The 103,812-nt window shown below is 44.0% G+C and overlaps 3 protein-coding genes across 10 annotated transcripts; 1 reads left to right on the top strand and 2 right to left on the bottom strand.

Annotated features, from left to right (window-relative positions):
- Window positions 1–249: 249 nt before the first annotated feature.
- IQGAP1 (IQ motif containing GTPase activating protein 1) lies at window positions 250–60,576 on the bottom strand. The gene is made up of 38 exons (XM_065076877.1): window positions 60,416–60,576; window positions 58,735–58,834; window positions 39,828–39,984; window positions 39,379–39,456; window positions 37,327–37,403; window positions 35,894–35,961; window positions 34,739–34,852; window positions 34,132–34,310; window positions 33,383–33,473; window positions 32,740–32,903; window positions 29,263–29,347; window positions 27,988–28,151; window positions 27,460–27,620; window positions 26,824–26,948; window positions 25,015–25,178; window positions 22,248–22,338; window positions 20,466–20,633; window positions 19,971–20,113; window positions 19,474–19,644; window positions 18,264–18,347; window positions 18,094–18,165; window positions 17,932–18,001; window positions 17,060–17,268; window positions 15,900–16,055; window positions 15,582–15,745; window positions 14,176–14,400; window positions 13,456–13,596; window positions 13,280–13,364; window positions 10,815–11,047; window positions 9,953–10,085; window positions 9,499–9,601; window positions 8,582–8,717; window positions 7,891–7,978; window positions 7,255–7,467; window positions 6,089–6,255; window positions 5,019–5,141; window positions 4,019–4,127; window positions 250–2,585 (listed from the first exon to the last, which is right to left on the bottom strand). The coding sequence occupies exons 1-38, from the start codon at window positions 60,465–60,467 to the stop codon at window positions 2,472–2,474; spliced, it is 4,977 nt and encodes a 1,658-aa protein (XP_064932949.1). The 5' UTR covers window positions 60,468–60,576; the 3' UTR covers window positions 250–2,471.
- A 3,017-nt stretch (window positions 60,577–63,593) lies between these two features.
- On the top strand, window positions 63,594–77,757 carry TUBGCP4 (tubulin gamma complex component 4). 3 transcript variants are annotated; one of them, XM_065076920.1, is made up of 18 exons: window positions 63,594–63,736; window positions 64,051–64,179; window positions 64,728–64,850; window positions 66,129–66,182; window positions 66,636–66,692; window positions 67,243–67,322; window positions 68,010–68,211; window positions 69,908–70,073; window positions 71,053–71,177; window positions 71,821–71,871; window positions 72,263–72,368; window positions 72,715–72,822; window positions 73,051–73,189; window positions 73,604–73,781; window positions 74,721–74,855; window positions 75,954–76,070; window positions 76,513–76,652; window positions 76,967–77,757. In XM_065076920.1, the coding sequence occupies exons 1-18, from the start codon at window positions 63,659–63,661 to the stop codon at window positions 76,977–76,979; spliced, it is 2,001 nt and encodes a 666-aa protein (XP_064932992.1). In that variant the 5' UTR covers window positions 63,594–63,658; the 3' UTR covers window positions 76,980–77,757. The 3 variants fall into 3 exon arrangements, with proteins under 3 accessions (XP_064932992.1, XP_064932991.1, XP_064932993.1); XM_065076919.1 differs by having other exon boundaries at window positions 63,621–63,736; window positions 64,034–64,179; XM_065076921.1 differs by lacking the exon at window positions 64,051–64,179 and having other exon boundaries at window positions 63,625–63,736.
- A 1,168-nt stretch (window positions 77,758–78,925) lies between these two features.
- On the bottom strand, window positions 78,926–102,906 carry TP53BP1 (tumor protein p53 binding protein 1). Of its 6 annotated transcripts, none has more exons than XM_065076871.1 (26): window positions 102,733–102,906; window positions 102,486–102,658; window positions 102,176–102,246; window positions 101,370–101,528; window positions 100,835–100,916; window positions 99,871–100,016; window positions 98,561–98,681; window positions 98,141–98,232; window positions 96,930–97,132; window positions 94,734–95,958; window positions 92,468–92,587; window positions 91,616–91,852; window positions 91,044–91,101; window positions 89,801–89,893; window positions 88,434–88,929; window positions 87,295–87,447; window positions 85,703–85,995; window positions 85,201–85,377; window positions 84,541–84,959; window positions 84,227–84,418; window positions 83,542–83,745; window positions 82,779–82,991; window positions 82,060–82,154; window positions 80,887–81,086; window positions 79,890–80,035; window positions 78,926–79,290 (listed from the first exon to the last, which is right to left on the bottom strand). In XM_065076871.1, the coding sequence occupies exons 1-26, from the start codon at window positions 102,904–102,906 to the stop codon at window positions 79,079–79,081; spliced, it is 5,754 nt and encodes a 1,917-aa protein (XP_064932943.1). In that variant the 3' UTR covers window positions 78,926–79,078. The 6 variants fall into 6 exon arrangements, with proteins under 6 accessions (XP_064932943.1, XP_064932946.1, XP_064932944.1 ...); XM_065076874.1 differs by having other exon boundaries at window positions 78,926–79,266; XM_065076872.1 differs by having other exon boundaries at window positions 96,930–97,129.
- Window positions 102,907–103,812: the final 906 nt, after the last annotated feature.

Here is a 103,812-nt window from a genome sequence, read left to right as displayed (position 1 = left end):
GGCACTGGAGGCCCCGAGGCAGGGTTTGGGGTGTTTCGGGGCCCCGGGGCAGGCTGGGAGGGCTGTGGGGCAAGGTCGAGTGGCCGGAGTTTCAGGGCAGTACGTGCTGGGGGCTCTGAGGACACTGCAGAGCAAATGGCAACAACTGGAGGCCCTGGGTGATGGTGGTTCCAGCCGCGCGGGGGCGGCTGCTGCCTGCAGCCCGGACTGAACACAAACCCATGGGGACAAATGACTTTTACTTAGACATGAGTTACAAAGGCAGATTTTACTAGAAAAGAAGACAGACTTTGTACTTGTAGCTATTCCCGTGGTAAATACAGTGGTGTAATGGAGTAAGCAAAGCTAAACCACTGGTAAATTATAAAATACAAGTGGTGAGAGTGGCTCTTTTAATAGAGAGTTTTTCCTTTACAAAGCCCTCCACAGTTCCATACTGTTGCTCAGCTAAAATGAGTAGATTCCCATTTTTCAAAGAACTGAGTTGGGTTTTTTTTGTTGGTTTTTTTCAATTTTTGCCAAAACCCTGTTTTTTTCCATAGGTGTAGGCAACAAGAGAATTATTGTTACGTCATGGAGTAAGGACTCTTTCCCTACGGGTACTACATGGGCCTCTAACACCTCATCAGCTTGTCCCTAAATCCCAGCTGGGTTATAGTTGAAATTTATTTGGCACACATTGAAAAATATTTAAAATATTCACTTAAAAAAGGGGGGGAATTATAAATACCTGTGGCTCGAGAGCTTGCAGAACACAGCTGCATTTTCCTAACAATCATTTTATCATGTCCTACCATTATTCTCATCATCCCCTGATCAAAGGATTCCGTTTTTAAGTCCTTCTGGGATGTAGCAAATTCAGAGACAGGAGAAAAAAAAAATCAAACTAAACCAAAACACAAGACCAAAAAAAATCCAAACACAAAAAACAAGGCAAGACCTTTAACCCATTCCAGACCAGTCTGTCAGACAGCAGTGGAAACCCAGGTCTGCGGTATCTCCATTTCCTGTGATCTGGACCATGAAGATCTTCCTTGGGTTTGGTAAGTAACTTGTGTTATTGGGTCGGACTGAACATGCACCAGCACTAAAATATGTTTAAATACTGTCAAAACACCAGCAGGCTGAAATAAATATTTGCTACCGAGGACTGCAGAAACGCTGTCCTCACCGCTGTAGCCATTTCAAACACTAGGAGTGTCTTTCATGAGAAAAAAATGAGCTGAAATAACCAGCTCAGAGTAGACTGGAGATAAAGCAGTTCAATTAAACTCAGTAACCTGAAGGAACAACAAGTGACCTACGAATAATTTGAAATTTGCAATTAAGAGATATATCCCTTTCTTTAAAAAATGAAAATGTGAAGAAAAAATTGGAGAGCTGGAGCAACTGATGAATTTAAATGTCAGATTTTTTTTTAGGGAATCTCTGCATTTTTATTGGATAGAGCAGAACAGCCAGCACCACCACCGAGGTGGGAAAAAACCAAAACCACAACAAAGTAGTAAAAGAAATGGGAATTTGAGTATGGGTACAAAAAATTTAACTTTTTAAAAGCTAACCTATTTATGATAGTCTTCTTCCTTTGCCAAGTCTGCAGGTAGAGCCTAACATTTATTGCATCAGATACAGATATATAGAACATTGCTCTAATCTGGAAAAAGTGTTATTTTTAGATTTCAAATGCTATGTAAGCAACATTAAAGAATTTTTTAAAGTTTCTCTCCCCTTCCCCAAAAGGCTTCTTTTCAACCATAAGCACTAGTAAATACATTCCATGGTCTCTGTTTAAGAGACCATCAGTAAATTATTACAGTGTGACAAACAGAAACAAATCAAGATAAATGAGCCACTAAAGCATTTCTATGTGGCTATAGTACAAAATCATGATCAGGTCAGCAACCGTTTGTGATGCTGATTCCCCAGAGGACAGCAGTTCTACCCTGGGACTCGGCTGCTGCTGCCACCACCAGCGCAAGCAAATGGGTAACCTGGATCTCTGCCTTTTTTATTTTGGTCATTGCTCTTAGAGAATAACTGGAGTCCGAATACAATCTGCAACCCTTTTTTGCTTTCAGGAAGAGGAATACTGGCTGCTGTACATGCCCTCTTCGCACAGGCAACAAGAATTCAATCCTCAAGAAGCACATAATTAGGCAAATAAAGCATCCAGATGCCCTAAGTATACTCTAATATTAGTTTAATCCCCAGAGCCATGTAAAAATACATTCTAAATTAACTGCTTTTCAGGGGACCATCAAAGTTAAAGATCATAAATAAACAAAGAACCAACTCCCTGCAGACTCAATCAGGGCTGTCAATTCACTAGAGGTTCTAAGTCCTCCTTCATGATATATTTGATATACTTTAGCACAGCACAGGCATACACTAACACATAGCTACAGCATTAAAAGTTTTATGTGCAAGTTCCTATTCAACTCCCCTTTCACAGGCTTGCTGGCAGAGGTTGATTACTTCCCATAAAACTTCTTATTCAGAAGAAAGATCAGAAGGTTGACATTCACTTTTGCTCTGTCGAACAACTTCATGACCGCAACACCTTCATACTGCAGCTGCAAAAGATCCTGCCAAAGAGAATACCTTTAGAAGAGAGGAATCCTTGAGATCTTATAGAGAATATTATACAAGACCCAGTGGTACACCAGGTTTTTGAGGAATATCTATCACAAAGTACATGACATAATGACTGTTGTTTTTCTATCTTAACAATCTGCTCCTACTGCATGAAAAATAGTCGGTCTGAGGCCTTGAAGATGTTAAATTTTTAATCTGTGTTTATAAAAAAAAAATTACAAAAGAGGGCAGCAATATTATAGAACACCATTCTAAGAAAGCCAAATTTCAGACATAGCCATCTGCAGGCCTTTCATTTCCACAGGAGTCATAAAGGAATTTTAACATTTAGAACGGGTCTCCTATGTGCCTAATTATATTACGTACCCATGGAACAGTACAACAGCCCACAGCATCAGTTTCTAAAAATCTTAGTTGCCACGGGTCATAGTGAGGTGGTTTAGAGCACAGCTAAACTGCAGAGAAAGAAATGGCATCTCTCGCGGGATGACATGCATGGTGCCGATTCAGCCTCTCGGTGTTTCACCAAGCAGCATTTCTAGTTACACTTTGCTGCTCCCGTCAGTGACACACCTGACAGAGCAATGTGACCCATTTGGCTCAGCAATTCCTGTCTTGCAGCAAGCCCACTCCTGAACAACATGTGCTGCAGAGGGTGTTCAGGTAGTGTTACTGCAGGGAAATGTGCATGTGCCAAAATCTGAATCCAGCTCCTGCAGCTGTCGAGCCTGGGCAACAGTGAAGTGAATAATCATAAAGCTATTTCTGCTGCTTTCTGCAAAAATTTTGGCAATGGCAATGCAAACGTTTTAAAATGATGCCACTGTTAATGCTATAGTTGGATGACCCACAGCAGTTCCCTGTTGCTGTGCTCTCAGAACATCCAATTTTCCAGCAAAGCAGTGCTACAAAGGCTTGGTGCTCTAGCAGCACGTGCCTGAGGAGCCAGTGCCCCCAGGCAGTCCCATGAACCAATGAGTTTGTGACCAGCTCTGCTGGATTAGGGCTGGAATGAACCAGGGGAGTCCTCAGAGCACGAGCAGCCTGCGCAGGGCAGCTCTCCCCGCAGCCACTGAGGTGGCACAGACATCGCAATGCAAGGGGCTCCTGCACACAACCTGTTTCAAGAGCCCTAAGGCATCCACAATTAACAAACCCAATGACGCCCACGTTGGGTGGGAGGTGGGCAGAGACAGCAGTGGAAGAAGGGGACAGAGACACCGGGTGTAACAGTGCTGGTATGGGAAGAAGAACAGGGAACCGTCTGGGGAACGGTCAGTCGGTATTTCTGCTCCGGCAGCCTGGCCCAAGCCAAGGCCGAGGACTCCCAAGAACAGTACGGCTAAAGCAATGGTGAGTGTGGGGTGGCAGAGAGTCTGGCAAATGGACCTTACATGCCACTATTAACTAGGACAGTTCTTACCTGATAATGTAACATAAAGGTTTCCATCTGTACCCCCATGAATTTTGCTTTAACCTCAAAATCTCCTACTTCTTCTGTTGGGCTGATTTCAAATATCACATTTTTAAACCTATGGAATTTAAGAAGTTAAAAACCACAGTTCATTACAAAACATGCAATTTCTACTGAAACAGGGAGAGAATATGACATGAAATCTGAAGGTAAATTTCTAAGAATTCTATTCTCAACTCTTTATTCTATATCCCCATTTAGAATAAGACTGTAAAAGCCTACCAGGCTCAATATAACATTGAATGGAAGCCTAATGGATTCTATGTCCAATAGGCTGCACCTTCACACAAGTGTATTAGGAAACATGGTAACAGCCCATGCTTCAGTGTTGCACATCTGTGCCCCCTTTAGCGCACAAAGTACAAAACATGATTCAGAGTTGAAAAAAAATTCTAGTAACAGGCAGCTTCTCTATATTCCACAGAAGACACACCAAGTTCTCAAGGCTAACAAAGTGCAGCTGGACAAACTCAAGCTAGCATTAATTTGATGTTTTTGAACGGTGAGAGCCATTAAGCACAGTAGCAGCTCACCTGAAGAGGTGCCCACTGTTCCATGACTGCAGGGGTGGCAGGGGAGGGGAGGGGAGAGGAGAATGTCATGTTTAAATCCAGTTACACTTCTCCATTAAAGACCTGCTTCACTTCAACCAGACCGAAAAAGAAAGGAACTGAGAAGTGATCACTATGTGAGGTTTCTTGGCCCTGGCACGCCAGCCTAGGTTGCCAAAACAACTTATTCAGCTTTAATACCTAAGTCTACAAACAACGCTAAGTTCCAAGAACAAACCCAGAAGACAATCTGTCACGATCTCAAAAGAAATCTCAAGAGCTTCTGTTCCTCAATTGCCAACACCTAGACTAGTTCGCAATAAGAGACAATAATTCAACTTACCCATTTTCCTCCCAGAAGGTTATTTAGCTCTAAAGAATTTTTAAAAGATACTCACTGGTTACTTTGCAGGTCCTCAATCTCTAAAAGCACTCCCTTCTCATGAAGTCGAGCTGCTGTATATTTTAGAGAAATCTTTTTACTGTTTTTGCCTTTCATTTCCCGAGGTTTCTTAGATACTCTGAAGAGACAAAAAAAAAACCACAACCATAAACAAAACCACACTAACCAGCAACAACAACAAAACAACCCCAAACAATAAAACAACCCCACAACACACACCAAACAAGATGATCAGTCAAATGAGTAAAGAGATTTCAGACAGCAAACACTGAATCCTGGTTAGATGAGGTGACATGACCAGTATAGCTAATCAGCTCTGACTAACACAGCTGAGAAAGAATGTATTTCTACTAGTAAGTTTATCTACAAAGCACTTGTAGCTCAGATCAGATCTTTGATTTTCAGCTGCTTACCAATAACTCTTACACTACAGGTGAAGAAAAATACAATAACAATAAAAGCAAACAAACATAACCACATGGTAGTTCACAGAAAGCAGCACCACTTGTCTTTAGGCAAAAGTGGTCTGGTGAGAATGGACATGGGAAGGCTGAGACTACTCAACAACCTCCTTGCCCCCGTTTTCACCGGTAGTTGCTCTTCCCACATCTCCCTGGGGAGGAAGACAATTTTTTTTTCAGGAACATCTGAATTATCTTGCACTACAACAACTGACTCCACTCAGGATAAAAAGAGGACAATGCTCTCCATGTAGGTAACTGTTAGTTTCATTCTCTGCTCCTAGACAGAATGACAGGACAGACTGACAGAGCAGCACATGCATTATCTGGGCAACCTGCTTCATTTCCACTGGTCTCTCTGCACTCCCCTCTCCCAGAGGAATCCGGTTTCTTTCAGGTATGTGTTTCTGACCCCATTCGGGTCACTGTCCTCTCCCCACATTTCCCCACCACTGCTGAGACCCTTTCCCCACAACTATCACTGTGGTCAAGAGCTTGGCTGAAGAGCTTTGAGCAGATGGCATTATGATTGTTCTTGGCAGCAAACTACACGTTTTCTGTAAGACACACTTCTAGGGCCACGGCACGGTTCTGAGATACTTACTTGCCCTTGCTGGCCAGGTTATCCAAGCAGGTTTTGATGTAGCTTTTGTAGTAATCCACTTGTTCCCCATAAAAAGTAGCTTTGGAGTTCAAGGCAGTGTATGTCTGCTGCAGCTTCACAAGCTCTGCCTTTCTTCTCTGACGGTATCTGCGCTGATTTCGGATATCCTACACCGCAGAGAAAGGACAGGCAGCGACTCCACAGTCATTTGAGCCCTCCAGTTCTCAAGCCCAAAGCACAGAGCATTTGAAACACACCACTGGATTCTGCTCAGTCTTGCTTCATGCTCCAAGCTGGAGCCCTCAGCCGCACTCGCCCCATTTTAGGTGTCACCACTTCCTCTCTGTGATGACTACTTTTGGAACTAACCAACTCTACACAGCGGCTCATTTGAACCTTTTGTTGCTCTCTCAAACTTCAACGCTGTCCTGCTTGCAATGACCAGAGTGGGCACTGACAGTAAGTGATCTAAAATAAGGCAGCAATTCTTGCCACCACTGGGTAGGAAAGGTATCTAACAAATCAGGAACTACAAACCCAGCAGCACAACCTCCTTGTCCTTGTTTCTTAGTCAGCCATCCTTAAGCATACGTTACCTTAATACCCGAACAAAAATATCACATTCAAGTCAACTTCTATTTTCTGATACATATTAATGACTGTACAACTAATTCTAATCTGATTCCTAAAGGTGATTATTTATTCACTTTATATACATAACATTACCAAAGTAGTTTATCAGTAAACATGTGATATAAAATACATTGTCACTGTATAGCAATGTACAACAGTATTAGATCATTTTTGCAAGTCTTTCTCAGCTTCCTGCTTTACCATTTTGGTATTCTTGAATGGGTGCATTTGAATGAAAATGGTTAGGATGTTTTTAAATTATGGGCAAAACTTCCTCATGTGACCAGGTTTGTAGAGGTGCTACTGAAATTAGTGAAAAGGAGCAGGAAAAAAGATCACACACCAGGACAGCCCCCCCAAACTATAATGCTTTTCCTTGAAGTGCCATGTCAAGAGGTGGAAACGCTGCAACAAAAGGAGGCTTAACCTCTGTAAATTAGCTACTACAAAACTTTAAACTCATGCCAGTTTCACAATGCTGCAGGCTCTGGGACAACTCCACTGTGATTACTAGGAAAACACGACCGGCCTACCTTTGCGATGTCATTGATTAGTTCCTGGTATTTATTTTTTGCATTCACTGTCCCCAGTTCTGTCAACTTCTTCAGGCCTGTCTTGATTTTATCTTTTTTTTCTTGAAGATTTAAGTTGCCATCCTCCTTTACGGACACGGATTTTTTCATCTTATCGGGAGTTTTAGCATCACGAATGGCTCGTTTCTGCATTGCTCTTTGATGCTCCGCTTCCTAGACAAAGAAAACCAAAAATCACACGTTCATCAGCAGATCCATTTTAAGGTGACAAAGAACGACAAACAGATTGTCTGACCTCTGGCATAACACAGGACAGAGTTTTGCTTGGTCATTCCTGTACTGACTCCAGTGAATGCATGTTTGATGAACATGTTCCATGTGTGGGAACCAGCAGGAGCCTACCTGCCATTCAGAATGGTCCTCTAGATAGTTTATAGCAACTACCAGAGGAGTAAGATTCACGCATACAATTTATTTCCATTCTATTCCCTCCTTATGATTGCTACACACTGTTCCAACATGAGTGGAGATTGCTTCACTGCAATTCATAAACGAGGATTCCCAAGTACACCCACATGTATCTAGACAGATGACAATTTCCTAGTCTAAAAAGAATGTCGGTAAACAACTTCATACTTGCTCTGAGGTAGCTGGAGTTTCCAAGATTTCAGTCAGCGTCTCCCCTGGTTGGAAGCGGATTACATCAACAATTAAACGTTTTGTGCTGCAAAGAAATCAAGAAGAATAGGAGAAAAAAAAAATTAAACTGAAAGACCTTCAACACTGTTCTATTCTGCAATAACAGCAACATTACTGATTTATCTGAAGTCAGATTATCACTGGATGCGTGCTTAGGTAGTCACAGTTAGACTACACCAGAACCCTAAGAAGCACTTCACTATTTTGACAGTGTCCTCAGAAACTGGTTGCCTGAAAGGTTCACCCACGTAGTACACAGGATTTGCTCTGCTGTACCCCCTCAAACAGCAAGAATGTCCCCACATGTATTCCAAGGCAGCCCTAGTACTGCCACATGGCCACAAAAGTGGCATTTCGAAGGGGAAGGGTAAAGCAGGCAGCTGCAACAGCCACCCAATACAGACTATTAAAGAACAACAAGTTCAACAGTGACAAAGAACTAACAAGAACAAATTTAATAGCCACAGCATTGAAAGGACATGGCTACAAGCTCAGTGTATTTGGAGTAACAGTCCCACATTTGTTTAAATTACACTTTGATTTTCTTATTTTCAAACACACATTAGCTATGAAAATTCAGGTTCCTCATTCTCTTGAGAAACACACCAGATAGTTACCGTCCACTTACTTCAGCAGAATCTGCCTCGCATCCATCTCTGCATTCTCATCACCAGGAACATCAAATTTATTAGTGAGTGTGAGAGAAACCTCAGTTTTTGCTAGCATCTCCCTGTTGGGGTCATTAACGTTGCCAGACCCTTCCCCTGCCAAGCAAGAAAGAGTTTATAGATCAAATTGTGTTCTTTACATTCTTGACTGCCAGAGCTTTGTGATTTTTCTGTGCGTAACAGACCACAGAAAAACTACACTGTTTCCTATGCTGTCAAAAGGACACTTCAAAAGCCAAAACCAGCTTTTAAAATCATCATCTTGAATATGTTAGACACTTTTCCTTCATAAAGCTGAGAGAATGCACTAGCCAGAAAGGCACCACAAAATCACTAGTTTGTATTCCTTAAAGATGTATGTGTATTCCACACTGTATCTCAGCATCTCTCTCTACCGAGAAGAGTAGCTGACCTGCCAGAAATACTCTATAAATAAAAATATGACCATGCCTCTATGTCTGTGTCCTCATTAGAATGAAACTTCCAAGCTAAGAGCGAAGCCCTTGTTGGCAACTGAGCTTGTAGTCTTCTATTAAACACAGTAATCTATCCTACTTTTGCTCAAATTGTGCCCAAACTTCCGTCACGACAGTTGTCAGGATGCTTCCCCCCCTGTCCCCGCCTTTTAAAGGGCTGCAAAAAGATTAAACTCTGACATACTAACCACACCAGTACAATGCACACAGAAGAGAAAGAACACATTTTTTTCAGGGAAACGAATTCTGCAGTCAGAAAGAACACAGAGGAACAAATCTGCTGATGCTTTTTAGAGCACGTCCTCCCAGACGACCCATGATGATTCCTTAAGTTTGTTTACCACACTTCAAATCATTTAAGGTAATATCGCATATCTCTTAAGTACAATAAACTAGACCACCTATTAAGGACTCAATTGTAGGAACCTCTCCAAGATCATCCAGCATCTCATGAATTGGATCATTGTGCTCAGGAGCAATCGCATCTTGATGGTCTAAGAGCAACTAGATGAACAGAAAGAACATTTATGTTGGTAATCGTACAACCTTTTCTAGACAGTAAAATTATATTACTTTGAGCTAGTGTATTTTTGAAAAAGATCTTAGGTCATTTGACTCCAAAGCAGCAACATCAACATTCAAAGCTGTGCCATTATCACACACTCAAATACTTTCAAAAGAAACTCAGAGAGGTTACAAGCAAATTACTTAATTCTACAAGCCAACAAGCTCTTGCAAACTACAATCAAAGACAACTTTCAGCCTTGTATTTGGTAAATCTGTGTTTCAGCCAGAAGCAGCATTTTCTTTGCAAGCACTGCAGATAAGGAGCAAGTATGACTGATGTGTACTTACAGTGTGTGTATTGATGATTTCACCAATAGAAATATAAATAACTGGTTTAGTGAGAGTCACCAAGTCAGAATATTCATCAATATTAAATTTATCCTGCAATTCGGGAACCTCACATGCAGCCTGAAAAAAACGTCTTCAGAAAAAAGGAGAAAAGATGAATCAGAATGACTCTGAGAGTCACATCGTGTATCACGAGCAGTAATTCCCCATGACAATCCCAAGTGTAGTCTCTCTCTTCTTTAAACCATGGTACATTTAGGCATACTACAGTTTGTCAGCTTTAGTTAAACGCGCCAGAAGTAACCTAGTAAAATCAAGTATTGGTATTAGCGGTTTGACACTGGCTCGTTTTCAGCATTTGCAGGCCTGGTCTGTAGCTCTGGTGACCACTGTAGTAACACCCCTTGCTTCCAGCAATCTCTGGTTTTCTTTCTTCCAAAACATGAGAAGTATAAGAGAATGATTCTTGAACAAAAGCGTACTTGAACCATACGAACAGCTAAACGCTTTGATCCTGAGCACCACTGGGCTTCCATGTGGAGCCAGGGCTCTTATGGGACAGAAGAGTATATGACCATTCTAGCTGTCCATGTCCAAAGTATCACAATAAACATGTGCAAAAGCAACCTTTGTTTTGGAAACTCCCTAGTCAAAATACTTTGCAATCTCATTAACATACAGTGTATTGCTCATAAATTCCAGGCACGCTTATGGCAGTCTGGAGTGCAACCTCCTATTTTCAACAGACAGCATATTTGACAGAGATAGAATTTATTGTATTTAAAATGTGTCATTATCCCTTTTTACTTGCAAAGTTACCCTCTGCCAGACTTCCCAACTTCATCAGCTAAAGGTCTCCTACCTGAATTTCTGGTATGAGTGCGACAGGTATTCATTAATGATGCTCAGGTGTGCGTTGTCTCCCATGAACATCTTATTGGATGCAGCATGCTGCAGCATCTTCGCAATGGAGCCCAGGTTTCTGCGTTGGTCCGTGGTCAACTGACCTCCAGCTGAAAGATCGATGATGTCAAACGCATCTGGTGCAACAATGGCTGGATTCATGTAGCGATAATAGAGTAAGTTGCCGACAATCTAGAAAAAGTCGAGAAGAAACGCGTCAAGGAACCACTGTTTAGGACCCAATTTAATTTTATTCAAACTACTTCGACTGCACTTTAATAAATTATTTTCTTGTAAGCCAGAGGCCCCTTTCAAGATAAAGGTTCTGCTGTGCTGATGCGTACAAGCACATACTGTCCCAAAGAATCTACAGTGTGTATGTGGGGAAATTAACACACAATAGGACGGTCAACACAAAGAGGAAGACTGAGCACTACCAGCCACAGGACAATACACCACCAGATATTCATATGCATAAAGATTTAAAACTTTAACTTATAAAAATGTATGGACAGGAGATACTACAAGTTACCAATGGACTGCTCATCTGAGCATGAGACAGTCTGTCAGGAGAATTAAACATAATCGTGTTAGTCTAGTAGAGGGAAGAACGATCACGGTATAGAGAAACCCGGTGCTGCAGTTCCAATATGGAACAAGAGCTAATTCTTAGAGAAGCGTGCAGAAATAGCCACCATCTCTGACACAGCAAAAATGGTGAGGAAGCATGGCGCACTAAGGAGTTAAACTGAGGAAAACAACTTTCCATTCCTTCTCCAAAGCCCTTTTCTCTTTCAGAATAATTCTTTGATAAGTCAGCAACATTTTGAGACACAGACCTCCTGTTCCAAGTTAGCAAGAGTAACTGAGAAACCCTTTAATCCAGAGGTAAGAAAATCAGAAGTACAGAAGATGAATGGCATTTGACGCTCCAAAATCCAATTTACCTAGGCAAATGTGAGCAGCAATAAACTCCAAGGAACCAAAAATAAAGATGTCACATCATCTATATGCTCACAGATATACTTCTAACCTGTACTTGATATTTTGCCAAAAGTTATTCTGGCAATGAAAAGGAATTAATCCAACATGTTGATGTAAAGCGATAGTTCTCACACCGCATGCTCTAGTATTTCTGGTGGTTCACAGACATTTCCAGAGGGCCAGGCCACCTGACCTTGGCTACACCTGCTTGGCACGGGACTTAAATGCATGGAAGAGATCGGGGTCTGAACAGACAGCTGAAAACAGAGAGAAAAAAATACAGCCCTTGCTGAGCAGCCCCAGAAATTGTTAACCTTTCAGTGAGGTCACGTTTGTGACAACTGTTTCATGCTAGTCCCTGCTGTACTCTCACAGACTGTGTCATGGGCTGACAACAGTCAGAGCTGTTTACTACCAGTAACAAGAAAACACATCTGTGAAAGAAATCATATTAATAACTTTCAGACTTGCAGGGGGGAGAAGAACAGTGTGTTATATGGGTAGCTTTGGTTGCCAAAAAAAAATAAATCTACAAGTAGTCACGGTACGCAACTGCAGTTTTGACTTTCGTGTGGACAGTTATTTGGTTCCATGAGGATTAACAAAAACCGCAGCTTTCCACCTAAATTTACAGATGGAAGAAATTAATTCACCTGCATAGAAAGAATCGATGTCTCAGAATGGGAAAGCACAGAACTAGAAGAGAGAAGAAAACAGCATTCAGATTGGTAATTATTTTGTAACGAAGCAGAGGCAGAGAAGTTTAAAGAGACGTTATCAAGTATTCTAAGATCTAAGATTAACAAGCAAAGCATTCATGAACATACAGCGTTCACAATTACCCAAAGCCATAAAACCAAAGAAACTCCAATGAAAACTCCAAAGCTATACTCATCGGAGAGCAACTATTATTAGGATCCTTTTAGTTTTCCAGACCTACTGAAATGCAAAATACACAACCGACTAGACATTATGGAAAGTGACTCTCTACATGTTGCTATCAAAACATCCCAGAGTGTTACAGATAGGGGAATTAGGAATATCAGACTTTTGCATATACTTTTTAACTTGACATTGTCTTTTTAAGAAAAAAGCATCTGGCTGTGATGACACCAGCAAAACCAAGGTTTACTTTCTAGGAGCAAGAGTACCCCAAGTCAAGGCATATAAAGGACCAAATGCCAAAGATATTAAAAGCAAAGCAGATGCAACAGAAAACCTCCTTCCAAACAATACGCTACATCTGAGGCAATGTATATGAAGCTAACAATCAAAAGTCCCATGTGAAACATTTTCTGCGCTCAGAAGTAAATAAATAAGCTTTATATAGGTTTACATGCTATCCTCTCCACACATACACCCAACAAAGGAGAAGAATGAGATGTGCTTGCCACAGCTAATGTGAATGACAATTATTCACAAAGGTGTTCAGATCCTCACCTTCAGCAGCTCATCCTCACCAGCATCAGGAAACTTCTCATGCAGTGAGTCCTTTAGTACCTTGGCAATGAAACGCATTCCATAACTTCAAGAGAAAGAAAGGGGCAAATGAGACTGCTGCAAGCACAAACCACCAACAACCTCTCAGGGATAACACTGTGGTGCAACAGACTCACGGGATTTTGTCCACTGAACTAACGATGGCAGACAGGAACTTGTCTGTCACTGTCCTCATGTTTCTGATCGAGGCATCCAGGCGCGTCCTCACCTCTTCATGACTTAGAGCTTGTTCAGGTGTAACATCATATGGCAGTTTGCTGTTTGAAAAAGTCAAACACGTGAAGGTGAATATTCCTCAGGCCAGCATATTTCAGGAATTTCTAGCTGGACACATTAACAAGCTTGTATCCACATAGCTGCCGAGAGCTGTGCGCAGTCTTGAGTTAACCTTTCGGGCACTGGAAGAGATGAAGATCTCTTGCTTTAGCTTCCTCGACTCTCCCTTGCAATGGCCACTGTGAGAAAAGGCCCAGCTAACTCAAAACAGTATCTTTTTTACAGCATGCACACTAGGCAACAAAGTGCCATCTGTGCCATGGAGCAGTTCTTCAGGCTGCAAATAAACTGGTGAAAATGCAAGCTATGCATTTGAACATCAAGATGATAAAACACCAAAGAACATTCCTTCTTCCATCTCCTCATGAGATTCCCTTTCAATACACTCAGCACCATCGCCAGAATATCTTTAGAATCTCAGGTGAAAGATGTCTCAAGGAGAAGCTGGTGTCTTGGACAGATGCATGCAGTGAAGCCAAGGATGGTCCAGAATGATTAACCAAGCAGTGCAAAGCAACCAAGCAATGTTTAGAAAAACACAGTAGTAACATTTCCCATACCTGGCCTCGCCAGTTTGAGACTCCATCTGGTTAACCCAAGACTTGTAAATATCCACTGGATCAGTTTTGATATTGAGTGATTTATCATCGATGATTTCTTTCACAACCGGTGCCAGGATCTGCCTCAGGGCATTCTGACCACGGGCACCACGGTTGAAACTCACTACCATTTTAATAACAGTAGGATTCCCAGTCACAATTTCTTGTATTTGGTCTACTTTTGATCTGAAGAAGAAAGAATAAATATGAAACATGAGATACACATAACTCTGTCAGGTGGTAGATACATTCCTCAGCTTAAAACCAACTGTTAAAGAGCATCACTGTCACAAAACAGATAATGGATTTGTGCTAAAAATCTCGATACAGCAATAAACTACAACACCGTACAAGAACAACACTGGAATACTTCCCAAGACAGATGAGGGAAGAAACCTCTATTCTGTCTATTTGGGAATTCAGTGCAACTTGCCAGTAGTCATCTCAACAACAATTAATGCCAATCCAACTGTACATTCTATTTGAGAGCACAATTCAAAAATACAAAGAAAACAAAGCATTTTTTATGTAGAGGAGAGAAAGAACAGTAGGTTTCTTCCAGTATTTAAAATAAGAAAACAAACAAATCTACTACAAAAGCCACTCCTAATATACTGCTATGTGAAATACAGCAGTAGAGAACAAAGCATCTGCATTCCTTTGTTTACATGCCCCTGGTTTCAAGTATGAATTTAAGGGGAAAAAAAAAAAATCTCTTTTAGAAGTTATTTGGTGTAAGGCATACACCGCCTTCAGGTTTAAAAAGCATTCCGAAGAATGCTGAAAGAGTAATTCCTCAAACATTTTATTGCACATTCTTCTTCCCAGGAAGTTGTGCAGCTCTGCACTGTAAAGAACTGAAGTCGTGAAACACTGAGCTCCTGAGGCCCAACCGATCGAGAACATGACTGAGGACAGCTGCTCCGTCAGCCCCAGCACTGACAGAAAGAGGAATGCCAAACAAGAAAGCCTCTCAGTTTTAGCCTCCCCATCAGGTTTCGGAAATCCAGAGAGCTTAGCTCTCTCCCGGGCTTGTAAAGCCCGAGTTTGCAGTTTGTTGGAGGTGTTTATAGCCAAACACTGGAGAACTGAGATCAGACTGAATTTTAGGATGTCTTTGCATCTGACTAGAAGTAGCAACCGCGCTAAACAGTGAAATCTTGACTGACGCAAAAACCCCTCATCCTCAATGGACATACCTCCTTTACAGACTTAATTAAGGACAGATACGAAACCGGAAGACAACAATGAAGGGACAGTTTAGCATTATCTGCATATTAGCATGAGACACACCATGAAAATTGCCTCAATTCAAGAAATTGCCCAACTCACTCAACAGCTAGAATGTGCCATATATTACCACATACTTGATCTCTTCCTGCAATGCTGTTTGGAAAAGCCGTAACAACAGGTATTCCTCTCTTTGATTGGATGCATAGTTATACAGTGTGAAGATGACAGAATCCATGAACTTTGTGGATTTGTTTTGTGGCATCTGAAAAATCAGCTTGGCCAAGTAGGTTGGGTTAGTCTACAACAAGAAAAATTACTTAGTGTGCACATCCACACAGGCCAGTGTCACTAAGAACTATGATGGCTCAAAACCACAGTGCACAAGCAAAGACTGTGCCAAGACACATAAGCCTACAACAAGAGGTCACCAAGCAGCATTGGAAGCTGCTTACCTGAAGTAAGTAGAATAGATGCTGATAGGCTTCCAGCTTTTCCCTCTTCTCTTTGCTCAAAGCTTTCAAACCTCCCCTTTGTTTGTTCAGCATCATCATGTCAGAGAGCTGTTCCTTGTTTTTCTTGGTAAGTTTTTTGCTATGAGAAACAACATCCTGGAAAGAACGAACAAGGACATATTCCACTCTAAGTATTTTATAACAGGCAATGTTAGAAAACAGTTGCATCTGAGAGCCCAATTCTCTCGTACATGGAAAGGCAGGGCCAAGGCGTGCCTAGCGCTGTTAAACTGAAGCATTATTTGCTATGGCAGCAATTCCTCTGACTGGAAGTGCGCGTTCTGCTTTGTCCTTGACTTCCTGAATTTGTCTGAAAACATGGAAGGGTCAGTCACTCTTGGCAGCAATTACTATCAGAGCCAGTAGCATCCTGAAGATGCTTGAAAATGCTTTTCTTTCTGAATTGGGCTTAAAACCTAAAAAATCCTGCCTCATGCTCAGCTGGCTCGGTATCTCCACACAATCTGACATCAATGGCACTTTTCGCTGCAGACACCAGTCCAAAAGCCGCAGGCTCCTCCCAGACCCATTTCACCACACTGGCTGAGGTTTTACACCGGGAGGAGCCTGGTGCCATGCCTCCCAGGACCCAATGAAAGGCTGACCAGAACTTCAGCCTGAAGAAAAGTCAATGCTCTGTCAGCAAGAGCTTCTTCTGTGAAATCAATCACGTCAACTGACAGAGAGGGCCTCCTTTAACCAACAAACACCAAGCAGCATGAGCATGTCTCCTGCCTCCTAGGTCACAGCTACCCCCCACCCACCACAAGGTTGTGGCCTGTCACTTGTTAAACCGCAAGGGAGCAAACCACAGGAGTTCTCAAAGCCTTGAAACACACAAGCTGTTTAATTCATTAGATCTAGATAGCCTGGTGTTTGTTTGATTGTTTCAGCTTCAGGTCTTGCTTCTTTTACTCCTACAGCTTACTAAATTAGCAGAATGGAGTAAAAATGTACTGGGAGTAAAATCTGCAAGTCTGAAGCAACAACATTTTATGCTGGGCCTGAGCAATTGGTGCGCAAGGCCAGAAGCTCTCCATGCCAGCTATTGCTGGTCTCAGTTCAGTCGGCAGCTGGTTTCCCATGAGCACGTTTCCTACCTGCAATGTGATTTTGTTTTTCACTAGCAGCCCAATTTTGATGTCCATGAGGTTGAGGTCATTTTCCAGTTGCTGATTGGATCGGATCAAGGTTACAACTTCCTCACGTAGTTTCATTAGCTCAAGCTCCTCCTGAAAATCTTGGTCACTCTGATCAAGCAAATGGACAAATTTCCGAACGACAGCCATAGGTGGGTTTTTAGCATTAACTAAAATAGGCAAGAAAACATCAGGGATGAGAAACAGAAGCAGATACATGCCTTATCTATGTTTAAACAGCATATCAAGGAGCAGCCAGGATAAGATTAGCACCACCATGTCTAAACAGCTTGTGACATTCTGAATTTATTATTTTGAGTTAATCACAAGAGAAGCAAACAGAAAAGAACGAAGTCACAGAATCACAGAATGTCCTGAGTTGGAAAAGACCCACCAGCATCATGGAGTCCAACTCCTGTTCCTGCACAGGACAACCCCACAGTTCACACCATGTGTCTGAGGACGTTGTCCAGTCTCTTCTTGAACACTGTCAGGCTTGGGGCTGGGACACCCTGGGGAGCCTGTTCCAGTGTCCAGCACCCTCCGGGTGAAGAATTTTTCCCTCATGTCCAGCCAACAGTCAATATCAGCCTAGAGTAACTCACACAGCCAAAGTTAACTGCAAAGCTCTGGTTCTATCTTTCAGCAGCAAAAGCAATGGCTGGAATCAAGTATTCCTTCAGTCTAAAGAGCTACCCCACTCTTCACACTGCCCTGCCAACTTCATCCCAATCACTCTTCAAAACTATCCTGATGTTATAGATCACACCAGCAACATCCCTTGCAAATAGAGATTTAAGACACATCTGTTTTATCCTCTTGGCAATACTTACTGAGGGTTTTGTAGTCTTCTCGTGCTTTGTTTGCGCGGATAAAGGCTTGAATTTTTATAACATCATTTATCTAGGATTAAAAAACAAATAAAGCACTTGACCTCATTCTGGAAATAGTAAAAACACCAGGTACCGAATTCACTTAACAAGATAGCCTCTTACATGGTTTCTGAAATACTGCAGACGATCTCTGTAACGTCTTCTGGCTTGATACATCCTGGTCATTGATTGAATCTATAGAAGGGTAACCAAAATACTCACATAAAAACCTTTCCCACAAAATTCACTAGCCAAAAAGTTTACCAAAAGAGTCAGCAGGCAGCCTTCCCTACCTTCACCACTTGGTCCTTTTGTGCTCGCAGGTAATCCAACCGGGTTTGATAGGCCTTCCTCTGCTTGTAGCCGCGCCACTGGGACTGAAAACAGAAAACAGGCACACTGACTTTACTCTTCTAATTAGAGAGAAGTAATTACCAACCTCACCTTCTTTCTGCTCCTCAGCTTCAAACTTCCATTTCAGCGAAGCAGAATGTGAGGCAGACATGCTTATGCTATCAAGAGATACACAGTACCAAGCACTAACTAATTCACCAACTGGAATCACAAGAGACTAGAATTACCCCATGGAGAGCCTGGACCTTCTGAAGCACAGCTCAAGATCAAGGATATAACTAAAGAGTCAATTTGACATAAGGATCGTGCATTAGATGCTGCTGCTGGCAAAAACAGTGATGTAATGTTATAAACCTGCAGAACAGACTCTCTGCTACTGATAGGTGGAACGGAAGATAGGTGACGAGTTGGACTACACTTAAAGGCAGAGAGTGGTATTTTAATTAGCTGGGAGTGGTTTGGGGGGTGGTTGTGTGGGTTTGTTTTGTTTTTTTTTTTCCAAACATACATGCAGAGCATGTGCTAGTTAGGCAGAAACAAACACACATGTGCTGCTCAAATAATAAAGTGGTAATAGGGTACAAAGCATCTATTTCACTTGCACACATTTCAGTTACAACACCAGAGAAAGATTTATTTCACTGTTCTCCTGTAAGTGCACCCAACCTCGCGCTGAATTACCCCACTATCTCTTTCAGGTCCTCAATCCTTCAAATCCCTGGACAAACTTGAAGAGAGGAAGAATCTTATTTGGGAAAACTGAAAACCATCTTGTTTCTCCTCAGTTCATGGAGAATCACAGTAGTAATTTCATCACAAAGTATTATCAACATAAAAACATACAACACACTTCATGTTGCACTATTCCCTAAATACTGAATCTGACAATAAAATGACAGGTAAAGCTTCCTCAAGTAAGTTCTTCTCTTTCCAGTTCTGCCTGATAAGACTTTATTGACTAGATATGACATAGAAAAGTAAATAATATGCCAAAATTCTTGAGAGAAGGAAATGCCTTTAGCTAATTTGCAAAATGAGGTGAAGAAAGTTGTGTGTTGTAACTGAACTGAATAAAAACAGTCAATAAGCTTGCACAAAGAAAACAACTGCAGAGTACAAGTTTCAAATGCATTTAAAGGATATAACTACCTGAATGCAAGTGATTGCTGGGACTTGTTTCTTCAAAAAATTCATTCTTGAGTTGAATTCCTGGCGAACAAGATAACCTCGACAGCAAGCCTGAAGTTTTGTAATAAGGTTCTCATTGGCCAGCCACAGCTGCTCTCGGTTGTACGCCGCAGTGACTCCAGATATGGTGCTCTGCATCGAGGTTATGGTATGAAGAAAAGCCAGAAAAAGAGGATGTTACATCAGCTTTCCATATTGTACTAACAAGAAACTTCCAGGTTGCCTTTCAGTGAACAGCAACACCATCATCCTGTACCCTTTTACCAACAGGACATTTTTGTCTGAAATGGGACAAGGGGTTTTGACACCCCATCTGATGATGGCCAGTGAAATAAATGAGTTACTAAGCTTGTTAACATGAGTACAACGTTAAAGTGTTCTCTCTTAGAGATGCCCTAATAGTAGGAACGGTAAGAATGTCAGCTTTTCAGAGAAAAGATTTATGTTTTCTACCCTACCTGTATCTCCTCCCGTGACAGCTGTGTGTCATTCGGCACAAATTCTGCTGGTTCATCCCATCCTCCCTCTCTGGTCCGCAGGTTATGGTAATAATGATAGCCTCCTCTCACCCAGTGCTTCACCCATTCACTGCCATTGCCCCCTAAGAACAGAAACTGCTGTGTAAGTCACAAAAACAGACAAGTGTCTTACCTTTCCTGCATACAAATGTTAGAACTAGGAAATGCACACACACAGATGCTCCTATCTTCAGTGAGAGAAGGAATGTTTCTGAGTCCCTAATGACCTCATACAAGAACCACCTACACATAACACATTCTACAACTGGAGGCTATTCTACTGTTCATTTTTTTTTAAACCTTAGCTCGCAAAGCATCCACAATTGCCACCTGTAACAGAAGACTTATCCCCAGAGGCTTTTTTACCCCTGGTTCCAATTCCACATGCAATAATATTGAATTTATTTCACTAACAGTTAGCTACTCAAGGTTCACCTGCTGCCACTTTTCTTTTCTTGACTTCTGACAGCTCTCGCTGGTATGTCTCGGCACATTCCGGAGTGACTCCATACAGCCCAACGTCTGGCGAACGCAAGGCACTCAGCGTCTGGCCAATGTCACCATGGTCCACTGCTTCATTAATGGCCAGAATTCCTAAGGAGACTTTGATAATACAAGGGAGCAGGTTACCTTGGCATCCAGGGGCTCAGCGACTCACAGCAAACACAGGACAACGGAACGGAGAAAGGCAACACAAACACACACAGTTGGGGTGTGAATACACACAAACATTTAAATGTATATAAATACAGAATGTAAATAAAAACCAGAAAACTTGCAGTAGAGAGGCCTCTTCAGTACAGTGTCCAAGCACACGTGTAATGCACCTGACAGCACGTACCTGCTGTGCCCCAAGTCCCAGTGTGTGCTGATCTACCACCAATATTTCCCAACAACACACAATGTTTTAGCTCTACTCTGACATCTGCCACAGATGCATTAAGAACTCATTTTGACGGTAATCCAGTCCAACCCCATTCTCAAAGCTGGGAGAACTTCAGGGCCTTGTCTAACCAAGTGTGGAAAACCTCAAAGGACAGAGATTCCACAGTGTCTTCAGACAACCTGTTTCAGAAGGCACCAGAGAGATTCCAGACTCAAAAACTCTTCAGTTTCCAGTACAGTTGCCGATTCAAAGCAAAATCAGAAGGGACTGACTGTGCATCTTTGGATAACTTTAAGTATCAGGCTAACATCAAATCAGAAGTTTTGGAAGTTGAAAGTAAGATATTTTGTCAGCACAATGGAGATGAAGAAACAGAATAAAGAAAAATATAAGGTGACTCTAAAGAGAGAAAACAATCAGTTTACTAATACCGTGCAAAACAAGTAGATGGGTGCAACTGTTGAATGTAACAGGAAATTAGAGAGAGTAAATGCAAATAGAACAATATCATATTACTTTTTAATGTATAAAAACAAGCTCTCTGAAGCATGCCGTACCCAGCAAACGAACAGCATATACTGAGAACAGGATATTAGAATATATAAGACAACTATAAAAAGTCTCACGTTTTGTTAAACTTTCTGTCAGGAAAAAATCCCAAAGAAAGAAAACAAAACAACAAAAAACCTCAAACAAACCAAAAAAAACCACCCAAAAAACCACCAACCAACACAAACAAACAAAACCAAGCAAACAGTAGTAATTACTTCATTGTTTCAGGAGACAGAAATGACACCAATGCAAAGACACTTGGATGCAAAGATGGTTGGGCCAGTTCACCTACAAGCTGCACTAAGGAGCAAAGGGGGTTATCACTGATGTGTATTATTGTCTGTATTTGAAAAAGATGTGAGGTAGTCTAGAAAAACTTTGTAGAACTGAGACAAGACAACAGTATGCCACACAAACAAAATGAAAGGCACACCAGAAAACAGCATTTAAATTGCGCATGTGACTTTCTCATACCTAAATAACCACCCACAGGCACACACAATGCAAATGACAAGCAACTCAATAGAGATTTGCCCAATGAGGTAACATGGTCACATGCAAAACTGGAAAATGGCATATCTCTCCAAAAGATAAGAAATACAGTATATGAAGAATCTGACACACACTCTCCAAAACCAAGCACTACATGAGAAGCACATAAGGGCATTTGATTTCCTTTGCCACATTTACACGACGTTTCTAGCTCCCAGCCTTTCCTTAAGCAACCACTACTTGGTCAATAATGAGGATTAATTGCAATACTGTGTGACAGTACTCACATCTCTCCGACTCCTCCGTGTCCTTGTTAGCCCTATGAATCCCATCCTGAATTTCATCGAGCCAAAGCACAGCTGTTTCATCCTGTGTGTCCTGAGGGGAATATGATGAGAAAAATATACACAGCGTGAAGAGAAAAGTAGCACTATTTTTGCAAAGTAAAATAACCCATATCAACAACAGCCAGTACAGCAGGTTTCCGTATCAGAGGGAACGAGAAGCAGTTCATTGTTTCTAGTTCCCTCTAACACAAGGACACCCTGTGCATTTGTGACCACCAGAGACTGCTGTGGCACTAACAAATTAACACCTCCTCCCAGGCAAAAAACCTGTTCTGGAAACAGAATGAAGAAGAAATTCTATCAGTGGGAATCACTCTGATAAGCAAAGAGAACACAAGGCCAGGGGCTCACCAGCGGTTAGTCCTACAGCCATACTTGCTTAGAGGATGACACTTTCCAGGGACACAAGTCAGTCCTTGGACAGAACACAGCTACAAAGAATTCCCAGAACAAAAAGCAGCCAAAGCACGTCTGTGTGCAGCAGGTAGAAGCCCTCGGGTAACTAACGCCACATCAGCTGTCCTTGTCCCTGCCCACAGAAGTTCACAAGCCTGTACAGACTAGCAAACCAAAACGCATTGTTCATGTTGTGGCTGGGTGTACACACACAGCCTGAGCCACGTTTTCAGTCTTTAACACATGGCTCATCAAGGGGTGGTGATCAAAGAGTATCCTGTATTTTGGCTGGGATTTGAAGAAATCCAGTCAACTGACGTTACATGCAGAAATTGGAGAAGAGCAATGAGCCAAGTGTTCAGCAAGTCCCAAAATATACAATAAGAACAATGATGCAGCAGTTGCCAAGCGCAGCTTCTCCACCCCCACTGTCGCTTCCTGTAGGTAACTACGGGAAGAAACACTGAGATGCAACAGCCACCCCTCCTTGACAAGTCCACAGAACACAAGAAACATTTACTTCTGGTATGGAATAATATTCACACTGCACAAAAGAGCCACTATTTACAGTGTTCAAGTACTCTGGGGCCAGACTGAAAAAAAGAAGTTTCTTTACATGCCCTTCACATTTTTCCCTGTTTTGGCCGGTCCAAACCTGATATGCTTAATGAGTTATCGTTCAAGGGACAAATGTGTCTTTCACAGGTAGATTTCATCTGAAAGCCCACAGACCCACAAGAGGACCAGCAGCAGCAAAATTCCTGTCCATGGAGCAGGAGAGAACAACCGAAGGAACAGCTTCCTCTACTGTGACCTCTACCAGCAGAAATCAAGCCACAGATCACTGAAACCACCTGTGCTTCCCTACAGATTCACTGCTGCAGGCTTTCCCGCAGGTACACACGTGTTCCATGGCACCAAGTCCACTGTTCTTCTCTCTCGTTACGTGAGACACGTACACTATCCAGGCTGTCTGGCCAGTCACAGACTGCACAGCTGCAAGGAACCACAATCCCTCCCAGTCCCATGGCACAGAATCACCAGTCAGTAACAGTGCACTTCATATAGTGACTGTTTTCCCCACAATGTTACTCTATAGTATGATCTGTCAGTTTCTGAAATTACTGGCATGCTGCTGAGAGGAGCCCTAAACTGAACATATGCCTAAATAAGGTAATTTCACGCCAACTGAGAAGTTACAAGCAGGGCCTGGCACAAGCCTCAGTGCACACTAAAAAGAGTTCATTATTTCACTCTGACTCAGCCGGAGGAAATGCTGCAGCACAAACCAGGTTCCTAAGCAACATTAACTCTTTCAGGGCCCTTGGGGAAGCTGCTAATGATTTTCATCAGAAATGCACACAGTTTTCAGCTATTGCCATCACATGGGTTTATCTTCCGTTAAAAAATTCGAAAAAATAAACTAAAAAAAAAAAATCAGTATTCAACACAATCTAGATTTTAGTCCCCATGCAAAATTCTGCATTGGTGTTAGTGCAAACACCCTCAGGCCACTAAAAGCAGAGATGTCTGCTGATACTTTGTAAATAGATTAGGGAAAAAAAAAAAAAAGGTCGGTATGTCATCTACACTGCTCAAAAATCAGCTGCGTACACACACACACACACACACACTGATCCTCACCCATAAAATGAGACTCTTCCTTTCCCCATCTTCAGCTTCACATTTAGCCAATTAGTGAAAGTGGCAACTACGGACAAGTAGGTAGAAGCCCCTGGCTAATAAGACAACTACCACTCAAAAAATCATTACCAGTGAGTGTCACCAGGTGAACAACAGGCACTGGTATACATTTTTCTAGTAGCATGCATTTTGCTTCATTTATTTTTTCTAATTTACCACTTAACAGATTTTTCCACTTTCAGAAACTTTCTTTTTGCCATATATAACCGTGCCTACGACTACAATTAACAATACTAAAAGAAAATACTTAAGCTTGCAGGACACTTGCATTCCGAAGTTCAGAACTCCTAGAATGAACATGGTCTCCTTGTAAAAACAGATGAGACATATTATTTCTCCCCAAGAGATACACATCTCATGTTAGCAAGACATCTCGCACAGTAAATATTCTTGTACCCATCTTTGTATCTCACGAAGATTCATACAGTCTGGCTGCAAATCTCTTTCTCTAGTACAGAAAGATGCAAACTGCCTGGATGAGATCAGGGGATGGTATGCAGAATGCCCCGCTCTCCACATCCAGTTTTGATTCTTGGCTTTCAGGACCAGTAATGAGCCCATTACACAGATGTCAAGGTTTATCATGAGGTACATCTATTGCACTCACCTGTGCTTTCTCTCTCTTGGCTCGAAGCAGTGTATCCTGGTAATGCTGTGCTACCTTTGGGGCTACACCCTCCAGTTTTGCTGCAGGAATCTGTAAGGCTTGAAGAGTCTTTTTGGTGTCCCCTTCATCCAGAGCTTCATTGATAAGACCAATTGCCAAAATCCCTAAGAAGGAAGGCATGGGGGAGAGATACAAAGTTCCATTTTTGATCAACAATAAACATAAGCATTGTTTCAGAAGAAAAGTGGAGTTAGTCCTTCCTAAACCAGGCTGAGAACTGCAATATTTTTAACAGAAAGCTTCCTTTACTAGTGAGGAAAACAAGACTATTTTTCCACCTGAAAGCAGTCACAATGCCTGGGCACTGCAATGAAAAATAAGAAATTAGAAAAAAAAAATCCCTCAGGAAGACCACATGCAAGGACAGAACTGAGTCTTCGCACATCCAACTCTCTGGAAGAGAATTATCAAAGCCCAAATGGCCAAAGTTCATAGGTTACAGTTTTCCAAGGCGCTCTCTTCCCTAGAAAGAAATCTTCACATGAAGCTAAAGTAACTTCGTATTTCAGAAAACTCTTGTATTTAACATATGTAGTATCAGCTATATTATCAGAGATGTGGATGCTATTCATGTACACTAAAATTTACCATTCAGCTATACAGAAATAAACAAACATAAATACCTTATAGTTAGCTAAATATGAACAGAGTCTACATCATACATGTCCCACCCACAGCAACTATCTCCTGTGAATCACAACGTAGGCCAGGTTGAGATGGACCCTAGAGGTCATCTGATTCAATTCCCTCTTAAAGAAGGATCAATGCAAATCAGGGTTTGATCAGTGCAGAACAAAGAGATCTTTTAGACAAAAGAAAGCAAGGGACTCAGTGTGGGGATTTCCAACTTCGATTAGTGTATCCAAAGATTGTGACCTTTTCTTCCATGCAGGGAGACGATCACAAAACAAAATTGTATATGAAAACCAGAACATGTCAGGGAAGAGGGGTATTTGGATGGAGCAGAGATTAGGGAAAAATATATGTTAAGGACACTACAAGAACCAGGATCACTAAAAGCATGGCATGGTTTCCATCAAAAAGCAGATATGGTCACTATTTCACTTAGGAAAGAGCACACAATATAAACAGTAATTCTCTCTGATTAGTTTGCTAATATGGGCATAACAAGACTACTCCATGGCACAGCCATGTTGTGGCTCCTCAGCAGAAACCATTTTAAAATTTGAAACTATTTACAAGGACAGTGGAAATTAAAGATATATGGTTTGTATGCCTTGAGGGCCTTCTCAAACTAATTTAACTTATTCACAGAAAGAAGAAAAGTGTCCTTCCATGTGGGCATATATGAAGCAGACCAAAGAATTAAGTAATTCCCTGTGAGAACACCTTATTTCATTACACAGTTTTCTGCACTTTTTTTACAGGTAAGGAGTGTTATAAGAAACAGGGTGTTGGGACTACACAAACTTTCAGACTTGTGCTGTGACCTCTTACATAGAAAACCTACTATGAAAGTAACATCTCATTGTGTGCACCTACGGGTCTGTGTTTGTGTGGTTTCCAAACAGGAAACCCAGGGTCTATTTGGAGATCCAGGAAACAAGTCAATCAAGATAGCAGGCTCTTAAATAAAAATTTAACCCTCTCTAGAGTATGAAGACTTTTCAAGGTGAAACACAACTCACCAACTATGCAACAAGACATCTGTTTGTCTCAGTGTACAATATAACGTAGCACTCCTTATGAGCTAGGATCAGACTAGCATGAATCGTACAGAAAACTTACTTTCATGCTCTTCATGCACAGCCACGTTCACACGATCAACACATGACTGGATATCATTCCATGTAATAAATTCATTTCCTTCTGCACGTGTTTGAGCTTTCAGCTTCATCAAATCATCGATGTATCTGTCAAAGAACAAAAACCAAACCCAACAAACATCACATTGCAACAGGCAGGCCAGGGAACACACAACACAGCATGAGAATTGTACACGAAGTGGAAGGAGTGACATGAGGGTTTTAACTGGAACAAATATGAAGTGGGAAGAACAGAAAGAGGAAAGGCTGGATACAGGATGGTCAGCCCAAATGTGAAATAATCGCCAAAAGCACTAAAGCACCGAATGAGGGTCCAGGGCAAAGAACACAGTGGGTGAGCGAGCACAGCGTTACTGACAACCTGATGGTACCACAACACGCTTCAGCCTGAAATCCATGAGAAAGCACTGAGACAGCACAGAGCTTAGACCAGTAAGAAACAGTAATCGCAAAAACAAGATGCAAGAGCCAACAGAGATTAAATCAATACCATAATAAACAACACAGAAGGAACACAAAGAATTGGGGGGCAGGAAATTCAAAAAGTCACAGAATACAAGGAACATCAAAGACAGACATAATTGCTTGAAATATCCACCTCTGAGAGTTCTCATCCTCAATGTTTGTAAGGCCTGTGACAGGACTGCTCAGTTGTTTCCACACTGTATTCACATCCCCTGAATCCAAAGCCCTATTAATCAGGGCCACAGAAGACAGCATTTCGACAGCAACAGATAACTCTGGATGGGTGAGGTTACCCTGCATACAAAGAGGACAACAAATTAACTCCACTTGCTTTTTACAAACTATTGCTGCATATAGAACACAGAATAGAGTAGTTGTCAGAATAGACAAATAACAAAGCAAAGGGGAAACCCTCATGACACAGAAGGAGAAAGATGAGTATCATATACAAAGCTACAACATCAAGTAAGAGATCAAAGCAGAATCTTACAGGGCCAAGTAGCTCAAGATTTAGGGATCAAACTTGACATCAGAAAAGACTGAACACCAGAGCAGTTCTACGAAGACGCGAGACAGGTTTGTTTTGTGTTTAACAAAACAGCCAATGTATATCCAGTGATCCATATCAACTTCCAGAAATAAGAGAAAATGTGGTACTTACTTCAGGGCTCTGTTGCTGCAAGGTGGCCAGCTCCCTTTGGTAAAGATCTGCAGCAAATGCATAAACCTCTGGTAACTGGGCCTCTGGATTCATCATTTCTGCCACAGTCTTCTTGGCATCACCCATTCGAATTGCAGAATTAATTCTGGCTACTGCCGCCAGCCCTAGAGTTCAAAGAGGCAGCACAAAGAACCAGGAAGGCAGACAGTTGAGTGTCTATTAATAACAGCACTTTTATTCTACTCAATAATCAGATACCTAACAAGAAAAAGAACAATTCCCTCAGCTGCAGGGAATAGGTGAGGCTTTCTGATCCAAATTAGTCTTCTATTACTGCAGACAGCTAAAATACATAATGCCTTCCTTAAAATAAAGCTCATGTTTAAAACCAGTTCATCTTTTTGTCCATTATCAAAGGATTGTTTCACCATTTCAGTCTTCTGATAGTAAGAAGCCTCATAATTGCAAATTTTTGCATGGATGATTGGTAACATTATTTTTCCTGTGGACATCTATCCTGGGTCTGTCCTGCTCAGGGCAGTGACAGGCACTTGACAGTGGGTACACCTTGGCTAACACCAAAATAGCATAAGCAGGCAAACAAATGTCAAGTTCCATGCTGCAAGTGAGGTACTTCAAAGGTGGCTTCCCAGTTGTGAGACATTCACTATTTTCCTCTTGCATTCTAAACCCTCTCCCCCCACATCTCTAGTAGTTGCCTCCCTGCCTATCACAAATTGAACTAATCGCTTCTGCATGGGCGGAACCGAACATTCTTCTCCAGAAAAAAGCTCTGCATGTTGTCAGAAGCATCAATCAAAAAACAATCAGCCATTCTATTTGCCACCTGATATTTAGGAACAGTTAAAGGTTCAGTAGCTCAAACCAAGTAAGGTTTATGTCAATGGTCAGAAGGTGATTTAGTTTGACACCTCATGGAGCAATCCACATTTCCTTCACAGATCCACAGCACACAAACCCACACAAGCATTCTGGAAAAAGAGGTTACTTAAGGTGGACACAAAAGTTCCATGTTTAATATTTCAAATTGTATGTCATTATCTCCAGCAGCATTCTGACAGCTGGATAAGAGACACTACAAATAATTGGGCAACCACCTCTCTTTAATGTTCTTAGCGTTCATGAAGTACTTAAAGAACTTTCATAATAGTTTGAGAGAGACCTCACATATCTCCACAGACCAAAATGTTTTGCTTTCATCCTTTTGACCACATCCATGGTCACTTTGCTGCAATAATTTCTGCTGATCCTTACTTTGCTGATACTGCTGTGCTGCCCTGTTAGCAGCATCCACTCCCAACTGCAACTCTTCCTTCTGCAGAGGCCCTGTAAGGCCAGCCTGCAAAAAGAAAGAAACCAATGTCAGCTTACTTGCTTTGAATAGCTCAATAAGAAGAAAAAAACAAAACAAAACAACAGCTTTTCCTTGAAACACTAATGCCACATAGTTTCTGCAAACAAAGAATGCTACATATGTGAGGAAGACGGAAATTACTCACCAGATTCCCAGTTCATATGTTGAAAAACCATATGTGTGCAACCTGATCCCTTTTACAGTATTAGAAGTGCAGTCCCACAAACACAGCAATCTAAGGCAATACCCAGCTTCCAAAATTATGGAACATTTAAGATATAGGGGACAATTCTGTGGTAAAATGATCCCTGTACATGAGCTGCATGCTGGAATGAAATTAGTACTTGTGCAGTTTGCCACGAAGTGACATGTTAATTCATGTTCCATTTTACCTCTGAGCAACAAAAGAATTATCATAATATCAAAATGGACAACATGCAGTTCTAGCTTACACATACATGCTTCTAGAACTATATGGTACCACATGAATACAAATAGAAAATGAGGCTGAGTGACTGAGGAGCAGGAGGGCCCAAATAACTGGAGTAGTAGCCATACAGGTCACAACTTTTTGTGTAGTTCACACAGTAAAGATGTTAATTCTCCAAAAGCACCAACAGACCACGATTACATAACAAGACCTTTCAGTTCCATTCTGGAAGAACATGTAATCTGACCTTGAAGCTCAGAAAACAGTTGAACTTGTTTTTTGTGGCTACTAAAAAACTTGGTAAAAATCTTCCCCATCCTGTTTCATCCCTAGAGACACCTCTGGACAACTATGGAGACTTTCTGCAGCTCTGGCACTGCATACAGGCCTCTAGTGTCTCCTGTTCATTTCCCACCCCGCAAGCATTAGTGTACAGGCACTTCAGTGAGGCAACTGGCTCATGGTGACTTCCCAAGAAAAGAGTAAGACACCAGAAGGCTGTGCTGCCATTCAGCAAGGCCTGGACAGGTCAGAGAGCTGGGCAAAGAGGAGCCTAAGGAAGCCTAAGTGCAAGGAGGGCAAGTGCAGGGTCCTTGAGCTGCTGGAAAGCAGCTCTGTGGAGAAGGACATGGCAGTCCTGGTGGCCAGCAAGTTAACCATGAGCAATCAATGTGCCCTTGTAGCCAAGAAGGCCAGTGATATCCTGGGGTGCATGAGGAAGAGTGGGGCCAGCAGGCCAAGGGAGGTTGCTCCTCCCTCTCTGCTCTGCCTTGGTGAGGCACATCTGGAGTTCTGTGTCCAGTTCTGGGCTCCCCAGTTCAAGAAAGACAAGGAGCTACTGGAGGAAGTCCTGCGGAGTGCTACAAAAGATGATCAGGGGACCAAAGCATCTTTCTTACTAGGAAAGATTAGAGAGCTGGGTCTCTTCAGTCTGGAGGAGACTGAGAGGGGATCTTGCCAGTCCTGATAAATATCTTATGGGTGGGTGTCACTAGGATGGGGCCAGACTCTTTTCAGTGGTGCCCAATGACATGACAGGATAAGGGGCAAAAGGTACAAACTGATACACAGGAAATTCCATCTGAATACAAGGAGAAACTTCTTTACTTTGAGAGTGACAGAGCCCTGGAACAGGCTGCCCAGAAAGGTTGTGGAGTCTTCTCTGGAGACATTCAAAACCCACCTGGACATGATCCTGTGCAACCTGCTCCAGGTGCACCTGCTTTAGCAGGGGTATTGGACTAGATGACGTCCAAAGTTCTCTTCCAACCCAAACCATTCCATGATTTTCTAAGAGACTCCCCTCTAACACTGCTCTCCTCACTTCTGTATGTATGCTACACATACGTCCCCCTCAGCCTTGTCTTATAGGTTTCAGGGTGTCTCTTATCCACATTGCTCTACACCCTTTGCTTGCCAACCTAGATGACCACTTCCCCACTTGGTGACATGACCACCTTGCCCTAATTCCTATAAAAGATTAGACCAGATACTTTCAACAGTTTGGGAACAAACATGGCATAGGGTTTGATCACCACCTTCATTCTGTAGCATACTGGGTAGGAAAGGCCAGCCCAGACTCTTGACATTTGCTGACTTGAAAGAAAACTAAGAGGGCAGTTTTGTGAGCAAAGCAGCGTGAACGACTTTCTGAGGTTCACTTCAGGTTTGTCAGCACTGAGAACACACTCCTACTTGTCCTCATGCCTTGAACTGCTGTCAGTAAATATGCTAAACAATGCAATACCCAGCTACGCAGTGGCTTACAACGGGAAATGACACTAATTGCCTGTGGCCCGACACCGAATGTTTCCCACCTGCCAGCTCTCCTGATTTAAGACTTAAACTATCAATGAGGTCTGCTCTAGTGCCTTACGATTTAACAGTGGTAAGAATTAAAAGCCTTACAATAATGCATAGCTACCCCCCTCCAAAAATAAACAGAAATTCAAACTTGACACTTATTCAGGACCTCAATTTAAACTGCCAGGCCTCACTACAGATTCAGCTCTCTGATTGTTTGTCATGTACTATTTCTACTTCAAACTATTGTTCAAAGGCCATAAAAACAAATTTTTCCTCAGCCTCTTACTGTAATTATGTGGTGTGAACTTTTCTATGTCTTTCCACACTACCTGCAGCACAAAAACATCTCATCTCCTCATCCTCGACAGGTCTTCCAGCAGGCGCTATTGGGTCACGTCATTGCATTTTCTACCTATGGCACAAGCACCTATGCATCCTCCAGTGCTCAAGATCTGTTCTGTTGTAACTGTGTAACTGACTTGTCTACATTTTTCCTGATCCGAACACATGCAATATCTTGTCTACCTTGCTGCAGCTTTAAAAAAATTCCTTAAAGAGATGAAATAGCAATAACCATCTTTGCATAAGCATATTTTTCCCCTATTAACATACACAGAATCCACTGAAGACTTGGCTTGAAATGAGAAACTAAGCTTAGCCCTAATTTTAGAATCATAAAATAATTTACGTTGGAAAAGACCTTTAAGATCATAGAGTCCAACTGTAAACCTAACACTGCCAAGTCCACCATTAAACCATGTCCCTAAGTTCCACACCTACAAATGGTGTATGGCAGGATTCTCCACAGTATATGCTGAACTGATAGGTATTTATAAAACATAAATATCCACATTTTTTGGGCAATGACAATAGTGAAATGAGAAGGAAGATTCACCTATATTATAATGGTTCTATACACATATAAGTTAGTATTTTAAGATTTAGCGAAAGTATTTTAACTATATACATATGAACATTATACTGGCCTTTCATATGCAGATCTGAAAACTAAATGATACATATGCTTACTGTACACTTCTCTCAGTGTTATTGTCAAACCAACTTTAAACTGTACTGTAAGTGGTGGTATGGTGAAAGGGGGAAAACCTTGTGAATTAGGGTAATCTTGACTTTTCCATACCTCCTGTTTCTGCTGTCTGTCACTCAAAAACTGCTTGAAATACCAGTCACAATTTTCTCGTAGCAATCCTCGGAGTCCCAGGGCTGGTGTTGCCAAAGCTTCATACAATGCTAACACATCTCCTTGTTCCAAAGCCAGGTCTATCTTTGATATGGCTGCATGTGCTAGGAGCAACAAAGTAGAGGTTTGACAGAAATGTTCAATGAGGAAGTCCCATGGCTTATCTATGTGACATACTGCTCAGAAAAAAACACTCTTAGACCTGGTGGATACCAGGTTAGGTATGTAAACTGAATGGAAGACTTCCAAAGTCAATTGCAAATTAGTACTTGAAAAAGAGGCTGAAGGTTGGAAATAGCATGCATCACTCAAGATGAAGAACTAGGGGGAGGAAGACGGGGGAGGACAGCGATATGGACAATCCATTTCCTAAGGGAAGGGCAACAGGAGCTATGTACTAATATGTACTATGTACTAATAATGAGCAAAAGAAAAATACCACCAACAAAACACCAACAAAAAATCCCCCAAAACCAGGGGAGCTGCCTCTCACTTTTGTTAGCGTTGCAGAAAGGGAGGAGGAGCACAGGTATCGTTTTTAAGTGCTCTTTTAAACAAGACTATTATTTAGCATGACACCTACTGTTCACTTTATTGATGTTTCCCTGAATCTCAGCTTGAGTCAAAAGTTCTTCATACACATCTCTCTCTCTCTCTGAATTTTCTGAGGCAATCTGAAGATGAAACAAAAACGAATCAGTGTTTCTACAGTTACCTTTGCTCTCATAGATCTTCTCAATGAAGAGGTCAGAGAGGTTAACTGTCAATATAGAGCTGTAACAGACAGGCTACCTCTACACATGCAAAATGAAGCCCTAAAAGTAAACACGTATAAAGTAAGTAATACTCACACTCTGAAACAGCCTAGAAACACCTTATTTCAATGTAATGGCTCTATATGAACACACAGTAGAGCTCCCAAACGTAAAAAGCAGTACACATTGCTAGGCATCTGATATATAACGTCCTAAACCAAAACCAACCCCTTCTGAGAGCATCAGTCAGTTTTGCTCATCATTTCATTGTTAAGAAAATGTAAATATGTCATATGAAAGTAGAGGGATAGCATTCCCAGCATATACAGGCTGACATAAATTCTCTATGCAGTCCATATTTCAGACAGCTAAAAAGAAGAACACAGCAAACTGCTGCCCGTCTTTACAGCAGGGCAACAGGTTACTGGGGAACACATGAGAACACCCCAGGAGTGAAGCTGCCTAACAGCATATGTACGGGACTGGAACATACATTCTGTGAATTCCCCACAGTTCACATTGCAAGACAAAACTGCAGTGCATGCAAATAGGTGGTTTGAAAGAATAATTAATCTACCCTATTTTTAGCATTCTCCATCTTGTCTTGCTTTGCTCTGTAGAGTGTGTCTTGGTAAGTGGATTCCAGTTGATCATCAAGATTTATTAGCATGGCGTTAGGGTTCTTCATTGCCATAAGAGTGTCAGCTGGAACCTGATGGTCGATTGCTTCGTTAATGGCAATGACAGCAGCATGTACTGAAAAACAAGTCACAGCCTGCCAGTTAGTGTCAAACACAATAGCTCCATTAAAAACTGAGAACTTAATTGGAAAGAGCAGAAGAATTATCTGGAAATTAACTCGAAAGAGCAGAAGAATTATCTGGAAATTAACTGGAAAGCAAAAGAATTATTGAAGTACCTCTCAATCCATCACAGCTTTGTGTTCTTGACAAGAAATGGCAGCCTGCTTCCTAGTACGATACCCTAGCTAGTCAAATCATCATGTTCCAGAAACAAAAGAAAAAGGGAAAGAAGAAAACCCTTTTTGCAGTCTTCCAAAAGGCGTATCAAAAGCATTGTACTATCTTACAAGAGGTGGCGTTAAAATCAACACTAAACAAAAAAAGGAAATCTAATCTGCCGATTAGAATAATTGCATAAAACACAACTCCATTTTTCCTTACATGCTGCTTCATCCACAGACAGTTCATTCGCAAGAATTCCTCCAATCTTGCTGAAGGCAGGCATCTGAATGCCATACTTCTCCAGTTCAAGCCTCATGTTACTGATTTCCTCCTCTGAAAAATACATAAAAACACTGTTACACAGGATTGAACACATTAGGAATCAGCACTGCTACACCAATTGCTGCTATGAAAAAAATTAGGATAACTACAATAAATTACAACTACTGTTTAAATAATATTTTGAACATAACTCAGTAAGTGAAACAAAATAAATGAAAACTGACAGACATTTTGCACACTTTTCATAAATATCTACATTTCTCCCAGAAACTCATAAGGGAATATTCTGTAGCCTTTCTCACTAGAAACAACACATGACTCTCATGAGGAGCTGGGAACAGACTCCATCATTCTGAGGAGCCTCAACTGTAGCTGCCAACAGGTCAGGAAATGCACGGGCAGTATTTTGGCATTCCTGTTTCCCCACAGAGAGCCCATGGTGAGAAAAGTGAATGGAGGATATTGAGACAGGCTGCTGCCAAATACCATACAACTCAAAAAGAGAGTTGTTAGTTTAGCATTTTATAGGTACACTCAATAACTCTTTTGAAGAAAAATAAAGTTTATATACCTTTAAAATCAGATGTGTGCCCTCAGGCAAGAACCTCACTAACACAAAACACAGAATTTGACACTTTTGCAAAAATCAAGGAACTGGAACCTCAAGGAGGCAAGTGGACATGAGACCTTGTGCTGAAATCTGCAGCATATCAGCTGGCAAACCTTTCTTCAGGTGACAGCACCTCTACTTTAAACTGTCAAGGGAAGTCAGAACCATTTACTGAGTTTCAAATCAAAACCTCTCCCAAGGGGATGGAGGTGAGGTTTGAGCATCTTACAACAGTGGAAAAAAAGGGGCTGTTATCTGCAAAAGTAATGATTAGCAAACTAATGGCTATTTAACAGCCTGGCTCAGAAGTACCCAAATCAAACCATTTTCTTAAATTACTAGAACTCTTCACAGACATCAACTTTTAATTTAATTTGCATTTAGGATATCAACAGTAACCACCCTTTAATTGATCTATACAATGTCTAGGAGGGTACGAAATAAGGCAGCACACATATCAGCACTATTTTCCTTTTTTTTACCTGTGAAGTCCACCTTCCCGTATAAATCCTGAATCTGGGGGGCAAGACCCAGCTTGAACAGGTACAGGCTAGAAAAGAAAATAAGTAATTAGAAACAGTAATTTTTCCTTGTGGTTCTGACAAGGACATAGATCATTTAGGAGACAGGGACTTAAGAAGCCACTCAGGTAAGCTAATGTAACAGCTCATAATCACCAAGACGCTGAGCAGACTCCTCTCTGTCCTCAGCTACACATAACTGTCCATCACTTTCAAGTCTTCACAGAATTACAGGATGGTTGAGGCTAGGAGGGCGCTCTCAAGTTTGTTTTGTTCAAAATCCCTCCTCAAACAAGATCACATAGGACCAGGTTGCTCAGGATCATGTCCAGATGGCTTTTTAATATCTCCAAGGGTAGAGACTCCACTACCTCTCTGGGCAACTCATACCATTCCCTGGTCACCCTCAGAGCAAACATGGCATTTCCTGATGTTCAGAGGGACTCTTCTGGGGTTTGGTTTGTGCCAGCTGCCTTGTGTCCTGCCATGGGGCACGGCTGCAAAAAGCCCGGCTCCATCTCCATGGCAGCCTCCCCAGAGAGCTGCACACCTGCTGGGATCCCGGGCCAGCCCTTCCCCAGGCCCACAGCACCAGTTCCTCAGCCCTTCCTCACAGGAGACGCTCCAATGCAGCAGCCACCTTGGTGACCTCCCTCCAGCCCTCCCAGCACATCTGTGTCTCTTATGCTGGGAGCCCAGAACTGGCCCCAGCACTGCGGGTGTGACCTCCCCAGGATCCATCGAGCTGATTTGGGTTACTGCAATGGTGCTAACGCCTTCACTTGGAGCTGCCGAGAAACGGAACTGGTGCAGAGGAGGGGTTAATCCATAACCCATACACCCAAGGACAAACGAGACTGGGGGAAGAGAAGCAACTCCTTTCCTTTCTGCCTGTAGTGCCAGCTCAGCACAGATCATATACCCTGTATTAAAATACACCATTATACAGGAATATTAAAAATAAACAATCACTGAAGCAAATACCCATTACTCTGGTAAACTCAGTTTTAATGTGAGTAGAAAATAGAGGGGTAAGCAATTCCACCCTTTCACATGACCTTAACATATCAAATCTAAATCTCCAATCTTTATAAATCTAAACAGAATTTTTCAGGTGTTCCTTTAAGCCCCAAAATGTTCAGCTCTGCTCAGAGAGCAGACAGGGAGGGTGAGAACTGGCATTGGAAGGCAGCAATCACAACATAACTGACTGGTTCTTTTTCTTTAAGCATCTGATTTGGCCACTGCCCAAGGCAAAATACTGGCTTCATGCATCTTTGCTCTGACCTGGTAAGATTGTTCTGCTAGAAAATTCATCCTCATTCAGCCCTCTCACTTTTCAGCCTTGCAGAAAGATTTCAGAAGCAGTTAGATTTCTGCCTAGCAAGCCTTACCTGAGTGCGTGTATACAATAGATACAGCGTGGCATGTTCTTGCGATCATAGATGTCTGTAGTTTCTGGGTAGAATATCTAAAGGTAAAAAAAAGTTAGCATTCTGAATTTTACTCACACTATATAGCCACATCGCATAACCGCGACAAGCCTGACTCTTCTGCAGTACACTAATGAAACAGCCCACAGAACAAAACTCTTCAAGCTTCTCTGCCCTGTCCCAACATTTCTCCTGCTTGAAGTGCCAGTCCCTTGGTTCTACCACCCAAACCAGGGCTCCCCTTCTCCTGTGCACATTCTACACCCATGGATGAGTACACCCGTTCTTTTGTGTGCCCACCAAGACACTGGTTCATGAGCTATTAGCTAGGACTTCAACAGAAGCTGAGAGGTGAAGGGCCGTTACGTTCCAGTTATCAGAAGGTTCCTTGCGATTGCCTATGAGCACAAATAGCACTGCTCTTTCTGTAAAGGCAAGAGCAACTCAGGGACCCTCACAACTCCACAGTGCCAGTTCCCTGGCTCTCCTGCATGGGAAAATACCTAAAGCACCAATACCTCTGTCAATGTACTGGACTCCAGCCCAGTTTCTTTAACATCTCCTCATACATTTATTTTCCTTCAAAACTCAGTTACATCTGAAAATCTTGCCTCACACCTGGCAATTCTCTCTGTCTAGCTCCCTCCTCATTTATTTTCATCTAGTAACATTAACAGCATATATCAGTATTTCCTAATCCCAGATTTGTTCCAGTAAGATTGTCATAAATCCCAGCAATACTCACTAGGAAATCTCAACAAGTTATTTGAAAAACTTTGCCAAAAATAAACCGTTCAACTTGCAAGCATGTATGCTAACAAAATAATCAAATCACAGAATTGTTTTGGTTGGAAAAGACCTTTAAGATCATCAAAGCCAATTGCTAACCTCACACTGTCAAGTCCATCTTCAACCCATGTCCCTGAGAACCTCATCTCCACGTCTGCTCAACCCCTCCAGGGATGGTGACTCCACCACTGCCCTGGGCAGCCTGTTCCAATGCCCGACAGCCCTTTGGGGAAGAAATTGTTCCCAAAATACAACCTCAACCTCCCCTGGTGGAACTTGAGGCCGTTTCCTCTAGTGCTGGTTCTTGATCCTGGCGAGCAGAGCCTGACCTCCCCTGGCTTCAAGCTCCTTTCAGGCAGTTCAGAGATCAGGAGGTCTCCCCTCAGCTCCTGTTCTCCAGCTGAACCCCCAGGTCCCTCAGCCGCTCCCATCACACTTGTGCTCCAGCCCCTCACCAGCTCCATTCCCTTCTCTCAACTCGCTCCAGCACCTCAAGGTGTGTCTTGGTGTGACGGGCCCAAGACTGCCCCCAGGATTCGAGGTTTGGCCTCCCCAGTGCCCAGAACAGGGACGGTCACTGCCCTGGTCCTGCTGGCCACACCAGTGCTGGTTCCAGCCAGGACGCTGCTGCTATGCAGGGCTTAACAGAGTCGAGGCCTTTCCTGCTCCTCACATCACCCTGCCAGCGAGTAGGCTGGGGGTGCACAAAGAGCCAGGAGACACACCAGAACAGCTGCCTCCAACTGACCAAAGGGATATTCTAGACCTTATGACACTGTGGTCAGCAATAAAACTAGGAGGAAGGTTTGCATGGGGGCCACTGCCCAAGGACTGTCTGAGCATCGGTCAGTCAGTGGTAAGCAACCGTTCTCATCTGCATCACTTGTCTTTCATGGGTTTTATTTCTCTTTGTTATTTTCCTTTTCATTGTAATTTATTATTATAACTACTATTATTATTACTATTTTATTCCAATTATTAAACTGTTCTTATCTCAACCCAGGAGTTTTCTCACTTTAACCCTTCCCCCATCCTGCTGTGGCATGGAGTGAGTGAGCAGTTGTGTGGTGCTTAGTTGCTGGCTGGAGTTAAACCACGACAATAGGGATGCAAATCTAGTAGATGAAGAATTAACTAGATGAAGTCTGCTGATTTTTGTACAATAGCAAATGCTTCCGTGGAATGTAAAGATTTTCTGAGATGTACGTGGAACACAGAAATTACCTTGGGGAGACCAATCTCAGCCATGGCATTCAGCCACTGGATAACATTATCTGTGTGCCTGAAGTGCAGACCAGTCGCCTGAAATAAAAATAGGCAGGAACAAGGTGGGGGGGACAGTAAGAAACAAAATATCACAGCTGCCAGGAACAGCAGGGAAGTTCATTGACACAGAGAGGGAAAACAATACCCTTACAGAAAAGAAAACAGAAGTCTTCTCTATACAATTATAGTGCCTGTTTATGAAAGTTCTTTCACATAAGTACAAGCTCAGATACAAAGCTGAGTCTTCCCCTGCCCCAATTAACCATTGTTCTAGGGTGACAGTGGAGTTTTTCAGGTAATACTAATATAAACTAACCTTCTAATTACTTGCTCACAGTACCTCCATGTGCACATTTTCCTACTTTAGATGTCTACCTAAAGCAGTATCTATGGCCAATAGGTCTCACCTTGTATCTAGTTTGTTCCCTATCATATATTTTCTTCACTGAAACCACTTTAGGGGAGAAGAAGTTTCCCAGTTTGGCCAGGTAGACTCCGTTTCTCAGTCCTTCTTCCAGCTCTGTCGTGGGAGGCAGCTCCTCATTCAGACAGGCCTCCATCCACCTGGAAGAGCAAGGAGAACAAAGTTGGTTACCTGAGTATATCTCCAAGGTGTGAACACAACCCCACGCTAAACAAGTTTCACGCTGCTACTACTGTCATACTCTAGCATATTTACTCAGCATTGGGGGTGGGAAGCAGGTACAGCACTATGACACAATCAGTGTCATTGAAACGCTGGTCAGTAACGCTCCAGACAAAATGTTATGGAGAAGTATGGATTTCAGTAGCCAGAGTTTCACAAGTAATCAAGGTACCACCTCACCACCTTGTTTCTCCTTCAGCCCATGATACAGCTGGTACTGGTCTGGACACAGCGGCCAACCTGTCTTTTTAACCAACTTAAATCTTTCTCTTGAGTACAAGCTTATCTCACAAGCATCTCTTTGCTCTCATTAAGTATTGGCTAGTGATTTCATGACTTTGTACCATTTATTCAAGCTCTCTCAGTTGATCTCAGAGAGGCCCTGAAATGTCATCATTAAGTCTCCCTTCCCGACCTATATGTTTTCTCCCACCTTACTATACATTTCAAGAACAGCAGGAGAATACTGGAACAAGCATTCCTCTCCTCATAACACCTGATTTTCCCTTGACTTTTTTCCTTCCATCTCATTTAATGTTATCACAGATCCTGATGACAAAAACAAAGGTTACAACAGCAAATACTTTTGAAGAGTCCCTGTTCTCAAACAGAGGTGCACCTCGACATTTCTTCTGCACGGAGCCCCCAGGCGCTGGTACTGCAAGCTCAGCTGGGCGGCTTCTCCCACACACAACGTGCTCCCGGCTGCTCTTTCTCTGAAGAGGAGCTGCAGGGCCATGGGCCACTCCTAAAGCGTCTCCTTTTCATCGTGCCTCACTTGCAGCTGAACCCTAAAGCTCTTAGGGGATGGATGAGGCGTGGATCAATAAGGATCACAGAAGTTTGCCTTCCAGACAAGAGTGGCTCAGAACAGCAGTAGCCAATATTATACACCAGAGCTAACAGTGTAACACAAGCAAGGTCAGTGATTTGGCTCACAGGGATGATGAGTCCATGTTGCTGGGACTGATCTTAAAGACAGGATCCTGCTTGAACCCAGTGAACAGAATTTTACTATTCTAAACACTCTTTCAGATGCATACATAATTGTGAACTATTTAGCTCCATATTAATCCAGCAAAGTAACAGGAAAACTCTGTACTGGATGCAAATGATAACAGATTAAATTAATAACGGCAGTAAATTAACACAATTTCACAGAAAGTAGTCCTGAAAAACACACCTGTAAAAATATGTGGCTTTGTTCACCAACTAAAACTGCAGACATATCACATCCATGAGGTACGAGGCTCCAAGCCTCACAATATTCTGATTAAAATCAAGCACTGTACATACATACAAAAACCAGCTCATATACACTAAGAGCTAACAAGCATCTCCAAGCAGTGTTTCCATGGGGCTTCACGAACGGTGCTGTTTCTAATGCATTCTGGCACAGACACATGCTATGCCCCCCTTCCAGTCTTCCATTAAATAAACACAAAAACTGAGGCTGACAAAATTGAAGAATTAGAGGATAATACCAACATCAGCAACTGTAACCTATAATTAGCACACGGGTGGTCACAGCTTGAGTAAGAACAGGACTATTCAAATAACCGAGGCTTTAGACATGGTTAAATATTATTGATCTAGCTTATCTACAGACTGGGGATTGTATCCTGAAAGACAACTGTGACACAGAAAAATGTGTAATGAGTACAGTTGACATAATGAACTCAAAGTTTAAGGCTCTAGGACCTACTGTTGTTGTGGGTGTATATGAAGGGGAACGGTAGAGTCAGGCACGACTGTTCTTTCATATACAGCTCTGATGACACTGACCTTGTCTCAGTGGTCTGCATTTTTTCAAACTGCAGAGCAGGATAGGGAAGAATTTTTTATTAGTTAAGTCAATAGTTCACAGTGAGAAGCCTGAACAATGGAGTACAGTCAGTTATACATGCAGTTTGTTGAAACCAAGTCTGAGAAGCAGCTTCGTGCTTGGGCAGCCCTTTGGTAGCAGACTGAAATCAGACAACACACTGACATCAGCTCCACCTTGTCTGATCAACAGCACCAAGTCTATGCAGGGCCATATGAACTACACACGAATCCATTTCTGAACAACCAATGTTCAGTCCAGCATGCAAGACTCAACAAAAAGAGCTGAAAATTATTCAACCTGCAATATCTCAGATGATGTCAGAGGGAATGACTGTTCTTTCTGACCATAATGAGAAAATAATATGTGATGATTTCTTTATAGTTATTTACAAAAGTATCATAAACATAATCTCACAGACTGCAATATTTTAACAGTCAAAGAAAACTTTGACTAGTGCAGATATGTAGTCTCAGATAAATTTCTTAACGTAAACTCCAAGGTTTACATTTTTGCCCTGCCACAGGGCCAGTCTGCTACTCTGCCACAGCCCGTCCATTTTCATGTCTGTCGCCATAAACACAATGCCTGCTGAAACATCCACTTCAGATGAATGTACCTCTGTGCTACCCAAACTCAAGGGGAATGCCATTCAGGCTTTCATGTCTGAATCTATTACTTCTCCATCTCTCTCTACTTGAAACGTTGGTATACAACGTGGTCTCATAGTACATTAGGTAGACATCTGTCAAGATAAACAAGGCAGTGTTCTTAAACCAACAAAAAAGCGTAACACTAGTGCTTTGTTCTTTGCTCTAATTCTGCATTTGCTTCAAGGTAATTCAAACACATCTATTCAGCTCAGCCGTCACTAATCTTCAAATGGCCTTTCTATTAACACACGTTATAATCAGCTGTAGTGATTCAGATGCCTACAGCCAAGAGCACCTAAAAACTCACTGTAGAGCAAATGGAGCCTAAGTCCTCAAATTTTTAATTCATCCCCCTTGCACATCTGTTTGAGGTTTTTTTTAAAGACCTAATCCCTGATGCTGTTTTCCAATTTGTGGATTGTGCTGCAGACAGTTACTGACAGCCTCATTGTTGAAAGAATACTCATGAGTCAATAGGGGTTTTCAAACAGCTTCATCTCACCGCTTTTTCACAGGTTATCTGGATTGTTTTCAGTACCTGCATTCCTCTCTGGATAACATAGAAAAATGTGAAGTTATTTCAAGAGAAAAAAAAACTCACTAACATTCCATAGCTGCTCATCATAAAGTTCCTACAATCAGCCACTATTACAGTCCCCAAATCTCAGTTCAGCTGATTCTTCCACCTGAATGGAGACAACTACTCAATTTTAAGACCAAACCCCTTTGCCCCGGAAAGGCTTTTCCTCATTTGGCTTCTCTACAGCTCCCGGCAGCAGAGGTGACACCTTTGTAAAGTTAACACAAGCAAGACAAAGGTGCAACAAAGTTTTTCAGCGAGGTTGCCACATCACAGAAACAGCTCAGCAACCAGCATCTCCAGTAGAGACAGCAGTGGAGACTCCAGGAGAGCCTGGAAGGAGTCGGAAGAGAAAACGGAAACTACACATTTCTCAGGAACTAACGCTCACAAAAATCAACGGCACTAAACAGTTTTATGTTCCTGCTGACACCCTCCCACAACAGGGAGTGGTTTTCTGCAGGAAAAAGGCAACACACCAGATTCTTCCAGCTTCTGCTGGCTTCTTATTCTCCAGCTCTCTCACTGCCTTCTAGTCCTTCCCAATCACCAAAACTAGAATAAATTTCCTAACTAACATCTCACAAAACTCTACAAAATGTGCAACATGGCAATCATAGTCTCTTCTCTGAATGTCTAGATTACAAAAGCTCTGCGTGCAGAAAGTTTCAATCAGCAAATGAGCAGCTGGTTGGAATGGCTGAGACAAACTTTACACAAAAATGAGTGGGCCTCTCTGGGCAACCTGGGCCGGACTCTCACCACCCCAGGGGCAATAATTCCTTCCTCATGTCTGGTCTGAATGTCCCCTCTTTCAGTTTAAAACCATGACACCCCTCTCCTGTCACAACAGGCCCTGCTCAAAAGTCTGTCCCCATCTTTCTTATCCAGCCCTTTCAGGTCCGGAAAGGCCGCAATAAAGTCTCCCCGGAGCTTCTCCAGCTGAACACGCCAACTGTCTCAGCCTGTTCTCCCAGCAGAGCGGTTCCAGCCTCGGGTCATTTCTGGGGCTCCTCTGGTCCTTCTCCAGCAGGCCCAGGTCTGTCCTGTGCTGGGGACCCAGAGCTGGACCAGCACTGCAGGGGGGTCTCACCAGAGCAGGGCAGGGGTGCAGATTTCCCGCCAAGCCTGCTGCCCACGGCGCTGGGGATGCAGCCCAGGACACAACTGACTGTCTGGGCTGCAAACGCACACTGCCAGCCCATGGCCCGTCTTTCATCCCCCAGCACCCCCAAGCCTTTCTCTGTGGGGCTGCTCTCCATCTCTTCGTCCCCAGCCTATACCGATACCGGGGTTGCCCCAACCCTGCTGCAGGACCTTGTGGCCTCCCTGAACCTCATGAGGTTCACATGGTCCCACTTCTCCAGCTTGTCTAGGTCCCTCTGGATGGATCCCATCCCTCAGGTGTGTGACCTGCACTGCTTAAGAAAGTGTACTTGAAATGGGACACTGCAACACCACATAGGGATGGGGCACAGGCAGAAAAACTTCCCTCCCCACTGCCCAAAGAGTGGGTGCTCTGCAGAGATCATGTTTTGGAGAGGCACCTAAAACACTGTTCGGAAAGATATATAAAAATCACATTTCCAAGCCTCTATCTCACAGACTCTCTGTGGGTTCTACTCACTTTCCTAAAGATCTGCAGGAAGTCAGAGGACTGATTTATGTGCCCTTTGATAGCAGCTGACTGGAAATGTAATGAGCCCCACTGCCCAGTTTATTCACAGAATCACAGAACATTGCAAGTTGGAAGAGACCTTGAAACACCATCTGGTCCAGCTTCCCATGGGAGAAGGAGCCCAGATGAGATTACCCAGCACCCTGTCTAGTTGCATCTTGAGTATCTCCAGTGGTAGGGACTCTACCACATTCCTGGGGAGGTTGTTACAGTGGTTGATTGTTCTTACTGCAAAAAAAATTTCTTTCTTCTATCAAGACGAAACCTTTCCCAGTGCAACTTGCACTTATTGCCCCTCAGCCTCTCCACATGGATCCTGGTGAAGACAGAGCTGCTGTACTCCTGGTAGCTGCCATTTAAGTACTAGAAAACTATGATGAGGTTCCCCCTGAGCCTAGCCTAGCCTAGCCTTCCCTTCTCTCTCCTCTCCTCTCCTCTCCTCTCCTCTCCTCTCCTCTCCTCTCCTCTCCTCTCCTCTCCTCTCCTCTCCTCTCCTCTCCTCTCCTCTCCTCTCCTCTCCTCTCCTCTCCTCTCCTCTCCTCTCCTCTCCTCTCCTCTCCTCTCCTCTCTCCTTCTTTTCTCTTCTCCTTCTTTTCTCTTCTCCTTCTTTTCTCTTCTCCTTCTTTTCTCTTCTCCTTCTTTTCTCTTCTCCTTCTTTTCTCTTCTCCTTCTTTTCTCTTCTCCTTCTTTTCTCTTCTCCTTCTCCAAGATGAAAAGACCTGGCTTCCTCAGTGCTTCCTCACAGGGTGACTTCTCCAGCAGTCAGATCATCTTTGTGGCCCTCCTTTGTATCCTCTGTTCACACACAAGACAGTCACCAGTGATCCACCAAACACCAGATGATGCACAGACACATTCTTTCCCATCTTGTCTTTGAGATCCTTGCCATCTAACTTGGGAAAACAATAGAAAACCTGTTTATGCAAAGCCTGTAAGGTACAGAAAACAAATACAACCCGAAGGACATGTTAAGGGAGTAAGGAACTGAGTCAAAGTACAATTTACAGAAAGCAAACCAGTTCAACAAGTTTTGACAGGAGTTCAGTATACAATGGGAACAGCTTGCAAATTTTATGCAGTAAAGGGATGGAAGGGCAGAAGGTATCAACTCAGGACACATACAAGTCACAGGTGGCACAGAATACATGTCAGAAGAGTTCCAAATAAGACATAAATCAAAACACCCTATACTAGAGAAGCTTCCACAAGGCAAAGGAGGCTCAGTCCTTCCACTCCAAGTGAAACAGTATTAATAATCTAAGAAAGTCTCATGGACCTTGTATTTAGTATTTCAGGTAAAGTGCACTTAAATGGTAAGTAACAAATTTGAAGTGGAAAAAGTATAGGAAAAATACAGGAAGATGCTAATTTGAGCCTCGTTTAGCCTGGAAAGCATCAGCTTCTCAACAGTCTCCTACAGTAAGGGACTTACTATCATACTTCCCTTTCTAATGTGACATAAATACAGTGTTTTGTGACTTAGACTGTCATATTTCCTCAGGTTAGTTTTATAAATAGGAATGCAAACACTCTCCTAAGGGGATTAAAAACCAAGTTGGTTGTCACAGCTTCTTGAATGGAATGTTCTCAATGAAGCCTCTACTGCAAATAAAGAATTGTGGATCACAGTGAAACTGGGAGAGCATTTTAAATCCCAAATGAGACACCATTACCCTCAGCCCAAGACAAAGGAGGCTTGCAACCCAAACCAGGACAGGGAGCCTGGAAAAGCAAAAAGGAGTGGAGTTTACCAGGAAGGAAAAGGTTTCTGGGAACACCTGACCAACTTCTACACACAAGCTACCAAAAGAAACTAATTTTTCTGCAAACTAGTACTCTCCTGGGTTTTGCTACTTTTGTCTCTGAAATTCAGTTCTTGAACTTCTAGTTCTAGAAAACATGAGATAAGTTTAAAAATTCTGGACCGTTACCCAAAAGATCCTGTAAAGCAAGTGAAACGCTGCTGTTCAGACCACGCTCTTCCCTGTCCCACACAGCTGCATCTCCTGTGCTGGGTCCACCCCACCTCACAGGACCTCTGAGATCCAGTCCAGCTCCTGCCTGCCACACCAGCAACCCCTTCCCTGGCCTTCGCAGCAGCCACGGCCCTCTGTAAATCACTGAAACATCATTATAAATCACTGTAAATCACTGGTGTGCCCTGGGTCATTGCAACCACAGCCTCCTGGGGGACACAGCTCCTCAGACCCTGGAGCAGTCCCAATGCTAGCAGTCGGGTTCGTAATGCCCTCCCAAGAACCTCACGGGGCAACCAAAGTCCCACCCACCTTGTTCAACCTAGGAAGATGTAAAATGAAAGCAGAAGGGACATGCAGACAAATCATTTAACGCCTTACTGAAGGACAAAGGCAGCAGCTTCTGCTTAAGCATCTCCATAAAGTAAGATAAATAGCCTGTAATTACAACACAAGCTGCCTCAATGTACTCATACCTGTTTCAACAGGTTCCTAAGTGGGTGTTACTGTAACTACAAAACTAAGGCAATTTGCATATAATACCGCTCGCCCTTACTGTGGCGTTGCTTAACCACTGTCTAAGCCAGAGGACAAAGCAACATTTTCAAAAAGTATTACGCAGTCCCTTTTACATTTAAAGCCTCACATACTAATATTTACACCCGTAATTCTTAAAAGGCAGAGAGAAATGTAGAATTTCCAGATGAACAAGAAGAAAATATTTCTCAGGTGGTGGTGGGGAAAGGGGTGGAGGAACCTGGTTGATGGGCAGCAACCCTGTCCGCTTTGGACACCAGGCACTAGAACAGTATGCCACCAATAAGCTTTTGACAGAAACCTTCAGTTATTTTTCACTGCTTCAGCAGATTCCACTACACTCCCTCTCACCAGCACAGAACGATAAATTTTTAGCCCCAAATTAATTCTTCAAGTTTCATTACATGACTGCATAGGTAATGTTGGACACCCTCCAATTTTACTGAAGCTAGCTCAAATTAAAGTAGTAATTGCACCTTTCTCATCAGTCAGTCCTATGGCTATGAAATGCAGAAGCCCCCTCCTAGAAAAACACCCTTGAATATCCACGAGCAGCTACTGCCATCAGCTGCAATTGAGGCCTTCCCTGAGAAGACACCACAGTAAAAACCCAACACTGGGTATTGCCAGGCAGCCAACCTCAAGTAATGCTGCCCTCGCATTTTCAAAGGAAACACCGCTCCATTAGCAAGGACTGGAAAAAACATCAGTCACCTCAGCTGCCAACTGGTCACAACCCCTTGATACTGCTGTATTCAGGGAGAATAAACGAGTTACACATAGGTGTTATTTTTCAACAGTATCACAGCCCTGGAGTTTAGACATGGTAGAATCTTAACACTGATCACACAGCAAACATTTTGCTCTTACACTCACAAAAATGTCAAAAGTCTAGTTAACCCCAAGACTATGGAAAAAATATGGCAAAGAAAAAAAGTCTCTCTTTTCCTCTCAGACTGCTTACAGATAAGCCTGAGGAAGAACAACTAGCAATCCATCTGTCTAGAAGTTGTTGCAAGAATACTCAATTTAATAAAGAAAAATAGTAGAGCAGACAATTAAAAAAAAAAAGGGCAAAACTACTGCTAATTCCATGACAGGAATACCATGCCATATGTTCCAGCACAAAAAGAAAAAAAATAACATGGCATAGAAAACACAGAAGTCATTAACAGTCAAAAAAAAGTGATCTTTATCAACCAGTGAGGAAAGTTCACTTCTTGGTCATCAGTAAGCAGTAGTGACTTCAAAGTAAAATTCTTTATTTGCAGAGGCCAGAAATAACTTTTTCTAATCTTCGGCTGGCCTAGAATTTCCAGACAAAGGCTCTTCCTTTTGTACACAGACCGGTCAGTGACATTTTCCAACTGTGAGACCAGAGTGCGGCCCAACACACCCTCTGGTTCTGCCCCGGTGGTCACTTCCACCGCGCTGGCCTCCAGAGCAACACGTCAGTACTTGCAGCCTTTGAGATTCCTAAGAAGATAAAGTACATAACACTGACACAGGATGCTAAAGGATAATCAGCATCACTCCTATCAGACTCTGGTACCAATGCCAAGTGTTGGCTGGAGTTCAGTTGTCCACAGGAACACTAAGAGAACTAATCCTGTCAGCAGTTACTGACCTAAGGGTATGTAAGCAGTGGACCAGTCACCAGGTCAGTCTGCTCCTCACACAGAGAGTGATTTGAAGAACTCCTGATCGGGCGCTCCTGTCCTTGCAGTTTGTACATCCCGGAATATGCATAATCAGTTGAATTTATTTAACATATATATTGAGACTGTCAGACAGAGTGTCCTTTGGATGAACTTAGCTCATTATGATACTAAAAATTACACCCACAGGCATGAAGATCCCTGCCCAACTGAATACCCTCACCCATGAGCATGCATAGCACAAGAAAATGATTGTGAACCACATGTAAATTACTAAAGGTAATAGAGGTACTAACCAAAATTGAAAATATAGATTATGTAAGTACTGGGAGAAAGCTGTGTTAGCTTTGTGGTTTTACCACCTAGTACCCAACTTCGTGCAGTCTCATAATAAAACGGTGCCTTGACTGTGTGTTCAGCTGCTTGCACACCAGGTACAGAGCGCTGCTTTGGGACAACACGGAGGGAGACCTGACGAGCTCAGAGCCTGCTTCTCTTTATAGGCGCATATGATATTATCCTCCACTCTCCGTAACACTATATACTATGCCAACATATTTTAATTAGCAAAATCAGCCTGCCTAAACCTGCGCTCTACTAACACAGTTTGACTGTCTTACACACAGCTACACTGTCTTACACATCTCCTCATAACCATCAAACAGGTAGGCTAATTGCCCAAAACTATTCTTCAAACATCTTCAGGATGTGATCGTCATGTGCATTCACACACTGTGGGCACAAATTTTTTAAACAAGATGATCTTTTTGCACTTTCAAAGTAATCCTATGGGTATTCACCCATTGTCTATTGCTATATGCACATACAAACGGAAAGTACATCTTGTTAGCTTGGTGCAAAAGTAACTGCAGTTTCAGACCATCATTTTTAAATCATTATAATTAGGCTGGAACACATCTTTATTAATGAAAATATGAACCGTTACAATTAACACATTTTCACCAACAAGAAATAAGTTTGTTCATTCCTATACCATAAAAATCATGCTTCAGCATTCAATGAACTCTTGGAAAGCATCTTCTGCATCCTGCTGTTGCGGAAGCATTTTCCCTGCAAAAAGTTGTTGCGATGTTGAAGTACTGTTAGTTGGCTGGTGAGAGGTCAGGTGAATATGGTGGATGAGGCAGAACTCTGTAGCTCCATTTGTTCAGCTTTGGAGGTGTCGGTTGTGTGACGTGCATTTGGGCACTGTCGTGGAGCAGGATCAGGCCCTTTCTGCTGGCCGATGCCGCAGGCGTTGTGGTTTTTGGTGCGTCCCATCGATTTGCTGAACGCACGTCTGGGATGTGATGGTTTCACTGGGGTTCAGAAAGCTGCGGTGGATCAGAGCGGCAGCAGAGCAGCAAACAGCGACCGTGACCTTCTTCTGGTGCAAGTTTGGCTTTGGGAAGCGCTCTGGACGTTCTTCTGGTCCAACCACAGAGCTGGTCATCGCCGACTGTCATATAAAATCCACTGCTTGTCACACGTCACAATCAGATCTAGAAATGGTTTGTTTTTGTTGCGTAGAGTAAGAGAAGATGACATTTCAGAACGACAATTTTTTGACTTTTCGGTCAGCTCACGAGGCACTCACTGAGCTTTTTTGCCTTCCCAATGTGCTTCAAACGCCGAACGACTGTCAAATGGTCCACATCAAGTTCTTCGGCAACTTCTGTAGTTGTAAGAGGATCAGTTCGATGGTCACTCTTGTTTGGTTGTTGTCACCATGATCCCCGTCATCAAGGTTCTTGTCTCCTTTGCTGTGTGTCCATGAGCAGTTCCTGCACCAAATGTGCTGCTGATGTTGCAAGTTGTCTCTGCTGCTTTACAACCCATTTTGAACTCGAATAAGAAAATAACTCTATTTTGCTTTTTTGTCTAACATCATTTCCATAGTCTAAAATATCAAATAAACAGCAAGTAATGTTAGTAGCAAAAAAAGTGAGAGAAGTGCATTAAGCATGTGTATCATAACCACATTTATTTAAGAATGTATTCTAATATAAAATGGCAAATTTCAACAACGCAAAAACTGCAATTACTTTTGCACCAACCTAATACACTTCGTTCCTTCAAACCCCACAATATGCAAAATGTGTCTTATTGTCTCTCCCCTGTGCAGCTGAGGAGGAATGAGAGAGTGTCTTGGTGGGCACCTGGCAGCCAGGCAAGGTCAACCCACCACAACCGGAGACCTCTGAAATTCCTCCCACCCACCATACACATAAAATGGTCCTCTAGAGCAGTCAAACAAGGAAATTATTACTTACTGTGGTACAGAGAAACCCCATTTATAGACAAACAATTCATTGTGCTTCAGCAGGTTATTGTCCAAGCCATCCCTTGCCCCAGACAGCCCACATCATGCAATAAAACATGCAAGACAACAAAAATCAAAGATGGGCACTGCACAAAGAATGCATACTAAAAAAAAAAGACATTGAAAACCACACACCAAACACAAAACCAGCCACCCTACCTCGTCACTCTGAAATCCAGTGGAGGACAGTACACACTGCTGCAGAAGGCAATAAACAGAGGGAAAGGCAGCAGCTTTACACCAGCTGGGGGTAAAAGAAACAATCTTGAGGAGGAACCTTATTTGAGGAAGATACGGAACAGGACTTGATCAAAGCTACTGTTCTTGGCCAACTGACAGCAGCAATCAGCAAGTGATAAAATTATTGCTTATGACACAGCTAAATAACGTGTTGAAAATTAAAACAAGCTCGAATTTGAGGTACTGGGAAAAGGAAACTAGAGAGGGGAAACCAAAGAGAGGCAACCAGAGCAACGCCCTGGCAGGACACAGGGACAGGCACAACTGGCTGAGCACAGACGGTAAAACTGCACAGAGAGAAAAGCTGCAATATCGGGCACAGCTACACAAGATCAACCCCTTGCTCTGTCCCAGCTGCGTCCCCTGTGTCCTGGAGGCTCCTCTGCCCCAGGAGCGGGTTCAGCCCCGACAGAGACAGAGAACGTCCCACCTTCCGTGCAGGGAGAAGAACACATGACTTTTGCCAGGTCAGCAAAATGACTATTAGAGAATATTTAATCACTCTTAATCAGTACTAATAGAAATAGAATGTTTACAAGAGCAGGAGTCCCAACTGGACAATGACAATAAGAACAACAGCTAGAAGCTACAGAAGCTGAAGCAGGAAAAACTCTTATTGGAAAACACACACAAATTTTAATCCATTGGAGTGACTGATCCACCTAGATTTTGGCTGATCTCTCACCATCTGGAGCCTTAAAAAAATCAGCAGTGAATACCTTTACAGTCTAATTCCATCAAATGTCATAACATTGATATAAAAGTCACATTAAAAAAAAGCTGTCCCAGCGTATATTGCTGATGTACAGGCTTTTTTAATACTTTAAAGGAGTTCTTGGGGAAAGACTGCAAAGTTTCTCTCTTCTCCTTTCAGTTGTATGAAGGGCAAGTGAAAGTTAGAATAACAGGTTTGTCCACAAGAAAATAAATGGAAAATTTGCACCTGATCTACCAGAGCCAAAAAGGAAAACAGCTGTAGCAAAGACCCAAAAACGTTCACAGACTTCAGTTTTGGGCAGTTAATTAGCTAGTTTCACAATTCCTGCATATCTACATTTAGAAAAACAAGGACCTGTAATGTAATATACCTGTCCCTGTGTTGAAAAGGACTTGTATTTTAGTGGAGAGCAGTTTGCTTCAAAGGATTTCTGACATGCAGTGAATGATCTCATCTTCCTCAAGCAATAGAGGTTGCGAAAACATCCTATTCATGCAGCTGCTGTAACAGGAAAATTTGGCAAGAATCTGGTGGATAGAAAAAAAAACACAGGGAGCAGAGGGCAGAGCCCTCTGTCAAACAGAGTTTCAGTGATCGCAGCGTCACCGCTCACCAGGAGCTGGAAACGAGCCGGTGAGCGCTGCTGAGCAGCCATTGGGTTCACACTGCAAAAATGACAAATCACATCATGCACAGACTTTCAGAACACCGAGAATTCTGCTCAGAACAAAATCTCAAGAAAAAAAACCCGTCTCCCTTTCCCAAACACGCACCAGGCTTGCTCATCCTCATGGTCGGTATTTGCATAACAAATCACCGTCTTTCCCCATCCCGTCCAGTGTCCTGCACTGACGCATGCCGTTTCAAGCATGACCATCCTCTGCCCAACAGGATGTCCCACAGAAACCAGGCTCCCAAACGCAGACCAAGGGACACATTCCGGACAGCAGGTGTCCGAGCTACAGGAACGCATGAACAGTATTCAGAATCCCACTCTTCAGATAACAAATGGAAATCCATGGGGTGGGGAGGGGCGAGCCCCTGCCACAGCGGTGACAGCGACAGCTGGGAGACACGATCAGCACCCAGAGACAGCGCCGGGGCAGCCCCTGAGCTCCTCCATGGAGGTACATCTGCAACCACACGGGGCCCTGCGGAAATCAGTATTAAGTCACGTACCTTTATTAATATCAAAATTACACCAGTAACTACCACAAAACAACCAGAATTGTAATTTGAAACATTCTGTGGAGATAGATCCGTTTCCGAAAGCATATTTTGACTGTTCATTAGTTTGTAATTATCTTCTTTAGTTCTCTATCAAAAACAACATTGTTAATTCCAATTTCAACTCAGATAGTTCTGAGAAATCTAACAAGCTGAAATAGAAATTTAAATCTTTGGCACCTGCCCCAGAAAAGGAAAAGCTCTTGCATTCAAATTAGGTCTAAGGCCAGTGTCTACTGAACCTGTACGGCGACAGTCAAGCAGGGAATGCAGTTTGACCCTTGTCCCAACAACATAGTAGAACACGCCAGACTACAGAAGTGGGAAGCTGATTGTATTTAACATAAAAAATGAAAACAAAACTCATTTTGCTCAATCTCATACTCACAAGCATCAGAAAGTATTTGGTGCCCAAGGAGTCCGTCCAGGAACCAGCAGATGTTCCAGCTGCCCGCCCAGCAATGGGCCGTCACACCCAGCCCAAAAACCAGCACCAGGTGCGGGACCCGCTGCCCCAGCACGGGAGGTGAAGGGCACCGCTTGTCGGCTCTCCTTGCACTTCCCAGGCTCGTCCCCAGTGGGCAACCACAGGCAGACTTACAGATTGCAGACGGGCCTTCTCACACCCTTTTCCAGCTGGCAACAGCCTCTGTCCTGTGCCACCCCCATGACCCAGCGGGATTTGTTCAGGGTGCTCTGTCTACAAAGGGTGTCTCATGCAACTGAATGCAAACGTGCTGGGGTCTCAACGACCAGCTGCTAATCCAGGCACTCAAACACGTGTCAATCCCACAGCTGCACATAGCGCCTCCACATCCAGGTGCTCCCACCCACACCCAGACAGCCCTTCCCCTGTAATTCCCTACCAGCTGGCAAGGAAAACACTCGTGGACATGACAGGGGAGAAAAGCGGCCAGACAGAAAGGGCAGCACCTTTTTCTTTCCCGACAGTATCTGGATAACCCATCTAAAAGAATATATGAAGCTATGGTTTCAAAACTTTGGCACTACTCAGTACTGCCAGCAGCACAGGCATGGCATTTTTTTGGCAAATCATACTGTTCATTTTATCAAAAGAAGAGGGATCTCACACTCCAGCAGATTGTTGCCTATACATATCTATCTCCAACACTTTTAGTTCAGTTACAGTCACAGACTTGGCACATTCCCGCAGAGGATCAGAAGAGAAAACTTGCAGACAACGTCCTGAGCAAGGGCATTAGACAGCCACCCAAAAACCCTAAACAAAAACCTGTATCTGAAATAACTCATCCTACCAACTCTGAACAAATCAAGGAATCATCCAAGAAAATAAAAGATCTCTCAGAGAAGAAACAACAACAGAGCAAGATAAATTTATCACGAGTGTTCTCCTCCAGAGAAGATGGTGGAAATTTAAATGCATTTCAGTAGTTTGTGCAGGAAGACAAGGCACCTCAAATGAAGAGCTGGGAAAATGAGAACTGCCCACAGCTAAAGGGTCTCGGAAACATTCTTCTCATGCACAGAGACAATTTCAGCTCAAGGATACCAGAAAGCAAATGATTAGTGAGCAACACAGGCCAGATTTTTCCCTGGCAACATGCAGCTGAACCAAAGACCATATCAATATTCCTTCCCCCCACCTCAAAGTAAATACGAGGTTCCTCTTTGTTCCTTTTCAAACACTGCCAACAACTGGTAACAACACCTGAGCTCCTCTTGCTGATGGGGATCCCATCACATTTGCCATATTTGCCAAAAAGATCAGTCCTGAAGAACTTTCAAATGAGGAACTTAATTAGCACATATGCAAAAATCTTTTTCAAGGCACATTCAACCATTCTGCTACCAAAGCTAATTGCTGTGATCACTTACCATTAGAAACTAAACAGGCTTAAATGCTTGGAAGGTAGAATATCACTAAAGTTACCATACCTCAAAACTAAGTTGATTTCTTGCAAATAAGGGTTGTAAGACCTCCCCAGTACCCGATCATCAAGAACTGTTATGTGACAACTACTCACTGTGGCTATTTTGGGCTGCTCTCTTCTTGCATTACACATACAGTATTCCTTCAGAAACCACTGTCCAACAGCAAACCCCTGGTCTCCGAACTGAATTTTGTGCAAACAGCTGTTTCTCTCCTGGCCTGCCTTTCATTACTATTTCCAGTGAGTCATAAAAAAAGCATTCAGAGTGAGGCAAAGATGATGGGGCTCCAGCCCTGTCCTCCCCCACCTCCCTCCACCCACTTCTCAGAAAAATACAGTTCTGAATGTGCATTCCAACCATTTCCAGCCCGGGCAGCCACTCCCTGCCAGCCGCACGGGTCCATGGACGGAACAGCCCAGAACTGCAGAGCAACGTCTGCTCAGGTCCAAACGGGAGCTGGGGAGAACCCCAGATGGAGGCGTGAGAGCTGAACAGCAGCTACGTCAGCATACAACTATTGCTAATAAAACATTACCTATGAATATTCATGGATTACAATCTAAAATGGGACTCGTACCTGACAGAAGCAGAAAAACCAACAAAAATTGCAAAACCACACGCACAACACCACAACACACAAAACCAACCGAAAACAACCCCACCCCCACAAACCAACAACCAACCCAAAAATCAGTACCTGACCCAATTTACAAGTGAGAATAAAATGGCAATACAACGAAATGAATTTAAAAGTATTGATTAACCTGGAATAAAAAGAGGAATCCTGTTTATGACACATAAGAGTAAGTTCTGCTATGTCGACGCGTGTCTTCCTGGCCCACTCACCCGACCTAGAGAAGCCAGGTTTGCTGGGAATTATACACATCATTTTCAGCCAAATGCCGGTTCCTGTGATCGCGTGACTTGGATTATACATCAAGATATTGAGGCTACTCACACACAAATACATCTCCAAATACAACAACTCACGAATGAACTAACAACTCTCTTTACTCTGCAACTACAAAAATCCAATCATACTTCAATATTATTATTATTTTTTTTTTTTAAAAAAAAAGGCCTCATTCTAAAATTAGAAAATAAAGGATCTCCAAGAAGGAGTTGTACTTTTGAAATAAAACACCAGCAAACCAGACATTCAGCAGTCTCAGGCTGCTTCCCATCTGTCTGCAGAGCTCATCAATAATAGGAACACGATCTTTGGTTCTACATTACACACTACTGACTAAATTACTGCAGATGTTTTCTAAATAGAACTAATAATTCCATCTTCAGCTCTTTTCCAGCATGCAATAGTGACCAGCCTCTCCTGCCGCCCCGCGTCTGAGCCTAAAGATTTCAGATTCAAATGGAAGGAGTTACTTTGACACATAGTCAGGTTTTTCTTATTACTTCAAACCTCATCCAAATCCATATGGACAGAAAATTATTACCTGCTAGTAACTAAGCAGCCTCTGTGACTCTATGGTAGAGGTGATTGTTATGAAGCATCTGAAAGACTACAGCATAAACTTCAGTGCTCCCTGCCCCTTCAAAAATATACTATACATTCTTGGTAAGGCAGCACAAACTATTAAAATCCTGGAATCAGGTCCTCCTTTATACTCCGCCAGGAGTGAACTTGTACAAACTCAGCATTTGCTCCCAATTAAAATCACTCCAGCAGAACGCGTCTGGTCTTGCTGGGGAAGTCTTACACAGACTTACCCAAAACTGATCACCCAGCAAGTGGAAGAGAAAGGTTTCTGGCTCTTAACCTGTATCATCTTTGAGGGGCAAAGGCAGACTGAAGTACTCAGTGAGCCACGACAAAACACGCTGATGGCTATTGAGAACATGTTTTTACACACAGTCCATACTTTTCTGCTGCTCCAGAGGCTATTTTCTGTGGCACACACATCAGCCAGTTTGCCTAGATATTTGTGGGAACAAGGAAAGTCTAAGCTCACAATCTATTTCCGACTAATTACAAAACGCTCACGATCCATTTCCTGACTCATTACAAAACGTGAACTGGAGCACCAGCCTGACTGTCAAGTGTAGGGGCCGGGGAGTCACCAACACACACACCACCCCACCTCTTTTCTTTAATTTTGTTCTTGGAAACCAGTCTTTGGTCTCAATGTCAGCTTCAACAACACATTTTAAATTTCAAGTAAAATATTCAATTTATACAAAGGCATGAAAAGACCCAACTGTCATGAAGGGAAGCAGCTGACAAACTGGTCTGTCTCATTCCTACTCTCCACGTACAGCACAGAGGACTGAATGTTTGCAAAAAGATTTTTAAAATACCAACAGTAAGACTTTATGCATTCATTTTTAATATTGGTTCTTTTTCCTTTAATAGCAGATATATAGCATCTACTGCGTTCTGATCATACTTTTCATTAATTGTCTGAATGAAGAAATACAGCATGGTTATTAAACACGGAGATGACAAAAAAAGTTACACACATGCTAGAGGACAGAAATAAGATCAAAATTATTTCAATATATTAAACAAAGGTCAAGAAAAATCAAATTCAGGAAGATCAAGTGAAAGGTAACACACGCGGGAAAACACAACAGGCTGTACAAACACAGGATGAAGAACCAATTCCAGCAGCAGACCTTCAAGGAAAAGGTGGCAACTCAGCAAAACTCTACATCATACCATTATGAAAACGTAGATACCATGCCATAATGTACAACACTAGCATATCTATCAGGGTACACAAGATAATCCTTGTGCTCCCATGAGCAGGCATGTTAATGCCCCTGTTGGAAACTTTTTTCTGTTTCGGCAGCAGTTCTGGAAAGACGTGGAGTGAGTACAGAGAAGTCGGAACAACCCAGGGAAAAGCACTACAGCTCTATTAAACAGGACCACAGAGAAATATGCACAAATTGGGTTTTCAGTTGAAGAGAAGTGCAAGGGAAATACACTGTTATAATTTAAATTTGTAAAAGGTCTGCAGTTAAGAGGACAAGAACAATGACTTCTTCATGTCCATTGATGCGCAGAGAGGTAACACTGCACCAAGTCAGATAACAGAACCTGTCAGTGCTGTGAGCACTGGAGCTCCAGAGTCCTTGTCACAAAATATCTTTAAGAACATGTTAGAAAAGCACATCAGGGGTCGGATGGGAGTTTTCTTTGTTTGTGGGTTTTCTGTGTTTTGTTTTTTCCTTTGTTTTGTGTTTTGTTTGTTTTTAAAAATGAATCTATATAGCTACTAAGAAACACAGGCAAGAGGTAAGCGACATCCAAGTTATTCTCCTTAGCAAACACAACTCCATTAAAGCACCAGCAGTTTCAAACCCACTTATTCTTACCTCTTTGCTTCTTCCAGATGACACAGGTATTCATAGGCCACATTCTGCCGTCGCCTTTCGTCCATTTCCTCCGCTGTTAATCTCTCATTATCCAAGACCGCTGCAAATAGTCAAAACAAATTCTCAGGTGTTTGAATATTGCATATAGCTGAACAGGGACACCAAAAATCAGACCTGACCTTTCCCACTGAAACTCATCGCAGGTTTTATATGATTCATAAAATGAAGGAACAAATATATCTCTTCTCTACAAGCAACAGAAAAGACCCTGTTTCCTTATTCCCCCTGTCTTGTCACATAAGCTTGCATCTTCCCTCCTTCCGATTCCTTAATTTAACTGTGATCCAACTTCTTCCATCTTCTAGCTTTGCCCTTCTTTTCCTCAAAAGCACATCAGTGGCCACGTGTCTCCATCTGTCCTCTGATTTTGGCAGTCAAAGATTAAAGAAAGGCAACAACATACATTCACATCACGTGATGCCTTCTATATCTTTACAGTCCATCTCTAAAAAAAGATGGGAATGCTACTTGCAGTCCTCATCTGGAAGGGAATAATTCAGGTCCACAGCCTGCCTGCCGTCTTCGGAACAATCTGAGGACCTGTGTATGCCTAAATCTTTCAGGTTCTGTGTGTTGGAAGCCCCAGTGACAAAACCCACTCTTCCCAGTCTTAGAGCTCAATACCTTAGCCATGCTCTCATGTAAGGAAAAAAAAACAAACAACTTTTTAGGTTTTGTGGACCAACTTGACAAATAGGAAACGTCTCATGCCATTACTAATCCAAGGTTAGCTTACACGCCTTCAACAAATACACAAAAGTGATGACCCATCAACTGCAGCACTGCAGATCACACCAGATCGTGGTTCAAACTGCAAAGGGTCACACAGAAATCAGCCTGGAGCCCCACAAACGCGTACTTCTCATTACTCCGACCCCTCACAAAGCTGCAAGAGCTGGAAACTGTCCCAAACCGCAGCGCAGCGCCCGCCGCCGGGCACGTGCCCAGGAGCCGGGCACAGCCCCTCCCCAGCTCCATCCTTCCGTGCCTCCGCGCAGCGCCCGGCCCCGCCCCCGCCCGCACCTGCCGTCCCGCCCGTCCCGCCCCGCGCTTCTCCCGCCTCCGCTCATTTCTGACGTGGTGCCGCAGCACAAGCGAGCGCGCATTTCGGCCTCCCGCTGCACAGCCCGGCTGTGACAGGGAGGCGGAGGAGTCCGATCGCAACGCGCGTTCCGCCCGGTAAGTCGCGGGTGGCCGCCGCAGGACGTGGGAAGGAAGGAGGCAGCGACCACGGCCCCGCCCCGCGCTGCCCCGCCCGCGGCGGACATCTTGGGCGAGGCGCGGAGCCCGCCTGCGGGAGACGACGGCGGGAGAGCCGGGAGACGCCCCAGCACTGCCCGGCTACCGCCTGGCCCCCTGCTCTTCCCTAACGCGCGGGGAGGGACGTCGAGCCCGGACGAGCTCCCGCGCCCACGGCGCTCAGCCCCCGCAGAGCGGCCGCGGCCCAACCGCCCCCTCGGACAAGTCCCAGAGCCGCGGTCCCGCAGCCCCCCGGGCCGGCGGCGCCCCAGCCTCCACTCCGGCACCGGCCGCTGGAGGGCCGGACTGCGCTGGCCGGGCAGGGCGTCGCCGGGCAGGTCGCTTCTTGGCGGCCGCGCGGCCCCCGCAGGCCGATACTCACAGCCATAGTGTGGCCGGGACATGGCCAGCCCGTCCGCCTCCTCCGCCGCCATGGCGCTGCGCTGCTCCGGGCCCGGCCGGGACTTGGGCGCGGCTGTTCCTCTTCCTGCCGCACCGGGTGTGGCGGGGGAGGAGCCGCTGCTCCGCGCTCGCTGCCCGTCCCCGCCCCGCCGCCTCCGCCACCTCCGTCCGCTGCTGCTGCGGCGGCTTGTCCCGCCCGACCCAGCTCGGCCCGGCCCTCAGCCCTGACTGAGCCCGGCCCGCACCACGCAGGTCTCGGTGTCCCGCCCCGGGGTCCCATTCACGGGCCCTGCCCCGCCCGGACCGTGAGCGTTCCTGTCAGTTCCGTTCCTAACACCCCGCCAAGCTCTGCCAGCCCTGCGACAGGGCACACAGCCCCTTGGGCAGACCCCCTCCTTTGCCAGGCTTCCTGCCACACCAGCCTTCCTCACAGCAAAACCTGGCCTTGCTGGGCACAGCTGCGCCCTTCCATGGAACAGCTCTGCCGACCGCCCATGGTGACACATGAAATGTCATCGGTTTGAAGCAGGGTGAAGTGCAACAGCCACATCCAGCAGCACTGCAATGGGACGTAACCACGTCCTGGAAGGTCCCTTCTCCTCACTGTGTTAAGCTCATCTGTTACTATTGCTTTGCCTACTTCTTGTTCAAGAGTGAGGGTATAGAACATGCCACCCTGTGTCCATTTAATTAGTCCCATGAATTTTACTGGCACAGATAAGCACAAATGAAGTAATTCAGTAGACAAGGCTCTGTGAGGAAAAGCCTCACCACAGGTCAGGGAGCTGTGCCTGGTGGAACCACAGCTGTAGTTCTGCCCCAGGACAAGGGAGACGTGGACGGGATGGAACAAGTTTGGTGAAGCATGAAGCAGCTCATTGAGGGCTCGGAGCATCTGACATATGAGGAGAGGCTGAGAGGACAGGACGAGAAGCAATGGGCAGTGCACTGGAATTCACAGAAGTCCAAAAAACCATTTTGACTTTGAGGGTGGTCAGACACTGGGAAAAGTTGCCCAGAGAAGTTGTGGAGTCTCTGTCCTTGGAGATACTTCAAACATAACCAGACACAGCCCTGGAGAACCCACTCCAGCTGACCCTGCGCTGGGGGGTGAGGCTGGACCAGAGACTTCAGAGCTCCCTTCCAACCTCAGCGACTCTGGGAGCCCATGGAAAAGTATATTTACATAATTTTTGAAAGGGTCTGTTTAAGTGAAAGCTGGTTTTGTTGATTATAGGGGTTACATGTCACAGTTCAACAGTTACAGAAATAACTACAGAGGTGAATGCCAGACATAAATTACAAAACAAAAGGTTTGGTAACAAATGGTTATAGTTCTAATTATTAACATCTATTTGCATTACTTCACATGTGGCCACTTTGCAGTTATATGATGAGAAGACATTAAAAATAATGTTTATATATAGCTTGTGGAGTGCGGAACTGGTTTTGTTCCCCCCATGAAAATCCCATATTTTTTGCACAGTCCCACAATTGTCCCTCAAAAAAATTCTCATAAACTTACTCTCCTATAGACCCATTCTGATAAGAAAAATAAATATGATTATCACACATCAAAGGTTATATTTCAGCGGCTTCTGTAATAGCTCCCAATTTAAGATTTCTGGTCTTTGTTATTGTCTCTGCTGACTGTTGTTTGTTAGGGTTTGTGTATCTATGTTTAACTTATTGCCTCTCCTGTTTCTTGTCTTGTCTTTTTAATGTTGAATAGGCACTAGTCGGCCTTACAAATAGCATTACAGAGGTACCTGTCTTTCTCTAGTTTCAAAATTGGAGCTATCAATTCTGTAAAAAAGTATTCTTTAAGTACTTGGCCTTAGGGCCTCGTCACCAGGCTTCCCAGGGGAAACAGGACCTCCAAAACTCAGTCCTTCATTTAAATTGCTGTTGTCTGTTCTCTTGCAGGTATTTATTGGCCACTTCCTTTACAAGAAAGATTATTTCTGTGAATGGTGCTGCAAAAAAAAATCATGTTTAACACACCTGAAGACTCTGAAGCTGTGATTCCGTAGTCACTTGAAGATAACCTGGCCACATCTACCACTGAAACAAGGAACCTCCAACCTCTTCAAATCCTCCTCCAAACAGGACAGGACTGGCAGTTTTTACACCTGCCTTTCCAAAGCAGTACAGTCCTGCACTCAAAAAATGGTTGGGAAATAACAGCACATTCAAACAACCTTCCCCTGAGCGGGTGTGCACATGTACCCTCATTTCTGGCCAGACAAAGCCTGGAGATGAGCAGATGCCATCAGGATTACAGCTGTCACTTGCTCTGCAGCACACACGCAGCTCACACAGTTAACACTGCCGCAACATGTCTGAGCACACGGTATCTGATGATCCATCCCATTCCTATTAACAGGGGTTTTTCTTAGTACTGTTTTCCTACTTCAGTCACCAACAGCCAGTCACAGCCTTTCCCTTCAACCCCATTTTTCTCGGCTGATTTTTGCTCGTATCCTCGATGTCTGTAATAAGGTTTAGATCCCTATTGATTTTTTGCTCTGATTGCCAGGAGCTTATTTGTCCCTTAAGAACATAACAGCAGCTTTTTCCTACATTTCAGCCTCATTGTGACAAGCCAATCATGAACCAAATACACATTTAAAATAGAAAGTTAACAGATATGCATCATATGACACTTTACACTCATTTCTTCTAAATGAAGTGTAAAAATGCACATAAAAGCCCCTGTGCCAAAAATAGGAAAGATAAAAGGATATTGCTAAAAACAGTTTATTAAGTAACTGCACAATTTTGAAAGTAGTCAGTTTTGATTAGCTGGGTTAAGACAGCGAGTGAAGGGAAGCAATAGATAATAAATGGAGAATGGCGCTGATAAGACACTGATGAATGATGAGAGAAACTGATAAGGACACCTGGTCAGGGACACCCAAACCGAACACCAACAGAACCTGCAGGTTCTGCGGTCCCGGGAGCCCCCTCCGGGCCAGCCCGCGCACCGCAGCGGACAGGGGCGGCGGCCGGAGCGCCCCTCCCGCCGCGCTCCGCCCCGCTCCGCTCCGCCCCGCTCGGCCGCGCCCGGTGCCCGTTCCAGCGGCCCAGCCCCCGCCCTCGTGTTCCGTCCCGCCCGTTCCCGCCGCGCGTCCCGGGCCGCCCCTCCGCGCTAGCCCCGCCCCCTCCCTTCCCGGCGGCCCTCGCGCGGTTCCCGGCAGCCCGCGCGGCGGCGCGCGGCAGGATGATCCACGAGCTGCTGCTGGCGCTGAGCGGGTACCCGGGGGCGGTTTTCACATGGAGCAAGCGCGGCGGCCTGCAGGTACGGACCGGACCGGGTGCGGGTGCGGGTACGGGTGCGGAGCGGTGTGCGGGTACGGAACGGTGTGCGGGTACGGAACGGTGTGCGCTACGGAACGGTACGAAATGGTACAGAATGGTATGGTGCAGGACGGTATGGGCTGCAGGAATGGAATGGTACGGTATGGAATGGTCTGCCAGTGTGGTATGGCACGGTATGGCCTGCAGGTACACAACGGTAGAGCACAGTACAGTCTGCCGGTACAATACGGGCTGCAGGTACCGCAGTGTGGCACGGCCACCCTGCCCCTCATCCCAGCGCTGCTTCCCCCTCAGGTGTCCCAGGAGCTGCCGTTCCTGCACCCCAGCGAGACGAGTGTCCTGAACCGGCTCTGCCGCCTCGGCACCGATTACATCCGCTTCACCGAGTTCGTGGAGCAGTACACAGGACACGTCCAGCAGCAGGTGGGCCCCGTGCAGCCGCATCTCCCGGCAGAGCGCGGCAGGCGCCGGGATCTCACGCAGCGTTAGCACAGAGAACGCGCGTTCCCAGGCACAGCTCTGGAAAGGCTCCGTGCAGTGCAGATGAGGGAGGGCGCAGGACAGCGGCACATGGACCCGCTGTAAAGTCTCATTCTTGGGCAAGCATCCCGTAATGATTTCTCGCCAGGGCTTGTGAACTGTACAGGGTGCTCATCCTTATGCTGTCATGAGTCCTCACGGTTTGTGAAGAGCTTTGAGATACAAGAGCTGCGGATGAGTACAAAGAAGTACTGAAGTTCCTAGTGGTTCCCAGCTCCTGTATGTGTCCCCAGAAGAGCTAAATATCACACTGCTCGAGGAACATTCCCTGTGACAAACTTCTAGGGTCTTTTTCCAGGCACTTTCTGGTGGGCTAAGGTGCATTTCAATGTTTTTGGGCCACTGGCTGCTGGCGTAACAGTGCACAGAAATTCCATTACTCTTTAGACCTGTGCTGGGGAGCTGATGCAGATTTTGTTGTTTGGTTTCAGGACCATCATCCATCTCAGCCAAACCAGAGTGGGTTACATGGCATTTATTTGCAAGCCTTCTGCACAGGTCTCGATTCAGTGCTGCAGCCGTACCGACAGGCACTGCTTGACCTAGAACAAGAGGTAAGGACACACACTTGGAACCAGAGGCTGTCCTGCTGCTGACAGGTTGTGGGAAGCTGTCATTTCTAGAGTTAATGTGCTAAGTAGTAGTAGCTAAAGAGGAGGCAAGGTATTTTCCTTTTCATATTAGGAATGTCTTCCAAATTATTCTTGTGAGGTGCCGTTGTAAATGACTCTTCATTCTAATAGGTATTAAATCCTGTCTGCCTTCGGTTCAGTAAGTGCCCTATCTGTATCAGAGCCCAGTGCTGTCTTAGACTATTGTGACTTCTGTTTTCAGTTGTAAAGGTTTTGATTAGTCATAGAATCACAAGATGGTTTGGGCTGGAAGGGACCTTAAAGCCTGTCTAGTTCCACCCCCCGCCATGGGCAGGGACACCCTCCATCAGCCCAGGCTGCTCCAGCCCGGCCTGGAACACTCCAGGGATGGGGCATCCACGGCTGCTCTGGGCAGCCTGTGCCAACGCCTCACCACCCTCAGGGAAGAATTTCTTCCTTGTGACTAGTCTGAATCTGCCCTCTTTCAGCTTATAACTGTTACCCCTTGTTCTGCAACAAGTCCTTCTTCTCAGGGCTGTTCTCCATCCCTTCTCTGCCCAGCCTATGTTTGTGCTTGGGGCTGCCCTGATCCAGGTGCAGGACCTTGCACTTGGCCTTTTTGAACCTTGTGAGGTTCACATGGGCCCACCTCTCCAGGTCCCTCTGGATGGATCCCTTTTCTCCAGCATGTCGACCGCACCACACAGCTTGGTGTCATCAGCGGATGTTCTGAGAGCGTTCAGTCCCGCTGTCCATGTCACTGACAAAGATGTTAAACAGCGCTGGTTCCCGTACTGATCTGTGAGGAACACCGCTGGTCACTGATTTCCACTGGGACAGTGAGCTATTGACCACAAGTCTTTGAGCATGACCATGCTGCCAGTTCCTCGTCTGACAAGTGTCTAGCTGTCCAATCCATGTCTCTCCAATTTAGAGACAAGAGTGTTGTGTGGGACAGTGTCAAATGCTTTGCACAAGTCCAGGTATATGACACCAGTTACTCTTCTCCACCAAGGCTGTAATGCCATCATAGAACCTGCCAGATCAGCAGCTGTCACTTCTTGGGTACTGTCATCCTCCGGTGGTTGTTACAGCCAAAAATGGGGCACAGCCCAAAAAAGTGTTTGTGTGGAAGGAAAAGCTGTGGGAACTAAAGGTTTGGAATATAGAGCCAAACATGCTTTTTTATTTATCCCTACCTTATTTTAATTTTCATTAATTGCTTTGTTGTGCTTACAGTTTCTGGCTGACCCGCATCTTTCCATCTCGCATGTTAATTATTCCTTGGACCAGGTATGCCACGTTAATAAACAGATGGTGATCTTTGCTTCCTCTTAGCACTCCTTGAGTCTAATAAGAAAGCGGGTGGGATAAATAAGGGTTAGTCTGTCATGTCGTGCCATTTCTTTTCAACGTCTCTATATTTGTGGTCCCTTACTCGTGGTCAGAGGATCTCCTGCGCTTTGACACAAAGCTTAGGTCCCCACCTTGTCCCTCGCATGTTCCTCCCTGCCTGTGTTCAGCCTGAGCTGCTGCTGGGATGTAATAACTTTGTGCGTCTTGGTCCAGCAGAGGGAGGATGTTCTTCCTGGAGATTTTCGTGTCATGTTTCTAATTTGTGGAGAAAGCCAGATGACAGTTCCATTAAATTGTTGTAATCAGCTGCTGTCCACACTTACTCAAGTATAGTTTTTCTCTCACCCATGGATAGCAAACTAATTCACTATTTTGCTCCTTATTCTGCAGTTTCAGTTACTCTTCCCCTCTGTGATGGTCATGGTGGAACAGATCAAGACTCAGAAGGTACAGTAAAATTGTAGATAGTTTGTCTTTAGAAGTTTCTCTTTAGCTCATAAAGTTCTTCCTGCCTTCATTCCAGACATTTAATACTAGGAAAGAATGTGGTTTCAGTAATAGGTGTCCTATTTCTCGTACTCTTATAAGTATTGAATAACGATTTTGCAAATCCATCTACACTGGATTTGACGTTTTCGTTATCAGTGTGATCTTTGACTTGCATTTTATAATCTCAGTACATTTCATTGTACAAGATGCTGCTGCTTGGAATTTCTTCTTTTCTGAGTCTGTTTTAAAGGCAGAAACCTATGTTTTCAGCATCCAGAGATGCTTGATTTTTATTAAGGGAGATTTTTGAGAGAAGCATGGGTATAGAGCCACAGATAGGCAGCCTCTTTCTTCACTACATGGAGTATGTTACATCTTTCTTTCTGTAAGACTTTTGCAGCTTCTTACGGCATTTTCTTGTTAGCCAAAAGTGTACTGTTTAAATGTCTGAAAAGGTCAGTACAGATCCAATTAACAGACCTAGTCTGACCGTGTTTTCTTTCTGCAGATTCATGGATGTCAGATCTTGGAGACAGTCCACAAACACAGCTGTGGGGGGTTGCCTCCTGTTCGCAGTGCTCTTGAAAAGTATGTATATACAGTAAAGCTATTATTTAATTGCTCTGTAGTAACTGGAATTTGTGTCAAAGTGTTTATCAGACTTGTGAAAACAGTACATGCAACACAGGCTTGCACGATATAGAAGTAGGAAAAACTGTTACAGTCGCCAATATTTATCTAAAGCAGGCTTGTGGCAGGAATTAAGGCTTTCTCCACACTTTGGACTTAGGGCTGAGGAAAGTTCAGGTCCTATGTCTTTTCTTCCTTTGACGTCTAGATGAACTGTTTGCATATGGTAGACCTGCTATTGGTTTTTGATCCTTCTAAAGGATAAATGTGACTGGGTGAGTGTTGCTAGGTTTGGATGTCCTTGGGCAGAAAGTCAGACTACTTAAAAGATAATTTGTGTTCATGCTGAAGTGGTAATTAAGTAGAAACAGCAGGACCAGGAAACCACTGCAAACTTACTTGTGTTTCTGGTACACTGGCAGATCTCCATGGCGAAGCCACATATTCAGAAGTTATGTTAGTTTAGTTTTGCAAGTGATCGGTCCACCTTTCCTTGTTAAAAAAAATATATATATAAAATTCCACAGTAGCCATTTCACACTTGCCATATTGCCTGGCTGACTAACTGGACTGTCCAGAATCATGTACAATGAGGTTTTGATTACTGCATGCGAAAGCCCCACTGTCTGTTTCTCCCAACCTCAGGATTCTGGCTGTGTGTCATGGAGTCATGTACAAGCAGCTCTCTGCCTGGATGCTGCACGGATTGCTGCTTGACCAGCATGAAGAGTTCTTTATCAAACAGGGCCCCTCTTCTGGGAATGTCCCCACCCAGCCCGAGGAAGATGATGATGACCTAGGAATTGGGGGACTTACAGGAAAACAGCTCCGAGAATTGCAAGACCTGGTAAGACTGCGAGTCATAGCTTTGCATCCTTTGGTCCTTCGGGAATTGCACTCCAGTGCAAGCTGTGCTGGACCAGGCATATACTGAGACCTGGCAGATGGACAGAGCACTGCAGTAGGTTGCAGCCAGGCTTAAAGGACACAGACATATTGTTTGGCACAGCTGGATAATCTGGGGCAGAAAGCCCTATGGTAGAATCTGTAGACACTGATGTCAAGTAACTGTAACTGCTGTACACACCCTGGCCTTGACTGTTGTGATTCCTCACACTGCTGGCTGTGTGGGCAGCTGTGAGGGGAGGGTGTGGGGAGCTGGGGTGTTCGCTTGCACCCTTTCTCCTGGCAGCTGGGTCAGGTACCTCTCTTGCACAACCATTTGTTGTGTAAGTGTTTCCTGACTGGGCAATACTCCTGACATTACCGGGGAAGATGTGCTATGCGAGAGTCGAGAGGCTGCAAAGAACAGGGTGCTAAGTTAAGGAAGGGAGCGACCTGCCAATACATTGGTGAAAGGTGGGAGCTAACTCCTCACGTAGATGGCAGACCACTAGCGTGCCCTTGTGCAAAGGAGCTTTCTCAATGGAGTAATTTACACGCTTTGTGCATCTGCATCGTGTTTGCTTTAGGGACCCATGAGGAGCGACTGCAACTCCGTACATTCACACTTCAGTTTGCTGTGAGGAACGTCTCCTGGGCCCCCGTGGTGTCAGTGCAGCGTGGCTGTGAGTGGGCAGGAGACTCACCCTGAAACACCTCGTGGTGCATGTTAATTAATGCCCTCTACAGTGTCTGCTGAGGACAGATTGCACACAGGCGAAAACAAGGGAAAACATTAAAACGCAGTTAGTGAAAAGTCTGTTATTTCACCATGTCGGATATAGGAAGAATGTTAAAATTATTGAGTCTTCGAGATCTGTGGTGGAGAATGTAGGCATTACAGGGTGAGAGCAAGAGAGCCCAATTAACTCTCTTCTTCAGTAGTATTGACTAACAGTGTTGGGAATTCTTCAGTCACAGTAAAATAAGAAACGCTGAGCGTTGATGGGATAGACTGATAAAATACTTGGGTATTTCCTCATGTAAAAGTGTCACAAGAATCTTAAGAAAAGAACTGCCAAGCTGTTAACATCAGTGTACACACTTGTACTGAACTCTCCTGTTAAAACTAAGAACTCTGTAGATGGCAAACATTCTCAAAAATTTATTAGCATGGTGTTTTTTGAGTTGTGTACTAATGAACCTAATTCTCCAACAATGAGAAAGCCAAATGAAATAATCAGTATTGCTTCTCTGAAGAAAAATTTTGCCTCTGTACCTGGAGTTCTTTATTAATACATTCAGAAAAAAGTTAATAACTTACTGTATCGTTTGAAACACCTTTGGCAGGAACTGAGAAACTTGCCTAATTTGTGCTAGCAAGCCTTCAGATCTCTAACCTACGTGCTCACTAGTGGAGGTCTTTACATTTGGTGTGTATCACAAGTGAAAGCAACATCTTCTCTGGGGAGATCTGCTAGCGGACCACAAGTACAAACAAGTTTGCAGGTTCACTTAAGTGACGCACATGAGCTCTGCTACCTTTCTGCTTCCAGCATCCTTAGACTGCCTGTGCCCCCCACAGACACACACACTTTTGGACACTCTGGATTTCTCACACTTTTTTTTTCTTGTTTTCTTTTCCGCGGGGTCTCTGACAGCGCTTGATTGAGGAGGAGAACATGCTAGCTCCATCTCTGAAACAGTTTTCTCTGCGAGTAGAAATGTTGCCTTCATACATTCCTGTGCGGGTTGCTGAGAAAATCCTCTTTGTGGGAGAATCTGTACAGATGTTTGAGAATCAAAACGTTAACCTGACCAGAAAAGGTAAGCGGTATCTTTGTGGCCTTTGCTCAGTTATGAGTGGCTGACAGGTGTCTTCCAAAATGCTGTATTATCGAGTTCCTCAGCAGTCACTGGCTGGTGGTTGACGTTTTTCAGAACATGCGGATGGTTGTGCCAGGACAGAGCAGTGGTCCCAGTGTTCAGCTGATCCCAAGGGAGCGGTATAAGAACACGATCAGTAAATAGTAACACTTTCCAAACATAGTCTCCAAGTGTCCAGCAACAAGTCGCCATGTGATTTTCTCTGGACAAATAAAGTGATTGCAAAGGGCAGGTTTTCTTTCCAGCTTGCATCCCTGTCCCTGAGGGGTGCAGACAGACATGAGGGCACATCTTGCTCTCTGTCTATGTTGCAGAATGGTGTCACAGGATTAAAACACACCCACAAACATAAGAGATTCATTGCAAGGTGGTCCCTAAGGTCGCTGTGGAAGACAAATGACCAGGATGGAGCCTTTAAGACAGCAAGAGAGAGAGAGAATTCCAGCTGCTGGTTCTCTTTGAGAGCCTGATAAGTTTACGTTGGAGACGGTTTTGTGAAACATTCCTACACCAACTGGGGAGGAGTGTTGTGGAGGCTCTATCTTGAGATTGTCTACGCAAAAGTACTCAAATGACTTGAGCGACATTGCAGAGAACAAAGGACCGATTAAATTGGACCGTTTTCTTGCCTTAGTAGAAGAGAGGTGATAAGAAATTGGGCTTCTAGCTTAATTAGTTTTAAAAAAAAAAATCCTGAGTTCAAGCAGTAGATCTGAAAGGGGTGGTGGCAGGTGGAGAGCAAAACTGACTGGTTAATGTGGCGGAAGAGTTGTGGGTTCAAAGACAGAGCTCAGCCCTAGGAAAAGGGCCGTTAGTGGCAATCATTTACAGAGAAGATACTTGAGGTTTTACTGATACCACAGCACTGCCGTGTCAGTACCGTAAACGTCCTTGCAATAGTAATCTCATTGCTGCGCAGGCTCCATCCTAAAAAACCAGGAGGACACTTTTGCAGCAGAGCTCCATCGACTCAAGCAGCAGCCGCTCTTCAGTTTGGTGGACTTTGAATCGGTGGTTGACTGGATCCGGAGCACGGTTGCTGAGGTGAGATCCTGGTGGGATAACTGGGGTATGGGCTGAGCAGCAATTTGGGCTTGAAGCAACCGAGAGAAGACGGGGGCTCTTGGAATCAGGGACTGAACAGGTGTGCGAGTGCTGCAGGTGCTTCCATGTTCATATGGGGCCCAGAGCTTGATGTTACCCCAACTTCTAGTGACAAAAGGACATCAACACATTACTGTGTGATGACAGGGAAGGGAATCTTTAGATATGCTTTTTTATTTCACTTGCAAAAACTTCAGAACTTTTCATCATGCTTTCACCACCACAGATGGTGTCTCACTAGACAAATTCTTTGCTTTGGCAATTTTAAATCTTAATTTGCAGCAGGAGGGACACCTGAGAAGACAGGGAGATTAGAGAAGTGAGAACAAAGCTACGCTGGAACTGATTTCATAAGAATGTACTTATTTTTTTTGTCATGGGTCTTTATGTTTCTTGGACAGAGTTCCTTGCTGGTAACATTCAAGAGTGTTTCAACTAGTAGCATGGGCTGCCTGCACACAGGATTCTTAGTGTGTTCTCTTTCATACAAGTGCTTTTTTGGATGCTTCACAAGTATTTTAAGACAGCTACTGTTCTCACTGAGAGGAGGTTTGTTTTGTTTTGTTTTTCGTTTCTTCACTAGCATCTTTGGAAACTGATGGTGGAGGAATCAGATTTACTAGGACAACTGAAGGTAATGTAACTGCTAGCTTGTTTCTGCTAAAGCAACTTAAGTTCTTCCCTTCCTCTTTCCCATTATGTACTTAACTGTCTTAGATTCTGCACTTTCTTCTTTTAGGAAAAGCTGTTTCCATTTTCCAGGTCTCAAGAATGAGCACAGAGTGATAGAACTTGGGCAGAGACAGAGTTAGAGGGCTGTGTGTACGTGGTTTCATGGTTTGCATCTTGAAGTAAAGGTAGTGTTGACTTTTTAGGCCCTGGATGAAATCTATAGCTCTCCAACCGTGTTTTGAAATGGCAGAAATTGTCCAAACAATAATAAAAAGGATGTTATCAGCTAGGATGCTTAAAATTTTTGCTCAGTTTTTGATATGCTTATATTAAAAAAAAAAATAACTCCACAGATTATAAAAGACTTTTACCTTTTGGGAAGAGGAGAGCTGTTCCAGGCCTTCATTGACACTGCACAGCACATGTTGAAAACACCACCGACGGCTGTAACTGAACATGGTGAGTGTTGCTTGTTCACTTACCGGCCTGTCCTCACTGGGATCCAGAAGGAAGGTGGTTATCCACAGCCAGTACACAAGAGCTCTGCCTTATCCTCCAGATGTTGTGGTTGGTTTTGAAAGAACAGCTCTTGTGAAATAGAATGTCTCACGTAGTGGGTGAAAATAACACCTCGGAAACTGTCAGGTGGCAGGTTTCTCTCCATGATTGAAACTGGAATTAAATTAAATTAGTGGACGTAGCATGTCAGTGCTGTCTTTTATGGCCAAGCATAAATAATTGATGAGAGCAAAATTAGCATTGGCTGCATCATCTTGTGCTGGTATCTGTGTTCTCTCTTTGTCAGATGTCAACGTTGCATTTCAGCAGTCTGCTCATAAAGTGCTGTTAGATGATGACAACCTCCTCCCTCTGCTTCACTTAACCATTGAGTATCATGGAAAGGAGCATAAAGGTATTTACTTGCATTTTTAGTAGTGAGTTAGGAGGGGAGATGAGGACCTTGTTTTCCAGTCCTACTACATATGCTTCTCTGATGTTAAAGAAACATTAACTTTTCCCTTTGCAGCCCTATGTGACGGCCTAGCCTGCTTTGGCTCTTCTTATTCTGCTTTTTCCCCTTTTCTTCCTTGCCACGGTTGTCTTGACTGAGAAGACAACCCAGCCCCTCATTTGTTTTTAGATACTTCTCAGACTCGTGAAGGGCCCTCCCGGGAGTTATCTCCACGTGAAGCCCCCGCATCTGGATGGGCAGCTCTGGGCCTTTCTTATAAAGTTCAGTGGCCACTGCACATTCTCTTTACTCCTGCTGTTCTGGAAAAGTAAGTACTAGGTATGGTCTTTGCATGTTCATCTATAGGTTCCCTGATCTTAGGCACCCACTAATGTGTTGGGGTGTTTTTTCCTCTCTATGGAGAGAAGGGTAGAGCTATAATACTTTAGCTTGCTCCTTGAATCTTAAAAATGAATCCACATATTCACATTGAGAGTACTTGTAATGTCAGTAAGACCTGCAAGATGCTGACAGATCTGCACGATTTTACGAACAGTGCTACTTGCCTGCTTGCAGTGACATTAACCTCCTGTTTTTTAGGTCCATAATCTGTTATGGGCCATCACCTGTTGTCAGGCAGTCACCTCCTGTTTCTTTTTCCAGTCTTGTATTATTATGTTCTCTGGTATCTGCACCCAAGGAGGATTTTAATCTTAAACAATTTTGTATTTTTTGACTGTAGGTACAATGTCGTGTTCAAATACCTGCTGAGTGTGCGACGAGTCCAGGCTGAGCTGCAGCACTGCTGGGCTCTCCAGATGCAACGCAAACACCTGAAATCCAACAGCACTGATGCCATCAAGTGGCGGCTGAGGAATCACATGGCTTTCCTTGTGGACAATCTTCAGTATTATCTGCAGGTCAGGATAACAGAGAAAGGCCAACTGTTTAGTTCATTATGAACTGGAAGAAGTTCCCAGAGGGAGGTCTGAAGTCCTGTCTTTCAGGGCTTGGGTGCTTTGTGCTTTAAGGAGGTCAGGCTTCCTTTGGAACAAGTCTAGAACTTGGAGTTCCCAGACTTGGTGCTACAATTATAAAGTTTTTTGACTTGTGAACCAGTGAGTGTTACTGGAAATCCAGGAGTTCTGGCTCTATATTACTACTAAGCATTTGTGAGGAGCCACAGTAGCCTCTTAAGTGGCATCATTAAGATCCCATCCCAGCTCTTCCCTTGCCCCTTTCAGTGAACTCCAGTTTGAGTTCAGTGACAAGTTGCTGTTTTGCTGTTGTTGTTTGTTGTGTTTTGGTTGTGAGGTTGGTTTTGTGGGGTTTTTTTGCTTGTTTTTGCTTTTTTTTTTTTTTAATAATTGAAATAAGCCATATTCTGACCATTTGAAGTAAAACCAAGACTTTTCAAATGTAAACACCGGTTATTAGTAGCATGATTTTGTAAGAATTACATACTGTTTTGCTAACAGCCGTAAGAGCTGAACTGAGGAGGCCTGGCTCTCCCGGGCAACCTGGCTGAGACTCCAGACAGTACTTGCCAATGTAAAATTCAGATATGACTACAGCCTTTGTTTACATGCTAGCTATATACTTTTTCAATAGTTAAAAAAGTGACCGTTTCCCTTTCTACTTAGGCAATACTTAGCCATCAGAAATTGTTTCCCCTTTGCCCCCATTCTGTACTGCTGTTGTACATAATGCCCCATTCAGGACGCTGAGGGAGGGTGATCCTCAGCCTCCAAGGTACGAGTAGCAATAAGGAAAGTAAACTTCTTACACAAAACTGCTGGCTGGTCTGAAGTGCTCCAGTTCCTCAAGATACTAATGACATTTGTTTATGTATCTGTCAGGTGGATGTACTGGAGTCTCAGTTCTCACAGCTGCTGCAGCAGATAAATGCCACGCGAGATTTCGAGAGTATTCGACTGGCTCACGATCATTTCTTGAGTAATCTGTTGGCTCAGTCTTTCATTCTCCTAAAACCTGTAAGTAGGTCTTGCTTTCTCCTTTTTCTACAATTTCTCCAGCTGCCCTAAGAACCTTTTTGAACAGCTGCGACAAACCATCTCTTCTAAACCAGATCAGTGATAATCTGCAGAGCACACACTACAGTTCTAGGAATGTAGCAGGTATAAACTAGAACAGAAAATTGAATTAAGAGCACTTAATTTGCAGTTGGTGAGTGTGGATGCTGCATTCCTGGCAATTTAAAATCAAGATTATTCCAGCATTCAGTTAACCTTATTAACTAAATTTTGTCACTATTTTTCTCACAAGCAGTTTTATTAAAGAAGTACTAATTAGCATAGCGCTAGGAACTATATTGCCATTCTGGAATGCGTTAGATTAGGAAAAATTCGCTCTTATAGTTTACAGGATAAAAATAGTTGAAATGTTCCCAAGTAGACTTTAAGGGTGTTTTTTATTGTTTTAGTCAAAAATATGTTTAAGTGGTGCCAGTACTTTTTATTAACTGTGTAACGTCGACAAACACACTCCCACAGAAGGCTGGTATCAGTGAAACACAGTGAGACCACAGGTCTTGTCTGTGTTGTTATTCTGCTCACTCTATGAGGCCAGAGCAAAATGTGGCAGAATATGAATTAGCCAGTCTGCAGCTTTCAGTGTTCCATCAGTTATGTCTGTGAGGCACTTGGGTTTTCTTAACACTCTGTAATGCAATTTACAATTCTTGGACCAACCGATACTAAAGAGATTCCAGGTTTTGTGAACAGTAGCACCTCGAAGTGCAGCTCTTGCTGTTCTTTGTTCTCTGTTGGGAGCTGCAGGGCTGTCCTGCAGGGGACGGGGACACCAGCATTCAGCTCCGGTGCCAATCGCTGCTTCCCCAGAATGTCTGCAAGGGGTGGGGGGTGGTGGGAAAGGTGCAGCATAACATCCAAGTCCTTTTTCCATAGAAAGCCTTACAAAAGTTCTACAGGTGCTTTAACATCTTCCTTACTGACTGAAAATCGTGGCACCAGCAACATCTTGTGTATGAATGCTAGAGCTTTTCAGGTACTAGGAACAACTTTCTCTGGGTTTGAGCTCTGTTTAAACTACTATTTTTTTATCCCATGCAGGTTTTCCACTGCTTAAATGAAATTCTGGATCTTTGTCACAGTTTTTGTTCTCTGGTCAGTCAGAATTTGGGCCCATTAGATGAACGAGGAGCTGCACAACTCGGTATTTTGATGAAGGTGAATCTATGTTTATCCAGATCTGTTCTTCTCCCCTGCAAACCTTTGCTTAAGCAGTCATGTTGGTTTTAACAGCTGTAGGAGAGAAGAGAGTTTAAGCTGAGACCTTTTACCTGAGTCCTCACAATTATTTTAATTAATCAACTGTTCTCAAGTTGAAAATTCTTTGTGCACAGAAAGGAGGAATGTGGACAGGTATGCAGAAATAACTCCATTGGAACAGAAAGAGGTGGATCTCAGGCTGTGCCTCTACCTCTGCTTTTGGATCTCTGACATCTAATAATTCTTGTGGCTGACAGTTTCCCTTGTACTACCCTTGCAGTGATTCTTTTCATCAGGCCGTTAAAGGACTGTTTAGGCAGGAACAGAGATGAAAGGCTTGCTTGCTTTTTCTTTCTTTCTCTCTTGAGACTGCTCAGAACTCACTTCTTCAAATCTGTAGGGATTCAGTCGTCAGTCATCACTTCTCTTCAAGATCCTCTCTAGTGTTCGCAACCATCAGATAAACTCTGACTTGGCTCAACTGCTGCTACGCTTGGATTATAACAAATACTACACCCAGGCTGGAGGAACCTTGGGCAGGTAGGAATATTTTCAGGATTGCTTGGAGCCTTTTCCTGAGGTACTTGGAGTACAAAGTGATCTAAACGATTGTAAGTAATTTTTATTGATTGTGTAAGCCAAAATAATTAGAAGCAAAGTGTTGCTGAATACTACAAGAGAAAAGTAACAAACCAGCATGAGTTAATCTATTTTCATACGCTTTTTCCCCTTCAAGTTTGCTCTGGCATAAAGTTGAACTAGCTGCTAGTTCATATTATCTGAAAAATGCTGATATGGGTCGATAAAGGGAATTCCTTTCAACGTGTGGTTCATATTGTACCCTTCTCTTGCAGCTTTGGGATTTAAGCACTAAGACCTTTTCTTCAGGCTGTGACCAACAGTGCGTGAAGCAACAGCGACTGGTGCTCTCAGAGAGTTTGCTCTGAACTGAGTTTTTCTCTGTAGCTCTTGCTTGGTGAACCCCGTTTCAGAAGGACTTGGCAGGAGGTGCTGCTGCTGTCTGGCTGCATGGTGATGGCAGAAAGCTACTCCATTTTTTCTGAACCCGTAAAAATGTGCTTTCTGCAGCCCTGCACATCCTTTGAAATGCTTCTAGGAAAACAAGCTCTGCTTCTCTATAAAGTGGAAAAGCAATAAGAACCATGATCCTGGAGGACGGGGGAAGCAGTCTGTTTTTCTGGACTATGAACTGTATTCAAGAAGTTCCACTTGTGCAGTAAACTGATTTACAGTGCACCATGTCTGCTGCTCAAATACGCACCAGGTAAATGAAACACCTGCAGTAGCAGTTTAAGGTAAAGGGGGAGAGAAGAAGGAACAGATTTGAAGAATCTCTTTTCATACAGCACACTGTAGAGGTCATGGAGCCACAGTGATATCACATGCTTTCTGTATAAAACCTAGTACGTTTTGTGTGCTAAAATTATGCTCACCAAGACAGAAGTAGGAGCTTTGCCCTATTCAAAATATAAAGCTCTTCTGCTGGCAGAAAAGCATGTTAGAACTAAAACTAAGGAGAAGCTTAACTACGATGGCAGTTCTAAATGTACTGTTTTCATTCAAGACTTTAGATGCTACTAGTGACTATTTTACTGAATCAAAATAAAGCCACCTTGTCATGAAATTATGTGGAATATTGTCAATGTCTGCATCCAGGTGCAAAGGGACTAGAGTGGCACAGCATCCTATTTCAGTGAAGAGTGGTATCTGGCAGGAATTTCTTGCATGTTACTAAGATTTCTTAGTCTTTCCCAGTTTGAACACAAAGGCTGCCAGGAAACCAGCCTTCCCCTCCAAGGGTTGGTGTTTTCAGTGTCTGAAGCTGCAGTTCTCGAGACAGTTACAATCCCAGGGTGGAAGGGAAAAGGGAAATCCTCTGCTCGCTCAGAAATGCACAGTGACAACAGACAGTGAGTGTAAGGTGTTGCATCTTCAGTGCGCTACAGGTGTTTGTGGTAGGACTGTGCCTGACGCAAAGTTTAAAATCCTGTGACCGTGAAAAAAGAAATCTTGAACACTGGAGAAAGGGTGTTGAAGCTTGGATGTGGGATTTACAGACCAACAGAGTCAGAACATGACTGAGCTACGAAATGATGGGGAAAAAAATACCCACCAAGAAAAACTGACGCTTCTGCAGCAGGAGTCTGAAGCTGGGCTGTTGGGCTGTTGCCTGGGCCCCTCCAGCCTGTAGTGTTGTTAGAGTGAGGGGCTGTCAAACCTGGGCTTGGTCTTTACACCAGTTGACTGCTAAGATAGAGTGCCTGGCTGTGAATGCAGCAGCTCAGGACATTATTTACTCCCTTATCTGCTCACATTTACACAGAGGTGCTCAGCACTTCAGGTACTCTGTCCCTCAGTGTCCCAGCACTTCAGTTGTCCCAGGTCCCCCTGTCTGCACTAAGGCAGGTCAATACCTATATAGTCACAAGAGCAGAAAAAAAAAAATAAAGGTAGCCAAAACAAAATGGCACTTCATCCTAGAAATTCTTACCAGTCACTTTAGCAACATCTTGATGAAATTCATAAAAAATAACAGCAAGCTGGAGAACAAACAAACAGAAGTGCTGCTGCTGCCACTGCCCTGAGCTGGGTCACAGGGTATTCCACAAACACAGGCTCCTGGTTGAGAACACTTTTTCCTTCCTTTATAATTGACTTTGGGTTGAGGCCAGCCTTTCTGAAAGTAGAATATTAGTGCTATTCAGTTCACAGAAATGAAAGCTTTTTTTTCTCTCTGCCCTCCTCTGGAGGCACACCCCTGGAATCAGTTTAGATAAATGAGTCCCAGCAGCTACCACAAGAAATTGAACGTTTATTTCATCATAAAAGTCCAGCAGATAAAACTATATACAGTAATCCATGCACACTGTCCAATTACACAAACATTTAAAACCTGATTAAAACACAGTCTGCACAACAGTGGGACAGCAGGGCAAAGTTTCAGTTCAGTTGGGGACATAGTTGTGTTTGTATTTTGGATGCTGCTTGTAGCCTACTCTCTCCCCAGCAATCAGGCTCTGGATCACCCACTCTTGCGAGACAACAGGCAGCCGTAAAGCTTCTGCACACTTCAAGACACCAGCTGGGCAGGAAAAATCAGTCACCACCACGTCATAAACACCCAAAGCAATATCTGCACAGGAGGAAAGACAGGCATCTGTCAGGTGGAAAAAGAAAAATGATCTTCTCTGCAGCAGCAGATCAGTGTTTCACCACTATGAATCTCTTATGTCTTCTCATTCCTAGCCAGTGAATTCTCTTTGTAAAAGCCAAGACAAGCTCTACAGCAACACTGCACCTTGCAAGTAAAAGATTCTCTTCTAGTCCAGATATAAGTGAACAGAACACCAGCAGCCAGCACCACAGGTAGGACTAGAAATCATGAGACCTCAGGCTGTGAGTCCTGGGGCCCACATCCATATGGAGTGGGAGGGACAGATGAGCTCAGGAGGACAAGGAAGCACAATTTTAGTGGCCTACAGAAGGTCCAGGAGCAACTCTTGCTTATTCCTCCCTTTCAACATAGGCTGGAAGCTGCTGGCTCATGTCCTGAATGGCTGCAGCATCTCCACTGGAAAGCAGGTTTTCTAGATGTTCTCTCCGATTACATTCAAGCAGAGCTAGTGCCTGCACTGTGCCCTCCTTTGTGCTTACATACAACCTAGTAAGCCATCCTGAAAGGTTTCAAACCATACTAGAGACCACAGGGGCAAGGGATTCCCAACTACTAGCCCTGAGAAACTGGCCAGCGAGTACCTTTGTTGTGAGCATTTGAGCAATGCTGTTTAACACATGCTGCTCCCCCCGTCATGAGGATTTCAGACCACAGATCCAAGAAGTTCTGCTGCTGGTCTGACACCAGGAGAACCTTCAGGTTATAGAATGGGTTTTCTCGTGGGTGCCTGTAGAACAAAGAAGAAAAATGCAGACTGCTGAGAATACTCAGTAGTTTGAGACTTTGAGGACCATTATCTACTTCTAGTCAGCTGATTAGCTCTCATACTGGTTCTTTGAATGCCTTCTGTACCATGACCTGTCTTACCACCCCTCCTGAAATATTTGGAACAAATATCTTCTGCTTATAGATAGTAAAAGAAAGCTAGACAACTGGTGGGGTGTGTGTGCAGCAGCCTAAATCCAAAGCTAGGCCAGGTTCCTCCTTAATCCTGAATCACCTTTTCTGTGCATATCCAAAATGCCTCCACTTGGACAGGGCTGAGTGTGCAGGCATTGGGCTCCTGCCCAAGAGCCCACAAAGATTTACAAACTGCTTCTGTCCACCCCTCACCTTGCCTGAGCAGCCTCACCTGACAACTGTTCTCTCAGAAGAGACCTACTGGACTAGACTCCACAGAAAATGCAGCAGCTGGCTCACAATGTACCAAAGGAAAAGGAAATCGCAGCAGTATTGCTCTCCCTTATCCAGGTAGTTTCTGAGCAATTACAGAAGTCAGCCAAGTGTGTGGGAAGCCTTCCCTGAATTCCATCTTCCTCATGAGGAGACTGACATCTTTCTTACTTCCCAGGAGACTTTTTTGCGTATATGGCACCCAAATGTACCTCAGCTTTAGAGATGACTGTAAATCCAAGGAAAGAAGTGGAAGTGCTGCTCCTATACAAAATGGAAAGCACGGGGACCAGAACTAGGGACACCTCCAGTACTTGTAGTATTCAAGAGTCTCCCAAATGTAAAAAATTGTCTCCAATTAAACCCTTGGTCTGTGGACTCAGATCACGGCTATTTGGCACTTACCATTCTAGCAATTTTTGCTCCTGGAGGCTATAACCAGCTGGCAAGAGGTAATTCCGAAAATTTTGAAGCTGGTTAGCATGACAGCTGTCACGGACCCAGACATGAGACACACAAGGGATCCCTCTGGCAAGGCACAGCAAGTATTTCCGAGTTCGACAATGCTGGTCCGCAATTAAGAGACACTGATATGCTGCATTACACTTGAGGGAGATAAAAAGACATGTAAACAGAAGACAGTGCTTGAAAAAACATCCAGAAGTTATCCTGCTGCTAAACACTCTAAAGAAAACAACTGACACCCTGACTTTCACATCCATATTATTTGAAAGGTGAATTAGGTAAATTCTGAAATCAGGAGAACCTATACAAATCACCTATTCCACGCTATGCATTTCACAGGCAAAAGCTCTGTCTAGTAGTTTTTGTATCATAACTGTCTCTTCCAGTTCAGACAAAGGACAAGATTCATCTTCTAGTCTGAGACTTAGTAAGTCACCACAGAAGACTCTGCATCCTCAGGCAAGATGCTCAAAGAACAATTTACCCTCTCTGTCAAAAATCTAAACATAAGTAAAAGTGACACTAAATGAGATGAGTTACCCAACTAAGGCTGGCAGGTGAAGAGCTCTGCCTCTAAGTGTTCCCAGGCACAGAGCTGTGGTGAGAGCACGTCTGCAGTGCTGCACCCAGCCCAGGTTTGCAGCACAAACACACGATACACTGGGGCAGGCCCAGCCAAGGGCCACTGGGATGTTCAGGTGGTGGAGACACTGAGAGCTGAGCTTATTTCAGCTCCAGAAGGGAAGGCTTGGGTGGTCTTATCAATGCATATTCCTGATGATAGGAAAGTATACAGAACATGAGCCAGACTCTTCTCAGTGTTATCTACTAAGCGGACATGAAGCAACAGGTACAAAATGAAATACAGGAAATTCCATTTCATTTCCTTTTTTTTTTTTAATTGGAAGTGGTCAAACACAGGATGGGGCTGTCCAGAGTGGCTGTGGAGTTTCCATCCCTGAGGATACTCAAACCGCAACTGGACAAGAACCTAAGCATTCTGCTCTGTTTGACCTTGCCTTCAGCGGGGGGTGGACAAGATCAGCTACAGAAATTATTTCCCATCTCAGCTATTCGGTGACTATCATTCTAGATTAGTAAGCAAGCCCTTACCTGGGTTTCATTGAAGTCTTCCAGGATATAGCCAGCTCCTGCTCGCAGCTGCTGTGCTATGTAATGTTTGTCATACGGAGTCATCTCTAAAAATTCTACATCAGAAACAGAAAGTTCATTTTCTGGCTATAATTTATCTGCTTATGTCCATAAGGTCCTCAAGTCTACAGAGCCCTTATCCACTCCAGGAATGGATCTTAGCCTTTCTTGCAAGAATATCTAGAAAATACCCTTGAAAGAGTCAAAAAAAAAAAAAAAAAAAAAAAAAGGGGGGTGGGGGGAGCAGCAGAAAGGGAAGCGCAGCACTGGCCAAACAAGCCAAGTGAGCACCTTATCACTTGTTCATGCTGCAGCTCATTGCATGAAACGTGACCCTAGCAAAGGCAAACTGGAGCAACCCATCCAGGCTTTCAAGTACTGTGTTTCCAGCACTATCCTTTCTCTCTCAAAACCACCCTTCTCATATTATTCTGACACCACGGTTCTCAGTAGTTTTCATATGTTTCTTAACTTGCCCTATGACCATCATTGATCTTTGCCACATTTCAGACTGTAAATTCTCTAAAACAAAAACTGAGTCTTAGATCTTTTCTGCAAAGGATCGAAGAGCAAAACGGTAAAACAAGCACTCACACGAATGCCTGATCAGACAGCATCCAGCATTTTTTCTAAAGCCACAGCATTCCACTTGGAAATGCAATGGGTAAGGTTTGCCTCACCTTCTTCCTCCTCACTGCTCCCTGCAGGACCATCTGATGGCTTCTGGTGATTGACCAATTTGTCACTGGGTGTTGCCATGGTGAGGAGAAAGGCATAGCCCAAAAAGAGGGTCTTATTGTTGGGCAGGGGTCCATGCTGGTCCTCCAGGACTGGGGCATCTACAGCATCTACACCTTCATGGATGCTTACGGACTCCTCAGCTCTGACAGCCCCTGCAGAGACAGATGCACCATGAGTCTCACAAGTCAGGCTCAGCACAAAGACCATGGGTAAGATCTGGGATACGTTCAACTTCAGTTATTGCAGTGGAGGAGACAGAGGGAGGCAGTCAGGATTGTGTTAGGATTACACTAGGATCGGTTGGGAACTTTTACTCTTCTGGTTGCAAAGAATCTTCAAATGAAACTCTGAATCACTAATGGGACAATGTTCCCCAGGCTATCCTGAAACATCACCCAGGGCTGTGAAGGGTCCATTTAACAGGTAGACATTTCAGGACTGACTAAACACATAAGAGAGAGGCAAATCACAACATTAAGGTCAGAACATTTCTAAAAGGTACAACTGAAAAGATGGCAGGTAAGTACTCAAACTATGCTAAAAATGTCTCTGTCTGCTGAATGCATCCAGGGACAATCAGTCTCTAAACCTGCAGGGCAAACAGGCAATCTCATCTACTTCTTGCTTATGGGAAGTGGAAAGATCAATTACAGAAAAAAAATAGCTGAATGCAAGTTTAAGAGCAGAAAAAAGGGTTCTCACCAGGCTTTATCGTTGCTGACTTGCGACCACGTTTAGCTGGGGATCTCTCATCTTCAGAAGCAACGAGTTTTCTTTTCCCAGACAGTGTGCCGGGTGGGACGCGTGGGCTCTCGTGCCCTTTGCGAGTGGGAGTTGTGCTGCTGCTGGAAGTGCTGGGAGAACCAAGGTTACCACGTCGCTTCCGCTTCCCCTCCACAAGATTATCTGTAATACAGTATGCATTGATTAGTCACTGGCTGTCACTGAACTTCACAAGCTTCCACCCTACATATCTGTACAGAGGTGGCTAAACTGAACAGCAGTGCGAAGGTTCACATGACCACCCTCTGACAGAGAAGAGCAAGAAAACAGGTCTCTCACTTGGGTATCTTCCTTCCATACCCTGACTGTCCCTTTTCCCCCCAGTGCTGCTGAAAAGTTTCTACCACAGCAGCCGTGCACCAAGTGAGAAGGAGCACAGCAAGCATTGCAGTCCTAGAAGCAGAGCGCTCTCCACAAACCAGATAACACCACTAAGTCTCTGAGCGGGACACAAAGCAAAGATCCCACTACAAAGTTAAGTACCAAAAGCATTGTTGAATACCGACAGATTTACGCATCAGTAATTTGTATCAGGAACCAGACGCATGTCAAAGGCACAGGACGCAGAACAGCACAGCCAGTAGCCGAACAGCACCTCCCTTACCCAGACTGATGTCAGCTGCTTTTGTCAGAGGGGTGACAGGTTCATAAGGACCCAGCCCAAACTGCTCCCGGAGCTTATTGCCTTGTTCCAGAGACAGGATAACAGCCATTCGTTTATACCACTTCCTCTGGCCTTCCTTCTCAATGCAATAGTACAGCTCTCCAGACTCCTTGCGGTGCCCCTTCACCACACCTGATGAGACAGCAGGTAACACCCGTTATGCTCTGGCTCCTTGTCCTCCTGGACAAGCACCCATCTCCCACCATATTCAGCAACTCAGAAAACCCTTGATGGAGCTCAGGCACCTCTCCTACCTGCACTAAAGTACTCGTCCTCTGAGAGTGCAGTCACCTCCGTCTCCAGCGGGATGGGATCACAGAGTAAAATATCTTTTCCTAGCACATCACATTCATATCCATCATCAAAGAGCAGCTTGTACTTTCCTGCCCCAACATCTTGGGTAATCATCCCAGAATAGAAGTACCCATTTGAGGACCACTTTGCTACAACTCTAAGGCCTACAAAGCTGTTCCCAGAGGATGAGTCTGCACCGTCTGAAGGACCAGTCACCACTTGTAATGGGATTTCTGGAGAGTCACTACGTAAGGCACAGAAGCCAGAAGCGTCAGATTTCTCCCCTCCCTCTGGCAGGCGAACTGGATGAGTAAATGATTTCTCCTCAGCTGATGGTGTAGTTGAGAGATCCTCCACACCTGGCAGTCCAGCTGAATCTCTGCAGAAAAGAGAAAAGCAGTCCCAGAAGGAAGAAAGAGAAAAGCACTCGCAGAAAGTTCAGGAAAAACAGTTACTAAACAAAGAATACTGGGGCAAGATGCTTGCACGTGCTACATTCTATCACCAAAACCCAGCTCCCGAAATAATCAGTACTCCTTCTTCTGTCACATGAAGACAGCAGCTCCCCATTCTCTTCCTTAGCAATAAACTAAAGTTATAGTCTCTTTTTTCCAGGGTACCTTGTTGCTGCTGTTCGAGATGGTGGGCGGCCTCTTCTGCCTCGCCCCCGAGGTGTCCCGGCTGCTCTGCCTCCCTGGCGAGCGCCAGGCACAGAGTCCTCCTCTTCCTCACAGGGCAGCGCCCCTGACTGGCTAGCGCGGACTGGAGACACTGGCTGACCAGCTCCTTTCCTAGGGCTGGAGAATTTATGAGTTAATTGTTCTGAAAAGAGAAGGCAGCCATTAGGATCCCCCCCATTTTATCTGTGATCAATACTGGTCAAGAAGTCTGCCTCATCATTGCTAAGAGCTTACGCAAAGCAATGCCTCGCATGGAAACCAAGTACTTCTTTAGGAAGAACAGATGCAAAAGCAAGGACTACCTCCTTATTTCTGTTCGTCAAGCCAAGATCCTTCCCAGAAAAGAACTGCTTTAGGGTCTACCCTGCTTCACATTCCACCCAAGCCAACTGTTCACTTCTGCAAAATATCTGTTCTTCCCTTCCCAAGGCTCTGCACATACCTTAATTTTCCTAAGACGCCTCTGCCAACGGGTAAAGCAAACTCTCCAGGTTCTGTCCCACACACTTTCCCCTTGACAGCTCCAGTTCCTCGCCCTGAGCTGCTGCTGCTGCTGTGCGTGGCAGAGTGACCACTGCTGGCTCCGCTGGACGTGCGGTGGAGGCTTGAGGCCTTGGATGAGAAGGAGCTGACATCACCGAGGTCCCCGGAGGTCAGTGAGGAGCCCACTGCAGTTCTAGAGGAGGATGTGTCAGTCTCAGACTCCTGGCACTCCACCACAGGCCCCTCAGTTTCCTTGAAAGGAAAAATAAAATAAAAGGTTTGTCAAGGGTGACGCATTTGCTCAGTGGAAGCTCTGACACATTTGCTTGATGGAAGCTCTACAACCATGAGGGAAAAGCACAGCCAAGGTGAGAGCACATTAGTGAAACTGAAGACAGCCCAGCAGATCCGAGTCTGGCCAGATCAACGGCAGACAGTGTCTCTCACGGCACTCACTGCTGCTCTGTATGGAGAAGTCACTTTAAGAAACCAGTCAACGGGACAGAGCTTGGTCGGTGTCAAATTAGTCTGGCTTTGAATAATTCCCACCCTTCGCGAGTCTGAGAGTGCAACATTTCCAGGAGACACCAGCAGCCTCTGGTTACTAAAGTCCAAGACCAGTTTCAGACAGCTGGTCCTCTGGAGCCATTACAGTTTTATGGATATAAAAATATGTATCTACAAAATAGCGATTTCCAATGATGGTAGATAAACTGGAAATGGTTACATGATTATATATAATGATTATATATAATGGTTATATGATTTGTGCACATTTCAGGACACTTAATTCTCTATTTTAATGTTACAATAAGCAGTTTCATGTGCAGTATCAGGTGTGAAAGTATAAGCTTTGCACTGATTTATCCTTTTGTGTCATTTCTCATTATAGCAACACAGCACAAGACTCTTACGTTATATACTTTTATAATAGAATAGCAGTAACATTTCATTGCCAGCAGGACGATATCATTACCATGCACATCAAATCAGCATTTGGCAGCTATCTTTTGAGATTCCCTAAAGATTTTCCAATTAATGAATGAACATACATCAACACAAGTGTACTAACAACAGACTTTGGGATTTTGTTTGTTTTTAACTTGCTTTTTGTAGACCTCTTAAAGAATCTGGTCCACAGGACTATAGTTTAAAATGACACTGAGCTACAAAACAGGCTAAACTACCTCGTATAGTTCAATTTTACAGGCAGAAGTGATTTTTGCTTACTAATAGAATTTCTGCCAATTCTGATATCTATTTTGACAAAATCCCCAAAATTTTAAAACAGTTGGACACACATAATAAAGTCTTCCGTCCAGTTCTTTGGGAAGGAAAAAAAAAAACTCAGTGTGTTTTCAGAATCCCGTAACAAGCGTGAAACACAACAGCACCAGGTTTCATCATGCACTAACGGTCTGCATGTTTGCGTCACACCATGCTGACTCATTCACTCGTTTTCTGTAGCCACAACACATCATCTTTTAATTTAATTAACTTTATTTTTCAGCAAACATATCATTATATTTATCCCTGAAAGGAGGAACCTACCTCAACTACTTTCCGTTCCACCTCTGCACCATTTATGTAGTAAACATCTGTCGTAACCCGCGTAACAACAGTGCGCACTTCACGAATAGTTCGCGTGTGGCGATGCTGGACTCGGCCTTTGGGTGGGTGAAGAATGTTAAACTCCTCCTCTCCCTGTAATGAACAGGACAAATTAAAACCAAGACATTCCACAAAGAAAAGCAAATCACTTCTGGGTAGAGCCATCTCTGCAGTCCAGTTTCTCCTTACACATTCAAGTACTGGAGTAGGGAACCTTACAGCATCTTCTTACAAATCAGAACACAAGAGAACCTAAACAAGGGAGAACTGAACACGTTTTGCTGACTTGCTAACGGGTAGAGGAAGGGAAATCACAGCAGTGCAAGGAGGAAAAAGCAAACTTGCTTAGCACGGCTTCTGATAGTCTTTCGTTCAGTGGACTCAGACATATCACATTGATGTTGCACTGCATATTTATGGCCCTGTTCATCTCCTGTTTCCCCGAGTACACACTATCCTTAGCTCAAATTTAGAAAAAACTATTTTTCTGGTCTTTATTTTCACAATATACAAGTTGTAACTGCAAGGCAATGAGTTTTCCTAGAGTATGCAATACTTTCTGAAATACTAATTCAAGGTTATTAATCTTGTTAGAACGTTTCTCTGAAGCTCTCCCCTCCTGTGTTTACCCGTGGACATCGCATGGAGCGGCAGAACAAGCTGTCAGACATTGGTTGGTGCCAAACAAAGGCACCAAGCCCTTCACTCTAAATGTCCTGCAACTCCCATCCTCATCCAGCAAAAAGCGATTTTTTATTTTTTTTTTTTTTTTTTACAGCATTAACTACATCTAGACACCAAAAAAACAAAACAAAACAAAAACACAAGGAACCAAACTTTGTCATATTTTTCCAGAAAATAAATATGGAGACATTTACTTCCCAAACTTACGCTGCCCACTAAGTATTGCTGCCTTAGCAGCTGTGTGCAGTTGACACAGGAAAGCTTGTGACATTAACATTTTACAGTAGTCTTTTGGCTTTTTCTGAGAGAGAACCTACTGTTAGTGAATGTACTAGCTGAAGGGATACCTTACCGTTCTAAACCAGTAACATTAAATCCAGGCAGCTTTACCCCACCTGGCTGTGCAGAGAGTCCGTGTCCTCGGCAGAGGCGTTCACGAGCTTCTCCCCACTCTCGGTTTGGACACCAGTATCTTGCCGCCCAGGTCTTTGCCCAGACATACTGGTTCCCACTTCCACCTGCCTACAGGTTTCTTCTGAGGTTTGTGTTGCTCTTGTAACAGTTGTTGGGGTAAAAAGACAGTCTGCTGTAGTTTGGATCCCTTTATTCCTGGTGTTTGCCCTCCTCTCTTGGCTTTCATCAGTCTTAACAGCCTTACTTAGTTTCTTCTGCATTCTTCTCCCTTCCTCTGTCTGAGTGCTCAGGGTACTGGTCTCCACAGACTCCTCATCCTCTGCACCAGGCTGTTGATCGCAGTCCTGCTGTGGCCTCCAAGAAACCACGACGCGTTCACCGCCGTCAGCTGCCTTGTGTTGCTGGTACTGCCAACCACTGGGATTTTTATGTAATTCGGCACCTTCTTGTGTGCCAGAAAAACTGAATAGATTCCCCCTGCAAACCAGTTATACACAGATCAAAATTATTGATTAAAAAAGCAAGACAACTAATATGCTGCCACTCAATTGAAAGCACTACTGGCTTGAAACTGGAAATCACACCTAGCAAGAAGAGGCAGGAGCATAAACACAAATGCTGTCCAATGTTTTCACGAGAACTTGTCTGCCCGGTCAGAAGTGCTATCAGGTACTATACAGGACTGTATGCTGAGCCTTCCTAGATGCACACATTGGGCTTAGAGAGCGACTGTCTGCAGTGCCCTTCTGTCTGCACAACACCCAGCACTGCAACTCCCTATTCATTATGGTCTTTAGTGTAACTGTTCAGTGCTCCTGAAACATGGGTTACTGTTTCTCCGTAGACCAGGACCTCACTGTCCCATCCAAAGACAGAGTGGCTAACGCTGAAGAAGCATATTTCTACAGCTGGTCCTCCAGCCAGCACCCTCATCACCTTAAGATACGCAGCAGGACAGTCCTCTTCAAAGCAAGCAAAGACAGCAAAAATTGATGGACTTGGAAAAGAGACAACAGCAGAAACAATAACAAACACAGTAGTTCAGAAGATCTCGAAGGAGGAGAAAGAAAATACATTTAAAAAGCTGCAAGTATGATCTCAGTTCTCTCAAGCCCCAGCTTTTACTGAAGCACATTAGCCAGCTGGAATCGCATCGCTGCTCAGTCAAAAGGTAAGTCTGATGACCATGTGAGGTACAAACATACAGTACTTATCATACTTACCCTGTTGTCCCCAACCTTCTAAGTCACCCAAAGACAATGACTTTGTGCAATTTCTTTGATGTAGAAAATGCACATGTGCATATAAATCCAACCAGGACTGGCAGGCAAAGACTGTGAGGAGTTACCTAAATGGAGAAGCGGAAAGAGCATGACCTCTGGCCTCATCCTCTCGACGAACTTCACAGACACGACTAAACACAGATGATGCTTTCTGGGAGCTAGCAGTGCAGATTTAAAACAAACAAACAAACAAACAAACAAACAAACAAAAAAGCATCAGGGAGTGAGAAAATCCCTTATACAGCAAAACAAGAGTTCCCCAGCCCCTTGGGAACGCAACAACTGGTACTGAGCTTGTTGACCTAGACAGTCACAGAACAAGTACGGTGGTCAGCCTCAGAGGTCAAGAAACAAACTGCAATTGCAGAAGCATTTCTGTCATTTCTGCAGACACCCTAAGAGCCAAGAGCAATGTAACGATTCCAGAAAATGCAGTGTGGAAAACCACAGTGGCATCAGGACTGTCACCACCCGCTGCCCCTGGTACCCAGCAGGGCACACAGACATTTATGGTTACTTCTCAGGATTTTCATGACACCGCAAAGTATTGGGAATGGCAGTCACGAAGCAGACCCTGAGAGACCAAATTCAACATGTACCTACAAAGGCAGCTCATCCTCCAGCAGTGAGGAACGGCTGCCACCCCTCCTCAGCACTGAGCCGTGACTTCCATCCCACACGCAATCCTGGGACAAGAGACTCTGAGCTTATTTCAAAGTTTTCTTACTGCTTCAAACCATACAAACCATACTTCCCAACAGCTAAAAATCCAGTAAGGCCTTAAATGTGAGGTAAGAGAGATACACATAAATCAAGAGACCAAGGGAGTAACTTCTGCTTCGGTCAACGTGTCAAACTGTGATTTCAGTGTATCGGTGACATGGCTATCTTTCAATCAGCTTCATATCAAAACCAAAATTCTCTTTCAGAGATCCCAAGCGATTCTTCGCGGAAAACTGCACAATGAGGAAAGTAAGCAGGAAACCGTGTATTTGAAATTTAAGAGGTGGATATTGCATTCCAGACTGCTGAAGACATGAATTTCTGCTTTGACTGCAACCAGAAGGAGGCAAAATGCTGACATTAGTAGGAAGCACAAAGCCTGTAGTAAAAGAGCAGGTGTGGCACTGACCTTGCCCATGTACTTAAAGACTGGTGCAAAATCCAAAGAGTAAATGTTGTGGCTACTGTTAAAAGAGTTCCCTGCTTCTGTGTCTCATTTTCTTTTTTTTAACCTGCTGCTAGTAACAAGCAGAAGGATCTACCTGGACCTTCATATTAACTGTGCACAGCAACAAGCCCAGTTACCTGGCAACAACCCCGGCAGCAGCAGAAGATCCATCTTTCCTGTCGCTGGCTGCAGGCTCTGAAACAGGAGGGAAGGATTTCAGTGTCACCTGTCACTCTTCTGCCCTTTCCCCATGCCCCAAACTCAGGGAAGAGAGAGGTTGAGTAACACAGACAGAGGGTGCCTGGGCCTCCCCACCAAACTTCTCAGCATGGCCCTAAGTTTCTGCATGTTTTAGACTATTAGAGCAAATGTGACTGTTCTGATTAAAACACAGACAAACCTTTTTGTTCAGATTTTACTTTTAAAATATTTTCCCTCCCAATATAATCAAACTTCAGTTCCTATCCTGTGACTTTGCCGCTATACATCACAATTTTCAGTCTGCTGGAAAGAACTTCCCTTACAACAGAGGCATCTCCTCTCACTCCATCCTTGCTTAGAGCATTGCAGAAACAGAGAAACTAAGTGACACTGCCCAAAAAGAAAAATGAGAAAAGTTACAAACACTCAGACTATCTTGGGGAATGCCACAAAGAGGTTTTGAGCTAGGGCTGATATCTAGCAGGACCTGCATGTTTCATCCTCTTACTTTCCAAGCTGAATGGCAGGGACTCCTCACTCCCATCGTTCACAGGGGTAACAAGGTTCATTCGCAGAGAGAGTTTTGCATCAGCCTCAGGAACCACCGGAGAGTCTCCTTTCTCGCACACTCCTGACACATCTGCTGATACCATCGCACTTTCCACAGTGACATTGCTGGTCCCCATTGTGCCCTCTGCTGTAACATCACTAGTCGCTATAGTGCTGTCTGGGCAGCTATCATCCACTGAAGACAGGAAAACAAAAAAAAAGGAAAACAAAAAGTAGCTGCTGTCATTCACACTGCTGGGGTTCTGTTCTGAAGATGCTCCATTGCATGCGTTATTAGTAATAGTGCAGTAGTGGAAAGTCCTAGAGCTCTGAAGCCTCAAAGTTCTGTAGCACAGGTTTCATCCTCAGCTTGCAACAGAACACTCTACTGTTACCCAAGCAGAAATACACGCTTCCTTTCATCCAGCAATGGCAGGGTGTTGTTTTGTGAACCCAGCAGAGAAAATCTTGCTAAAGGATGATGAATACTGGAAACAAGATTGTTTTAGTCTAAGCTCTTCCACCACTCAGAGGGGTCTTCTGCATTCTTTAATGGAGTTGTGTGTGGGAATGAGATGAGTGCAAGGAAGACATGTTCCATGCCACTCCAGACTCAGGGAGCAAACACCTTCCGTAGAGACTCAGGAGAGAACATAGCAAGGGAAGTGTGGAAAAGGGATGAACCCTCCCCAAGGAATACCAATGTTTTTTGCTAAGGTAGGTTTGAGTTTTCCCATCAGATCCTGCATCAATAATCAAAAGCTTTCAGAGAGGCTTCCACTGCAGACCAGAGCCCTTCAGTGGAACTCACCAATCGGGGTGCTGTGTCTACGGGGTCCCATCTTCAGCTGCCCCAGAAGAGGTGGCGTTGTGCTGGCCAAGGGCTGAACAACATCCCCCTCCTTTGGCACCGGAAAATGAAACGGGGTTCCTAAAGACAGAGCACGCCAGGATTAGTCATTTTAGGGGACTTCTTTGGTCCAAATACCAAAAACAAAGGTTCACTGTGCTGTGGAAACAGGGAAAAGCATGACCCTGGTGCTGCCCTGTACAAAACCCTCTGAACAGTCACTAGTTTCAGGACAGCTGCTCTGACTGGTCTTTCTCACCTTTTGTGTTGAAAATCTCTTGGTGAAAATGTGGGCTGTGATCAACTTGACACAGTTTTCTCCAGGTGCTAGATAAAAGTAGAGACTAAATATCCAGAAATGAATAGGACTTTACAGAATGCATGTTTTTCAGAATGGCTCAGGATTTTCCACAGAAAAGGGAGATGAGGCCAAAAACAGAAATGAAGGTTAGGACAGAAGTGAATTAGCAGAGCTACGTGTTGCCTGAATTAATAATCCAAAACTTACCCAGAATTATGCTTTATCATCAAACAGCCTTAGATAGAAGGCCAACAGATACAGTTCAGGTAGCCACCACCATCCTATAACATCTTCCATCTTTCAGTATCAAAAGACCAAGTCTTTCTTTGGCCCACTTTGTCTCTCTCAAGTTTGCTAATGCTGAAGGAAAAAAAAATTCCATTTGCTTGGGTAACACTTTCATGGGGAGAGCTGAACGTCCCAGCACGACACGGACGGCAACCACCAGCACAGCGCAGAAGTGCACTCCTGACGGAAGAGACAAAGGAGCCTCCAACTCTGTGTCAGGCTGAGGGATGCAGAGCTGTCACTGTTTCTCTGCCAGGGGACAGGGACGTCCCACCACATCTCTACACGTGATGCCCTGGTCCAGGCAGCCAGCCTGCAGCGCTGAGCCGCTCCAGCTCTGCTCCAGTTCTCTCCTACCCACCACCTCTGCATGGCATGCAGCACACCAGTCACGGCACGCCGGCTGTGGCACACACACCGTGGCTCTCACCACACCAACAGCTCCTGAGAAGGCCAGCGGGAGTGCATGCCACTGTTTTCTGCGCATGCAGAACAGAGGGGAAAAAACCCAAACCCCACCACCCAAAGAACTCCACGTCTTCCATTTAAGTTTTGCCTTCTCTTCCAAAAAGCCCTTTCTTAGCTCTGCTCTCACTAGCACAACTATTTAACAGACATGACAAAAGCTTGATGACATACATTCTTCTCCATTGGTAATTCATATCCAGCTGTGATATATCAAAAGGACCCCATTAGAAAACAAGAAACAACTTTACTTCCAGAAGTCTTTCAGATTAAGAATCATCACTCTCGCCACACCTGATGCAATGTTAAAAAGGCAACTTTCTCAATAAGGTAGGAAAATTTACCTGTGATTCTTATCTTATAGTGTAAGATAATACCTTAATTCTATTTTTTACGTAACTTGAGTTTCTTCTCACCAGGCAGTGGTGAGAGTAACTTGAGTTTCTTCTCACCATACTATTCAACGGTTATCTTTCTGAGGAGTACAGAACTCTATGTTTGAAAACAAAGCCAACTAAGAGGCAAAAGTGCCACAAAACTCAGATATAGCATCCCACATTTCTTGTATAACCACATAGCATGTTAAGGGGATTTCAATGTATCAGGACAATACCTGCCAAGGCACAGCTTACATGTGAGTAAAAAGCCATTCTACTTTAAAATAATCTCAAGACAAATTTGCTGTATTCGTTTCTATCTCAAAGCTGCTCTATATATCCCCACAAAGAAAATTCTCCTCTGAGGATGAAAAAATTTAAAAAAAAAAAACAGTAACGAGAACAAGAGGGAAAGTACAGACTACCACACACCCTTTCCTTTCAAAGATTCCACTGTTGTTGTTTCTGGGAAACAAAAAAAAGTTACAAAAACTCTTGAGCATTGTCAAGGTCACAACATTCTGAGTTTTCAAAGCTGTTTGTTCTGTGTTTCTGTCATAAAACAGAGAGAGTCTGAGGAACAAGACTTACCATCCCTGCCTGCAGGACTGTGACAAAGGGAAAGAAGGTGAAGGCACTTTATGTTTGTAACACAGTCACTTAGAGCACTGCTCTGAAGAGATGCTGTTCAACACACCCCAGATCAGTGCTCCCTGAAACACTGCAGATTACATATAGCTATCCTGGATATTATTCAGAATAAACACCTGTGAACTACCAGCCTAAACCCACTTACCACTGCAGGGACTGGGAGATTCAGCAGCTGCCTCCTCCTGTGCCTGCATCTGCTCTTCTTGCTCCAGACCCCTTGTCCTAACAGCATCCTCCCTGTCGTTTGGCACCTCATTCTCCTCCTGAGTCACCAGCATGTCAACCCCTTTCCCTTGAAGTGGTGGCTGATTCCCTGTTACCATTATCTGTCCTAATTCTGAACAACCTGGATGTTTTTTGGCACACATTGCTTCTGATGGAACCTCTCTCTTCAACTTTGGAAAGAAATGGTTGTGCTGTTCCAACAACTCCTCTGCAGGAGGCTTGGACAGACGCTCACTGAGCTGTGGCATGGTTTCCGAAGCAGCCTTGAGGGACAGTTTATCTGGGCTCTTTGCCTCTCCAGTACCCAAAGTACAATCTTTTGAAGTTTCTTTTCCCTGGATTTCTGGTTCGATTTTTTCTAATTCTTGAGCCTGATCAGACAAATTTTTGCTATTTTTACAAGAACCATCAGCAAATTCCACTTCCATATCTTCGTGACACTCTACTTCATTTTCAAGAATAAACCTCTGAGAAAGCACTGTATCAGCAAGGGACCCATCTTCATTTATTTGCTTCTCTTTTACTTGCAGTTTTTCTTCTTGTTCTTCACACTGAGTCTCAGGAACTGCCTCAGGTTCAGGAGTCTCATCCAATGGACTATCTCCAGACTGTGCTTCTCTACCTTGAGTGTGTGGCAGAATCCCAGGCAGTGCAGACTGATCTGCAGTATCTTTACTTCCAGAAACATTCTCGATCTCCCGATGAGCTGTAGGAGCCAACAACCCATCTCCTGCTACATCTGCACCAACTAACTGCCTCACAGGCTTCCCTGCAGTCTGCAAGTCCTCCTTGTTTGCTTTTTCAGAGTTTTCAGAGAGGTCTTGATCACCTGCATCCAGCCTGAGTTTTAGGTTGTCATTCTCCACAGAACAGAGTTTCAAGTCCGAGTCCTTGTGTTCAGGAGTGATCTCTACCTGTGTGGTTTCACTCAGAGAGCCTGCGCTGACCGTTGGGTTTGTGGCCTGGCTGCATTCGCTCGCAGAAAGCACCAGCTGGCAGGACTCAGAGGGCTCTGACACAGAGTCACCTGTGGACATCTTTGACAAAGCATCTCTAGGTGCTGCTAAGCACAACGGGGCTAAAGCACCAGCTTTTTCTTCTCCTTCATGCTGCTTCTCAGGGCTCTGAGTTGGAACAAAGATATCCTAAAACAAAAAAAAGTGGGACATGCAGCATCAGGGCATCCCAAGTAGGACTGTTAATTTGTTATTCCTAGAGCATTACACTGAATTATGGAGCAGAGCAAGCTCACCACAAAACTATAGATTAAAAACCAAAAAAAAAACCCAAAACCAAAAAACAGAACAGCAACCAACAACCACAAAACAACACAACACTTCTTTTCCCCCCATTTATGAGAGTCATCATTGCCTTGTTCTTGCTGAGAAAAATTATCACCACTCATTACTTTTTAGCACCTCTGCGACAAAATCAGATACAACCCTTGGTACCCCTCTCACACTACCAAACCATGAAGTACTGGGCAAGCATGGCAAATCAGTAGCTATTTTTAGTCAAATAACCAGGGGCTCTGGAAAGATTCTCCAGAGGAATCTATGATACTAGCATGACACTGCTGGCTAAGGAGAGGCCCTGCTTTGACTATTAGAGTCTCTAGCACAATCTTTATTTTCTGCCTTAAGGTGATGAAATTTGTAATTTTAAGCTATAAAGCCACCAACTGTCTGTTAAAACCCTTTGAATAGTAATAACTTCCAGAATCAGAAAGCACAAAGATAACAACAGATAATAAGAAGAAGCAATTTGAAAAATGCAGTAAATTAATTCTAGCCTTATAGGAGAATACAAATGCTTTATTACAAAACAGCTTCATGAGAGGAAAAAAAAAAGCACAAAAAAGGTTTCTAGTATAGATTAAAAGATATCAAATTATACATTCAGTAATTCACTATGCTCTCTTAAGCTGTTCCATGTTTTCTTTGCAGGATAAACCACCACACAGTATGATCAATACGTAACCATGACTTGTGGGAACAGGGAAGCTCATGAGAACCAGCTTAGCAGGGAAGCTCAGCACAGAAGCCGAGGCTGACTCAACACACACCTGCACCAGCCGCATAAAAACCTCGGAAAAGACATCGACATGAACCCTTACGTGAGAGAACTCCGGCTGTGACGGCACCGGTAACAATCCAGGAGAGAAGGCCGGGGCGCTCTGGGACATGGGGGTTGAAGCCTGTGGCAGGACCAGCGGTGCTGGTGGGAGGCAGGGGATGGTCGTCTCCCCCAGTGCATCCCCCCCCTGCTGCTGCAGCTCTCCTCCCTCTGGGGGGACAGGGGGATCCATCTGCTCAGCTGCTTTCAAAGAGCAAAATATACATCATTAGCAAAGTTTTGTGCTGTACCTAAAGTTTCCAATGTTCTATTAAAAGACTTGTCTTCAGTGGCATATGCAATTTCCTCATGCTTTTACGGGTGAACCTAAAATCTTCCGTCCAGCTGAATTCTTTTTGGAGAAAAAAAAAAAAAAATCAACAAAAACATCCATATCTTTAAGTGGGGGGAAAGTGTTTTGTTAGGAACTCACATAACTATTTTGCTACAGGTCTTGAACTTCTACAACTAGAAAAAGATATCTGAAATTTATAGAAAGCATTTATCTGAGGTTTTTTTCTTTGCCATCTTTATTAAAATGCAACCAAATTCAGACCCCAGCTAACAAAATATCTATTCTAAAAGTATTACTATTTCACATTCTGTGAGAGGAATCTCACAGAAAGGAATTGTGATTTTGTATTATACTAAAAGTCTGAGTGGATGGATACCTTGCCTCTGATGGTGAACGGGTACTTAGAGAAAACATTTAAGAACCAAGGTATCACGTAGAATAATCCCTCTTTTGGCATGACGTTCTAGAATACACACATATAACACACAAAAGCTTTTAAAAATACCGTGTAAGTCATCCAAGTGCAGGTAAAACAACTGTTAGGATGCAGTCCTCCTCTGTCCTTTCTATTGCCCTAAGAGTATGTACAAATATCTGCCTGGAGCCAGCACAGCTTGTCCCTAAGAATGGAAGACAGTTGCAAGTAGCAATCTGTACTGCAGACTAAGTATTGCCCATCTTTCAAATGAAGGGGAGCGAGCTGACAGTACTAACTATGACAGCTACATAGGAGATATTGACAGCATGTCAGCATCCGAGTCAAAAATATAGATCTCCTTTCACCTATCTCTTTCATTGTTCTCAGTCCTGCTTTACTCTTTAAATATAATTTTAGCATATTTTGAAAAGGCTGCATGCTCAGACTAAACCAGAGAGCACAGAAACACAACCACAGAGCAGTAAGCAGGAAATTTTACCTTTTGCTTGCTCCTGCTCAGTAGGACTGCTGGGGACAAGAGCACTGGATCCAAAGGCAACAGGAGGAGAAATAGCTAGACCTGAAGAGACACTGCAGACCAAGAAAAGGGAACAAGGAAAAGACGACCATACATCATTCAAAAATGCATTAACTTCTCCCCAAATGTAACTCCAGCTTGTTATGAGTCTTCTCATAAAATGAGAGTGTCACGCATCCATTAGCAAGAGACCTGAGAAATGGCCATTGACCCCATGGGAATCATTAGCTCATTTCATCACAAAATAAAGCCATGACCCCCTCATAGTGCAAAGTTAAAGCATTGATTGCTTAAAACCAAGCACAAGTCCTCTAATAAATAGTGGTGGAAATGCAGTATTGCAATTAAGCTATTGCAATAATGTGGGGATTTTTTACTTACGTCGAATGAGTCTCCTGCACAAGGGATCCCTGTCCAGAGAGCTGCAGGAGGTGCAGGCTGCGGGCAGGGGTGCACGCCAGAGAACTTCCCTCTTCCACCCTGGTTATCGCACAGCCACTCTCTGCAGCGGTTTGGAACAAAAGGAAACAGGATTAGAAATGTGGCCAATAGCCAAGTTGATCAGAAAATTCTGAGGAATTATATTCACACTACTGCACAGCTACTTCTCAGGCAGGCAAGGACAAGCTGATTTTCTCACAACGCTGGAAGACGGCACATGAAAGCTCAGGATGTGAAATGTGAGTATAATACAGTTCAGATGGAAAAGATAAGTGTGTACCTACAAAACAGACTTTTATCAGGCCAGACTGTACAAGTCTTCCTACTTGGGAATATTAAGATAGAAGTCCCCAATGGCTACAGTATCAGCACAATTGATCCAGCACAAGAATGCAAATCCAGGCAAGTCTCTTCTGAGAGCCCATTGTGAGCCGGGGCTGCTACTCAACCTTCACACACAAGATCATACTTGTAGAGCCACAGTTGTGCACACATTAAAACTAAACATTAGGCATAAAGCGAGACTTCATTTAGCTCATGCTTGATAAACTGTGACAAAAATACCTTTCAAAATGGTATTTTCTAGGCCTTTCACTACTAGGATTGTCAAGAACCTATTTCTTTATTAGCCTTTCAGTTGCAGATACTAAAACCAGACAGAGATATAATCCTAGCAAGACATACAGTGATGACCTCATGTAATTTCTTCTCTTACAAGGAAGGAACATTAACCTAGGTGACAAATAAGACTGACCAAAATCGTGGGACAAAGATTTTGATTGCAGAGGCCTGTCCTGTCCCAACAGGAAGGCCAGTTCAGAGGAGCAAGGTGGAATGTTTTGCCAAAGGTACCCAGCATAAGAAAGCCAACGATATCTGCCTGCACTGTTCATCCACACTTCAGACTGTGGGTCTCTACAAAAAGTACTATCATTGCCAGTTTCAGAAGAGGGTAAAAGGGTTTTTGTTTTGTTCTTCAGTGGGCACAGACGGAAAGGAAATGAAATGTATTCAACAAGCCAGTGTAACTGTTCTAACAAGAAGTGGCATTTAGGCATTGCTCCACGGTACAGTGAAAGAGCTCATGGCCTTTCATTTGCACAGCACCCCTTGATTTTAGCAGAAATTATGTGAAAAATATTCATAGAACTCTTCACTCTAAAACGCTACATGCTTAAAAAGATCAAGTAGGGATGAAGATTATGGTGATCTCTGGGATGGACATTTTGGCTCTGCTTGTCTGTTGTTACCTGTTGCATTATTCTCAGGAAACATCTCTTCCTGGGTTGACAAGATATCCAGCTCCTCATGGTCAGAATCAAGGGGTTTCTCGGTTTTAGTGGGGTTGCAGACAGGCATTTGTTTCTCAATACGCTCTTCCTCGTCCTGCAGAGCCCTGGAAAACCAAGACACGTTCAGTGACCTGAGAAACTGGAAGTAATACTGCAACATTGTACAGATGAATTGGCACAGATGAAAGGAGTTAATTTGTGTATACCACAGGAAGAAAAAAAGATTAAAATGAAGGTCGACCTCTCCTCACAAAACACCATGTTCATCCCTGACAAGTTACATTTTCAGAATCGTATCTAAGTGACGCTTAAAGGAAACTAAAATCATTCTACCGTTCTGTCCAATGTGGATTCTAGGAATTTTGTTTAACCTCCTTTTTAATATTATTTTGTGGCAGAATATGACAATACAACATGCGCTAAATATTATTCTGTCTGGCATAAAAGATATATAGCGAATTGTCAACAAACTGAAGTTTCACATTTAAAAATAATTAAAACTATAAAACCTACAATAGTAAATACTCAAAAGCATCCTGGAATAGCCACCACTCAGCCTCTGGGTTTCTCCTGTGAGGCCAAAGCCTGTGCTGCAGTAATTAAGTTATTCTGAAATCACTTATGTGACTTAAACTGAATTATAACTTTTAATATATTCCAGTTATTTAAGAAAATTATTAGTATACTTTATCCAGTGCAATCTCCCTTAAAAATAAACCTATTGATATCTTTGTGTGTAAGAGTCTGACACTTCTTAGTCAGCACTACTGCAAAAAGGTCTCATCACTACTTCATCTTCACTTTTCTCTTTTGTGTTGACGCCTGAACTCTCCTACGCCTAAAAATCTAGTAAAAAAAAAAATATATATATATACCAAATAACTTCCAGCAAGAGACCCACAAAGAACAGGGACTGTTTTACCTTTCAGAGTCCTCTGGCTGGTCTTCCACAGCAGCACGTGCTGCTGCACTGGAGGCAGTTTCTCTGCTGTCCCCACACGGTTCTAGCAAGAAAGAGGGAAAAAAAAAAGTTCTTACTTGGGCCAGCTGCATTAATATATAAAGAGAAGAAAGTGTAGTTCTGTAACTCTCACAAGCTGTACATGAAAAAAGTAATCTTGATCTATCAATGATAAAAACAACAATAAAAAAGGACAGGATGAAGTTTTCACCAGGGAGAAAATTCAGTATCTGATTTTCTGAATATTCTGGAAACAAATTAGGAAGGAGACGTGCAAGAATCACCGACAACACTTGGACAGGTACAAGAAAATAAATGAACTAGCAGAAAGGAAAGAGAAGGCAAAATTATTTTCAACTACCAATGAGCTGTGAACTCATTTTTGAAAACTACTAATACTGTATTTCCTGACAAAGAAACTTAACATCTATAATTTAAAGAAACCAAAGAGAACTGACAGAGCAACAAAAGGACAGCTCAGATGATTTTCACTTACCATGCTTAGTATCATTCTTCACAAGTCTGGAAGCAGGGACAGCAGCTCCAGGGTGAAACTGGTGCCTCGTGTCTCCTTCATTGGGCACAAAGTCACTCTCCAAGTCCTGGCTTTGTGAGAGCTCTAGAGCTTCAAAATGCAGCTGTGACATGCCTGTATCTAACAACAAATACCCATAACTAACATATATATCCCTAAAAAAAATAAATACATAAAAGAGCCATCTATCACTTTACAAGGACAAAATATACACCCTCTAACAAGAAAAGTATTCAGGACATTGCTGAAAATCTGAATAAACTAACAGACTCTGATCTCAACTATACTAATTAAAAATACAGTAATAGAACTGAGACAGTGGCTATTAACTCAGAAACCAGTGTTAATCAGCAAGGTCTTATGTAACACCATTAGGTACTGCAGCAGATTTGGATTCCGTCATGAGAAAACAATCCTGATAACACAGCCCATGCCTGAAAGTCCTTTGATGACAACAACCACTATGCCAGGAGTTCTTTACTCTGCCATAAAAAGGCTCCATCTCCTAATGGTCATGATGCATCCATGTCTCTTCTCAGCCATTCCCTGCCTCCAAGATCCTTGTTAAAAACGACATGAATTTTCATCTTCTTTATTTTATTCAAACACCAAAGCATATAGATCACCTTCCAGAAAAAAGCACCAGTCTCTGACCCATTATAACCGGCACAACGCCTAGTGAGACAAGTGAGGCAGCTGAACTGCAAAACGACACAGACAGCTGATCAGATTCACAGCCCTAAGAAACCTTGGAACGGAGCCGTTACCTTCCACACAGGGCGAGGCAGCCCGGTCCTCAGCATCACCTTCAGCTCTGCCCCCAGCTTTAGCAAGGGCACTGCAAGAGAAAGGCCAGTTCACATCGCTCCGGGGTTCACACTCCTTCCCCCCAACCCCGAGCAGCGCCCCCGGCCCGGGCCGCGCCACCCCCGCGGGCTCCGGCGCTGCAGCGGGACGGGCGCGGCCGCTGCCCGCACCGCCCCGTGTTCCCAGCCGGTCCCCGGCGCCCAACCGCGGTTCCACAGGGCGAGAGCCCCCCAGGCCCGGGAAGGCGGCCCCGCGGCCCGGTCCACGCACCTGCTCTCCCCGCTGGGCGGCGGCATCTCCTGAGCGCGGCGGCCCGCGGGGTCCGGGCGGGCAGGGCCCTCCATCGGCTCCGCAAGCACAGCGCGGCTCTTACCTGCGGGTCGCTCCCGAGCCGCGCCGCCCCCCGCGGCTGCCCGGCTGCCGGCAGCCCCGCGGACGATCTCCTGCAAGACAGACGCACGGTCCGCATCAGGTCAGGGCCGGGCCGGGCCGCGCCGCCTCCGCGCCGGGCGCTCACCAGCACAGGGCTCGGGCCGCGCCGCACCGGCAGCCGGTGGGCCAGCACGCCCAGACAGGCCTGCTCCGCGTCCCCCGCCGCGCCCGCGCTCTCGGGCTGCGAGTCCTCCACGATCAGGCGAGGCGTGTCCTGCTGCGAGAAGCCGGGGTCCAGCTGGCTGAGGCCGCGCTCCATGCAGCGCCCCGCGGGAGGCGGGACGCCCGGCGCAGCCCCCGCACCGCCCGGCCCGGCCCGGCCCAGCCCGGCCCGGCTCGGCCGCCTCACGGAGCCACGCTTCCCGCGGCCGCCATCTTGCCGCGCGCCGATTGGCGGCGCGTGACCGGCCCGCCCCGCGCGCCGGCGCCGTTACCAGGGGGACACCGCCTCTCCCCCAGCTTCCGGCGGGAGCGCCACCGCGGGGCCGGAGCCGCCTCGGGCCGTTTCCTGCGGGGGACCCCGGGGGTCGCAGAGCAGCCCCGGCAGAGTATCAATACAAAGCATTGACAGTTACCTTCCAAAATTCCTGGAGGGTAAGGAGGTACCTGAAGACCAGAAGCAGCAAATGTGCCAGTCACTCCTTATCGAAATTCCCTTCAAATCCTTGAAAACTTTGATAACCAATTACCAACCAAATTACCAGTTTGTATCTAGAACATAACAAGGAAAGGAGTTAGCAGCCAACACAGATCTGTACAAAGCACATAACATTGATTGATTTCTTATGTCAGAGCAACAGGCTTTACAGACAGAAGAAAAGTGGGAGAGTAACATCTTTACTATAAGACTTGGGGCAGTACCTATATGGGGTTCTCACAAGCGAACAAGGGAAGCACATCTGTGATGAAGTCTCAGTAAGAGGAGTAAAAAACGTGTGGAATATCCATCCCCTGACAGTAATCACCAACAGTTCTGTGTCTAAACAAGTGTATTGAGTGAGGGTCTAAACAACAATGTACTATTCCTATTCTGTCCACTGCTTTCTTTAATCACCTTGGTCACAAAATAAGTACACATTAAACCCACAAGCACTCTGAAACTGAGAGGGACTGTAAGTAGTAGGAGAAAAATTTGTTTAAATGGTTTGAAAAATGGACAAAGTAC

This window comes from Columba livia, chromosome 11, assembly GCF_036013475.1.
Source record: "Columba livia isolate bColLiv1 breed racing homer chromosome 11, bColLiv1.pat.W.v2, whole genome shotgun sequence".
Lineage (NCBI taxonomy): Eukaryota > Metazoa > Chordata > Aves > Columbiformes > Columbidae > Columba > Columba livia.
The sequence above is the reverse complement of the archived record's forward strand: the minus strand, read 5'-3'. Positions and strand labels throughout refer to the sequence as shown.

What these genes read in the sequence shown, in the direction of transcription:
- IQGAP1 (XM_065076877.1), bottom strand. Translation starts at nt 60,467, where the DNA reads ATGGCGGCGGAGGAGGCGGACGGGCTGGCCATGTCCCGGCCACACTAT. An exon ending in CACGGAGGAGTCGGAGAGAT is followed by an intron (nt 20,634 to 22,247) that starts GTGAGTACTGTC and finishes GTATTATCAAAG; the next exon opens with TCTCCTTAGGAATTCTGGCC. An exon ending in TACAATTGAGTCCTTAATAG is followed by an intron (nt 8,718 to 9,498) that starts GTGGTCTAGTTT and finishes CTTGCTTGGCAG; the next exon opens with GGGAAGGGTCTGGCAACGTT.
- TUBGCP4 (XM_065076920.1), top strand. Translation starts at nt 63,659, where the DNA reads ATGATCCACGAGCTGCTGCTGGCGCTGAGCGGGTACCCGGGGGCGGTT. An exon ending in GCAAGCGCGGCGGCCTGCAG is followed by an intron (nt 63,737 to 64,050) that starts GTACGGACCGGA and finishes CTTCCCCCTCAG; the next exon opens with GTGTCCCAGGAGCTGCCGTT. An exon ending in AACAGATCAAGACTCAGAAG is followed by an intron (nt 66,693 to 67,242) that starts GTACAGTAAAAT and finishes TTCTTTCTGCAG; the next exon opens with ATTCATGGATGTCAGATCTT.
- TP53BP1 (XM_065076871.1), bottom strand. Translation starts at nt 102,906, where the DNA reads ATGGAGCGCGGCCTCAGCCAGCTGGACCCCGGCTTCTCGCAGCAGGAC. An exon ending in CTTTCCGCTTCTCCATTTAG is followed by an intron (nt 88,930 to 89,800) that starts GTAACTCCTCAC and finishes ACTGGTTTGCAG; the next exon opens with GGGGAATCTATTCAGTTTTT. An exon ending in CGGACTCTCTGCACAGCCAG is followed by an intron (nt 87,448 to 88,433) that starts GTGGGGTAAAGC and finishes TGTTCATTACAG; the next exon opens with GGAGAGGAGGAGTTTAACAT.